The 144,179-nt window shown below is 42.3% G+C and overlaps 7 protein-coding genes across 14 annotated transcripts in view; 3 read left to right on the top strand and 4 right to left on the bottom strand.

Moving 5' to 3' along the window:
• Positions 1-1,402, top strand: part of hopx (HOP homeobox) — an 8,614-nt gene extending 7,212 nt beyond the window's left edge. The window contains exon 2 of the mRNA XM_015951689.3: positions 1,111-1,402. Within this exon, the coding sequence (XP_015807175.3) occupies positions 1,111-1,188 (78 nt within the window). The 3' untranslated portion in view covers positions 1,189-1,402. The remainder of the gene's footprint in view (positions 1-1,110) is intronic.
• Positions 1,403-14,894: 13,492 nt separating this feature from the next.
• LOC107380431 (sperm microtubule associated protein 2-like) lies at positions 14,895-26,092 on the bottom strand. Its single transcript, XM_054739366.2, has 8 exons — positions 25,979-26,092; positions 25,856-25,886; positions 25,579-25,635; positions 22,912-23,046; positions 17,345-17,467; positions 16,304-16,445; positions 15,308-15,442; positions 14,895-15,113 (listed from the first exon to the last, which is right to left on the bottom strand). Exons 1-8 carry the CDS (start codon positions 25,995-25,997, stop codon positions 14,988-14,990), a joined length of 768 nt encoding a protein of 255 aa, XP_054595341.2. The 5' UTR covers positions 25,998-26,092; the 3' UTR covers positions 14,895-14,987.
• Positions 26,093-31,417: 5,325 nt separating this feature from the next.
• On the bottom strand, positions 31,418-43,357 carry arl9 (ADP-ribosylation factor-like 9). Of its 2 annotated transcripts, XM_070550027.1 has the most exons (5): positions 42,945-43,314; positions 40,531-40,617; positions 32,786-32,963; positions 32,367-32,542; positions 31,418-32,157 (listed from the first exon to the last, which is right to left on the bottom strand). In XM_070550027.1, exons 1-5 carry the CDS (start codon positions 43,149-43,151, stop codon positions 31,981-31,983), a joined length of 825 nt encoding a protein of 274 aa, XP_070406128.1. In that variant the 5' UTR covers positions 43,152-43,314; the 3' UTR covers positions 31,418-31,980. The 2 variants fall into 2 exon arrangements, with proteins under 2 accessions (XP_070406128.1, XP_015807155.1); XM_015951669.3 differs by lacking the exon at positions 40,531-40,617 and having other exon boundaries at positions 42,945-43,357.
• A 6,101-nt stretch (positions 43,358-49,458) lies between these two features.
• Positions 49,459-50,583, bottom strand: LOC107380413 (snRNA-activating protein complex subunit 1). Its single transcript, XM_015951658.3, has one exon. The coding sequence runs from the start codon at positions 50,491-50,493 to the stop codon at positions 49,459-49,461; it is 1,035 nt and encodes a 344-aa protein (XP_015807144.3). The 5' UTR covers positions 50,494-50,583.
• Positions 50,584-51,202: 619 nt separating this feature from the next.
• srp72 (signal recognition particle 72) lies at positions 51,203-70,629 on the bottom strand. The gene is made up of 19 exons (XM_015951648.3): positions 70,482-70,629; positions 69,876-69,996; positions 68,517-68,637; positions 64,831-64,974; positions 64,651-64,762; positions 64,541-64,572; positions 63,395-63,519; positions 63,257-63,314; positions 63,034-63,165; positions 62,817-62,945; positions 62,423-62,495; positions 62,218-62,282; positions 62,018-62,113; positions 61,705-61,808; positions 61,454-61,531; positions 61,064-61,201; positions 60,909-60,946; positions 60,621-60,780; positions 51,203-52,111 (listed from the first exon to the last, which is right to left on the bottom strand). Exons 1-19 carry the CDS (start codon positions 70,582-70,584, stop codon positions 51,928-51,930), a joined length of 2,013 nt encoding a protein of 670 aa, XP_015807134.3. The 5' UTR covers positions 70,585-70,629; the 3' UTR covers positions 51,203-51,927.
• Positions 70,630-72,942: 2,313 nt separating this feature from the next.
• LOC107380395 (leptin receptor overlapping transcript like 1) lies at positions 72,943-89,393 on the top strand. The gene is made up of 4 exons (XM_015951637.3): positions 72,943-73,417; positions 73,917-73,992; positions 81,417-81,603; positions 85,249-89,393. The coding sequence occupies exons 1-4, from the start codon at positions 73,402-73,404 to the stop codon at positions 85,363-85,365; spliced, it is 396 nt and encodes a 131-aa protein (XP_015807123.1). The 5' UTR covers positions 72,943-73,401; the 3' UTR covers positions 85,366-89,393.
• Positions 89,394-103,005: 13,612 nt separating this feature from the next.
• LOC107380371 (mitotic spindle assembly checkpoint protein MAD1) lies at positions 103,006-122,298 on the top strand. Of its 7 annotated transcripts, none has more exons than XR_001572320.3 (9): positions 103,008-105,712; positions 106,458-106,615; positions 107,438-107,694; positions 112,021-112,108; positions 113,297-113,409; positions 116,089-116,226; positions 116,335-116,419; positions 121,871-121,971; positions 122,088-122,298. XR_001572320.3 is itself a non-coding variant. In XM_054739363.2 (9 exons), the coding sequence occupies exons 2-9, from the start codon at positions 105,622-105,624 to the stop codon at positions 121,910-121,912; spliced, it is 972 nt and encodes a 323-aa protein (XP_054595338.2). In that variant the 5' UTR covers positions 103,008-104,354; positions 105,547-105,621; the 3' UTR covers positions 121,913-122,298. The 7 variants fall into 7 exon arrangements, 5 of the variants coding, with proteins under 5 accessions (XP_015807107.3, XP_054595338.2, XP_015807086.3 ...); XM_054739363.2 differs by having other exon boundaries at positions 103,008-104,354; positions 105,547-105,712; positions 121,871-122,298; XM_015951600.3 differs by having other exon boundaries at positions 103,008-103,355; positions 105,547-105,712; positions 121,871-122,298.
• Positions 122,299-144,179: the final 21,881 nt, after the last annotated feature.

Below are 144,179 nucleotides of genomic sequence, written 5' to 3' on the forward strand. Positions count from 1 at the left end.
TGAGTGAAGAGAGATCATAAAAAACAACAACAACATAAAAAAACAACAACCAGCAAGCGCCTGATTGTATTTTTTCTGCCATTTCAGCACTAACGAGTGTGAAAATCAGATATTGCCGTTTTCATATTCCAGTTACAAAATACTACATTTATGAAGCAACTTTAAAGATTTTGAATTGGTTGTTTTAAACTCATCAGATGACTCGATAACATTAGTCGTATGTGAGGATGAACAGCTGTGTATCTGTAGTCTGACTCTAACACAAATGAGGGCTGTATGATAAGTCTACAGGCGTGTTAAAATTAGCCCCAGGTTTTAAATCCACTTCTGACCAAAGAAATTAAACATTGTGTTTCCTGTACATGCTGCAATCAGCTCATTTGTCTTCACAACACCTGTATCGGTTACACAAACAGTCCAAGGTTTCCCATTTACAGTAACTCTGTTCTCATATGATTTTTGCATCTATCAATCTTGTGTGTGTGTGTGTGTGTGTGTGTGTGTGTGTGTGTGTGTGTGTGTGTGTGTGTGTGTGTGTGTGTGTGTGTGTGTGTGTGCGTGCGCGCGCGCTCTGACTTCTCGATCCCCAGTGAGTCGTGGAGGATGGCTGTTTATACTGAGCCAGGATCTTCTGGAGGTTTCTTCCCGTTAAAAGGGAGTTTTCCTCTCCACTGTTGCTTTATGCTTGCTTAGTATGAGGATTGCTGTATAGTCACTGACACTAGTCAGTGACTTGATGCAATTTGCTGGGTTCCTTATATAGGAAACATTATTTCTGATTGGCTTAATGAACTGTCCTGAATTGGAATGTTTATTATGTGAAGTGCCTTGAGACGACTCTTGTCGTGATTTGGCGCTATATAAATAAACTTGAATTGAATTGAATTAAACACAGCATGACACCTGCAGGTAGACCTGCTTCGTATGATGCCTCCTTTAAAGGCACCAGAGAAGGTTCACCAGTTTGGGTTCTCATGGATATTCGTATCATTTCCTTATATTTAAGCTACATGAAGCACGTATGTCACCACTTTTGTGTTTCAGGCTCCGCACCCTTATATAAAACCTTCCGCTGGTTTATAACCACTCATTTGTGTTTGCCTCCTGCAGGAATGGTTCAAGCAACGTAATGCCAAGTGGAGGAAGGCCGAGGGTCTTCCCGCTAAACTGGGATCAGTGTTGGACTAAGACTTTCTGAGCTTCTTCATGCTGCATGGATCTGTTTGCTGACTCTACATCTCCACAATGGACTAACCTCTCCTCCCCGTTTCCTCTCCATCTGCGAATCGCGCTTTTGTATCTATGAAGCTATTTTGTCTTGCAGAATGTGAAGGTGTTTGTGTGTTGTTGCCAATGTAACCACTGTGTTTACAGAAATAAATATATTGTTATTGTAAAGGAACCTGGAAATGGTTGTGCAGCTTCTGTACTTTAGTGATTCACACAGGATGCAGGGTCACACAATAGTTTGGTTTTTTTATGGAGAGGCTGGAGGGGGAACGCTTTGTTTCCATGGCTTTGTTTGCATGTGGGTCTGTCAGGAATGAGCAGAGCTAGACTTCTCGTTGTTTCCATGACTATAAAAGATGTAAAGAAGCACCAGGATTACAATAGATGTTGCTGGAATCAGCTAACTCTGACCAGGAACTTCTGTGGTTGAATCTGGAATATTCCACTGGAGCTGAAATGGGAGGAATGGTGTTGTGGCCTGCACTGAAGGCAGGTGATGTAATTTTATTCTTCTGTTTTAATCTCTTGTGACAGAGTACCGGAAAAGGGAAATGATCTCACCAGAAATTTAAAACTTTAAACCACAAAAAGGGTCCATTTTCAGCGTAGACTGCAGATATTCAGCACTTTTGTCTCCAACAAACCGAGTGTTTTTTGTTTCACAAAGCCTGAGACGTGCTGTAGAGCAACTTAGGAAAATACAGACAATTGGGATATTTAGACCAGTTTGTGTAAAAGTTAAACATGTTTACCACCTTACAGTGTAGATAGCTTCTTGAACAGCCTTTGTTTGGATAAATATCTTTATATTGTACAGGACTCATAAGCTAAAGGCTAGCCTGAGTGCAGAAAAAAACCAAAGTGTTTTGCTGCTTTAGTTAAAAAACCTCCAAACTGTTACATTTTACACATTATCATGTAGACATTTCGTAAACATTTCATTTCCCATTAGTTTTGTGTGTATGTAAGTGTAATGTGGTTATTTACAAGTTAAAATACCACCAACAGCAGGGAAATGGAGCACTTACTGAGCCTGCTAAGTCCTGCAGCAATTTTTGTAACATTTCAGCTGAAGTCATTGTGTAATGGGGCGACAGGGACAGAGGAGTCAAGAACAATTGTTGTGTTCTTGGGCAAGACATGTCATCCTTGCCCGTTGGTGGTGGTCCGAGGGACCAGTACAGCCTGTGCTCCACAGCCTCACCTCTGTATTTGCGCCCCAGGGTGGCTGTTGCTCAGAAGTAGATCATCACCATTAGTGTGTGAATGAATAGGTTAAAGTGCTTTGGAGTCCTCTGACTCAGAAACGCGCTATATAAGTGCAGCCCGCCCCCCCCAACCCTTGGGGCCCTAACACCCACCAATTGGGGGACTTAGTTTAGCAGCAAAAATAATTTCCCAGATATAAATATTTGTTTATGTTCTCCAAACAAAACAAAAACTACAATCAAAACCGTTTATATGGAAAACAAAACCACTTTCAATATTAATAAATTAAGATACAATAATCCTTGAACTTTATTTTTAGAAAAGCATCTGTACCCCATGCTGGAAAACGACTCCGGCCCTTGAGCAAATGTAGATGGAGACCCCTGCTTTAATGCAATGTAGGACCCAAGGGTGCAGAATCAAAATCAAATGAAAGGTTTTAAATGGAGTCAGAGGCGGATTTAGCAATTTGGGGGCCCCAGGCTAACACAGACATGGGGCCCCTTACACTAAATTTTCGACAATCTTACTTTTAACTGGATTTGTGAAACTCCCCCCTCTTCTGACATGAGTTGTTTTCCCTTTTTATTAGTCCTCCTCTTTTTTCCTGTATTTCCCTCCTTTTGAGTGCCTTCAATATTTGCTCTGCTTTCTTCTTCCTGTTAGTGCTCCTGTGTTTTGCATTAGTTATTATTTTCTTCCATTTTCCATTTTGGTCTCTGTTTTCCTCCCTTTAAACTTTTTCCATTGTCTTTCCTTTCTGCTTCCTTTTGATGTTTACATCGAAAAACAACGTCACTTTCAGAAGTGAAAATAAAAGCTTTAATAAAGCAAGCTGCTTCTTTCTCTGATTGGGGCCACTAGGATAACTCCATTTCATGCTAAATGTTTTGACTATCGCTTTGAGTTTGTTACGAATGCTCCCGCCTCTCTTCTTATTATTATTTGTGGTCTTATGGCACTTGGCAAACAACAATTTGGTGCATTACCGCCACCAACTGGATTGGAGTGGAATGACTACCAATCACTTCCTGTTTGTGCATCACCGTCTTAATAACCCTCTTATGACCATAATTATAACAGGGCCGCCTGGTATTTTTTAATCTTATGGCTGTAAAATTGTAATAAAAAGTGCAAAGTGCGTGTAACTCTTCTCCTTTTTTCAGAACAACCTCAGCTTTCAGTGTATGGTTTGTATTTAGAATTTATTTCTATTACAGCCTTTAAAAAACAGCTTGAAATTGAAAAAAGCAAAAAACGGATTTGAATTTTTTACAGTTATTACTGAACAGAAACTTAAAAATGACTGGGCAAACAATTTAAACTTTGAACTGTAATGCATCTATTCTTAAAAAAGTGTGAACCTTGGTATCTTTTTTAGCAGTTTTTAAGACCATTTATTTTTGTAAACTTTCAGGCGTTTTTATTTGATGTGGTAGACCTTGAAGCAGTTTCTCTCCAGCTGCAGACAGAGTCCTGCACACCTCACACTGCCATGGGGTGCTTCTCTGGCACACGTGCACTGCTATACCAAAAACTTTAGTTTTAGCAAATGTAATTATTTATTGTAAAAAGATAAATAATGCTGGAATGAAGCTGAATCTTACAATTAGCAAATAGTTGAGGGTTGTTCAAATAAAAAAATAAAATATAAAGACGGAACAAACATTCATATCCTGGTTCACTGGAGATCTGCCCTTCATGGTCACTGTCTTCAAAAATAAGCCTTCTGGGACACCTAATAGATCGTGTTGATTTTCTTTGAGGCTTTTCCATAATTTCATGCTGGCTTTTTACGCTGATTAGCTTCCCCGTTCCGTTATCCGCTTTCACCGCGGCGCTGCGCTCCGTTTCAATCAGGCTGTACAGCAGGATTTCCCCTCGTAGCGACATTTTCCCTAACTCTGATTGCTTCATGCTATAGATCGTTGGAAAGCTGCTTTTATGTACTTTTAGGAACCGTTGGAATTTTTTCAATCTGATCCGCCATTCAAAAGTTATACAACGGAGCATTTTGGATGACAAACTCAGCACGTCTCTGAATCTGTGTTGTGATTCGTTGCGCTCAAGACAGGGAATCCCGGTGGCTACCGTAATGTATTGTATATGCATGAAAAGTCCCATTTTTAATCTTTTCAGCACTTTTAGAATTTTAATGATATCTTGAACGGTTCAGGAATTATGGTAACGAGAAGCATGTCCAATCCCGTCTGCGGCCACAGGTTGGTAATAAGAATATTGTGGCATTAATAGAGGGGTGCCGGCGGTCAGGACTAGGAGGCCCCCCAACACAAGGGGGCCCCAGGCGGCCGCCTACCTATGCCTAATGGTAAAACCGCCTCTGAATGGAGTAGCCAAAAAATGAAGCAGGCATTCACAGAACTAGGTGTGGTAATGACAGACGTGGTGATGAGTGAAATAAAAAGGATCTGATGAAGTGAGAAACCAAGGACTACATATATTGTGGGCGTGGTGAGTTAATCAGGGTAGAAACATACTTTTTCATAATTTCCATGTTGGTAATGAAACAAAGGCCATCGTTGTACCTGCCTGCCACAGTGTTGCCTCAGACAAACATGCAGCTAGGGAATATTTGTGGCATTGTTGACTGTGTGTTTCAGTACCCCTCCTATTCCCTCTAAAGTGGAGGAGCTACAGTTAAAAGACAAAAGAAAGAACAACCTTGCCTCTTATTTAAGGGAAATATTCAGTTAAACCTGGTTCACACAGCAGGATAATCAAGCCAACTGTTGACAACATCCACCATCTCAGACAATCTTAAGAGTTGTGCTCGATTACCATAACAGCTCTAAAGAGAATCTTATCAGATAATCCTACCTTTTGTGGTGTGTTATGAGCACTCTGATCTAAATGAAAGAACGCTGGGACCACTCTGATCATAAATCCAGGGTTTCAGACCTAATAAAACGTCTTGGTCTGATATCCAGGGACAAACGAAGTGCTGCCTGTTGATTGTTACGTTTAGCCAAGAAAGCGAGCTGCTGGAAGCACGCAGCATGCTCCTCTTCTGCCATGTTTGTTTATTTCAGAGACTCCTTTTATCTTGTAAGATTTCCCATCTGAGCGGGATGTTCGTGAGTGAATGCAGTTCATTTGTAGCACTTGCTGGGTTGCTGCACACCACTTACTGTAGGACCCAAACTGGTATATCCAGAGTTTTCCAACAACACGTGTAATCTCTCATACTTTGATAATTGGCCAACATCTTCTAAATCCTGCCGTGTGAACCAGGGTTCAGAAGACTTGTTCGCAACTTCTGGATAAAGAATCAGCAACTACATAACATGAAACCTAACAAATTCCCGATTGCTCAAACCAATTTCTCCTTCATCAGCTAATTATCTCTACCTGTTAAGTTGTCATGAGAAATGTGGAGCCTGCTGTAGAGAAGAACTGGTATTCAGAGACACACACAAACAGTGGGCCTATGAGGAAAGCTTGAACGAGTCTGTTTCCACCTTAAAAACAGCAGAAACCCATGACTGGAACTTTTAGTCCAAAATAACGTTTGCATGAACTGCAGTGGAACTACGGAGACTGGAGCTGTTTTAAGACATCAGCGAAATACTTTAGTCTTGGATGTGCTCAGACTAGCCGTTAGCTCATCATTCCTGAAGAGAGCAAACTTTATATCTCTGAACAGAGAATGTTCAGTAATGATTATTTCTGACTTTTATATAGAAAATGTTTTCCGAGCTCAGCAAAGGTGTAGAAAACTAAACCCCCTGGTTTCCATGCTGCTGTCTGAAAAAGCCTGAAGGGGGTCTGAGGATGTTTTCTGCCAACAAGCTGGTTAAAAAAAGAAAAAAATACACTCTGATCGTGGGAAACTGTTGAGCTCAACAGAAATCAGCACCTAGCTGACAGGTAACTCTGCTGCATTCATGAATTATTAACGTGTTCTCTGTGTTCACTCCCCATGAGAACTTCTGCATTAATGCTACAGAAACCCTTCAGTTTAAACACAGAACACACACAGAGGTGGTGTGTGAGCCCAGAGCCCGGGGGTGTTTCCTCTGTTCAACCTAGTGTGAAAAAAGTCACACCCACTGTGTAAAAACAAGCACATTTTTTATATTCCCTGCTGAAAACACACTTTATACCTCAGCACTAGCTTCCTCTGCTAGCTCATGAGTCGATTTAATCTCAGTTTAAATTCTAAACCCCCCGAACATACTTATTTTACAGGTGTCGTTAGATTTGGTTTTAAATTATTTCAGAAGAAATGCTGGATGTGGTGAAGCTACTTCATGTGTTTTCTATGCATTTGAATATGCACATTATCCTAAACCGCAGTGTTGCAGGACAGGTGTACTTTCAGAGCAATGATTCTGTCTCCAGCCTTTTATTCGTTAAGGGATTTTCTGCTGTGCTGCACTTCTGCTGAGTAAGATCTGCTGCATTCTGAATAAATGTTCCTCCAACAGCACATTGGCCTCTGTGTTCCCCGCTGTCTGGTTACTTCATTATAACTTTAGAGATTAGAACAAAGGAGGAGATCTCATGCTTCCTCTGGAGCAAAGAACAATATCTCAGATACATGCAGCTGGAATAAGTTTCATCCATAGGGTGGTCGAACTCAGCCTGTGAGGAGGTCCATGATGCAGTTACCGCTCCCCATCAGGAGCCAACTGAGGCGGTCCAAGCATCTGGCTGGTTTGCATCCTGGTCCTTGTCCAGTCATGCGGACTAAAAGGAGAACCCAAGACAAACCCAGAACTCGCTGTAATGTTTCTATCCTCTCTGGTATGGGAACATCTTGGGATTCCCCAGTAAAAACTTGGAAGAGCAATGTCTGAGTGTCCTGAGTGTACCCTAACCTGGCCTGCCAGACCCCTCCTCTGTTTAATTCTGCACAGAGAAAGAGTCCGGGAACTCATAGGCAGAGAGACACTTGAGGGGCGGGACTAGGCAGCTCAAAAATAACCAATCCAAAGAAAGATGGAAATTCCGACTGTACCGTGCGACGCTGTAGTTTTTTAGCTGTAGTCAAAAATGGCACCCGATGACAGCGCAAACATCTTTCTTTAGAAGAAAGTCTTTCAGCGATTCTACTTGTTTTTAAGACGTGTCCAAGTAATTTAAACAGAGGAAAGAGCCGCAGCGAACTCCAATTCAGTCACCATGTTTGACAAACACAGCGTTATGGTGTGTGACATGTGCTACTCAGTGCTGATTGGCTCGGTCAGAATTCTCAGGGGGTGGGGCTATTTGAACAAGAGTTCCCGGACCCTTTCTCTGTACAGAATTAAACAGGAGGAGTCTGGCAGGCCAGGCTAGGTGTAACCTGCCTGTTGTCCAACGACTGCTGGAGACAGGCACCAGCCCCCTGCAACCCTGCAAGGATAAGTGGGTATAGATAATGAACAGGTGAATAATAATTATTTAGTTTACATAAGAACCAGTTGATTCAAAAATAGCTTTGACCGTGTCATAGATGCTCCAACCTGAAAAAAAAACTCATTAAGGCAATCAGATTATCATCATCCACACAGATTAGCCTCTCTCTTACATCCATTATGGTCCATAAAATGTATGGTGCAGCACTTTTAGTCTGGATCACTCTTTTCCAAACTTGAAACCACCATAAATAAGCAGAGTCTCATCTCCCAGATTTGATCTGACTATTACTGAGGTAAAAGCTCAGAGCTCCATGATGGTGAGACAGGTCTGCTGGAGCATGGCAGTGACAGTAACTTCAGTCAGATTCAGATCTGACCAGATTAGCGTGTGTTCAGAATGTGAATGGAGTCTGGTGTTGCTAGTTGCTAAGAGAAGCCTGCAGAGCAGCGAGGAATCCTCCAAACGCCGTCTGAATCAGTCTCCACTGACTTTTTGTTCCACTGATGTGATCGCTTGACCTCACAGATTTAATTTTAATCTCATTCTCCTGATTCCACCAAATTATTTGAGAATTAAAGAAAAATAAAGTTGTAACACATTTAAACCAATACAATATGTTTTCATATGTGTCAGTTTAAAAGGACCTTTTGTTAAATGACTTGGAAGAACTGGGGGATTAAAGGATAATCATTTTTACTTTAGACTCAAACTTTGTTCAAACGTTTGAACAAAGCAAAGAAGTGGAATTACAAAAGACTAACACTAAGGTTTAGTCCACACGTAGCCGGGTTTTTTTAAAAACGAATATCCGCCCCTCCAAAAACTTGCATCCACACCACCTCGTTTAAAAAAAAACTGTCCACACGTACCCGGATAAATACGTTGTTAAGGACATGCCAGACCTGTAGGCGGCAGTACTTCCTCCGTTCTTAACCTCATCCTTCGTCTGTGGTCTTCCGCAAGGAGCAGTAATTCTGCTTGCAAAAACAAACAAGCAGAAAGTGCTTGGGCAATTGATAAAGGGAGCGCAGCTCTGAGGGCATCCATGCTGTCGGCTAGTGTAAACACAGGTCGCACACGTGATGTCAGCATTTTTTTGTCGCGGAAAGTGACGTTGCAGAGCTTAAAACTTCGGTTTTGTCCGTCCACACGCAGACACCCAAAACGGAGAAAACGCAGATCTTCACTTTGGCCGGAGTTTTTAAAAAGATCCGTTTTCGTGTGAAAAAACTCCGTTTTCGTGTGGATGACAGGCCAAAACGTAGAAAAATATCTACGTTTTGGCAGATCTCCGGCTACGTGTGAACAGGGCCTGAGTATTGCTCTTCTTTGATCTAAACATAAAACTTCAGGCTGACTCACTTTTGTTTTGAGGTCAACCGGATGTCATACTAAATGCTTAGTCTATTCATACCAAAGCTTATTTATAAGCACACGACCAGTTTTATTTTAGCTAAAGCACCACCCTCAAATTGCTTTTTCAAAATTTAATATTGTTGATCAAACAACTCTTTGAACGTCATTCAAAATGAAAACTAAAAGACTTCCCATCCCCTCAGGATGAACTCTGATGGCCAGAAGAAAAAATAAAGAGGCATTCCTCTGTTTCCTCTGTTCTGCACCATTTACCAAAAGGAATAAGCCAAAGTAAAACCATGCAGGAGCTCTGGTTTCAGTGGTAAGTGGAGGAAAACACAGTTTGCAAAGTGAAGTTTTGCAGATTTATTAGCTCAAAACCACAGCAGCATCGTGCAGAGCTGCTGCCAGGTTCTCACCCCTCAGAGAACACTGACTGAAGGTCTTTTGTGTGGAGAAAGTTCCTGTTACTCCACCCTAATGTGTGGTTTATACCCTGCAAACAAAAATATTCTGAAAAGTATTAAACATTATTCTCTACTTAAGTGTACATTAGGACGGCTTAAATGGATAAATATAAAACCAAGTAGTGTTCCTAATTTAATAAGTGAGAACTAATGCAGTTTTCTACAGACTAATTAGATGTTCCCTTTGGAACACTTCTACTGAAAGGTGATTGGGTGAAAATTGGGTGAAAATGTACCGTCTAATGTTTACCTGCATGTCTTGAGCAGCGGATAGAGGAAAGAAAAGCAGGAGGCAACAGGGATCAGGGAGAACTCCAGGTTGATCAGATGAATTGTGTGAAAGGTAGAAAACAAAAGCCAAGGAAACCATCCTAAACCATTCAAGCTGATCTCCAAGGTCCCTTCCGCTCATCCTCTACATCACAGAAGAAAACCCAGCAGGGATCATCTACTGCCAAACCACCAGCATGCATGTTGACGAACTCCAAAGTTTCTTGGAGAGAAAAAGAAAAACGTTTTTGGGCTGATGAGACAAAACTGGAGCTTTTTTTTTTTGGCAAGTCACATCAGCTGAAGCTTCACATACCTACAGTGAAACATGGAGGCTCAGGTTTGTTTTGGACCCTCTTTGTTGCATCTGGATCAGGGAACCTTAATCTGTACAATTCTATGCAATCTGAGGGCTATCAGAACATCCTAGAGTGGAACATGTGCCCTCCAACCGAATGATACGATCGGAAATTGGCAACAAGGAGGTCTGAGACAGCAGAGAGTGGATTAAAGCACCTGGTGGCAGCATCAGACATGTCAGGGATCACTAACTGGCAGTGACTGATGCAGAAGATACTTGTACTAATTATTTAATAAAGGTTACATCATGTTTGTCATCAACATTAAACTGAATTAATGATCAGATATATTTGTGATAGACTCAACAGTCTCGGTCTAACGGTTTCCTGTCTTTAACTGAAGGTGTTGGACAACTTCCTGTGTGAGGCTACAAGCTCACGATGAAACCATGCAAAACAAACAAAATAAGGCGAAAGCTCTATTTGTAAAGTAGAAACATGAAGAAATGAAACCAAACAACTCTCAACTCTTTAGAGAATATTTGTTAAGAAATACTGACAAGTGACAAAGCAGCTCAGCTGACCCGCTTTGACCAGTACCTACACGGACTTGTATGAAGTAGCTGCTTCAGAAGTTATTGCCTCCCTGTACTATAATCATTTCATTGGGTTTATTTCCTAATTCAAATGTATCTTTTATTTTTTCTTGCACCAAGTACCACAGTAATGTCCTATTGTTGTGATTTCTCGCATATATGGCAATAAAACCCTTCTGAGTCTGAAGTTTCTCAGATTCAGTCTTCCCAGCCTGGTGCAGGTTTACATTTTTGTTTCTGGTGTCCTGTGACAGCTCTTTGGTCTTGACCGGCTGTGGACAGGTGTCTTTTATACTGATAACAATTTCTAACAGGTGCCACTAGTTCAGGTAACAAGTGAAGGACAGAGGAGCCTCCTACAGAAGAGAACCAGAATTATTGCTTGTTTGTAGGAGGCCAAATACTCGTTTTCCACCATAACTAGCTAATCAATTCTTTAAAATCCATAAGATGTGATTTTTTTTATTTTTTCCCCTCATTTTGTCTTTCATAGTTGAGGCACACCTATGATGAAAATTACAGGCCTCATGTTTTTAAGCAGGAGAACTCGCAGTGGTGGCACACTTATTTTTGCTCGACTGTAGCTTCACGTTTTCATATCAGATTAATCCCAGATTGACAGCAGAAGTCTATAAAATCTTCTATGATTAAACTAATCTGGTAGCCACTTTTCCTGTTGGTGTAAAATTCAGAACTGAAATCCAACTGGCATTTAAAACTAAAACTGCCAACAACTGGTACCAAAAAGCAGCTTGTAGAGCAGTTTAGAGACGGAGAAAACTATTTTACTCTTTTACAGCGAACTCAGAGCTACTGTGCAAAAGTTCAAACACACGTTTGTAATAAAATGGAGAATCCGTTTCAGCACGGCAAAGCTCAGAGTTTATTCCCAACTAGATTTACTTTCTTTGCAAAAGGATGATAGATTTATATCAAAAATACCTTTAAAACCATAAAAATATGAAGTTTAATCTTCAGTGTTGGAGCCTTCCAAGCAGACCAGATGCAAGTTGTTCCTTTAAACAGATTTATTGTTGGCCTTTCGTCTTTTCTCTGACCTTCCAAAGACCTCCTTCAAACCATGAAACTGTGTACACAAGATTTACAATGAATTCAAAATGTGAATAAAATAAAGACAAATAAACACCTCGTTGGTTGTAAGCTTTAGGAAGGGACTCCAAGCATCCTTTTAATCTTTTAACATACTTTTTAGTCCTTTTGCAAGTCTTTTCTTTCTGCTTTGTTACAGAATTCTCCTGTCAGTGTGCCAGCACCTCATCCATGTTTCTCAGGTCTAGTCCACACGTAGCCGGTTTTTAAAAAAAAACGAATATCCACCCCTCCAAAAACTTGCATCCACACCACCTCGTTTAAAAGTAAAACTCTGTCCACACGTACCCGGATAAATACGTTGTTAAGGACATGCCAGACCTGTAGGCGGCAGTACTTCCCCCGTTCTTAACCTCGTCCTTCGTCTGTGGTCTTCCGCAAGGAGCAGTAATTCTGCTTGCAAAAACAAACAAGCAAAAAGCGCTTGGACAATTGATAAAGCGAGCGCAGCTCTGAGGGCATCCATGCTGTCGGCTAGTGTAAACACAGGTCACACACGTGATGTCAGCATTTTTTTGTCGCGGAAAGTGACGTTGCGGACCTTAAAAGTCCGGTTTTGTCTGTCCACACGCAGACACCCAAAACGGAGAAAACGCAGATCTTCACTTTGGCCGGAGTTTTTAAAAAGATCCGTTTTCGTGTGAAAAAACTCCGTTTTCGTGTGGATGACAGGCCAAAACGTAGAAAAATATCTATGTTTTGGCAGATCTCCGGCTACGTGTGGACAGGGCCTCAGTTACACAGGTGGGTCAAATCACTAATGAAGGTGTGGCTGGCTTGGAAGCACACTATGACTTTCAAAATAAAAGCATAACATAAACCAGCTTGAATTTCTGAACACAGACACAAGAAAAGAAACGGATAAGTAATAAATGAAACAACAGCAACTACAGTTACACACAGAAACCCGGAAACAGACGTTTCTCAGCTCTAAATAACCAGCTCACTCCAGGTGTGCTGCTTTTATTAAAGGGTTTTCATGTTAACATTTTCTTTTTCCATGTTGTGTTTCCTCAGATCTCCCAGAAATATTTGCCAGTATTTTAGAGATGCACATTAAAATATGAATGAATGAATGAATGAATGAATGAAGGAATGAAGGAAGGAAGGAAGGAAGGAAGGAAGGAAGGAAGGAAGGAAGGAAGGAAGGAAGGAAGGAAGGAAGCCAGGTTGACCAGTGGCTGACCAATCTGAAACTCAGTTTTTATTTCTTAATGTTTTGGGTTCATGAATGCACCACTGCCAAGCAGCACTGAAAATCCAGCATTTTTCCCTACTAACCCTAACAATCATAGATGGTTCACATCAAAGTATTTACTTCCAGAATTATCTTCTTAATCTAATCAGGAATGACAAATATAGACATTATGTTAATTATTACTCTTTGAGATAAATTAGAAATTGCTAAAAAAAATCAGAAATCGGTATCAGCTCTCCAAGCTAGAATCAGTGTATCAGTCGGTGCATCATTTTTTAAAATCTCATAAACAACTACCGTAAATCCTCTAATAATAGCCTGTATTTAATTAACTGCCGGGTACCATATTTTGGCCGGTGTCGGAGTCGGCGGAGGTGAATAATGGCCGGTTTTTTATTGTGGCCGGGTGGAATGTGGTAACAAGCAAGTACGGGGGGCGGTTGTGTCATCATCTCACTTTTGATTTGCCAGTGATAGACCGCGAGGGTAACTTTAACTGTGCGGAGACGAAGAGGAGGCAAAAATTTGATATCAAGTTCAAAGAGAACGTGCTGATTATGCTGCAGAACACTCTGGGGAGCAGTAGCAGGGGTTGTATGAACTAGTCACTAGTCGACTTCACTGCTCTATAGTGACTTTTTATGCCTGTCATCGACTAGTCGCTGTCAGGTGATAATGACCGGCAAGATGCAGTCCTCGGAAAAGACAGCAGCATGCTGTCAGCAGGTGACAAGCTCCTGCGCTCGGGGGGGCAACGCACTGTGCCAGAGCGTCGGTACTGACACCCGCCGTAAAACGGACATTTAACCAAATTGTGACGTTTCCCTTTTGCAATTTAACCTTCCCCTCACCCCCATCCTAATCTTAACCAGCGTGCACATGCAAAGCTCTGATTGTTGACGCGCTCCAGACATCTGTGTCCTGAGCATGGCCACAGTAACATTATCAAATCAGGTGTCACCACCTCAAAAACGAATTTAACACGCGATCGTTCATGTCGGCTCATTTCCTTTTATGTTTTCGGTCTTTTATTTGTGCCTGATGCGTTTCGCTGCTGTGGAGCGGGGCACATCACCTGTTTTGTCCTCCGGTGACGCACCTACCTGATGCGGCCGCCAAGCAGCGCGCACTCCGCTGTTTTTGCGGTCGGTAGATCTTTTAGAACTGTAGTTCAAAGGTAACTCATAAGGTGAATATATATGAAGCCAGGTAGCAGTTTTTCTTTAGGATTGAGAGGAGATGCAGGAAGATAATAAACAGGCAAGACAGAAAAATAGTCAAATAAAAACAAGTTAGTTTTTGTACCTGGTGGTTGCAACAAACATACACCATTGAAGGTAATCAGAAGTGAGGAACAGAAAATGAAATAATTATTTTAATGTTTAGAGCAGCAGGAACTCCGAGAGGCTGTAGGCGCATCAGTGAGTTTGCGGCCGCTGTGCAGGGGGAGGGGGGAGATGGCTGAAGCAGGGGGAGGGGGGAGATGGCTGAAGCAGGAACTACCGTTGTTAAAAGAAATGTTTTTAACTTTGAAAATGTGGGCGCAATTTTAATTGTCAAAAACTCCAGCGAACCATTAGTTCATTTTGCTCAAATAGAAATTGAGGCCAGCCTCTAATTCTGGTCCTCCTTCCAATAAAGGCCTGGAGCTTGATGAGCTTGAGTCAAATACAGGCCTGGGCCTTTATTAGAGGATTTACAGTAAATATGAAGTTTATTTGAGTGATTAAAAGTTCCTGCAATACAAATCAAACAAAGATTGTATTTTTTTATCTAAATAACTCAAAATACTGAGTTTTGTACTACATTTCTACCTCCCACATGGTACAAATCTAGCTTACTTTAGGTACTAATTAAAAATTACTGATGTGGTCGTCATAACAGATGCTCAGAAGGACTTTTTGCGGCTCCACTCTGCTTTTCCTGGAGGGATGTAGTCTTTGTGAAGCTGCTTTGGTGCTGCTAGTATCTCGGTACGAGCCGTTCCTTTAGCTCTCTTTGCTGCTCTTGAAACCTGATTGGGTATTAGAGGTTCAGTTCTGATTAATAACAGAACACAAGAGGAACAGGAGGAATAAGACAAACCCAAAATCGGGTTTGCTCTTAGTTCTACATCCATAACTTTTCTCCACCCCAGGATCGCTAACCCTGAAGCTGAAGTAATTTATTAAACGTTATCCAGTGATGCATGGGTGCAGGTTTTCTTACAGTCCAGATGGGTTCCTCGAGGCGTCCCAGCTGGTGGCAGACATTGCTCTCCCTCAGCTTGGGCAGGGACAGCTGGACTAGTCTCTGAGAAATTCGAGCCGTTCTGGAAGCCGAGGAAATGATGGAAGCAGCACACTGTGGAAAAATGGGAGTTTCTTTTCAGCTTTGCAGCCTCAAAGACTTTCAGATGATCCGTGAGGAAGATGAGCATTTAAAACATGCATCAGATTAACGTTTAAATCCAAAAACCTATCAGGATGGCAGGATCAAAGAGAGACAGAAAAAAAGACGGTGTCAAAAATAATGTCGATTAAGAAGTATCTTCAGCTTCCTCTGCAGAATGAATGAATGATTGAATGAAACAAAGTGACATCAAACTGGAGCTGATCTTATTCAAATGCATCTTTCAAAATCCTCAGTGGCTTAGAAAGTTTCCACATTTTAACTTTCCATTTTTAGATGCCTGATTTATTTCATTACAATGAATAAAAAACACATTTTATACAATTTGTTCATTTACAACCTGAGGATTACTGACGGATTACTTGGATGGTTCTTCTGTCATTAACCCTTTTAAAGGCAGATGAACCACTTAGCAGAGGATATTTTAGTCCAGGTGTCTCACCGAAGCACACTCTAAACTAACCACCACACTAAAAAACTCCTTCAATAAAATATAGACCTCATTACTGCTTTAATATTAACTTCTTTCATTTTAAATGATCATTATCATTACCGTACACTACCTTATAAGGTTTACTGTTCTGAAAGAGGATGCATAAATGCAGATAAAAATAAAGATTTTCATTTCAATACATATAATCAAGCTGTCATCCATCTATTTTCATCTGGGGTTGAGTCGCGGGTAAATTGAGTAAGTCTAACTTACAGAGGAATTTTCTGTGATGATGATCTGAAAATTCACAGAAGGACTAATTAAAATCACTGGTGTAGATAGGAATGACTCGCCAACATAAGGTCAGGTTTACATCCCACCTCCCTGTTGTTCTGGTAGTCCGGGTGGTTCTGTTTAGGTTCTGACAGCTGCAGCAGTCGAGGAGTGATGACGGCGCTTTTCACTCTGGGATCAATGTGCCAAATAGGACAATTACTGTCGCAGTGAGGAGTGTGAAGGGACCTGAGGGACACAGAGGATACATTTAATAAGTAAAACCTGACAGTTCTCTTCAGTTTGACTCGGTTATAAAACGTGTCTCATTTAGACAAATGAAGAGTTCACATGAAATTCCTAACAGCAGGCTGTTTTCAGTCATTTGTCTCATTAGTTATTTTGTCTTTTGCCTTTTTATTTCTTCATCACGTTAGTGAGTATCCCTGCTGAACATGTTCCATCACTGCTTTTAAAATCTCATTTTCACTAATGATTTGCTGCTGGTGTGTGTTTGGTCTCTGAGAGGATTAAATACACAACAGGTGACCTTTTATTGTTCAGGACATTATCACTGCAGCATAACAGATACTTCATCTGTTAGTTAAATTATGAGTGCAGTCGTCGGCTCATTGGTTTGAACTCTAAATAAAAGGATTTCTCTCTGTGCTCAACAACGTGTTCAGCTGCTGAGTTCAGAATTTATAAAAAGACTTCTGCGGTTCTCCACCAGCTTCCCGGGGGTCCTGAACTTTGAACAATAAGCTCTATTGTATCTGTTCCTGCAGTCTGACACTGAAATAACAGATGTTAAAATGCCATTTTCATATTTAACATCATATTACATTATGCAGCGATTAAAAGAAAAACTCTCTAGGATATATAAAGTTTCCTGGGGATGTGGACACAGATTATGCTGCTAGAACTACACGTTTCTTCAGTGAGGCACTGATAGATATGGTGATTATTGTTTGTAATGTTGCAATAACAACTCCAATAGACATTGTTATAGCATCAGAGAGAATGAAATATTTGTTTTAACGGTTTGGACTGGATGAATGTCTGTCTGTAAACTGAGAATATGACCTCCGTATGGTCTCAACTCATCATAACAATCCCTTAACTCATGTCTGGATGGAGTTTGTTACCCTGCTTCCTGGAGAAAACGGCTCCTGGTTTTGGGCGTCGACAAGCGCAGAGTGTTTTTGTATTGAGACGTCTCAGAGGAAGGATGCAGGGTCTTCCTGAAGAAGCTCACCTCCTCCCCTTTCCTACAGGAAGATGGTGCTGTTATTATATGTGTCTGAGACAAAAGACTGTCTAGAGTGGAGGGCGAGACAACGTCAGCTGATGACGGAGGTTTTGAGTGGAAAAAATCATTAGAGACACACAAAGTGACATTCTCAGATCTGTTTGTCTCTTTAGCAAGAAAAACAAAAACCCCAGTAGACAGTCCTATTCAGCTTTAAATACACGGCCTGGCCAAAAAAAGGTCACACACTAATATTTTGTAGGTCCACCTTTAACTTTGATTTTGACACACATTCACTGTAAGCTTCAGCCATGTCACACGATTTATTTTCATCCAGTGTTGCATTAATTTCTCACCAGGATCTTGCATTGATGATGGCAGGGCCAGATTAACACTTTGTTGTACCCTGGGCAACAATATTCAAAGGCCCCATCATCACGACCCAAGGATCACAATAATGTGGTCACATACAGAATATTTTATTGTAATATGCAGTAAATACACTCAATACTTGAATGCCTGACATCACGTAACCCGCTCAGGGTAACCTTTGACCCACCTCGTGTGGACTGACCAATGAGGAGAGGGTCTTAACTTGAGGCCCTCTCTTCATTGGTCAGTCTGCATGAGACTGACTCTCAACTGACGTTCAAAGTCATAGGCAGCGAAGCGTCTCTGTGCAGCGCAAAAGCCCGGCTGGACAGTTTGTTTAATGTAGGGTGATCATATTTCCATTTCCAAACAAGAGGACAGGGGATCTGTGCCTATGACGTCACACTATGGCAACGCCACACAAACCACGTTGGGATCCTTTTTTTGTAAGAACTAAATTAATATCAGATTCTGCCAATAAAAGGGCTCTAAAACACTTCATATGTAAATATTTTGTATATTTATTGCAAAATCTCATTTTTCTGCTTTAATGCTGCAACAAGGTTTTATTAATAATAAATTATTATACCTTTTGTTTTACTACAGCATCGGTAAGCTTCCTGTGCACAGATTATTAAGAGTGCTTGTTTCAGCTGTGAGATTAGACGATAGGATCAATGAAAAAATAAGTTGTCACACACTCCATGGGAGCTTTCAGAGAATCCACAAATAGTGGCTTTCAAATAGTTTTGTTACTTTTTGCAAGTTTAGAAAAGCAGCAGATGAGACAGCATGTTTGATAATTTAGTTTTTCATCTGATAACATGTCAGTGATGTCTGAGGAGCTTTTATAAACACAGTTTAACTAACAATACTGGAGAGGGTATGAATTACACAGAGGCTTCTGGGGAGCCCAGTTATGGGGTGGGTGGGGGGGGGGGGGTCATTTTGCCTTGGCCCCCAAAATGTCTTGAAACAGCCCTGGCTGTGTGACTGAGTTTTGAAGGTGATCTGAATTGTATCAGATGTATAAATATGACGTGTATAACTTGTTGCTTTATACAGGTAAAAACGTGTAGTGGAGATGAATCTACCTATATTTTACTTTTTGTTTTGTTTTCTTGTTTTTATTGAACTACGGTATTTTCCTGTCCTGTCCGTCTCTCATCTTCCTGCATCTCCTCTAAACTCTCCAGAAAAACTGCTGCCTGGATTCTTACTTTTTCACCACATCAGTTACTTCTGAGCAGACCAAAGGGATCTCCTGACCGCAAAGCGGTTTCGATGATGCGTCAGTGAGGTGAAATCACCGCAGCACAGGTGATGAGCTCCGCAGTGGCAGCGCGCTTCAGGCGCAAATAAGACAGAAAGTAGAGAACATGTGCGGACATGAACGATCGTGTGCTAATTAGTTTTTTGGTTGCGCCACTTTGAGAATGGACCGTGCGCTGGAAGCAGCAGCCTGGATTGCTGCGCAACAACGCGCTGTGCCGCTCTCTGTGCTCTCTGCTCAAACGAGTCCACAAGTGATGTAATATAGGTAGAAAACTTTTTTCCGGCTCCCCTGGATGTGTAGGACATCCATCTCCCCCATAATTCGATCCCAGCTCCTGGATGAAAAGCCGAACATTTTCATCAATACAAGAACCCCCAGTCCGGACGCCCCGGACAGAGAGTGAAAAGTGGACATGTCCGGGGAAAACAGGACGTACGGTCACCATAGTCAGCATAAAGCGGGAAATTACAGATACAGTATTTTGCTCGTGCTCTTGCTGCCCTGGGTCCTTTAGAGTTTGTGGGCCCTGGGCAATTGCCCAGTTGCCCATATGGTTAATCCGGCCTTGCATCCATGGGACACTGTGATCAACAGAGAGGGCGCGGGCAGCAGAAGGAAGTATCTCAAGACTGGTTTGAGTCAGCAACCGCTGCTTTTCCTAACGGCTTCAGTTCCAGAGAGGGTCAAGCTGGACCTCGACATTCCTGATCTAACGGGGACTTCCGAAAGGGTACGTAGGCCGACAGAATGGCGTCTCAATGTGTGTTATAAACCTCCAAATCAAAGCTTAGCGCGAAGACATCACCTTCACTCCCAATAGAACTAATTGTTTCTCTGGATTTGCTGGTTCTGAACAACATTCCACACTACACCATTCTCCGTTTCACTTCACCTTAGTTACACCATACATGTAATGTTTATAGTTAGTCTAGTTTTAGTTTGTTTAGTAATAAATCTTTAAACTTTTAAAACTTGACCCTCTTTCTTTTGTCTCTGAGTTAATATGAAGTGGTTACATAATCCCTGCAATAAAAAGTTCCAATCTTCTGGTTAAAAGTACCCAAAGATCCATAAGATTGATTTCATATTTTCTATGGAATCTCATGTCTTATGGTTCATTAAATAATATGTACATTTAATCGTTACAGGGCGATATCATCCTCTGCTGCCTGCAGATAAAAGGAAGTGATGCCACTAACATCCGGTGGTTACCCTGACGAAGACGGCAGTGAGGTTGAAACATGTCGGCAAAGATAAAAGCAAACCCTCATCACACTGTGTACAACGAAGAACTAAAGAAAACAAAGTTATACTCAGACTTCCTCATGTTACGGACAAGTGAAATATCATCCAGATGTTTATGTTATTCTTATAATTAAGACTCTACAGGTGCTGGCCAGTAAATTAGAATATCATCAAAAGGTTGAAAATATTTCAGTAATTCCATTCAAAACGTGAAACTTGTACATTATATTCATGCAATGCACACAGACCAATGTATTTCCAATGTTTATTACGTTTAATTTTGATATTTATAGGTGACAACCAATGAAAACATCAAATCTGGTATCTCAGAAAATTAGAATATTCTAAAGGCCAATGAAAAAATGTTTGTTTCTCTAATGTTGGCCAACTGAAAAGAATGAACATGAAAAGAATGTGCATGTATAGCACTCAATACTTAGTCGGGGCTCCTTTTGCCTCAATAACTGCAGTAATGCGGCGTGGCATGGACTCGATCAGTCTGTGGCACTGCTCAGGTGTTATGAGAGCCCAGGTTGCTCTGATAGTCGTCTTCAGCTCCTCTGCATTGTTGGGTCTAGCGTATTGCATCCTCCGCTTCACAATACCCCATAGATTTTCTATGGGGTTAAGGTCAGGCGAGTTTGCGGGCCAATCAAGGACAGGGATACCATGGTCCTTGAACCAGGTGCTGGTGGTTTTGGCACTGTGTGCAGGTGCCAAGTCCTGTTGAAAGGTGAAGTCTGCATCCCCATAAAGTTGGTCAGCAGCAGGAAGCATGAAGTGCTCTAAAACTTCCTGGTAGACGGCTGCATTGACCCTGGACCTCAGGAAACAGAGTGGGCCAACACCGGCAGATGACATGGCACCCCACACCATCACTGACGGTGGAAACTTTACACTGGACCTCATGCAACGTGGATTCTGTGCTTCTCCGCTCTTCCTCCAGACTCTGGGTCCTTGATTTCCAAAGGAAATGCAGAACTTGCTTTCATCAGAAAACATAACTTTGGACCACTCAGCATCAGTCCAGTCCTTTTTGTCCTTGGCCCAGGCGAGACGCTTCTTGCGCTGTTTCTTGTTCAAGAGTGGCTTGACACACGGAATGCGACACCTGAATCCCATGTCTTTCATGAGTCTCCTCGTGGTGGTTCTTGAAGCGCTGACTCCAGCTGCAGTCCACTCTTTGTGGATCTCCCCCACATTTTTGAATGGGTTTGTCGTCACAATTCTCTGCAGGGTGCGGTTATCCCTAGAGCTTGTACACTTTTTTCTACCACATTTTTTCCGTCCCTTCGCCTGTCTGTTAATGTGCTTGGACACAGAGCTCTGCGAACAGCCAGCTTCTTTAGCAATCACCTTTTGTGTCTTGCCCTCCTTGTGCAAGGTGTCAATGATTGTCTTTTGGACAGCTGTTAAGTCAGAAGTCTTCCCCATGATTGTGGTGCCTTCAAAACAAGACTGAGGGACCTTTTAAAGGCCTTTGCAGGTGTTTTGAGTAAATCAGCTGATTAGAGTGGCAGCAGGTGTCTTCTATATTCAGCCTTTTCAGAATATTCTAATTTTTTGAGATACCAAATTTGGAGTTTTCATTAGTTGTCACTTATGAATATCAAATTTAAATGTAATGAACATTGGAAATACATTGGTCTGTGTGCATTGCATGAATATAATGTACAAGTTTCACGTTTTGAATGGAATTACTGAAATATCTTCAACCTTTTGATGATATTCTAATTTACTGGCCAGCACCTGTAATTACCATGAACTTTACATACATTTGGATTTATTCAGTCTAAAATTTCCAATCTGTTTAATGTCAAGTATTACGAAATTGAAAATGATCAATTTCAGATGCACACAAAATAAATACATTTTATTTATCTTCATTAAACTATTTGAAATCAGAATAGATCCAAATTTTTGTCAATACTTTGAAATTTTTCTACCAAAAGGTTATTCTATCAAAGGCTTTTTACATAATTTCCATTTCTAATCATCAAATTTGATAATGATCTCACTTTAGCCCTTCCACTGATTCATGAAATGTGATTTAATGATTTTCTATTGCTAATCCAAATAACTGAGAATAAATAACTTTAGTATATTTTCCATGACGAATGCCAGTAAATGTTTCATACATAAATGCAGCTTACCGAGGGTAAATAATATTCATGCATGTTTTAGCTGCTGTTGTCTTCTCCATCTGTGACTTTTTTATCAGCATCCTTCCTGTATGCTTCTGATTTTATTACACTGAATGTTGCTGTGCTGTAGCTCTACCAGCTGATGAAGGAAACAATATAAAACTACAATCCTCTCTTCTCAACCTATAACTGAGGGTTCTCAGGGGGACAGCACCTCCCATCATGCACCTGGCACCAGTCCTGTACCTCACTTTGCAGCCTCTTAAATTGACTTTGTATCAAAGAGCTCTGCAAACACAAACATGTTGATGCATCACAAAACAAAATGCTTCAGTGTGCTCTTTTAAAAGCATAAGCTCAAACTCCTCTCATGCCTTTTTGATAAAGTCATCAATAATGTTGCTGGTGCAGCTGGGCCACGCTCACCTCCAGTGGTCCTCTCTTGCTGAGATGTCTCTTTTGTGTCTGGACAGGTATTGGATTCTTGCACTCGGAGTGGTTCTGAGAGCTGATGAGGAGATGGGCCGAATGGGCTCCTGGTTGCCCCATATCAGCCACTCACTGGTTAATAAACAGATTTTAAATTATTTTAAATGGGTCTTTGTACACAAACTCACCTTTTGCATCTGTTTACTGCTATCAAGGTCCGTAATGTCTTTATAATCACTGCAAACTTGAAAATAAATGTCCATCCATCATCTGTCAGAGTTTGGTTTCAGGAATTAAAGTCCCATTAGTCATCAGTGTTGCAGTGGTTTAAGTCCTACCTGTCAGACAGGACTTTTACAGTAAATATGGGGCAGTGTTGTTCGTCTCCAGCAAAACTTAGTTGTGGTGTCCCTCAAGGTTCAGTTTTGGGCCCGCTCTTGTTCTCGCTGTATATGTTGCCTCTTGGTGCAATCTTTCATAAACATGGCATCACCATAGACATATAAATATTGGACAATGGGTTTCCAATAATAAGTTTTTGAGCTAAAATGAGAGGAGGCCACCACCGCCATTTTGACCATGTCACAAGTTCTGTCAAGCCCAGACAATTCCACAAAAGGGAAGAGAGGTGGAGCTGAGGGTGGGGCTGCAAGGCTGGGATCAACTGACGACACGCGGTCGAACTAGCTACAAGCTAACCTGAAGCTAACCCAAAGGTGGGAGCTAAGCTAACGGAGGTAGCAACCTAGCTACAACCGGAGTTAACTGAGCACAACACCAGAGCTTGAGTCAGAGACACGCCGGGCTGACCGCTGGGTAAAACCGGGTGGAACACAGAGGTCTCCGAGACCTCCACAAGCCGGCAGACGCACAGCAGACAAGCGCTGCTGCGATCTGAGATGCGCAGAGCTGCCGCTGGGGAGAACCGGGTGGAAAGGTTTCCATCCCAGAGCTCCATAAGCTGGCAGCCCGCGCAGCAGACAGAAGCCGCAATCACACAGAGATGCGCCGAGCTGCGGGGAGGGGAGAACCGGGTGGAAAGGTTTCCATCCAGAGCTCCACAAGCTGGCAGCCCGCGCAGCAGACAGAAGCCGTGATCAGACAGAGATGCGCCAAACTGCGGGAGGTGAGAACGGGTGGGAAAACATCGGCCTCCCGAGAGCTCCACAAGCCGATAGTCGGAACCCAGCTCCACCAACATGTTATATTTCAACCCATTTTCTAAAGTGCAGCATTATGTTAAATGCACTGGGTTTTACCCGATCACATTTAAATTTCATGGTTAAACAGTACATGTTAAAATCTAAGCTCAGCTCGACAGTGACCTAAAATACACAAATATAATTTTACTCACCGAAAAAAAAATGAAGTAGAGACTCCTTGGACGCTCTATTAGTGCAATTAATGCCACAGCAAGTCATTTTGTCCAACAATTGCACAAATAATATCCAAAAAAGGATGCACAAACGCTACAACTAATGGTCTAAGTTGAGAGACTGAAAATGACCGAACAGTTTTCAGTTGAGGCCGAGGTTCAGACTGAGGCCTTTCCCCGGAGCTAGCTCTGTGGTCATGTGGGTCTGATGCTCATTAATTATACAGAATTTTAGGCTTTTAATACACTTAAACAGAAGAGTGAGAAAAAAATTCACCCCCCTCAGAGTTGTCATGAGTGTAAACTAGATAATTTAAACAAAAAACATGTTTTGGTACCAGGCTGTAATCATGTTTATTTCTGCTGTGAAATTGGTATTTTTAACATGGGAGTCAATGAGGATTTGCTCGCTTCTGACACCAGCCCCCAGCAGATGAGGGTGGAACTGCAATTTATTTCACTTCCGGGATTGCTTCAATTTTTCACCCGCATTGTGGAGGCTTGGGCATCGCGTATCACTTCTTTGCGGACAATGTGCAGATATATGTCCCACTACATTCTCAAAGGCCATCATCTGACAAATTACTGAGTTGTTTAAAATATGTTTAAAAAACTGTCTACAATTGAACCTTCTCACTTTAAATGATAAAAAGACGGAAATTGTTGTTTTCGGGGACCCTGGGCTGTTGCACGGGGTAAACAGTGTATTTGGCCCTTTCGAATCCTTTTGTGTGTCTCAGGCAAGAAATCTGGGTTTTTTCATTGAAGGCCATTTTAAACTTGATAAACAGGTAAGTTCTGTGGTCCAGAGCGTGTTCTTGCATTTGCGTGTTCTTAGTAAAGTCAAGCCCTATTTACCACTCAACAACTTTGAAAAGGTTATACACTTGCTAATCATGTCGAGACTCAACTACTGCAAGGACTGGAGCAGTCGTCAATTCACCGCTTGCAGGTGACTCAGAATGCGGCAGCCCGCTTGCTGACAGGTAGGAGGTGCAGGGATCACATAACACCAGTCTTACAAGCATTTTTGTTTATTTCACCCTAGAGTTTTTTTCTTTGAAATACACATTCAGAGGAAGCCAGACATGCATTCTTGTTTCTGTAGTTTGGTGAAACTGCTAAACCACACTGGCTCCAGTAGTCTTGGGACTCAGCTTCATGCTGGATGGATGACCAAACATCTAATATTTTTAGAAACTTGGAGCTAAAAACCCACAATTTGAGGATTTTAACCAGATTTTTAAAAATCAGAACATTTTTAAAAAGTTTACATTTGAGCTACCCACCAAGGAGTCGTTTCCCAAACTGTTTTTGAGATTTTATGCTGTGCCAGCTCCAAGATTCTGCAAAATCACACAAAATTCATGAAACATCAAAAACAGCTTCAAAAAACACAGCAGCATAGTTTCTGAGCTACGCTGCTCAGAAAACACTGATAGGATTTCTTGTTTATTTTGATAATGTTAATCTACATCAAAATCAATTACAAAAAGTACCTTTATAGTACTGGTATGATCTTAAAAAGTAAGCCTGAAAATCTCAATAAAAATAAAATAACAGCACCTTTTCGAAGGACCGAATCTCGGATGAATTTCTAAAAAATAAAAAATAAAAATAAAAATCAACAAAAAACAAGTTCAGAAACATTTTGGTAAAAAATTCAAAAGAATTAAAGAAAAAGTTTACCTTGTTTTCCAGACACCATCTCACCTTCCTGGCTGAATGTTCCAGTCTAATGCCCAGTCATCCTATCACAGTAATGTCCTGGTGTTGCTAGGGAGCACTGAGTCCTTAGCAACCAGCCCCACACCAGGGGACTCCTTGAAACTGGAGTCAGCTCAGTCAAAACCTCTATCTGACAAACTTAAGGATGCTGAAAGTGATACGTGGATCAGCTTAGAAGGTGCTTCTTCTGTTACTTCTACAATCCAACCAAAGGAACATTTCTACAAGAAACCATGTTTAGACTTAAATGGCGAGATGATAAATGTATAGTTTTTGCTTTTATGTCAGAATTAAATGTTTCAGACTAGTCAAAAATGTTTAACATCAGATAAAAATAATCAGTAAATACAAAATCCAATTCTCAGATGATAAATTAATAAGGGAACTAAGCTATCCAAACCAATCTGGCCCTGTGTGATAAAGTAATTACCCCTTGTGGTAAGTCATGAATCAGCTGTGGTTAACCACATGACTGGTAAAGCTGGGTTCAGTTCTACCAGCCACACCCAGGCCTGATTACTACCAGAGCGATAGCAATAAGGAATCACTTCAGTAGAAAATGTCATGAAGTTGGCTTAACAACTTTAACCCTTTAGAGCACAAACCCATTTGAATTAGAAATTTCAAAGATAGGAATAAATACATCTAAATGTAGAAAAAAATTAAATGAAATAAAGAAGTAAAATAAATTTCCATAAATGTATGGATAGAATGCCACTTTGGGTTTTCAAACTTGAATATTTGACTCAAGAAGCAATTTTGCAGATGTTTGAAATGGGTTGTGACACCAGTGTCACCACAGGTCCTTGAGGGTTTGAAAGCAACACATCAGGCTCTGTTCCAAAGAAGAACTGGTAGAACATCTTAACAAGTCTCACTTAGTTAAGGTCAGAGGCACAAAAAACAATGAATGTTCTCCAAGAGGGACTACACAGTGCATAGCACCGTAGCCTTGCAGCAAGAAGGTCCTAGGTTTGAATCCTGGTCTGGGGTCTCTCTGGGTAACCCGGCTTCTTCCCACAGTCCAAAAATGTGACTGTCAGGTTGATTGGCCTCTCTAAATTATCTTCAGGTGTGAGTGTGCACGCCTTGCTGTTTGTCTTGTGTCTCTGTTACCCTGTGGTGGACTGGAAACATGTACAGGGTGTACTCTGACTGTTTGCATAGAGACCGATGGAGATAGGCACCAGCCCCCTGCGACCTTGCATGAAAAAAGGGGTATAAAAGATGGATGGATGTTGAATTTGGGGAAAATATTGAGTGAACTGACAAAAATTGAACTTTCTGAAGGTAGTGTGTCCCATTCCATCTGGTGTAAAACACCTTTCAGAAAATATCATACAATCAGTTAAACATGGTGGAGGTAGTGTGCTGGTCTGGGCCTACTTCAGGACCTGGACTACTTAAACCAATCAAATTTTATTTATACAATGCCTTCCACTGCTTTTGCAGGAGCCCAGGGCACTGAACATAACATAGCATAAAAATATAAAAGAACAATCAAATAACAATTTAGGTGTGTTCATGCTGTGTCGTGGTTCTAATTCCATGCTGTTGTTCTTTTTAAAACACAGAAACAGTTTTGTTACCTGTTTTGTCGCTACGTTTCGTCTGTGGCTGCAGACTTCCTCAGGCTGACGCTGATGGTGGCGCCACTTCCTTCTCCGTTTATCCGTCAGCGTCAGCCTGAGGAAGTCTGCAGCCGCAGACGAAACGTAGCGACAAAACAGGTAACAAAACTGTTTCTGTGTTTTAAAAAGAACGACAGCATGGAATTAGAACCACGACACAGCATGAACACACCTAAGATGTTCAAAGAGAAATACGGACAACAAGGAACGAAGGACTTCCACCGTTTGGAGCGATTACACCAGAAACGCGCACGTCTAAGAAACCACCTTCGCTTCTGTTTAAGATGCCGGGACGAAAACATCACACCCACAAGCTTACAGCTGAAAACACCGATCCGGACCAAGACAGCACAAAATATAATAGAAAGAGCACAAAGAGCATGGCTCAAGGAGAGGATAAGAAACGTCATAACCAAACAGAAGCAAGTAGAAGACGAACTGGAAAGAAGACACCTGGACTTAAAAAGGAATTACAAACTTGATGAAAAAAATGGAGGAACTAATTAAAGGACACATGATAGAAAAACAGGAAAAAGAGTTCACAAAAGTAAAAGAAAGACATAAAGAAGTTAAACAAACTCATAAACAAGAAAAAGAAGGAGGAAATACAAGGCAACTTCACACCAAACTCATGGGTATGTAACATTTCACAATACGAACTAACAGAAGCAGAAGAGAGCATATTAAAGAAAGGTTTAAACTTTGCAGTCACACCAAAAGAAATACCATATGATGAATTTATCATAGCAACAGAACTAGCATGTCAACAGATCACAGATGAGGGAAAGAAAGCAAAACTTAGAAATAATGTTGTTGGGATATTAAGGAACAGCTAAATTCAACAAAGCAATATTACAAAAGAAGACCAATCAGCCATGACAGCTTTATCCAAAAATGAACAGATAATTATTCTACCGGCAGATAAAGGAAGAACCACAGTAGTAGTGGACAAAGAAAAATATAAACAACAGGTGAAACAGATGTTAGAGGACAAAAATACATACAAAATACTTCAAAAAGACCCAAAAGAAAACATTAAGAAAAACATAAAACAATTACTGAAGCCACTACAAGACAAAGGCAAAATAACAGAAAAAACGTACAAACACTGGATTCCTACTGCAAACATAACACCAAGAATATATGGAACGCCAAAAATACACGAACAAAACACTCCACTTAGAACAATAGTTGACAGCATAGGTACACCAACATACAACATGGCAAAAGATATTAGCAAAATCATCTGCCCGTTATTAGGGAACACAGCTCAACACTGCAAAAACAGCATAGAACTGGCAAAAGAACTAAAAAAGATTACAACAGAAGATAACGACATACTCATGTCACATGACATCACATCCCTGTTCACAAAGACACCAACCCAAAAAACCATAGACATAGTAGTTAACAGAATCAGACAGGACAAAACTTCACACAAAAGAACAAACCTCACAGCAGATGACATAGCACAACTGATAGGACTGGTAGCTAACGCCACTTACTTCACATACGATAACACAATATACAAACAACTGGAAGGCTTCGCCATGGGTAACCCGTTATCAGCCACCCTGTGCGAATTTTTCATGGAAGACCTAGAACAAAAAGCCATAGCCACTGCCCCCCCAAACTGTAAAATAAAACTATGGAAACGCTACATAGACGACATACTGGAAATCATACCAAAAGGACAAACAGAAACACTAACACAACACTTAAATAACATTGACGACACAGGCAGCATAAAATTCACTTATGAGTCAGAAACAGAAGGCAGCATAGCATTTATGGACATGAAAATCACCAGGCAGACCGACGGGACCCTAAACATAAACACATACAGGAAACCAACACACACAGACCAATATCTATTATGGACATCAGAACACCCCACCATACACAAAATGTCAGTAATCAGAACATTATATCACCGAGCAAACATAATAACAGAAGAGAGAGACCGTAAACAAGAGGACAAACACATATAACATGCTTTAAAGACCTGCGGATAGTCGACATGGGCGATAAACAAAGGAAAACAACAAACAACAACAGAAAGAAAAGAACAACCAAAGCAAAGAACCAGAAACCCAGAAAGACAAGAACCAAAGCCAGTGATAACCCTACCATACATCAAAGGCATAACAGAAAAAATAAGAGCAACAATGAAAAAACACAACATAAACACACCAACAAAACCATACACAACCGTTAGAAACAGATTAGTACACCCAAAAGACAAGATACCAGTTGGACTTAAATGTGGAGTCATTTACGAAATCCCATGCAAACTCTGCAATAAAACATACATAGGAGAAACCGGACGCCAACTCAACACACGAACAATAGAACATAGAAAGGAGTGTGAGAAAGAAACAAGCAGAAAACACACGAGAGCAGCAAAAGAAGAAGCAGAAAGTACAATAAAGAAGTCAGCTGTAACAGATCACTGCATAAGAGAAAACCATATAATGGACTAGGACAACACAAGGATCATAAACACCGAACAACAGAAATACAACAGATGGATTAAAGAAGCTATCGAGAGAAGGAGACGTGGATGTGGGACCATGAACAGAGGCGATGGAGTTTACACGTTGGACCGCGCATGGGACTGCATCATCGGAGAGGGGAAAGCGGGCAGCAGAGGGTGACAACGTCCTCTGCTGCCCGCGGATAAACGGAGAAGGAAGTGACGCCACCATCAGCGTCAGCCTGAGGAAGCCTGCAGCCGCAGATGAAACGTAGCGGGAAAACAGGTAACGAAAACGGTTTCTGTGTATTAAAAAGAACGACAGCATGGAATCAAATAACAAAGTCAGTTAAAAAGGGCTAAAACTGAATAAAATTGCAGCAGTGTGACTCTATAGCTGTTTGTTCTGTAACATTAAGATTCATCTCTACAAATAACACACACCTGAAGTGTAGTTGCTAATGCTAACGGTTGGCTTCTATTAGCCGAGGCATTTTCTGCTGCTTTCTGGATGCTAAATCAACAACAGCCATCCCCATTGTGAGTCAAGATGGGTGAGTCCATGAATGTTGGTGAGAGTGACTTAGACTGGTCAGGATCTTCAATTCCTTGTTTCACCATCTATTTTCTATCAGAGGCTAATGCAGGAGATAGGTGTAGGAGACTATTTCATGTTCAGCCTGCATGAAAAACTCAGAATGAATGATTATGATCAGAAATAATCATCAAAAAATGTTTTTTCAGTAAACTCCACTTTTAAAGTACCAAATGGGTTATCTACTGGCATTATATCTCCTCCAAACATGGAAAAACAGTGTTTATCCAGGTTGGTTCAGATAACTTTGTCTGAATACGTGACATTAGAAAACTGTATTTTGTATGCACTAAAATTAACTTTAATGTAAGTGACCTGCACTTACCTCGCCTTTTTTAGTCAAGAGGACTCCAAAGCACTTTATACAACAGTCATGGCCCCCGAGATTAGTGGACTCAGTGGTCTGTTTAAAAAAGCATCTGTTCACGCTGACTTTTGTGTGAAACGGAAGAAATTCGTACTTTTTCACAGCACTGTCCACTTTAAGTTCTTATGAGACAATTAAAGCAATGTTTGTGAACATTAAGTGTGCATGTGCACACACACACACGTTTATTTGCAAGTGCAAATGTCCAGTATCAAACAAGATATGTGGTTATGTATTTGGTTTAGATTTTTAAGTGTGCCCTTACACTATTATTCCTCATTAGTGTAAATAGTGAATATTTTATTCCTAGACATCCAAAAAAAGACAAGAAAATGTTTTATTGATTTTAATAGCAAACAAACCCCAAACAGTATTGAGATAAAAAAAAAATAAAACAAATTATCTGTAAAGACAAAAGAAACTACAGAGAGCGAAGAGCAGCACTTGTGCAGGATTAGTGTTCAGAAAAGTAACTATAGACAAAAAACAGTTGATTGCTTTGACATTAGAAATGTTTATGTAACCAGTGCAGCAGCTTTAACAGATGTTAGCTCTTTAGTGGCTCCTTGTGGCAAACAGATCTAACTGAATATTAAACCAAACAGCCTGATTGTTCACCAAAATAAACTGATACTTTTATTTTGTGTTTTACTTTTAAATTGATTTCCTAAAAGTTTGCTAAGTCAAAACATGCAAAGATGTCTTTTGGAGAATGACTCTTATTTTTAAAGCTTGAAAATACAAATGTTTAGTCCAATCTATCACACTCAGTGATAAAACTGAGTTTTGGGGAAAAAGGCAAATAAAATTTTAAAAATCAAGTTTTTCCAACTGTAACAAATAAAGTAGTTTCAGGCAAGAGTTTATGAATCTGGACAAAACTGCACATTTATCTCATTTGCCGTCACAAACCATGGAGATAATGAGGTCGCGAGCATCCTGGACACCTGAGCTCAGGTCTGCCTCACCTCTCCTCACGTAGGTACCGATGAGGAACATCTGGCGGTCGCCGACCTCAGACAGGGACAGAGCTTCATGGAGGTCTGTGATGCTGCAGGAACCTGGAAGATCCTGAAACCAGATGACATTCATGACTAATAAAATAAACCAACAGATGTATTGGTGAAAATTGAGTTAATTTGTGATGCTTGATTCCTAAAAGAAAAAGCTACTTTTAGAACTTAATTCTCAAAAAACAAATGTAAAAAACTTTTTCATTACAGTTGACCGTTAGACATTCCTCCTCTCAGTACTTTTGTTAATACTTGCATCACCCTCACCTGTTTGTTGGCCAGTACCATCACAGGTAGGCTGGGGCAGGGGGCCAGCAGCTCATGTAAATGTTTCTTTGCAACTGGAAATAATTGTGAGTTGGACGAGTCAACCACAAACACCAGCAGCAGAGCTTTGGACGTGTACCTCTGCCAGTGCGGCCGCAGATCCTCCTTACCTCCAACTGAAAAAGATACGAATGCATCTTAAACATCAGATATGGCGCCACTTTGTTAGAGATTAAAGGGAGAAACCAAACTCAGACAGCAAGTTTCAGTTATTATTCATGCAAACATAAAGGTAAGTCTGATGAAAACAATATCCTTAAAATATAATAGAATTTGTAAAGAACATATACGAGCACATTTCTCTGTTCCTGTGGGTTGTCCTGAATCTCTCACATTAATGAGAACAAGTTGAGGCTTACTTTCTAAAAACTCGATGTGCAGGTCGTCTCTGCTAACCGAGACGGCATTAGAGCCATGAGTTGGCTCCACGTCCTGCTCCAGAACACCGCTGGAGAAACAGTGGAGCAGGCTCGTCTTCCCAGCACCATCTAGACCCAGAACCAGAATCTGAGTGCCCTCTGACTTCACTGGATGAGACTGAAACAAAGACCACATCAGATTAGGCCCTAAAAAGTCCAGCCAATTGGATGATGACGATAGTACTTAGCTCTCTAACTTCTTTTATTTAGGACCTCTCTACCGGTCCGGAGTTGACAAGCCACCCTTTTATGGTTCTTGACCGGAAAGGGCAGCTTGCTAACTCCGGGCCGGGAGAGAAGTCCTGCCTCAAGTGGTGGAATTCAAGTATTTTTCATGAGGGAGGGAAGAGGGGAGTGGGAAATGGACAGGTGAGTTGGGGCAGCCTCTGCAGCGATGCGGCCGCTGAACCAGTCTGTCATGGTGAAGGAGCTGAGCCACAAGGCAAGGCTCTTGATTTACAGGTCGATCTACATCCCAACCCTCACATATGGTCATGACTAGGGCTGCAAAATATATCGAAAAATTATCGTCATCGGGATAACAGGACGTGCGATAGGCCCATCGCAAAGCACGTCAAAAACGGCGATAAATGTTTGGTTCAACATTTCCATCCGTGTCATACATCAACTTTTTGTAAACCAGCTCTGTTTTTTACGCGGAAGTATTATTTGACCAATCAAATGTAGCCTTTCTGATATGCGGCCAATCAGATGGATCCATTCACGTAATACGCCCGCCCCCTACGTAGACCCTTAGGATGGAAAGCAACATCCGAACTGAGTTAGCGGCGCCGTTCCCTTGTTCGTCATGCTGGCTCAGAGCAACGAACGCACTTTGTGCTGAGGTTTCTGGATTCAGCGCTGCTTTCAAACGTGAACGTGAGTCCGCTCGGTGTCGTTAATCATTTTTACCGGGCTGACTCCGACACGTGCCAGTGAACCAACCCACCTTCATGTCGCTAGTGTTCCACCGGGTGGTGATGTTAGCCCCAGGCTCCGGTTAGCTTCCAGCTAAAAGGCTACAGCACTCTCCTCCCAGTCCCACCCTGCTAAAGAGGGCCTGGAAAAGTTCCCCCACACATCAAAGTGATTTTTCATTTATGAGCTTTTATAACCTTGTTAATCAGGATAGTTGATTTGCTGCTGCACATAAACTGTCAGAAGCTCTGCTAGCCGGTTGTCTTAGAGGAGGTAGTTCAATTTGTTAGCTTGTTATCAGAATCATAGTTGCAGTTTCATCATCTGAGCTGCTTTTTAAGATCTAGGTAAACTTGTTCAATTTGGGGTTAAAAGCAAACGTTTTCACATATTTTCCATGTAGTTTTTTTTGCCAGTTCCTCTTCTGAAAGGTAGACAATTGTTTTTCTCTTTCCCTCAAAAAAAATCTTAATATTCTCCTAGTTTGGCCCAGCACAGTTCACTTTCCAATTACAGCAACAGCCTTATATCATAACCACATAAGTGGAGAAAATGTTCAGTAGCAATGAGAGAATTTGCTGTTGCATTTAAGTGATGTTAACTATTATTTAACATTTAAACTTATTTTCAGATTTTTTTATTTATTCAAAAACCCTGGTAAGGAATGTTTTTCTGTATTTGGAGCATCAGAAAAAGTTTTATGGTGGAGGTGATGTTTTATAGTCACTGAGAAACTGCATGCATGCAGTTTGTTGTTTTGCTGCTAATACAGTTGCAGGTGCAGCTGCATATTTTTGCAATAAAAATGTTATGTTGTAATGGAATTCATGCATTAGTTTTTGTTTGTTTTGAACCCAGAGCAGACATCACACGCCAGACGATATCAACACTGCATACTTTAGTATTTGTTCATTCATCGCAAGTAATATCGATATCGTTTCTAACAAATTTTACCCGCTCAGTGACGCACCCACTGACAAGCCGACTCTGATCATTGGCAGCTCCATAGTCAGAAACGTGGCATTAGAGACTCCAACAACCATAGTTAAATGTTTACCTGGGGCCAGAGCGGACGACATTAAATCTTACCTGAAACTGCTGGCTAAGGATAAACGTAAATACAGTAAGATTGTTATTCCTGCTGGCGGTAACGACACCCGGTTACACCAATCGGCGGCCACTAAAATTAATGTTGCTTCAGTGTGTAAGTTTGCCAAAACAATGTCGGACTCCGTAATTTTCTCTGGCCCCCTGACTGATCGGACCAGTGACGACATGTTTAGCCGCATGCTGTCCTTCAACCGCTGGCTGTCTAGGTGGTGTCCTGAAAACAACGTGGGCTACATTGATAATTGGAAAACTTTTTGGGGAAAACCTGGTCTGATGCGGAGAGACGGCATCCATCCCTCTTTGGATGGAGCAGCTCTTCTTTCTAGGAACATGGCCAGTTTTATTAGTCCTCCATGACAACCCAGGGTCCAGACCAGGAAGCAGAGTCATAGTTTAACACACCCCTCTGCAGCTTCTGTACTGTTATCCACCCACTACCCCATAGAGACAGTGTCCTGCCCACGGCCAAAATCACACAGATTAAATATCAGGCTTAATAAAGCAAATCATGGAAATCTCATAAATATTAGAACAAATTCAACTGAGCAGAAAATTAGAAAAATTAAATGTGGGTTCTTGAACATAAGGTCTATTTTTTCTAAGACTTTGTTAGTTAATGACTTGATTTGTGATAATCAGATCTCTTTGTTCTCTCTCTCAGAATCCTGGCTGCAGCAAGAGGACTATGTTAGCTTAAATGAGTCGAAACCTTCAAATTATTTAAATCATCATATTGCTTGAAGTACAGGGCGAGGAGGAGTAGCAACCATTTTTCATTCAGACCTATTAATCAATCCCTTACCAATTAATAGTTACAATTCTTTTGAACATCTTATTCTTAGTTTTCCTAATCCAGATTGCAAAACTGTAAAACCACTCTTGTTTGTCTTTCTCTGAGTTTTGGATCAGATCTCTGATTTTTTTTATCTGATTTGGTGGTAAATACTGACAAGGTCATTGTAGTGGGGGATTTTAACATTCATGTGGACATTGAAATGATAGCCTCAATGTAGCCTTTAGTAATATCTTAGACTCAATTGGTTTTACCCAAATACATAGCTCCACCCACTCCTGCCATCATACATTAGAACTTGTGCTGACTTATGGCATAGAGTGTGAGGAAATAAAGATATTTCCACATAATCCAGTCCTCTCTGACCACTTTTTGATAACCTTTGAGTTTTTTATAACTGAGTTCTCGAGACATGAAAGTAAATTTCACTATAGTCGGTCTCTATCTGACAACGCAGTTGCATCTTTTAAATCAACTGTAGGGCTGTCGCGGTTGAGGAATTCCTCCTGCGGTGATTCAGGGTGGCTTAATATTGCGGTGTGCGATATTATTGCAGTCCTTTTTTATTGCAGTACTATCTAAACATAATGTTTACACATTTAAAAAAGGTTAAAAATTGCCGTGCCTTCTCTAATAACACTTTACTGAATGCAGATCAAAGGGCAGTAACAACACAGATCGCAGTAACGTTTGTTTCTCGACAGTCGGAGTCCGACTGAACTTAAAAACAACAAAATTCAGGAGGTTAAACTTTTAAATGCAAATTTGGCTGCAGCATCTAACAAATAAGAAACAAGTCCCCATTTTGTTTAGTTGTTTAAAATCAAGCATAAAAAATTACATGTACTGGGCACGCGCGCGCCGGGGCGCGGGGCACTATCATTTCACTTTCACTTTCACACACACGAATGACGGTGATTTATAGCTCGGTCACGTCCTTGTTACCTACAAGGAAAACCAGCATGTTAACCATATACGCTTTGAGAGAGGATCTGAGAGGGGTGGCAACATTTGCAGCAACACTGAAAACCCTCTCGGATGGTGCGCTCGTTGCACTAACGCACACGTACTTGCGTGCGACTCTGGCGAGCAACGGGAATCTCTCCCGGTTGTTGCTCCACCATGTCAGGGGGTTTCTTTAGGGTGGATGCATTCCTCCTGCAGGTAGCGAGTGAGCTCCAGCTCGGCTCAAACTCTCTTCGGGACGGCTGCAGAAGCAGTGCTTGTCCGGGATTTCAGCAGGTCTCCGAGCATTTATTTATTTATTTATTTTTGCCGCTGGCAGCTCTGTCTCGGCCAAGGACCCTGGCTGTGCAGCAGCTGACGTACTGAAAACCAAAGCGCTCCCAAAGGAGCGAAGTAACATTTCGTTTTGATACCGGTGCAGCCATCCTTCTCAACATGCATCATTGAGTTGAACCAAGTTCAGTAATCGCGGTGGCCCATGATGCAGCGCGGTGGGCTTCTTCATATTGCGATATTTCATTTTTGCGGTTACCGCGACAGCCCTAATCAACTGTTCCATCTTTACTATCGTCAGGATCTCAGAGACATGTAGCAGAGGGCAAAATTTTTATTTCTAGCCCTTCACAAATTGATGTTTTAGTTCATAACGTTACTTCCTCTTTACGTGTGGCATTAGATGATGTTGCCCCTTTAAAAGAGAAGGTATTTAGGGACAGGAAGTTGGTTCCCTTGGCTTCTTTCTTTTAGAAATGCTTGAACATGTTGTAGGGATCAAAGCAACAGCGCTAGGCTGGTTTAAATCCTACCTGTCTGATAGATATCATTTTATAAATGTACATGACAAATTGTCTTCATACTCCAGGGTTACTTGCGGAGTACCAAAGGGTTCAGTGCTTAGAACAATTCTTTTTACTATATATATGCTCCCAATTGGTAGAATCATTAGACAGCATGGGATAAACTTCCACTGTTATGCTGACGATACTCAGTTATATCTATCCATTAACCCTGATGAACCTAATCGGTTAGTTAAGATTACAGGCTTCTTTTGAAGACAATTTGATGACGCAAAACTTTCTGCTTTTAAATCAAGACAAGACTTAAGTTCTCATCTTTGGACCTGAAATTCAGAAATGGAAATTGCTTAGTCAATCACCTGACCTGAATGACATTAAATTAGTCTCAGAGAACAAAGTAAGGAACCTTGGTGTTATCGTTGACCAGGACATGTCATTCAAATCCCACGTTAAACAGGTTTGTAGGATTTGCTTTTTCCACCTTTGGAATATTGCTAAGATTAGATGCATCCTTTCCAGGAGTGATGCTGAAAAACTAGTTCATGCATTTATTACATCAAGACTGGATTACTGTAATTCATTACTCTCAGGAAGTCCACAGAATGTAGTTAAAAGTCTTCAGCTTGTCCAAAATGCTGCAGCTAGAGTTCTGATGAGAATTAAAAAGAGAGATCATATCTCTCCTGTCTTAGCTTCCCTACATTGGCTACCTGTTAAATTCAGAATAGATTTTAAGATCCTTCTTCTCACATAAAAAGCTCTTAACAATCAAGCTCCATCATACATCAGTGATCTGATTGTTCCATACGTTCCTAACCGAGCACTTCGCTCTCAGACTGCAGGTCTACTGGTGGTTCCCAGAATATCTAAAAATAGGATGGGAGGCAGATCTTTTAGTTATCAGGCTCCTCTCTTGTGGAACCAACTCCCAGCTTTAGTCCGTGAGGCAAACACCTTGTCTTAGGGGCAGCAGTAGCTCAACAGGTTGAGCGGGTTGTCCAGTAATCGGAAGGTTGCAGGTTCGATTCCGGCTCCGGACAGAGAATTCTGCTGGTGGTGGTCGGAGGGACCGGTGGCGCCTGTGTTCGGCAGCCTCGCCTCTGTCAGTGCGCCCCAGGGCAGCTGTGGCTACATCGTAGCTCATCACCATCAGTGTGTGAATGAGTGTGTGAATGGATGAATGATATACTGTAGTGTAAAGCGCTTTGGAGTCCTTACTCTGAGAGGCGCTATACAAGTGCGGCTCATTTATCATTTACTTTTAAGACTAGGCTTAAAACATTTTTATTTAATAGGGCCTATGGTTAAAATCTGATGTTAGCCTAGATCTGGATAAGTGGGGGAGTACAGGGAGGTGGAGTGTAGTCGGTAAAGACGGCTCTCCCTTGCCCCGCCTCCATCTTAAAGTCTAGGTTATCCAGAGTTATCTCTGTAGTTATACTGCCATAGGCTTAGACTGCTGGAGGGCACAATGACCACTTTTCACACTCTACTACTTTCTTCTACAACCTGCTCTTTAACTATTATTTCCTGCAATTTCAGCTGTTAACTTTATTTTTTCCTCTCAGTGTTTTTCTCCCCAGAGGAAGCTACAATGGTGTTCTGCTGAGCTGTAGTAGTCTCATGGAGGGGGCCATCATCTTGAACACTGTTGCTAACCATTTAATCATTCTCCCTCTCCTGATAACACTTTACGTTCCTTGACATTCAGTGTGCTACTACTAGTTTACCCATTTAATTATAGCTTCACTAGGATCAATACAATAAATTTGATCTCTCACCAAACAGTATATTTACTAGGAAATCACAAAGTAATCATAGAAACATTACTTGGTATGTGTGTGTGTGTGTGTGTGTGCGTGCGCGCGTGTGTGTGTGTGTGTGTGTCTGCTCTGTCTTCTCGATCCCCAGTGAGTCGTGGAGGATGGCTGCTTATACTGAGCCAGGATTCTCTGGAGGTTTCTTCCTGTTAAAAGGGAGTTTTCCTCTCCACTGTGGCTGCATGCTTGCATAGTATAAGGATTACTGTAAAGTCACTGACACTAGTCAGTGACTCGATGCAATTTGCTGGGTTCCTTTTATAGGAAACTTTTTTTTTGATTGGCTTAATGAATTGACCTGTATTGGAATGTTTACTGTGTGATGTGCCTTGAGATGGCTCTTGTCGTGATTTGGCGCTATATAAATACACTTGAATTTAACTGAATTCTCCTCTTATCAGTAGAAGGGGCAGCAGTAGCCCAGGAGGTAGAGCGGGTTGCCTCATGTTTGGAGGGTCATGGGAACAATTCCAGCTCCCGCCAGGGGTATTCTGCTGTTGTGTCCTTGGGCAAGACCATGGACGTCACTAGGATTGAGATATAGGGGGGGCTTAGCCCCAGGAGCTTGACCTCGAACGTTTTTTGTCACACCCTGCAAAAACTTTGTCAATTAATTCATTATCTGAAGAAAATCTAACAAAACCTATTATTTTATCACTTTCCTTTCCTTTCCTACTTTTGTGCATTTTCTCTCTTCTTTTTATAAAAAATAACACTTAATCAGTTAATTAGTGGGGTCTATGTTGAAGAAAGATTTTATGTAAGTCCATTAAAAATTAGATATGTTATATTTCCAAATAAAGCTATTCATTTCAGTCTACTGCACTTAACAGGGGGAAATGTTGTAGTCATTTATTTAATTTGTTTAATTACAACTTGTTTAATTATAAATGTTACTTAAATGTGACAATAAAGAACAAATGAATAACTGTCAAACTTTTATTCTGCCAAATGAGTGTGCAGTTGACAGTTTTAATATATGAATAACACTGCTATGATATGGAATAAAGGAGTATATAATTACAAATACAAAATACAAAATAACAGTATATATGAAAATATCCAGCAAGTAGTAGAACTTATAATACAGAAAGTCAACTATACAGATACAACTTGACATAAGGTTGCAGGTCACATGATAATTATAGTTTTTTTTTTCTCAATGTCTCTTACCTGTTCACTCCTAAATAAAAAAAATGGTCAATTTTGCTTGGGAACTTTGTGCTCAGGTAAATGCTCATAACGGTGCACTCGCCCCTGTTTTCTCTGTAGATCACTGACCTTGACCATGCAGATCTCCTCAGCATCAACCACCTGGTCTCTCTCCTGTTCCTCACTCACTCTCTTAAAAAATCTTCGTATATCAATCTAGCCAACACATTGAAAAACATTTTCAATTTCTAATGCCAAATAAAATGCTACTAAGCCATTTAGTTTTCACTCACAATAACTGAAACAGCCATTGGTGGATAAATGGGACAGAATATGGACAACTGTTAGCCTAATATCGCCTATGTTTGGTTGCTCATGATGATGGCATTTTCCATAACGTCACATTAAGCTGCCAAAATTTATGTTAAAGTTAGATGAGTACAATATCTCCTTTCTTTCCCATAGGTAAACATAGGAAATATTATGCAATTGACAACCCACATGGAAAGAATTCATATAAACATATAGGTTTTAATATATGTTTTGATGTAGCTTTTGAATATATGTGACATTATAAAACTGGCTGTTTACTATATTATAGATACATACATGTACCTATAGTATAATATATATATTATAGAAAAAATATATAATATAGAAAAATGGTCAATAATATACACATTCGGCCATATTCTGATTCAGGTTTTTAGTGTGGAGTGATTTTTGTGCCACCAACTGGAGCGTGCAGTGATCAATCTGCAAGAGCACAGCCTGCTCTGCAGTCATATGTGGCCCTCTCTCTGCATGCTCAACTCCGTCTCTGCCTGCAACAAATCTCCCTGTTGTTGCTCAATTTGCAATTTACAAAGCAATGTAGCCTCTCCGTCAGCCAATCAGACAGCTCTCCATAATGCCATCAAAGCATGTCCAGGAAATACTGCCAGGAAAATTGCACTTTTTTCAGATAAAGAGGACTTTATATAATTATATTTAATTAGGTTGATTAACCCTCCTCTTTTCCTGGGACATTTCCACTGTTCACTTCCTTTTACACATCAAGGGCTCATTTATGTCTGACCAAACAGAGAAGAAACACTTTATATGTTGAAATTAAAAGTCCTCTTTAACTGAAAATAGTGCAATTTAACAGTTTTAGGAATGGGCAATGTGTCTTTTCTGGAAGTCGAATATGGTCACCCTAATCATGACACATGAATTACAACAAAGTATTTTGCAGGCAGTGGATGGTGACTGGTAGCTAACCAGCAGCAGAAAGCAGTTTAATAAGCTGTTAAATGGGTGTTTTTCTGTAAAGCAGTGTTTCCTGGACATGCTTTGATTGGATAAAACAGAGCTGTCTGTGATTGACAGTTGGAGAGGCTACTTGTTGAGGAGAGCAGGGAGAGATTTGCATCGCAGAGACAGAGTTGAGCCCACAGAGGGCTGCAGCTCCTGCACACAAGCGCAGAGCAGGTTCTGTTTGTGCAGACTCATTACTGTACGCTCAAGTTGGTGGCACTAAGTCACTCAATGAACTGGCTGGCTCGTTAATCACGTCACTTCAGGGGAGTTTTCCGACCATTTAACTATGGCGCGGCTTTTCATTATGGTTTGCGGCATGTAAACATGCTAGCGGAGTTAGCATTAGCATGTCGGTGTGGTAACATTTTCCTCTCTCGTCTGAACTATAACCTTGAAATATTAACGGTGTGCTGCTGTTGCTGTCTTACCCTAATGTGATGTTGAGTGACTTACATGAGCGCTGAGCAGGGTTTGCTCATCGATATAAAGGTTTTGCTGTATAACCCCTGCCCCTGACTTGTCAACAAAGCTGCCGGGCTTAAGGGGAGGAAGTCATTTCTTGATACTTCCTGTGTGCGACGGTGTAGTTCTATATTCATTAATTATTATTTCTGTTTCAGACAAAAAAAAAAACTCATGTACCAACTACACGTGTCGTGATTGTGTTGAGCATGTAGATGTGAACAAATAAAAAAAAGTTAAGTGAAAAAATAAAATAAACCAAAATGATAGGGGGGCTGAAGCCCCCCTAAAACGGACCTAACGACGTCAGCGGGCAAGACACTTCACCCAACTTGCCTGTGTTGGTGGTAGTCAGAGGGGCCGACGGCGCCAAATGGCAGCCTTGCCTCTGTCAGACCCAGGGCAGATGTGGCTACAAAGTAGCTGACCATCACCTCCACATAGTTCCCGAGCGCAGCCACAGCTGCAGCTCACCACTCCCCACACACAAGTGTGTGTGACAACTATGGAACTTTAACCTTAGTGTTTGGTGAGAAGGGTGAGCAGATCACAAGTTAACGGCCTACATTTCCCAACATGCATTTCATGTTAGCAGTTAGAGAACATGTCTAAACCGTCTAAACGCGTTTTGTGTTATGGTAATTCAAACACACCTTATTTAGCCAAAGTTCGACATTAAAGAGTTCAAACATGACCTGAATAGACCAACACACAACTAAGAGTTCGCCCTAAATTCTCAAACACCACAAAAACATTGTTTACAGAACAATTAACTTTACCGTATATGTTTTCTGGACTTTAGCAGAAACAACGGCCTCGGTCTCCTCCTCTTCCTCCTCCTTGTCGCTGTTTTTACCACCTTTCTCAGGCCGACTGTCCAGCTTCTTCTGCTGGGGGGAGGAAACACGGTTCCAGATAACGTAAGCTATTCCTCCGGCAAGAGCCACGGAGGCACCGATAACTCCTGCTTCTCTCAGCCCGAACATGGTGGAGACTCGGTCTGCTTTCAATCCATTATACTGTTAGAATGCAGTTATTAGAAAGTAAAAGCTGGGCTGCGCGATCCCCCTCCTTCTCAACAAGTGGATTAGTGTTACAGGAAGCTCCGGGTGAACTTCTCCATGCTTTATCCGGATGAAAAGCGCTGCACTCTGGATGCACTTCTAGCAACTGGCCACGAGATAGAGTAAGTAATTGATGCACTGAATGGCCGCCAGAGGTCACTGTTTTCCCTGAATGTTTATATTAGAAACACGTTGGAGTTTCACAGGCCTCAATTTCTATTTGAGCAAAATGAACTAATGGTTCGCTGGAGTTTTTGACAATTAAAATTGCGCCCATTTTTTCAAAGTTAAACACATTTCTTTTAACAACGGTAGTTTCTGCTTCAGCCATCTCCCCCCTCCCCCTGCACAGCGGCTGCAAACTCACTGATGCGCCTGCAGCCTCTTGGAGTTCCTGCTGCTCTCAACATTAAAATAATTATTTCATTTTCTGTTCCTCACTTCTGATTACCTTCAATGGTGTATGTTTGTTGCAACCACCAGGTACAAAAACTAACTTGTTTTTATTTGACAATTTTTCTGTCCTGCCTGTTTATTATCTTCCTGCATCTCCTCTCAATCCTAAAGAAAAACTGCTACCTGGGTTCATATACAGGTGCTGGCCAGTAAATTAGAATATCATCAAAAGGTTGAACATATTTCAGTAATTCCATTCAAAACGTGAAACTTGTACATTATATTCATGCAATGCACACAGACCAATGTATTTCCAATGTTCATTACATTTAAATTTGATATTCATAAGTGACAACTAATGAAAACTCCAAATTTGGTATCTCAAAAAATTAGAATATTCTGAAAAGGCTGAATATAGAAGACACCTGCTGCCACTCTAATCAGCTGATTTACTCAAAACACCTGCAAAGGCCTTTAAAAGGTCCCTCAGTCTTGTTTTGAAGGCACCACAATCATGGGGAAGACTTCTGACTTAACAGCTGTCCAAAAGACAATCATTGACACCTTGCACAAGGAGGGCAAGACACAAAAGGTGATTGCTAAAGAAGCTGGCTGTTCGCAGAGCTCTGTGTCCAAGCACATTAACAGACAGGCGAAGGGACGGAAAAAATGTGGTAGAAAAAAGTGTACAAGCTCTAGGGATAACCGCACCCTGCAGAGAATTGTGACGACAAACCCATTCAAAAATGTGGGGGAGATCCACAAAGAGTGGACTGCAGCTGGAGTCAGCGCTTCAAGAACCACCACGAGGAGACTCATGAAAGACATGGGATTCAGGTGTCGCATTCCGTGTGTCAAGCCACTCTTGAACAAGAAACAGCGCAAGAAGCGTCTCGCCTGGGCCAAGGACAAAAAGGACTGGACTGATGCTGAGTGGTCCAAAGTTATGTTTTCTGATGAAAGCAAGTTCTGCATTTCCTTTGGAAATCAAGGACCCAGAGTCTGGAGGAAGAGCGGAGAAGCACAGAATCCACGTTGCATGAGGTCCAGTGTAAAGTTTCCACCGTCAGTGATGGTGTGGGGTGCCATGTCATCTGCCGGTGTTGGCCCACTCTGTTTCCTGAGGTCCAGGGTCAATGCAGCCGTCTACCAGGAAGTTTTAGAGCACTTCATGCTTCCTGCTGCTGACCAACTTTATGGGGATGCAGACTTCACCTTTCAACAGGACCTGGCACCTGCACACAGTGCCAAAACCACCAGCACCTGGTTCAAGGACCATGGTATCCCTGTCCTTGATTGGCCAGCAAACTCGCCTGACCTTAACCCCATAGAAAATCTATGGGGTATTGTGAAGCGGAGGATGCAATACGCTAGACCCAACAATGCAGAGGAGCTGAAGACGACTATCAGAGCAACCTGGGCTCTCATAACACCTGAGCAGTGCCACAGACTGATCGAGTCCATGCCACGCCGCATTACTGCAGTTATTGAGGCAAAAGGAGCCCCGACTAAGTATTGAGTGCTATACATGCACATTCTTTTCATGTTCATTCTTTTCAGTTGGCCAACATTAGAGAAACAAACATTTTTTCATTGGCCTTTAGAATATTCTAATTTTCTGAGATACCAGATTTGATGTTTTCATTGGTTGTCACCTATAAATATCAAAATTAAACGTAATAAACATCGGAAATACATTGGTCTGTGTGCATTGCATGAATATAATGTACAAGTTTCACGTTTTGAATGGAATTACTGAAATATTTTCAACCTTTTGATGATATTCTAATTTACTGGCCAGCACCTGTATATTCACCTTATGAGTTACCTTTGAACTGCAAAAAGATCAACCGACCGCAAAAACAGCGGAGTGCTCGCTGCTTGGCGGCCACATCAGGTAGGTGCGTCACCGAGGGCAAAACAGGTGATGCGCCCCGCTCCACAGCAGCGAAACGCATCAGGCACAAATAAAAGAATAAAGGACAGAAAACATAAAAGAAAATGAGCCGACATGAACAATCGTGTGTTAAATTAGTTTTTGAGGGGGCGACACCTGATTTGATAATGTTACTGTGGCCGTGCTCAGGACGCAGATGTCTGGAGCGCGTCAACAATCAGAGCTTTGCATGTGCACGCTGGTTAAGGTTAGGATGGGGGTGAGGGGAAGGTTAAATTGCAAGAGGGTAAACGTCAAAATTTGGTTAAATGTCCGTTTTACGGCGGGTGTCAGTACCGACGCTCTGGCACAGCGCGTTGCCTCCCGATACGCAGGAGCTTGTCACCTGCTGACAGCAGGCTGCTGTCTTTTCCGTGGACTGCATCTTGCCGGTCATTATCACGTGACAGCGACTAGTCGATGACAGGCATAAAAAGTCACTATAGTGAAGTCGACTAGTTCATACAACCCCTATTGCTCCCCATTCTGCAGCATAATCAGCACGTTCTCTTTGAACTTGATATCAAATTTTTGCCTCCTCTTCGTCTCCGCATGGTTAAAGTTACCCTCGCGGTCTATCACTGGCAAATCAAAAGTGAGACGGATGACACAACCGCCCCCCGTACTTGCTTGTTACCACATTCCACCCGGCCACAATACAATACCGGCCATTATTCACCTCCGCCGACTCCGACACCGGCCAAAATATGATACCCGGCAGTTAATTAAATACAGGCTAATATTAGAGGATTTACGGTAATTCACCTTTGCTACGCCGGTAAGGCTTCACGTCAGCCTGGACAATTGCATTCTTGCAGACTACTAAATCAGTCTGACAGCCAATGTCTTGGGTAGATTTAGCCTGAAAAAAAATAGAAGCACATTGTTGTTGGAGTTTATAAAGTCATAGATAATATACAAAAGAAACTGTCCTATATATTATATATATTATAACGTAAAAGTCAGTCACATATGATGTGAAGAGAGCCTGAAATGCGACCTCCTGAACAGAATTCCTTACAGAACGGGGTCACGCTGTGCTGGATTTCACGCTGTAATGCTGTCTGTCAGCTAGTGCTGCATTAGTTAGAGCCACTGTTGCATTATTACCGACTGACACAAAAACAACCCAAATTTTCTCCGAGCCTGACAGTAATAGTCATGTGGACCGTTTCGTCGGCCAGGGCTTCGAGATATGTTCCGATTCTGATTCTAACCTTACATCCTGTTCCACATTTTGTGAACTTGATAAATTAGCCCGAAGGCAGTGCAGAAGTGAACCATGTCTCTCAAACTTTGCATTTAGGTAGGGAATTGTCTTTAGAAGATGTTAAAACTTTTATTTAGCTTACTCACCTCAGACTGGAGCCCATCATGGTGGGGGAGCAGAGTCGGTAGGCTGCCTCTAAATCGCGGAAGAGCCACAGTGAGCACGGCCTCCCTCTTCAAACGGAGACGTGCAGAATAACCCAGTTCAAACTCCATCATGTTGGCGAAGGAATCGCGGGTAAAATGCAGGTTGCAAACTACAGCACCAGGCGGGAGCTGACTGTTTTCCAGTACACTGATTGCGCGCAATCACTGGCGCCTAATTTCTAAGTCCAGCGGAAAGGAGTGCAACCCCACAGAGCCACTGAACCCACTACACTACACCTTCTCACCATACTAACACCATATGGAACACTAAACCCGAACTTCTTATACATTCTTCCTAATAACACTAACAGCTAAACACTAACAAAACGACAATATCCAACAGCCAAGCTAACACTAAATAAGTATGTACACTAAAAGCTATGCTAAAGATTAGGATATGCTAATGCTATATACTAATGCTGAACTACCGCTAACCATCCTACACTCGCTTGCAAATCCAACTCCCAACTCGCCACAAGGCGTGGCCGAGACTCTCGATGCTTTTATAACTTTGACACAGAGCTGCTACGTAGTACTCTACTGGTTTACGTAGTATCTTTCTCTTTAGCCATTGGCTAAAGTGTATTCAAAATGACTCAAACTCTATGTTTTAAGCTGAAGGTGGCGCTATACTGTGGTATTTAGGCAGAATTTTTAATTTTTAAAGAAAATGCACCAAAATGCTAAAATAATGAATACACACATTTAAAACACTATTAAACACTCATTTATACAGTTTCTCAGCAAAAAAAGTTAATTTAGACGTTACTTGCTCTTTAAGTTGTTTTATTAAATTACTGCTTGCTGTATGTTTACCTGACCGTTAGCTTATGGCTTCTAAAATATCGTTATGTAAACAAGAAATTTCTCTCATTGTTTACAGTCATTCTGAAAGAGTCCCAAACTATTATCCAAAAGTTTTATATTATACACATAATAAATTTATCATAGTTGTATAATAATCTCCAAAATTATACATTCAAACAAATAACTATAAGTATTGAGGAAAAGCATGTTTGTTCTATGTGGATTAATTTGTCTAATAAAGGATTAGGTAGAGAAATAGAACAGTAAGAGCTAACGTCTTACAAATCTCCATTTTTATGAATCACTTTCTCGACATGGGTGAAAGTAGTTGGTAAATCGTCATTGTTCTGAGAATATTCAAATGTTTTTAGCAACTAAGGGGTTAATTTTTACGAAATGACTAAACTGTTGTTTACTATCCACTTTTTTCATAAAAGAAATTAACAGTAGCTACCGATTTTCAGTAAACCTGGACATACTGAATCAGCTGTTGAAATGTGCATTGGTAGGAAAATTCGACGAGGAAGCACAGATAGTCAGAACACGGTATCCTTTGCTCCAAGACTTCTGATTCAGTGGTTGATTCACCTGTTCAGCAGCTCATCAGTCTCTGCAAGCCTGTTAATCACCCGCTGATTGAAATCAGGTGTGTTGAAGCAGGGTTGAAACAAAAATATGCGGGCCTCGATGGACCAGGCCCCACCCCTGCACTAGTAACTGGTTTCCCTGTCCTGTTTTGTAGGCACAACCAGCCGACTGAGCTTTTACATGGACTTTTAGCTTTAGCAATTTTTAATTATCTTTTTGAAGCGATCTGGTTCTGTGCCTCATTGCCCACGTTAATGCTGGTTGGTCATATTCACTACATATAACATCTTGGGGGCTGATCTGTGAGTGTTGTGGTACCCTTCAAAATAAAAACAAAAAGAAAACTTGGGTTTCCAGAACTATAAAGCATAAGGGACACAGACATACAAATGTACACCCAGTATTTGACATGTCCTGGTCAAGGAAAACACCAAGGTTCTTTACTTTGTTCTCAGAGGCCAATTTAATGCCGTTCAGATCAGGATAGAATTTTGCTGAAAATTAACCAATCCTATTCATTTCAATGGAAAATTTCACAGAAAACTGAACTCAAAAATATTAAGATGTCAATGCTAAAATTAATGCTCGGAAAAGAGCTTAACGAGTTGAACCTTTTTGATATTAAATTGTTGAAACAGCTGAAAATTTAACTCAATTTAAAAGGTTCAAAAAGCATGGAAGCAGAAGAATAAAGAGAAGCAGGATCACAATAGCTAGAATGCTGGTACAGCATTCAAACACATACTTCAAAGAGATGAGCCCAGCCTGCTCGGAAGACATTTTCAGCTTTCTGTATTCAATCGCTATTGTTTTAGTCCTTACTCCAAAGCTCAAGGCCATAGCTGAAGCTGAATGTTGGAGTCTAGAGCAGTCATTAAATTAAGCTTACCCATCCAGCTTGGCTGTCATTTAAACTCAGACTGCTTGTGCCTGCGCTCAACTCCCTTTTCCCAGATGATCAACATTAAATACTGAAATTACTGATTCAACTCCTACAAACAAACGAGGAACTCAGCAATGATCCAGAAATATTTAATGAACATATCAACTTAATTGTGTAACTTATAAACAGAAAATAGAATTTGATCATTTAAGTGCTGGCTCCTCAGGCGCACTCAGGTGCCAGCCCTGGATGGAGCGTTTCTCCGTCACGCCCAGGCTCTTCCGTGTCCTAGCTCGCAGAGAGACCGGCCTCTTCTTCTGGGAAGCTTCAGCACGCTGGACCTGCTCAAGCCTGGAGGGTAACTCATCCACCATCTGAATGTTACGGTGTCTCCTCGACTTGGACCCACCCATTAAGTTACTGTAGCTCCTCTGCTTGATGGAGGATAGGCGCTTGGCTCTACTGCTGGACTCTTCAGCTGCCTCCTCAATATCACTTCCAGTCTTGCTGTCTTTGTTGGCCTCAGAAGGTAATGTCTTCTGCTGCCATGTGATGAACTCTGACATGCACTCTGTGAGGCGGGAGGTGAAGTCCTGGTGGATCATGGTGAAAGTGCCACTCACCTCCTTGGTGGCTCCTTTCAGCTTCTCATAATGGCTCTGGATGCTGGCCATCTCATCCAAGATGTCGGAGGACATGAGCTCATGCACTACTGTAGACCTGCTCAGAAACTCTTGACAGCGATCACTCGTTTTGTGTTTCTGCTGCTTCATGAAGGCCAGAACATGAGGCATTGCTGTGTAGTGGAAGGCTTTGGTCACAACAAGCTTCTGATAGATGTAAACCACATCATGATGCCCCCCCTTTAGAGAATCTCTGAGGAAGGCCTGAACATGAGTCCAGTCCTTCAGAGCCAGTCTGATCTTCACCGTTGGGGAGGCAAGCTGTGTTTGATAGAAGGCATAGAGCAGATACAACCCCCCCACTCGGATCTGGTAGCTGTATGGAGGCAAGAAGAACTTCATAGCAGTGGCCAGAGTTATCCTGGAAAACCTCTTCATTTCACTGCTGTTGTTGATGCCCATGAAAATGTCGGAGAAGCCCAAGTCCCTCCAGATGGCTGAAAAGTCTTCATACCTGACCGAGTCTGTGTGCTGGAAGTGGGCCAGCAGTTCCTCCACATCCTCAGTGAGTGGCTCATAGAAGAAATCCGTGTAAATGCTCGGAACACGAGGCATGGTGTCCACAGTTAGGAGTCCGCCGGGGAGAGGAGCAGGTGGATCTCATTAAGGACTAATCACCGGACAACAGCGAACTCTGGTGGCGGGGGAGGATCTAGACCAGGTACACTTTTAGGCAATGAACCAACATTTAACGTCCTAGGTCCCTGCGCCCACATATGCGGACATTAGCTCCTTGCACTATAAAGCTTTATTCTCTTCTACTCAGACCTTTTTGTTATCGTTAGACACTTGATATTGACTAAAGATTTGCTCATGACACAGCTTAACGTCTTATTTGTAACTTATTCCTCATTTTCCATTAAGGAATGCTTCAGCTCAGAAAAGTTCAGAGCAAATCTTGTTAGTGAAAATGATAGTTTGCTCTTTTTAACTAAAATAGGTGAATGCAGTTAAACAGGTTCAACATATACATATTTATGTACTGAACCTTTGTAATTTTTATGGTCCAATTGATTTAGCCTAAGTAATAATAATAGTAATAAGTTAATTTAATTGAATGAACAGGTAAAATGACTTTCAAAAAGAAAGTTTTAAGATCTCACTTCTATCGTGAAGCAGACATTTTTAGTCTACTTGTATTCTTTTCATTAAAATCATTGGTAAAATAAATAAAACTAAAGAGAGTGTGTGTGTGTGTGATTTTGTGACATTTAAATTTTCCATTTTACTTTGACTAAAACCAACAGAACTAATGGAAGACTGGTCACTGTTCAGAGTTTTATTGAGATGTAACAAATGTGACCTGCTTGGCCAAAAAAGGAATCAGTTTTTCCCCCCCAATTCCAAAAATAACGTTTCCAACAGCAAACAAATAAAAAAAAAAAGTACAAGAACATAAAAACAAGAGTTGATTTTGAAATCCTAAAGGACAATCCCCTAAAATGAAGACTTGACATTATGAAATAAAAAGCTGTACTTACACAGCCAATCAAAAATCTGCAGATTAGAAGGAAACCTTTTTAAATATAACATACGAAGTTTGTGATAGTTAAAAATGATCTGAATAACTGCCATGACTTAAGATTTGATTTTTTTCTTCTTACTGAGTAGATGATCATTTAATCTGACCTTGTCTAGTACATGTCTTCTACAGAAGCTGTACAACACAACAGTCACAGAGATAGAAAAATACACCTGTAGAACTTCACTGGCTGCAAACATATCTGATTTCATTTGTAGTGCTCTTGATCAGAGACCTCAAAAGGTCACAAGCGAATAAAAGCATTAACACTGTTTAAATGGAACAACATAAAGCACATTTGAGTGGAACTGCCCTTTAAATATTCACCTGTTATTTTATTTGGTACCAAAAAGATTTAGTTAGAGAAAAGCAAAGAGCATTGTTTTATGTCTGAATAAATTATCTGAACAGAGGGGGAAAAAAGGCAAAGGTTGAAACAAAACATCTCAGCCAATCAGAGGTTGCTACTACCAGCCCCCTTTGCCCCCCTTCTTCTTCTTCTGTGGTGCTTTCTTGCGGGTGGCTCCAGAGGACGAAGGTTTCTGCTGTCGAGGTGGGACCACTCCACTGCTGCTGGGAGCGGTGGACGATCCAGAGGCAGAGCCTGGTCTCGGGGAGGTGGGGGGGCTGCTAGCAGTCTTACTGGCGTCGCTGAAAAGACGACAGACAAAAAGTCACAACTGATTTCAAGCATGGAAGTTTTGATGTTGATTGTTTTTGCACCTCAGTAAGCTGTTTTAAATTTTTTCAGTAAAATAATTCAAAATAATCTGCAGGATCTTCCTTACCTCCAACTGAATATTCAAAATAATCTAATCCAAACTTGTTCTACATCTGAATGAACAGCCTCAACTTTTCACTTCTTAATCTTAAACATTTTTTCCTTCTCATTTTACTTTTTCTCAACTTCCTGCAAACTGTGGAGTCTAATTCAAGATGGATGCTACAGCTAACTGTCCTCAGCAAACAAAAATGCCAACAGCTTACAATCGTTACAGATGCTGAGCTGGCATGTTTCAACAGGTGAGACTCATACCTGGCAGACTACCAACATCCAGATCTGCAATATATTAAATCATATATAACATAAATTTAAAGATTACTAAATTGGCTATAATTTCTCTAGATTAAACATGTGCCATGAAAGGCAGTGGTTGACATGCATTCCTTTGAAGAATCATGTTTATTTTTTCAATCTGCGTTCATTTGTAGGAAAAAAAAAGAGTTAATTTTGGTTAAAGTGGCAGTAGGCTGAAACGAATAATCGAATGATTCAATGGTTCGATTTCATTTAATTCTTCAATTCATTTTTCACTGGTTTGAAACTTCGTTAAATGTGTGCTCCACATTTTGTGGAAATGTGCGAACACATTTTACTGGCGTACCATGTTGTAATCTATGTGCTGGGGAGGAAAATGGAGAAATCATTGTAAAAGGCAGACACGGTCCAAAGACCAAGAGTTAAACTAAGAGCAGAATTGCTAAGGCTAAGCTAGTGGGTAGCATTCTCAGGGGCAAGTGTGTTTAAGAAAAAAACATGATGATTGTGAACGACTAAACTCCACAAGCTGAAGGAAAATCACCACCATCCCGTTTATTTGTGGGTCTCTGCAGTGGTGTTGGGCAGAGCTGCTACAGCTACCGTCTGGTTCTATTTCGTATGGCTCCGCCCATTAAGCCTCGCCTATTGGGCGTTAGTCCCCGACAACGACCAATGACTGAAGAGCTTTAATGTACGCCCGCCTATCAGGTGGGCCCTGGTCCTATAAATAGGTATGAGGACCAAGGATCGTCTCCTTTTAGTTCTTCAACTAGACCTGACTGCAACTGAGCCATCTTCAACCATCTCTCTACAACCATGACGAGCAAAGCAATCCGACTGTGCCAGTCCTGCAATGCGGCATTCATTATGCCAGGCGACCTCCATGCCAGATGTGACATCTGCCTCGGGTTTAGACACGCCGGCTTCGCCATTACACCCCAGGCGGCCTGCCACTTCTGCCAGCTCCTGCCGGCGGCCGAGAAACTCCGGCACGTGGATTATTTCACCGCCATCTCCGAAGGCTCTGAGGGCGCCCAACACTGTCCCACTGGAGGAGGCCACGGACTTTTTTGACGCTGGTCTGGAACCAGCTGGACCCACACTAGCTAGCTGCTCTGACACGGAGCAGCTTAGCTGCGCGGGATCCTCACACTTGTACTCGGAGGCTGCGGACCTTCAGGCTCCCGAACGGGACCCGAACCCACACCTCCAGGACACCCACACACCGCTCCCTCCCATCCGAGCGTTGCTCCAGGAGCTGCCCGCCATCATCTCGGCAGCGGCGAGCTTCAAAGGACTAACGGTTCCCGCCCCCGCCCCTGCTAAGTTGGATGACTTGGCGGGCAGGTTTGGCGCGAAACCGACTCTCTGCCCTGACCCAGTGTTCCCGCAGTTCCCAGCAGCCATGGAGTACTGGAACGGCTCCAGAGCCGAGCCCACCTGGCTCAGGGCTCCTGTGTCCTCTTACACGTCTACCACTAAGGTGGAGAACCTCACAGAGCATGGCTTCCCGGCGGTTCCACCCTTGGAGGCTGACTTGGCTTCCCTGCTCGGACCCAAGGTTAAAATGATGGACAGGCGAGCGGTTCCCGCTTCCAGGAACGACCAGCAGCTGGCACGGTTTGCTGACCGTTCCCACCAGTGCACTGCGCAGATCAGCGCGGCCTCGAACAACGTGGCGCTACTTGCCTACGGCATCTCCAAGGCAGCGGAGACATGTGACCTGCCTGAGGGACCCAAGGACCTCATCTGCAAGTCGGCTGACGCCATTTTGAACTTGTGTGCCGCCAACCTGATCTGTGCAGCTCGCATCTCCACCTGGCAGACCCTCATCCACTGGCTCCTATGACTTGGAGCTCTTTCGTCCATCCCGGAGCAGCTCCACAAAGAGATGCTGGAGGGCCCAATCAGCTCGGACGTGCTGTTTGGGTCCAACTTCAGAGATGCTGTCGAGAGGGCTCAGAGGTCGGCTGACCTCTCCGCCACTGTGCACAGCCTGGTCTGACCCCGGCCCGGTCACCAGCACCGTGCCTCAACCAGATCCTGGGAAGACCACCGGGGTGCTAAGAGACGCCGCGCTTCCCGATCCAGCTCCAGACCAACGCAGGGTCAGCTGCCGGCGGCGGACCCGGAACCTCCGGTTCGCCAGCCACCGGCGCAGTGCTCCAGACCAACCAGACCGCTTGCCCCTACCTGGACTTGGCAGCCTCAGGACAGTCGCAAGAAGAATCCGAGGAAATGACTCCTTGGGGGAAATGTGAGTGTTTTTGATTGTGACGATTTGTGTTTTGAAATAAAACATTTTAATCAGTTAAAGAGCAACATCCTGTCACAACCTTGTACAGAAAGTTCTAACGCACCATCTGCTGTTCTCTCACACATGTTTCCCACGCCAAGCACAACCTTTCCCCTCACACACCTGTCACGGGCTAGGGTAGAGTCGCTACCAATCCCCTCCGCACCGCCTTCTTGGCGCGAGAGAGGGGGCCAACCAGCGGTGAGGACTTCGTCGTTACGCGGCGGCTCAGAGAGCTCAGCGAACATGCGCTCTGCCTCCAAATGGCACCTTCTCCCCGCTGTGACTGCTGCAAATCTGCACAATGACAATTTGCTGCATTCATTACAACCACCAAAACGGGCTGTCATCTATGATCACCGCCTGTCTGCGCGCGCTTCGGAGCTTTTCCCACGCTCACGCACTGGGTTTCCTCCACATGCGCCAGACGTGCGGCAGCGCTCTCCGGCACCGCACAAACGACTTTGTCCGTTTGTGAGAGAACCGACGTTGACTGAGACACAACTCCGCGACCGGCCCTTTCCCAGCCGGCCCCCCATGGGTTGCTCCCGATATTCCTTCGGGTCAAGCGACGGCGGTAGTTGCCTGGACCTGGATTTTGGATGCGTTGCAGGCCCAGGCGCTGTGCCCACTGTCAGAGTGCGACCACGACTGGAGCCGCATGTGCCACATGACCAAGTGGATTCAGGACATCATTCGCAGCAGCCACAGGCTGCAGTTTCAGTCCCTCCCACCCCCATTCTCAGGGATTGTGGAGACGACACTGACATCAGCCTCTCACGCTGCCGCCCTCGAGGCGGAGTTGAGGGAACTCCTGTTGAAGGAGGCCATCTCAGAGGTTTCGCCAGGGGAGGAGAACACAGGTTTCGACTCCCGTTATTTCCTGGTTCCGAAGAAAAATGGTGGCTCCAGACCGATCCTCGATCTGTCTCTGTTCAACACCTTCATAGCAGTGAAGCATTTCCGCATGCTCACGATCAAACAGGTGTTGGAGTACGTGCGCCCAGACGATTGGTTTACGCCCATAGACCTGAGGAACGCATACTTCCACGTTCCGATTGTTCTGAAATACCGGAAATTCCTGTGCTTCTTAGTCAGTGGGACTCAGTATCAGTACATCAGGCTCCCGTTCGGATACTCCCTAGCCCCACGCACCTTCTCCAAGTGCCTGGCGACGGCGCTGCAGCCGTTACGCACGGCAGGCTTGAGGATCCAGTTCAATTTAGACGACCTGCTCCTCCTAGCCCATTCCCAGACGGAAGCGGAGTCACAAACGAGGACGCTGGCACTGCATCTGATCACTCTGGGCTTTTCCATAAACTGGGAGAAGAGCTCCGTGATCCCGTCCCAGTCCATCGTGTTCCTGGGCGTGGCCCTGGACTCCAGCTCCATGACAGCCCGTCTCTTCCGGGAGAGAATGACAGACTTGATTGCCCTAATCCAGCGCACAGTCACGGCGCTGTCAGTAATGAGACATGATTGAGGCATAATGGCGGCGGCCCATGTTGTGGTGCTGCTCGGTTTATTACACATGAGGTGCATTCAACGCTGGTTCAATTGCCTCAATGTGGACCCCATATGCCACAAAAGGTGCATGATACTCGTCCCCACTTCAGTGAAGGGGGACCTACAGCATCGGTCATTCCTCTCGGGCAAGTGACGTCACACGTGTGTGTTCACGGATGCATCCCTGTCGGGGTGGGGGGGCACGTGCTTATCCCATTCTGTGGGCGATTGGTGGCCCCCCCACACACGAATGTCCACATAAACGTTCTGGAGCTCATGTCGGTGCTGAATGTGGCCCTACATTTCGCTCTCCCTCCTCCGGGACGAGCATGTCCTGATCCACACGGACAACCAAGTCGCCGCAGCCTACATAAATCGCCAGGGCGGGACTCGATCAGCCTCACGCCTGAGTGTAGCCAGGAAGTTATTGTGCTGGGCTCACGCCAACCTCATGTCAATCAGAGCTGTGTACATTCCGGGAATCCTGAATGTAGGTGCGGACATCATGTCCAGGGGGGCCCACGTCACTCGGAGTGGCGGCTCCATCCCGACCTGATATCTCAGGTCTGGACCAAGTTCGGATGGGCGGCTGTGGACCTGTTTGCGTCTCGCAAGAACACACAATGACCCCTGTGGTTTTCTCTCAGACCACGAGACCTTCCACTGCTGGGGGTGGACGCCTTTGCTCACAAACCCTGGCCCAAACTCTTACTCTACGCTTTTCCTCCAGCCCCTCTGATCCCCCAACTTCTGAACCAGATCAGAAAAACTCTTGGTTATCTGGGTGGCTCCCTGTCGCACCTCAGCGTCCTGGTTTCCAGATTTGCAGGCATTGTTGGCGGCGCGTCCTTGGAAGATCTCATGGAGGATCGACACGCTCTTGCAGGCGGGGGTGGGGGGGACTAATGCACCCCCCGGTCCTGGGCCAGCACCTGTGGGTTTAGCCACTGAACGGTCTCATCTGGAAGCATCGGGCTTAACTTCCGATGTGGCTCGAACCATTCGATCTTCTCTCGCCCCCTCCACTGTAGCTTCTTATTCTGCGAAATGGGATGCTTTTCAGCATTGGTGCCAGGACCAACAGGTCGACCCGCTGTCGTGTCCCTTGGCCAGGGTGTTGTCATTTTTACAGATGGCCTGGCCTTCAGCACTGTTAAATCCTATGCGGCCACTGTTTCTTCTTGCCACCAAGGGTTCGGGGATAGGTCTGTTTGTGCACTATAGAGAGAGCTCCCTTGGCCAGCCCCTGTCTTCACAGCGCCTTTCTCATTGATTATGTGATGCCATCTCGCTCACATATGTCTCTTCGGGGTTGGATCCACCGGAAAAGCTGAAGGCTCACTCGACGAGAAGCGTATCGTCTTCTGTGGCGCTCCAAGGAGGAATGTCTGTTTCTGACATCTGTTTAGCGGCTTCATGGGCCTCACCCTGCTCCTTCGTGAGGTTCTACCTGAAAGACATGTCCAGCACCTATGCTTCCAGCGCAGTGCTTGGTAATGTATCAGTTCGATTCTATCTGCTGGTGTCATCGATTCAGCATACGCCTCCCTTCTCACACGTGCTGCTGCCATGGGCAGGGCTGTGTTAATGTGTTCCCCTTATCCCCTGTTGTTATCATCACCCGTTGCTCTGCGGGGTCAGAGAAATGTTATTGTGCCTTCCTCAATTAACCCTGCTGTTCTCCACCTATTGTTATGGTGTTGATTCTTCTTCCCATTGTTCTCTGACTCGCTGCCAGGTGACCTTGGGATAAACCCACCCTCCCCCACGCAGTCTTCCCTCACAGCTGCTCATCTCATCTTCCGCCCGCTGCAGCCGTGTTACGCCGGGGACACACTGGCCGCGGAAGCGCCGCGAAAATGGGGCCGCCTTCATTCGGCGCCCTTGTTAAGCTATTCTATAGACCACATGGGCCGCCGAAGCGCCGCGAATCGCCTCGCGCCGGCGCCCCAGCCCGCGCCGTGCAGCGATCATTTCGGCGTCGGCTCTATTTTTTTCGCGAGCCGCGGGTGAATCGCGTCAATTCTGGCAGGAAGTCAAACCTAGACATAAGAGGCAGGCCGGTAAAGTTAACAAAATAAAGCATTTCAAAATAAAATTCCGCAATAGTCAAATGTGTTCGTAATCAGACACTGCAGAAAAACCACACGAACACACACACACACATCGAACTTGTGTGCGTGTGTGACCACGTGAAGGGGTGTGTGGTTTTGGGTGTCTTTTCACCGGAGCAAACAGGACAGAGAGGTAGAAAGTCTGAGGCAAGCAGTTAAGATGGATGACTTTAAATGAATTATGGAAGTTGAGAAACACAAGGAGCTGTACGACCCCAGAAAAACATGATTATTTACGTACCCATTTCGGAAGAAACTGCTAGGATACAGCTGCAGAATTGGAGCGGGTTCCAAGAGATTCAACTGGCAGAAACAACTCATACCATAGGTTCACACACACACACACACACACACACACACACACACACACACACACACACACACACACACACACACACACACACACACACACACACACACACACACACACACACACACACACACACACACACACACACACACACACACACACACACACACACACACACACACACACACACACACACACACACACACGCGCGCGCGCGCACGCGCACACACACACGTAGAGGAAAATAGCTGAGAAAAGGCAGAGAGGAAATGGAGGACACCAAGTGTTTTAAAAGAAAAACTACAGCTGAGCCGAGGCGCGCCTCGACTGGGGCGCGTCTGATCTGAACTGAGGAGCGGCGAGCAGCGGCCGAATTTCGTGAGCGATTCGCTTCTCGGCGCTTCCGCGGCCGGTGTGTCCCCGGCGTTAGGGTGTTGGGGTCCTATTTATTACTTGTTGTTAACCAGTGGGCGTTTACTACATCATGCTCCACCTTTAACCCAATAGGTGAGGCTTAAAGGGCGGAGCCATACGAAATAGGACGTTGGTTACCTTTGTAACCCCAAATTCTATGAGTATGGTGGAGCCCTTTAAGCATCTGGCCCACTGGTTCTGAGGTTCTTTTACCTTTTGGAGACGATCCTTGGTCCTCATACCTATTTATAGGACCAGGGCCCACCTGATAGGCGGGTGTACATTAAAGCTCTTCAGTCATTGGTCGTTGTCGGGGACTAACTCCCAATAGGCGAGGCTTAAAGGGCTCCGCCATACTCATAGAATCTGGGGTTACAAAGGTAACCAACGTTGTTGCACCGAGTGTGCTCCATCCACCACATAAGTGTATGGCAAGCTGTTGTAGCATATAATTCACAAACACTTTTATATTCCAGAACAATTTAGACTAGATTATGTTGCCAACCCGTACATAATAAAATAAATACCACAAGTACATTGCTACAAGTAGAAATTAAACGTTAGCATTTCTAGTAGCGTACTACTGAACATGTTAATGAAATAATTAAATACTACTCATTATATGTGAATATTTTTTAGATATGTTATTTTGACTAGGATGAGGTCAATACAAACCTAAATAGTGAATGAAATGTAAGTCAAATGTTCCATAAAATATTTTTTAACTATAAATATCTGCTGGGAAAGAGGGAACTAGACAACACCAGTTTAATATATTATTGAGCCTTTTATAATTTAGCTTTTTTGTTTTGTATTTTTAGCAGCAGACCATAATCTCGTTTCACTTGAAACGTCATCAAATAGAATACTCAAATCAACGGAAGATTTGAAAGAATACTCAAATACTAAAATATTCGATAGCTGCAGCCCTAAGTGACAGTGTGTATTTTTCCTAGGAATACGGGGCAGTACATACCTAAATCACTGCAAGCAAGCAGTATATTTGAGCTGGAGTAAGACTTTACCAACAGATGCCCATTAGGGTCAAAAAAGGCTGGGGAGTGCAAACTTTAACAAAATAACAAGCACATCAGACTCCCTTTCATCAGTGGCAATGAGGTAAATGTGTAAAACAGCAACATTTATGAATGAAGTTTTTTTAACCGTTTGTTACAAATCAGTAAATGCATTTTGTCCTCATGGGCTCCTGTAGAAGAACACATGGCATCTAATATGGCGTTGCCCAGAGACTTAGACCCGTTCCCATGTATTTTAGACCAGATTTTTATGGTTATATGTTACGAAGCCGCCAATATTTTTCAACAACTGGGCATCATTTCATTCATTTTCAACAACATTTTGGCAGATATTTCCAGAAATTATTGGTAAAAAAAAAAACTACACATTGTCTCTTTAAAGAACCCAATTTCCTGTAATTAAACGCGACGTTCTTCCTAATGTGTCTGCAGTTGACTCACAGCTCAGCTGAAGCTCCTGCCATTGCTCCCTGTGTTCCTTTTCCTATCTGCTCCTTCTTCTTGCCCTTCTTCTTCCCTCTGTAGTAGGAGCGCTCCCTCATAGGAAGCCACCTCTCGGGGTCAGGGGTCACATTGGGGTCATAGTTCTTGGGCAGCTTGCCTAAAAGGAAGATTGTGCAATCTGAGCTCTTTGAAAACTAGAATCTTTACAGGAAACATTTTGTGGCTTGTTCCGATGTAAACCTGTAATAATATAACATAACATAACATATTTATTCAGTGGCCTACCTTTCTTTTTCTTCTTCTTCTTCTTGAGCTCTACTTGGCTACAGAAATAAGCAAACAGAACTAAATATGTGGCATTGAAATCTCTCGGTCATGTTCTATTAAAAATAAATAAATAAATGTGAGCAGCAGACAAACGGTAAACAACCAAAACTCACCCTGGCTCTTTGGGAAGGCTTTCACCCACCACTTTACCGGCCTTTTTCCTGACAAATGTGGCGCCGTGGGAGTTCTCCAGCTCGTCCACGTCCACGTTGAAGGACATGGTTTCTGCAGACGGAAGGTGTTTACTGAGGCTGCAGGGGCCTGCTAAGGAAACGGTTTCTACTACACAGGCTGACAACTCATCATTTTTTAAGTTGTAAATAAATACAAAATCTGAAAAAGGTTTCCCTTTGATAAAAATTCAACAGGAAAACATCACTTCCTTTAAGATAGAATCAACAAACCACCACACTAAGCTGCTAAAATAAACATTTAATGTAAAAGTAATGGCCAAGACCAAAACTCAGTTTACAGTTTTAGCCTTTATTCATGTAAAAGGATACGATTTGGCTTTATTGGTGTCCACCAGTGAATAAGCAGAGATGAGTTGTGCCAGGGTGTGAACATCCTTTGTGTTTTGTCTGTGGACAAACACAAAGATCAGGGTTTCTTCATGGAAAATACTAAATAATAAATGAGGTTATTTAAAATATGCTGCAGCAACTTTTTAAAAGCCCTATGTGTGTAGCAACTGCCACGCAGGTAGATTTAAGATCATTTTTCCTCTACAATACTCAGCAGGAATAAGACTCACTTCCACAGCTGCTCCAGGTCACTGATGGCTTCTTTTTTCCGTCCATGCTTCAGTTTGAAATTTGCAGCTTCTCTCACCAGAGCCAAGTGTGCAGCAGATCCGGGCTGTGAGGGACGAAGGATTACATAAGTAAGAAACTAGCGTTTGCAGGAGTTTGTTTTTTCAAATTTGGCTCCAAATGATCACAACACTAATGTAACTGACAAAAGCTATTATGGGACAGCCGGGTGACCGTAGTGGCTCTTCTCTGCTTTTATAACTGGTTTCTGTTCATGTTTCCTTCAAGAAGACCAACAGAGCAGTGAACTCAAACCTGTTCAGACTGAAAATGCTCAATAGCTTGCTTGAAGACATCGATAGCGCCGTCGATGTCTTCTTCATGAGAATACAACGCCACCAAAGCTGAAACCTGAATTAGAGATTGAGATTAATGTTTGTGACAAAACAATTAGAACACGTTACAAAGTCTACAACACTCTGCTAAAACATAGTACTTTAATTATTAAGCATCACCATTCCTGCTTTGTGCCTAAACGCCTCAATGGACCTCAGAACATCACAGGCTTTGGTAACGTGACCTAAAAGGCAAAAATAAAATATCAATGCTGAAGTTCAGTTTGAAGGTTAAACGTATTAATTCAGAAGACAAACGTGTCTTTGTATTTAAGAGAAGAGAACGGTTTAAAAGCTCTGGTGGAGCTGAGGAAAGAGGGTCTACCTTGTACTAAATACAGCTGCGCCATTGTTAGCTTGATACAAGATGCACTCTCTGGGTTCTGATCGGAAAATTGCTGCAAAATAAAAAAAAAAACATGATCAGACTCTCAAACATTTAAAAGGAATGAATTAAGAACTAAATTATTAAGCATTAGATGGGATTTGAATCAGGCTGTACTCCATTACACCCATGTTAGCTGTGGTGAAATCTAATCAGGCATTTCACAGCAGGGCAGAGCACAGATGTCGAGTTATCATAAATAAATTTATCATTTTCTGTGAGACCAGGAGCAAAAAGCCATCAGAAATCTGAAATAAATGAAGTATAATTTTATTGTTTGGACTTTTGGATCCTGTTGAATCAGATCAGAGGTGGAGGATCATGTGGCATTCACCTGTAGGAGCTCTATGGCTCTGCTGTGCTGCTTCTCTCTGCACAGCTGAGCTGCCTGGATCAGGACCGGCCGCGGGTGAGATGGATTCTGAGAGTGAAGACTGGAGGACAGTTTCCTGCACTGGTCAGCCTGATTGCATGAAAACACAGACACATTGGTATAACATGTAAATGTGTGTAAAATCAGAGCTCACAGCAGCTCTTCCACACACGGGTACCTGGTTAGTGTACATGGCCAGCAGGGCTTTGTTGAACTCGATGGCCTGCAGCTGCTTCCTTGCCAGCTTGTACTCAACACCTTCTGCGTTTGTCAGTTTCACTTTTTTCTTTGAGTCAAACACATTTTGGTCCTGAAAAGAAAACAAAATAAAGCTAACAGGTACGTCTCGGCTGAGATTGAAGGATGAAGTTCACCTTTAGGTTGACGAGCTTTCCACCCACCTTGTTTATCGTGATGATATTGTTGGCCGTCACGGCCAGCAGGCCCACATCAGAAGGTCTGAAATCAGATTAGATCCTCGCTTAAACATCTGAAGAGCTCACATTCAGACAAACGTGGAGGACGCTAGCTCGACTTACTTGAGCTTGATGACCTGATTGTAGAGCTGCAGAGCTTCATCTGTTCGACCCTGTAACTGCATAATGTATGCCATCTGAGAGTGGATGACAGCAAGCTCTGACTCTATGTCCTCTTCAGTTACATCCTGGAAGAAAAAGAGATGAAATCAAATCAACTTTATTCATAAAAGCGCTTTCCCATGCCCAAAGTGGACAAACAAAGCGCTGGATTATCAGAGGAAAAGCAACCCACCTTTACAGCTGTAGACATAAACAAGTAATTCTAACAAAGAACGGCTTCAACTCCCATCATGACCAACAAAGAGCTAGTTTTCAAAGTAGAGGTCGACCGATTTTGCCAATACCAATGCCGATAGGTAAAAGTCACGATCAGCCGATGACTGATTTGTGCTGCAGATATTTTGGGCCAAATTTCATGCTAAAATGTCACTAATAGCATCGGTTGATTCACACAACTCCTGTTTTTTAACACTGAATGTGACCAGCTGTGAAATCTGAATTTTGTGCACCGCTGTGTTAAAATCAGCCATCTACCTAAAGTCAATCAAACAAATTAGGAAACTGACCAAGTATTAAATATTCAACACTGGCATAAGAAATTTCTTTAGAAAATATTTTTCAAGCATTTATTAAGGAATGCAAATATATATTTAAATTAAATTCTGCAGCAGCACCGGGCTACCTAGGGATGTGCCTGACTTTAAATCGGTTTAACTAGGGAGTTGCCAGCTGATGACGGTACATAAAAAATGGTAAATATTGGCCGATATATCTGTCTACCCCTGGTAAATGGCCTGTATTTGATATGAGTGCTGGGACACATTTTGGAGGTATTGACAAATAAAATGAGAATGAGTTGCAAACACTGAGATATAACTAAGACACTGTAACAACAACGCAACAAAAGAACTGTTGGTTCACAACTCTCTTGGTCGTATTCTGCACAAGTCAAAACATCCCAATGTTTTTCTCACATTTTGTGTGATTGAGGTAAAGCTCTTCATCAGTATCTGCACATTTTCCTAGAGTCTAATCCCATCTTTTATTCTCATAATAATGTAATAATTTACAAGTTTTAAGAATACTACTCTAAAGCTTTTTTCATATTCTTTTGGTTGAAAATTTTCTAAAAAAAACAGCACTTACAGAATCGTCGGCCAGTGAGACTCTGCAAAGCTCTGTCAAATAAAGAAAAACATTAATCAAAAGGAAGAACATGCAAGTAAATTTCAGTAACTGAACATAAACAAACAGACCTTCTGCTTGCCGTAATTTATTGAAAGCTTCAGTCAGCTGTCCTTGGCCAATCAGAGCGCAGGCTGTGTTGTAACACAGCTCATACGTAGACTCAGGAAGTCCAAGATCCTCCTGTTAAAAAAGAGGAGTCTGCTTTCCACTTTGTTTAAAGGTAAACAGCCAATGAAGATAAGAGTTACCATTGATGCCTTCTCCCACTGACTCATTGCAGCAACTACAGCAGCAAGGTTGGTCTTTCTCTCCTCCTCGTACTCATCCTGGGAATTCCTGATCAGATCCGTGTAGACTGACCTGCACTCCTCATAGCGCTCCAGTCTGTACAACTAGACAATTGGACTTAAAATCAGTAGACATTCATTTTCTTATTGAAAGAAGTGCTGAGCCCTTTTAACTGTTGATTTTATGTTTATTTATCCTCATATCTGTACATGTTAGCCTACAAAACTGTGAAAGTGTTCTTATCTTAGAACAGTATCCATCTACCCAGGTTCTCTTGCAAAGACTATTGCCTCGACTCAGTCAGTCCAGCCATCACAGGATTGTCGGTTAGCAGTACCTTCACCATGCTCCAGTCAATCCAGACTCTTCTTCTGTCATTGGCCCAATCCCAATACTCACAATGCGCCCTACAGCCTTCTGTGAAATGCACTTAAGAGGAGGTGCACAGTAAGGCTTTGAGTGTGTAGTACACAAGTGTGCCGCGTCGTCAAAAGCGATGCATCCTGGGACGCCAGTTGCTGTTTGTGCTACTTTCTAAAAAATCTTTCAACTTTCAAATAATTAGACTAAATTTACATTCATTGCTGTCAACATTAAATATTTGTCTAAAACATTCAGAGCAAGAATAAATATTATTAATCATCTTAAAATGAACTTCTTTCACTTGAAAACATTTTCAGAAAAGGCACTCGAGCCATTGCTCCACCTTCTTCCCAAATTTCCCACCCACCAATGGATTGTGGGTAACAACCTTGCAAAATTCTGCATCGATACAAACTTGGGCAAAGTGCTGTTCAAGGGTGCAAAATGGGCGTAGTCCCCCTCCGCACTTGAGAATCTGGACACCCTACACGCTCACACCCCTGGCCGGGAACACGCAACTGAAGAGCACAAGGGTGGAAGTGCAAGAAAGTGGACTGGCCGCATGGGCTGCACAATACATCGCACATATATCGTAATTGCGATATCTGTATGCACAATATGCATCTTGCAAAGAACAGATAAATATCGTAATGAATGGTCAGCTCAAATGTTTGCTACACGTTTGCTACACATAATGCATTCTGGCAATCAAACGGAAGCATGATGGTTTTTTTTAACAAATCAAATAAAGCTCCTCACCCAATTGGGTGGATTCTCATAGGTTATATGGAAAGCACCAACAATTGTGATTGTTAGCAAACACTTGAGTTAGCTTTGTTCTGCTCTTTCTGCTGATTCTGCTTTTCCCAGGATCCACTGATTGCCTTTTATTGTTCATTTTCTTTTCCCTTTCCTCATTTTCATGTAATTCCATTCAAGTGAAACTTGTATATGAGAATCATTTATTACAGAGGCTGATATATTTCAAATGTTTTGGCATGGAGTCCATCAGTCTGTGGCACTGCTCAGGTGGTTTTAGAGCCAGTGTTACTCTGATAACGGCCTTCAGCTCTTCCTTTGGCACTGTGTGCCGGTGCCAGGTCCTGTTGGGAAATCAAATCTGCATCTTCATAAAGTTGGTCAGCAGCTGTAAGCATGAAGTGCTCTAAAACTTCCTTGTAGGTGGCTGCGTTGACCTTGGACCTCAGAAAACACAATGGACCAACGCCAGCTGCTGGCATGGAAACCCAAACCATCACTGACTGTGGAAACTTTACACTGGACCTCAATCAACATGGATTCTGCGCCTCTCCTCTCTTTCTTCAGAAGACCCATAAATGTTCTCTGATCAAAATTTACTTTGATCAGAGAACAAGACTTTGGACCACTCAGCAGCAACCCAGTCCTTTTTGTCTTTATCCCAGGAGAGATGCTTCTGATGCTGTCTCTTGTTCAAGAGTGGCTTGACACAAGGAAAGCAACAGCTGAAACATGTCTCTCATTCGTCTGTGTATGGTGGTTCTTGTGTATGGTGGTTCTTGAAGCACTGACTCCAGCTCCGGTCAACTCTTTGTGAATCTCCCCTACAGTTTTGAACAGGTTTTGTTTCCCAATCCTCTCCAGGGTGCTGTTATCTCTGTTGTTGAACACTTTTCTGCCACATCTTGTCCTTCCCTTCATCTCTCTATTAATGTGCTTGGACACAGAGCTCTGTGAACAGCCAGCCTCTTTAGCAATGACTGTTTGTGTCTTGTCCTGCTTGAGTAAGGTGTCAGTGGTCGTCTTTTGGACAAATGTCAAGTCGGCAGACTTCCCCGTGATTGTGTAGCCTACAGAACTAGACTGAGAGACCATTTAAAGGCTTTTCCAGGTTTTAGTAGTTATTTGATTAGAGTGTGGCACACAACATTCTGAGATACAGCATTTGTGATTTTCATTAGCTGTCAGTTATAATCATCAAAATTAAAGAACAGTTGATATATATCAGTCTGTGTGTAATGAATGAATCTAATATAAACGTTTCACTTTTTGAATGGAATTAATGAAATAAAAAAACTTAGTCATGATGTTACATTTTTATGACCAGCACCTGTAACTACACCTCTGACGAAGCCTGACTGGCGCTCCCCTGACTAATTAGCTTATAGGTAGCCATGATGATAGCTGCACTGTTATAACCTCATTGGATAGTCACTTTGAGACCAAATATTCTGCAAAATACATAAAAAGGGGACCTCAAAGCTCATAGCTGTAAAAACAAAATAATACTAAATATATTGTTTGTGAGCTACAGCAGACTGACTTAAAGTGTAAGAAACATAAATGTTCATAAAAAGCTTTAACTGTGTTAAATCCATTAAGGCCTTCATTCAGACAACTGATCAAGTCTAAAGCCTAATTCATACTTCTCCGTCTGCATCGGGATGGACGCATGCAACGCCATTATCCATCACTGCGAGTCTGCTGAAGAGCCCTCGCAAGGACGTGCGGAGTCAAGCTCTCTTTTCTAAACATCCGTCCAACAAGAATGAGAACGCAAGCTTGTGATTGGTCAGGACGCCGCCATGGCGTCCTGGAAAACACAGAGTCAAAGATAACTAGTGGTAGACATGGAGCAGCTTGAACAATCCCTCATGGAAAAACTCTAAAATTATGAATGTTTAATTCCTCCGTGACAGGAGGAGTGAAAAGATATGCAGCAAGTGTTTTATTTGTGGACGGAAATAACGGGAAACGTTGGTTTAGAGGTGGCGAGCGCATGAAGAGGTGGAAGAGAATGAGGGACTAATTTGTCCATGCTAAATAGTAACTGAAATAAAAAAAAACCACAATATTAAATTCAATATTTTGGACCGGATACATGACAGGATACCACAGAACAGCGCTACGCCCTCTGTTGTCCTGGCGGGGAACTGCTTTGCAACACTCTCCAGGAGACGGAGAAGTCTGAAGGCAAAACATCTCCGTCCATGCGAGTCTCTTCCTCATGGAGCTGATGGAGAGGTATAAATTAGGCTTCACTGTGCAGTAAATCTAAATGCTGATGAAACAGGGACCCTGAGTCTTTCCTTCTGAATAAAACTGATGCGACTTGTCTGAATCTGTTGGCTCATAATGTTGCTCCCGATTGCATTAGCACCGTGAATTGATTAGAGTAACGACTTCTACAGATACAGATAAGTGCAGATTTAATATGACAGCCTTCCTCCACCCAAATGGTAAATGGTGTAATCTACAATCTACAGCTGAAGAGTAGTAATATGACTCTGTCAAACCATCTCACCACTTGACCGTAAAGCTCCTTCAGCTTGTCCGTCTGTTCAGGAGCACTTTCTATGGTCTTCAGGGAGCTTTCCACTCGGTTTAGCCGGTACTCACAGTACGCCTTCTCAAACACAACATCACTAAAAGGAAAAAACAAAGTGTGTGATATCAGAAAATCCACTTGAGGTACTTAGGATTTCCAACAACAGGTTCCAGCTAGTTACGTATTCCAAGGATTTGGCTCTGAATTAATGACCAGGCAGCTGATTTTACCATTACAGTGAAACCAGGTTCAACATCTGCTCTTTTCTGTAGTTTCACCTGCAACCAGGTGTATTACGAGTTTATATGGAAAGACCAAAAAGTTTCACTGGCTTCGGTTCTTTTTGAAATTCAATAATTATGCCAACACAAACACTTTCTCTATACGACACAGACACACAAATAAATGTATTGGGGGCTTCCATTCCATGCTAAAGACCAAGTCAGTAAATATCAACTTTTTCCAAATTACATTCTTCTTGAGCCACAGCTGCAAGATTTGTGCCTAATAAAAGAAAAACTGCAATAATAAGCAGCTGGAATTTAAAATATTCCTTTAAAAATAAATGACAAACATCTATATTTTGATTTCAGGAACTTCTCCCCGAATTGATTACATTAAGTAGGGTACAGTTTTACTTAAACTTGGCCAAACAAACTAGGAGTTAACAATGACTAATTATTTGATTGGTAGACAGTAACATTTTAACAGACTTGCACTGCACTGCTTATGGATCTGGAAATAAATACACATCATAGGCCAGGTACAGAACCCAGATGTCAACATGTGAAACCTGGATATTTTATTTTAATCAATACATTTGCAGTGGTCTCTATTAGTAATGAGTGTCTTGAAAGTCTTACTTGAGGGAAATAGCTGAATGCCACATCAGAGAAGAGCTCAATGTGGCAGAGTTTGGAGTCTATTTTCCTGATGTTTGGACACATCCTATCGGATTGGATAACAGCAACTCTACCACCGACTCAGCTTGCTTTGCAACACTGTTTTATCTCCACATATAACACAGACCTGAAGAAGTTCTGTTGTGTGGTGGGGTTTCTAATACCAACAATTAGCTTCTGCTAGCCGAGACAGTGTGACATAGATCTGATGGGCTTTTCAAATTCTAGCGTTTCACAGTCTATCAGAAGCTAATGCAGGTGGTAGGTGTAGTAGACTATTTTAAAGTTCAGTCTTCATGAAAAACACCAGAGTGGCTGATTATAATCAGAAATAATAAGTAAAACAGTACTTTTCACTGTTCCACACCTTTAAGCCAGTTGAGATAGGGAGACATTTTTACTACGGAACACGAGTAAACAATAAACTGCTTACCTGCCGAGCGATTTAGAGTGAGTGTTCATCACATTCAGCGCCTCTTTGAAGCTTCCTGTCTGAACAAGGCACACTACTTTACAGTGAAGGGCCGTCACATCATCCCTGTTCTCGTGTAAAACTGTGCCACAGAAACGCAGAGAAAAAACAGAATTCGTAATAATAATAATGCCAACCATACACTGACTTGACAGAGTAACAGAATAATGGTTGTATGAATGTAAATCGCTCGGGAGTCCTCTGATATACAAGTGCGAGTAATTTTTACCATTATCAATAACTATGACAAACAGCGTCCTTCTGCTGTAAGATCAGGCTAAGGACACGTCAGTAGTAAAAATGACTTGAGTACAATTGCCCCAGTAGTGTCCTCAAAGCAAACATGATGTATGCATCCTTTAGCTTCTTTAATGTGAATTGAACGCGTTAAAGTTGTTAGTCACACAACGCTAAATTTCGTGTTTTTAGAGTCTACAGCCGCCTGATCACCGTTAGCTTAGCCACATGCTAACAGCTGACGGTAGCTCCATGCAGTTCACACTCTCGCTGCAGCCACCGCCTCAGTTTGATGCGTTAATGGCCGCCTTGTAAAACAAAAACACATACTCTTTGTGAGAGCTTTCAGAGCGCGTGTGTAGTCTCCGCTTTGGCCGCAGCGGTTCACTTCGGTCCACAAGGAAGCTACTGCAACACCTCCGCCGCTCGCCATGTTTGCTGAATGAACCAACAGGTAGGTGGTGGAACGGAAGCTGAAGATGTTAACTTCCGGGTTAAACAATACTTTTATATATTCCGACAAACTACTCGCAGACTTTGTGGCCAGCAGCATTGCTGAAGCCTCATCACATAGCTACTATACTCACACCTGGCATCAGGATGGTTTTAGTAATTTGATAATTTGTTAAACCTCACTAAACATTCAGCCAGTCTTATTTTACAACTCAGACATCACAATTTTCTAAGACAATTAAGTTAGGACCTTAGGACCTAACCCCCTAACATAACATCTAAGCTTTTATTTCATCATTGCTCATTTAATGGCTCAATTGATTTCACCATAACTCATCATTTATAATCATTTGATCTACATCATTCTAGTAGTAGAAATATAGTATTAAATTGATTTTTATAAATATATAAGCTGCCTGGGGCCACCTTATGTTGGGGACCCCTTGCCCTGCCTGCTGGCACACCTCTGTTAATGCCACAATGGACAATTCCTCTAAGAAGTCCGATGCACAAACAGGAAGTGATTGGTAGTATTCCAGTCCAATCCAGTTGGTGGCAGTAATGCACCAAATTGTTGTTTGCCAAGTGCCATAAGACCACAAATAAGAAGAAAAAGAAGAGAAAATAGAAAAAGAAGAAGAGAGGCGGGAGCGTTCATAACAAACTCAAAACATTAGTCAAAACAGTAAGCATGAAATGGAGTTATCCTAGTGGCTCCAATAAGAGAAAGAAGCAGCTTGCTTTAAAAAAGCTTTTATCTTCACTTCCGAAAGTGACATCGTTTTTCAATGTAAACATCAAAAGGAAGCAAAAAAGGAAAGACAATGGAAAATGTTTAAAGGGAGGAAAACATAGACCAAAATGGAAAATAGAAGAACAAAAAAGAAAGGCAAAAGCACAGAAGCACTGAAAAAGACAGGAAAAAAGAGGAGGACTAATAAAAGTGAAAATAACTCATGTCAGAAGAGGGTAAAGTTTCGCAAATCCAGTTAACCTGTTTAACCCTAACGCCCCCAATTGGTGGCCTCTACAGTTTCATGTCCCAAACATCTACAACTGTCCACATTCTCCAAACACAACTAAAACCACAATCAAAGAGCCCAGATGGGAAACAAGGCCATTTTAAATTGTAATAAAGTAAGACACAATAATATTTGAAATGGTAAATGGTAAATGGCCTGTATTTGATATAGCGCCTTTTAGAGTCCTAGAACCCCCCAAGGCGCTTTACAACACTATCAGTCATTCACCCATTCACACACACATTCACACACTGGTGGGGATGAGCTACAATGTAGCCACAGCTGCCCTGGGGCTCACTGACAGAGGCGAGGCTGCCGAGCACTGGCGCCACCGGTCCCTCCGACCACCACCAGCAGGCAACGTGGGTTAAGTGTCTTGCCCAAGGACACAACGACAGCGACAGACTGAGCGGGACTCGAACCAGCAACCTTCCGATTACGGGGCGAGCACTTAACTCCTGTGCCACCGTCGCCCCTTTAATTTACAAGAGCATTGGAACTTCACTGGTGTCTGCTGGAAAAAAACACCCTTGAATACATTTAGTTGAGGACCCCTGAAATAAATAAAACAATTGACTAAATTTCCTAAATGGAATTTGAACTCACAACCTCCAACCTGTCAGCACTTTCACACAGGGCTGCTCTTCTAAAATAAAATTCAAATATTATTTTATCTTAATGTATCAAAAACCAAAAATTGCTTTGTTTACAATCTAAACTGTTTTGATTGTAGCTATAGCTGTGCTCGGGGAATGCAAATAGTCACTGACACTTGGGACATGAAACTCCAAAGGCCCCCAACTGGAAGGTGCCAGGGCCCAAAGAAAAAAGGCCTAGGGCCTAAAGATTGTTGAAAATTTAGTGTAAGAGGGCCCCATGTCTGTGTTCACCTTGGGCCCCCAAATTGCTAAATCTGCCACTGGTTGGAACAAATGAACCAATGTAGTTACTAGGTAACTCAGCTAGGTCGAGAAGCTAAGCGGGGGCTCCAGGGACTGTGGTAGCCCACCCACATGGCCGCCTCTCTCTCGTGTAAGGCTGTAGTCATATTGGTCGCCTGTGGAGATCTAATATGGACTGGGACTGTCAAATGTCAAGCAGAATCTCTGACCGTTGCGATTGTAGGCAGGCGCTGTGGCCTTTCACATCTGCTTATGCTCCACAGTTGGAGATCAGCAGGACATTAGAAGGGCTGCCAACTCTCACGCATTGAGCATGAGACACACACATTTGACCCTCTTCACTTGCTCTCACTCCACACCTCCAATATCTCATGCTGTATAGCTTCAACCTGCATGGTGTGGTCAAAGGGACTGGTAGTTTTGTGGAACAATAGCAGGAGCTACATAAATAAATCATATCAAATCATGTTTTGGTAAATACAGACCATTTACCATTAAAATATTACGTTAGAACTGCCTATTATACAATGTTCCGATTATAATTATAGTTTTTTTTTAAAATAGATTTTCTAGATCCAATAATTTGAAATGGCAGGGTTGAAGCACCTTGTGATTTTTGGCATTAGGCAACAACAGATGCTGAAAAGAAATCTTGGATTTTTTCCACCTCCACGACTAGCTTTTGTTCAACTATACAACTTACTTTTACAGTAATAATAGACATGAATTATAATCTTGCTTGTATGTTAAGTGTTAGAGATTCCGACTTCCTCTGCAGCACGTGAACGCCACAGGCTCGATGCTCTTCTTCTGAGGAGGAGGTACTGTTGACATCAGTCAGGGCAGTGTGTGTCGAGCTTTTGTCTTGGAGAAATGGCCGGGATTAAAGGTAAAACGCGTTTCTGTTTCACTAGAAAGATTCTGAATGTCTGTTCTGATTCTGTGATAAAGTCAAGATGTGTAGGAGAGACACGTTTGTAATACCACCGAGCTAACGGAATGTGTCAGCAGCTGGGCCAGTCCTGTTATTAACAGAAGCTAACTCAATAACGCAGTGGTTTTAAAGACACACAAATAAACCATTTGTCACATTTTCTCGTTTCTGTAACAGTTGTTGTTTATTGATTGTGTAGTAAGTAGTTATTACCACGAATGCTAACATTAGCCCATTAGCCTCACCCTGCAGTTGCTGTTGCTAATTGAGCTGCTCGGATTAACTCAGCAGCTACATCACGGAGGGACTCTCACTAGCCGATCCACGTGAAATCTGCCGGGTTATCACATGACAAGCCTGGCCTGTCTGGAGCCCTGCTGCCTCCCGGATATGGTGTTTGTTCTTTGGAGGCTCTTGGAGGATGATGTGACTGACTACTTCTCTGCCTTTGCAGCTCTCATCAGCCTTTCCTTTGGAGGGGCCATCGGCCTGATGTTCCTCATGCTTGGCTGTGCCCTCCCTGTGTACGAGTAAGTACAACCATCACGCATAGCATCACACACAAAGATGTAGTTCCATCTAGTGCTGATAAAAAAAAGACCACAATTGCAATGATTTAGGACTGCAGCACAATGTTGAGTTGGGAACACATGGTTTAATTTTGCCCCTTTAGACAAAAACACACCAGCATGTGTTCTTTTTTTTAAAAATAACCAATAGGTTTCATTTTCAAAACACACTAATCATGGAAAGCCTAAAACACCTAGATGGAGAAATGTTGGTGTGCCCTTATCATTTCCTGACTTTGACTACTCAAGATGTATGTGCTGTAGCTTTCAGATAGCGTGGAAGTGTGGATCATTCAGACAGACAAAAATTTAATTAAAGATAAGATGGGACATTACTGATCCTCAGCCATTGAACTTTGCATGTTACAGCAGTACAAGATTGTCAGTTAGAAAATGTGAAAATAAATTAAGATGACTGAATGGGATGGTTTTCAGTAACAAAAACAACAACAACAACAGCAACAAAAACAGGTGTGTTGTTTTTTAATACACAAATACCAAATTACATATCTATGTGCTTATTAGACAGACAGCAGCAGTTTTGGGGCCCACAGCAAACAGAGGAAGGGGGCCTTCTGCAGCTGTTGTTCTGAACCTTTTTAAATCATTGCTTAGAAAAAAGGGCCAGCACAAGCACTGGCAGCATTAACAATAATTCTGCTTCCAGTTATTCTTACACTGCATCATCATAAACAACAGTAATTGGAGAATGTTTGCAGGATACACATGCATATAGTTGGTAGGATTGCCCATGGCAGACAAGTCCTAGTTGAGGGATCAGAGACAGTGCAGCCCAAAGACCTGTTCTGATGATACAAAAATAAATAATAAATAAATAATAGATAAATAAATACACTGGACTGGACTGATCCAAGATGGTGGATGTAGCAAGCAGCGTGGCATCAGCTCCTGGTCCAATTTCTAAAATATCTCAACTGAATCCAGAGGTGTATAGGACGACAGATGGCAAGGTTATTGTGGAGGATGAACTTCTTAATTTCCTTGCTGTTAAAATGAAAACATTGAGCCAGGATGAAATTGTGTTGTTAGCCACAAACACATTTGAATCTGAAGGGATTGAAGCCTCAAAAAAAGTTTTGTTTGAGCTCTGCCCTAGTACTTCACAGTGGTGCGTTGGCTATAAAAGGCAGCATAAAGACGCCAATAATATGAAGCTCTGCCTTAAAGTGCTAAATGAGTGTGGGGAAATTATCCCTAGATTTGTATCTCATCACTTGGAGGATTTACCACCTGTTACATTCTTCTGGAGCGTCAGTCAGGCGACCTGGCTGGTTCTACTATTCTAAATGAGCAGGGACCAAGGACGGGTCCTTTTTCTCATCCGAGTAATAACTCTGAGGAGCTGCCGGGGAGTAATGGCGGCCTGGCCGAGAAGCAGGGAGTTGGAATTTTGGCTGACCAGAGGATTGGGATGGTTCCTGTGGAAGCATGTGCCTCTGTGACTTCACGGAGTGGTGAAGATCGGACTCTGTTAGCGGCCTCTGGTTTTAACACAGAGACTACTACGACTACATTGAAATTAATATGGTGGAACTGGAGCCTCTCACACGGTCCCCACAGTGGAGAACAGTCGTGAAGAAGGGCAGGCCTCGTCAGAAGCTGGAGAAGGTTGCTGCAGGGATGCATGTTCCTTCCACGACTAGAGACAACAAGAGGCCTGGAGCCGTATCTATTATTGGCACTGGAACTGTGAGTACTATAAAAACTGTAAAGACAAAATTAGTGAGTGTGTTCGCCACTAAATTTGCCCCAGAAGTTGATGCAGAAACACTCTCATTGTATCTTAAAGAGAAACTTAACATAGACGTCACCTGTCTGAAAATTGTTAATTTATGGAGCAGGCTTGGCTCTTTTAAGGTGATGACATCGATGAAATGTACAACCCTGAACTTTGGCCTGAAGGGGCTCTGGTCTGGCGGTATTATGAACCTCGGAACCCCCGCTCTCTCCGCTCTACTAATGTGACTCCAGCAGGGGAGGTTCCCCCTGGTCCTAACACCTCAGCATAAGCATGTCTCTTCGGGTGCTGTCCTATAACTCTTGTGGCCTGCGTCTGGGCCAGGATGCAGGGGATAGAGCTCGACGTATTGTTGTGGACAGTTTGCTTGAAGAATGTGAACTATTATGTTTACAAGAGACTTTTCTGCCTAAACAAGACCTAGACAAACTTAACCACTTCCAATTCCAAAATTTTCGGAGTGGGGTAGTCAACTACTGATCTCAGCACAGCTATAGTCAGAGGCAGAATATCAGGAGGAGTGGCAGTGCTTTGGAACAAACATTTATCGCTGTTTTTGCGATGGGCCTATCACACGTCCTGTTATCGCGATGACGATAATTTTTCGATATATTGTGCAGCCCTAATACAGATCAATATCTAAACATATCTCTGTGGCTAAAGAGGCTATCCTGTGTAAAGATGTCAATTGTAAGAATCTTGAACATAAAAGTGAACTCTGCTCTATGTATGATGATATAGTGGACGCTTTGTATGAAAGTGGTAAGCCATTTCATATCAGGCCTGGCTGGAAATAACATGTTGTCATGTATCAAGATGAAGCACGTGTAGCTTTTAAACTTTGGGATATGATTGGGAGACCTAAGCAAGATCTGGAATTTGAACAGAAAAAATGTGCAAATGCCAGATATAAGTATGCTGTTCGTTTTATATCAAAAAATGAGCAGATCATGAGGGCAGATTCTATGGCCAGGAAATTTATGAGTAATGATGTCAAAGGTTTGTGGAAAGATGTAAAAACAATAATTGCAAATCATCTCTACCAGGTACTGTTGAAGGTGTTTCTGGGGAAGATAATATTGCAGCATTATGGAGACATCACTATTATGCATTGTTTAATTGTTTAAAAAGTGACCAGCATGAGGATGGCTCTGTAATTAATGATGAATCTATATGTGTAACGACCCATGAGGTGCATGATGCTATTCACAAACTAGCTGATAATAAGGCTTGTGGTCTGGATCACATTAGTGCGGAACATTTGAAATATGCTAGCCAATGACTAGCTCCCCTTTTAGCTCTTTGTTTTACAGGGTTTATGATTCATGGCATACTACCAGACTCAATGATGGCAATTCTGCTTGTCCCAGTGATTAAGAACAAATCTGGGAAGGTGACCAGTATGGATAATTATAGGCTGATTGCATTAGCCAGTGTTTTATCTAAAGTTTTAGAAAGAATCATATTTGATAGAATCACTGAGTACTTCAGTTCCTTGGATAATCAGTTTGGCTTTAAGCCAAAATATGGTACTGACATGTGTATATACACACTTAAAGAAATGGTAACCTGGTATAGAAATAGAAATTCTTCTGTCCTTATGTGTTTTATTGATGCTTCTAAGGCATTCTGTGTAAACCACAGAAAACTTTTTATTAAGTTAAAGCAACGAGGGGTCCCTGGGTTTATTGTGAGAATCCTGTCTTACTGGTATGCTCACTTCACAGTACCGAATCAGCCCTTCTTCGCGTGACCAATGACATCCTGGTGGCTTCTGACTCTGAGTCGCCTGTTTTGCTCCTGCTATTAGATCTTTCTGCAGCATTTGATTCCGTTGACCACGATATTTTGCTGCATAGACTTGAGTCATGGGTAGGGCTAAGGGGTACCTCACTTCAGTGGTTCTGCTCATATCTGTCAAACAGAGTTTTCAAGGTCCAGTTGGGTAATTGTTCCTCTGCATTCCTCCCACTTCCATGGGGAGTCCCGCAGGGATCTGTTCTTGGGCCTCTCCTGTTTTCAATTTACATCCTTTCCCTGGGTTTCATCCTGAGGAAATATGGCCTGGGCTATCATATTTATGCAGATGATTGCCAGATCTACCTGGCTTTGAAAAAACCAGACTCTTCTGGACCAATGTTTGGCTGAAGTGAGGGTTTGGCTTGCCAATAATTTCCTTAAGCTAAATGATTCTAAGTCTGAGGCACTCCTGATGACCCCTAACCAAACAACACAAGTATCTTCTGATTTGGCCACTCTCCCTTTTGACCTCAAGCAGTGTGTTACCAACCTTGGGGTGAAATTTGATACACAGTTTTCCATGGGCCCTCAGATTAACGCAGTGGTCAGATCGTGTTTTTATCAGCTACGCAGACTAGTTCGCTTAAAACCGATCCTGAAACGAGCACACCTGGAATCCGTAATCCATGCTTTTATCATCTCTCGACTGGATTATGCAAATTCCATTTTAATTGGTTTACCTGCCTCCGCTCTTAACAGGCTTCAAGTCGTACAGAACGCGGCAGCCAGGTTTTTAACAAACACTCCTAGGAGAGAACATATCACACCTGTACTGGCGCAGCTCCACTGGCTACCCGTAAACTTTAGGGTCAAGTTTAAAATCCTGATTTTTGTTTTTAAGGCCCTGAACGGTCTGGCACCGGATTACCTGTCGGATCTTGTCACTAGATATGTGCCAAACCGGGCGTTGAGGTCTGCTGATTGCCTGCTGCTTCGTGTTCCATCAATGAAACACAAAACGCGGGGGCAGCGTGCTTTTGTCTATGCTGCTCCGACACTATGGAATGCACTTCCTCTTTCGGTGAGGCTGGCACCATCCCTCCTCCGGTTCAAATCGCTGCTGAAGGCTCACTTTTACGACCAGGCATTTTTAAATCCCTGACTTTTATTATGTTATTATGTGTCTTTTTATTGACTGTAATTATCTGCCTTGTTGTGCATTTTATTGTTGACCGTGTATTGTTTTATATTGTGTTTTTACTTTTTATTCTGTACAGCACTTTGGTCGGCTGCCATGCCGTTTTTAAATGTGCTTTATAAATAAAGATGGTATGGTATGGTATGGTATCTGATGATGCAGGTTAAATGGGGTGGCAGCATCTCTGCACCATTTGGTGTTATGGTGTTAGGCAGGGTGGAATTTTGTCTCCTGTGTTATTTAATTTGTATGTTGATGATCTGTCAATGCAGCTGAGAGCCTGTAACGCAGGATGTTTGATGGGTACAACTCTGATCAACCATCTGATGTATGCTGATGACCTGGTGGTCTTTAGTCCAAGTAGTGCTGGTTTACAGCAGCTCCTAAATATCTGTTCTGATTATGGTGTGCAGTATGATATCCAGTATAATGCTCTTAAAAGTGCTATCTTGATATGTAGAACCAAGCAGGATAAAAAGCTAAACTTTCCTGTGTTCAAACTGTCTAATAGTGATCTTAATGTGTGTGAGAAGGTGAAATACCTTGGCCACTTTATAACTGATCAAATGCGTGATGATGCTGACATCCATAGACAGTGCTGTAAGCTATATGCACAGGCCAATACTATAGCTCGTAAGTTTGGTTTTTGTTCACCTCCATTTAAGGTGGCTTTATTTAAATAATACATTTATTTAGTCTGGCTTGCCAGGCTAAACTATTGACTCGCTACACAGGAAATCTTTTAGCTAATTTAGCTACCAAATAAATGGAAAGCTTGTGTACAGTGTATTTATATCTGGGTAATAATAATAATAATAATAATAATAATAATAATAATAATAATAATAATAATAATAATATATCTGTGTCTGAATTACACAGGCAGCCCAACCCAGTTGTAGTTTTAATGTCACAAGCTAAACCAAAGAAACACAGATCATGACATCAGGTTTATTTTTGGGGTCAAAAGTCTATGGAGCCACGTCAGAGCTACAGGCTACAGACCACTGCACTTCATCAGTTTTGAGTTATTGAGTTTGTGTGTGTGGGTGGAGCGGGTAAGGGTTTGCATTCTAACCCTCAGGAGTATGTCTTTGTCTCTGTTAATTAATCATAACACAATAAGAAACTCATCTGTCTAAAAATGTTAATGAGCCATGAGATCACTGTAAATTTTTGTCTGACAGAGCTGTTTAAAATCCCAGATACACTTTATTTATTTATATTTTGCTTGAAACAATTCAAGCTTTTTTTCTCCAGATTTTTTACAGTATTTTTTCTGATCATGGACTGCTTTTAAAGCCTCTTTATCTAAAAATTATTCAAGCATATAAATGCAAGTTACTGACCAATAGCTAGTTTAATAATGTAACAGTAACACACATGTAAACATTTACACAGTTTCAGAAGCATGAAATAGTATTTTTGCACCAAGAATAGGGTTTAACTAGGTATTAGTTACTTCAAACTCATTGGCTGTTTCTCAATATGCATACCTGTCTGTACTCGTGTACTCATGTCTTTGTGAAATCTCATCAACGATTGCCCAAGGACTGTTCCAATCCTAAGTATGCATAATGGCAAGTTTGCTCAAAGTTCATGGATGTGTTCTTGCTCTGCCCATTGTATCGAGGATGCATCAACGCATCCTTCTGCGGACTTGGGACAGTAGTTTCCCATAATGCATTGCGTCACGACCGTTATACTCCGAACATCAGAGGAGAAATCTAATTACTGTTTTCTATCAGAAATACTAATGAATAAATATTAAGTTGTCTGTTATTGTAAATAATTGTGTCTAACCTGTAAAATCTGCTGTGTTTATTTGGGTTTTACTTTTCACCATCTCTCAAAATGCTAATTACATAACTCACTATCAAAAATAAAAGCATCATAGCTCTGTTTTGATGAAATAATTATTTATTTTTATTAATTTAACAGCAGAAAATGCTGGTATTTTATTTGATATGTTTTTCGTTTTGATCAAAAGCAGACCAAATATAATACAAATAATATGATTTTGTTTTTTAAGGAACAAACTAGAATTTTTATTTTATATCAGGTCATTTAACTAGAAACAAGCAGAAGTATGGTTCAGTTCCAAATGCCATTCTCATCCTCCCGTACTCGGTAGAATGGACTTTCTGGGGTCCTTGCCAAGAACATATTTGTCTAGTACACAAGAACCTATGAGTGTCCTTGAGTACTGAGAAATGGCCATTACTACTTCCTTAACTGAAATAGAACTGGAGAAGTGTGTGTTGACCTGGATCTCGTTGCATTTACAACAAAAATAGTAGTTTTTAGGTTTAAACTGTTAATACTTAATCTGCTTACCTGTAAAATAATGGTGGTTTCTGGGATCCATCTTGAAGATCACCTTTGGAGGAAAAAAAAATCAAGTTGTCATGGAAACAAATATTAATACATGCTGTTGTGTTTTCTCTGATATTTGTGATAAGTGGCCTGTCTAATTTAGAAAAAACTTTTGAGCCAGGAAATGTTCATATTTCCTCGTGGAGTCATAAAAATATGCTTCTGTGTATGAAGTTAGTGTGTTAAGTTCTGAAGGGCCATTGCTTTTAAATCCTTCAGTTCACTTCACTGCATCCTTCATCATCACAGGATGTGGGCTTTTATGTCTTCTTCATTGGTCCCTTTGTTTTTCTCTTTTCCTCCACTCTGCAGCAAATACTGGCCTTTGTTCCTCCTTTTCTTCTACATCCTCTCCCCCATTCCTTACTGCATCTCACGGCGGGTGGTTGATGACACAGATTCTGCCAGTAATGCCTGTAAAGAGCTGGCTATCTTCCTCACGACAGGCATCGTCATCTCTGCCTTCGGCCTACCCATCATCTTCGCCAGAGCTGAAGTCGTAAGTTGTTGGTGTTCTTCATGTGGATGACAAGGGCGATATGCTCTTTTTATTTTATTGGGGTTTCTGTTTTCAGGGTATCCGCGGGTCCTTAAAAAGTCTTAAATTTGCTTTTCCAAATTTAAGGCCTTGAAAATCCTTAAAAATGACAAATAATCCTTAAATCCAGTTTCCAAAGGTCTTAAATTACCAAAGACCCAATAAACAAGATTATTTTATTTCTATAAAAATTTTCGTGAATTTCTAGTTAGTGTTCAGCATTTTTTGTGTACGATGTTGGCGTAAGCGGAACCGTACACATTCAGTTGGTTGTGAAAGGGGGCTATTTTTAGATGAGCACATTAGCTGGTTAAGCAAGTGGGAGCTTGCGCCATGGGGAAGTGCAAGATTAATGGTAACTGGATGGCTAATCCCACGTTCACGACGTGGTTAGCACCGGTTCCAGGCAATAGCTGGAAATTACAGCTTGAATTTAATTTTAAAAATTGCTTCAATTTGGTCAAAGTGGCCTTAAAAAGGGTCCTAAAAAGTCTTAAATTTGGCTCCCTTAAACCTGCAGATACCCTGGTTTTGCAAATTATGTAGCTTCAAACATCAGGTTGTAAAAATTAACTAGTTTATTTTCGTTGATGTAAGTTGTTTCTAATTAATTCAACAAGGGTTATTAGAAGTTAGCCTCTTTTGGCTTTTTGTGCTAAAGCCTAGATTATACTTCTCTGCCTGCGGTGGCACAGAGACAATCAACGCCATGATGTGTCAGTGCAAGGGCTCTTTGGCAGGTCCGCAGTGGGTGACAGAGACATGTCCAATTTTATTGATAAATGACCCGCACTTGTATAGCGCCTTTCAGAGTCAGAAGACTCCAAAGCGCTTTACAGCACAGTGTCATTCATTCATTCATTCATTCATTCATTCATTCATTCATTCATTCATTCATTCATTCATTCATTCATTCATTCACACACACACACACACTCACACGCTGACGGTGATGAGCTACATTGTAGCCACAGCTGCCCTGGACAGAGACGAGGCTCCCAAGCACAGGTGCTACCGGTCCCTCCAACGACCACCAGCAGGCTGGGAGGATTAATGGTGCATTCAGATTACCTCCGAATTTGGATCTCGGAACGGGGAATGGAGTCACACCCAAGTTAACCACATTCTGGTTACCATAGTCGGAGAAGTCAGGATTCCAATATGGTGACGCACACCTCCCAAGTTGCCATTGCTTGTAGATTTCTCTTAATAACATAGTTTAAGCTGTACAGTCAACATGCATACAAAACCTTTAGTATGTTCAGTTTAAGAGTTGCTAGCACTACATGTAACATTGGTTTTAAACGCACTCTTATAAGTCGTCGTCTTCCTCCGCTTATCCGGGTCCGGGTCGCGGGGGCAGCATCCCAACTAGGGAGCTCCAGACCGTCCTCTCCCCAGCCATCTCCACCAGCTCCTCCGGCAGGACCCCAAGGCGTTCCCGGACCAGATTGGAGATGTAACCTCTCCAACGTGTCCTGGGTCGACCCGGGGGCCTCCTGCCATCAGGACATGCCCGAAACTCCTCCCCGGGGAGGCGTCCAGGAGGCATCCTGACCAGATGCCCAAACCACCTCAAATGACTCCTTTCGATCTGGAGGAGCAGCGGTTCCGAGTCCCTCCCGAATGTCCGAGCTCCTCACCCTATCTCTAAGGCTGAGCCCGGCCACCCTACGGAGGAAACTCATTTCGGCTGCTTGTATCCGCGATCTTGTTCTTTTGGTCATTACCCAAAGCTCACGACCATAGGTGAGGATTGGGACGTAGATCAACCAGTAAATCGAGAGCTTGGCATTCTGGCTCAGCTCCCTCTTCACCACGACAGATCGGCTCAGCGTCCGCATCACTGCAGACGCCGAACCAATCCGCCTGTCGATCTCCCGATCCCTCCTACCCTCACTCGTGAACAAGACCCCAAGATACTTAAACTCCTCCACTTGAGGTAGGACCTCTCTCCCGACCCAGAGTTGGCAAGCCACCCTTTCCCGGTCGAGAACCATGGTCTCAGATTTGGAGGTGCTGATCCTCATCCCAGCCGCTTCACACTCGGCCACGAACCTACCCAGCAAGAGCTGAAGGTCAGAGCTGGATGAAGCTAGGAGGACCACATCATCCACAAAAAGCAGAGACAAGATTCTCCTGCCACCAAACTCGACACACTCCACACCATGGCTGCACCTAGAAATTCTGTCCATAAAGGTAATGAACAGAACCGGTGACAAAGGGCAGCGCTGGCGGAGTCCAACCCTCACTGGGAACAGGTCCGACTTACTACCGGCCATGCGAACCAAACTCACGCTCCTCTGGTAAAGGGACTGAATGGCCCTTAACAGAAAGCCACCCACCCCATACTCCTGGAGCGTCCCCCACAGGGTACCCCTGGGGACACGGTCATAAGCCTTCTCCAAATCCACAAAACACATGTGGATGGTTGGGCAAACTCCCATGTGCCCTCCATCACCTTTGCAAGGGTATAGAGCTGGTCGATAGTTCCACGGCCAGGACAAAAACCGCATTGCTCCTCCTCAAGCTGAGATTCTTATAAGTGTGTGTTTTTTTTTTTACATTTCACCCAAAGTTACTGTTGTTGATATGGAGAGCTGCCATTTTGGCTGTCAAGGTCAGAGTTCTGAAATTATTCCGAGTTTCTGACCAGGAGGTCCGGCTTTTGAATTTTCCTACTCGGAAGTCGGGATTTCCGAATTCCGAGGTCAAATCGAACGCACCATTAGTGTCTTGTTCAAGGACACTACAGCAGAATTCTCTGTCGGTAGCCAGGATTGAACCATTAACTGTCCATCGATAGCCATAGAGACTCCAAATCTGTGATTGATCAGAACGCCACTTCCTTTAAATTTGTCAACAGCACCGACATTCACAAGAAGAAAAAAAACGAGTGCTGAAGATATCTAGCGGCAGACACGTAGCAGATTGAATAACGCCTGGCGTAAGAAGTCCGATGATACGAACGTGACTGAAGGACCACAAAGGTGCAGAGCAAACATTTTGTTTCTTGAAGGAATTTGCGGTAAATGAGGGTTTGAGGTGGCAACTGCATGAAGTGGTAGAGGAGAATCTGGGAAAAATGTGTTAAAAAATCTCTGAAATATATAAATGCAATAAAAACACCCAAACTATATACACTGAATGTACCAGAGACTTGATTGCAATGGTGAGATGATACCACAGAAAAGCGATACGCCCTCTGTTGTTCTGATGGAGAAGTATAAACTAGGCTTTGCTGATAATAAAGAGGATTTCATCATCAGTCCTGTAGAGTGTAAACAATTTCTCGGAACTAAGCTAAAGTGTATAATAGTGATGATTTATGCGTTAGACAGAAACACTTCAGAGTGGCTGAAGCATACATCTAACATGACACCCACTGCTCTTCCACTGTCTGTTTGTGTAATCTTCTTTTTAAAAGCCTTTGGTGTAAAGGTCAGAATAAACAGTTTCTAACAAATGAGACCAGCAGAAGTATTGTGTTTATAAGTGGTGCTACAGATTGAAGCTTTAAACTAGACCATCACGTCAACGCCCTGTTTAAATGATGCCTCCAGCTTAGCAGCAGTATTTGTTAACCTGAATAATTAACGTTTACAGATCGCCTGGGGGGCGTGTGCACTGGTGTTAACAGGTAATGTAGTCATCTTTGGCACCATCTTGGGCTTCTTCCTGGTCTTCGGATCCAACGACGACTTCAGCTGGCAGCAGTGGTAAAACGACCGAGGGAGGGGACTTTAGTTTGAACTGTTTTTATTAGCATTACAATTATTATTATTATGGTATTACTGTTTGGTTGTTGTTGTTGTTATTTATATGATGGCCACCCATCCATAGACTTACACCAAACCAGTGCAATACTTTTTGTTTTTTATTGCCTGCTTTATTGAACTGACTCATGAAAGAATAGAAAATGCTGACTTTTATTTGGAATAATTTTTTTCTGTTAAGTTTGAAACTGTTTTGTTGTGAGTTGGTTTATTTTCATCTGTAGCTTTCCTTCTATTTAAAGAGTTGTAAGCAGGTGAGAAACCGTGTGAAAATAGTCCAGATGACAGGACAAACCATGTGTTCAGAGCAGTCCATTCTTTTTTTTTTCTCATTAGCAAAAAATCTGAAAGCTCAGAGGGGCTTTGTGAATGAATGAATCCCCTCAGTTCTTTACCTTTTAGTTACAAATATTGTTTCATGCAAGTTTTACTGGAGTCAAAGACTCAGAGTCAGACAAGCATCTTCATCCAGTACCATTCATTTCACACATCTTCGATGAAATACAAAAGAGTAGTTAAAGAAAATAATGACGGCATTACATGTTTAACCTTCAGCTAACAATACAGATCCTTGTCAGCTTTGCTCAGGCAGTGTGGCCAACGTTAACTTGTGAAACTTGACAAGAGCATGATGTGAAAGCATCTAGCTTTTTCTGCCACCAGCAATTACCCCCCCCCCCCCCCACACACACACACACAGATCAAATTAAAGTGACCTGAGGATTTCCCAGCAGCCAGGGATGCAGCCTGTTTATTCATCATTTTATTCTGCATCTGATAGCTCTGACAGAACCGTGTGTGTTAGACAGTCTGCACTGGAAGGTCAAGTCAGCATGGTAAAGCCTAAAGCAGCCGCCAGCTAATGTAGGATTAGCTTCTGGACAGCAGCCCAAGCGACCATAAGGCCCGGTCTACTTATAACCAAGTCACCAACAGCTTCAAATGAGGTGACAACTTCAGGTACTCGTTAATTAGGTCTCAGATCCATAGACATGCTAACACATTTTTTAACACCAGCATTTCAACAGGCGTGTTAAATGTTAGCGTTAATTTCAGAGATCCGTTATGTCCTCTGGTTCTTGTGAAGGTGGCTTCAGAACCCTGCAGGTTCTCTGCTGCAGGCTCTTCATGTCAAGTGAGCCTTAACTGAGCCTTGCTGAAGAATGACACATGGAGAATTTCCTCAGTTTTTAATTGCTACTGTCAAAATCAGTTTAGACGTGTAATTCATTTAATTTAATTCTTTGTGTTACTTGAATAACGTTCACATCCTTTGTTTTGATCTCAGAGGGTTTTTCTGATTGTCTGATTCTCAGTAGAAGTGGTCACACATTTTGCCCCACAATCCATGCCGGCACTCTGCCCACACGCATCATGCACTGTACACACCAAGTGGCCAGGGGGCACCAACCAATCAGGCTTACGATAAAAAAGACTTCTTTGAGACGCCCCCCGTACCCTCCCCAGCCGTCACACAGCAGATCTGCTAGCCCCACCCCCAGGAAGTTCTTTTGACAAAATGTGTGTCATGGCCAGCACAAGACGCACGTACAACACCTATGTGTTAGGCAATTGAACCAATGTATAAAGTTTGGTGGTCCAGTGAATTACTGTAATTTCTGGACTATAGAGCGCACCTCAATATAAGCAGCACCAGCAAAAAAAAAAAAAGGTTTTCTACACACACACGCCGCACTCAGATACAAGCCGCGGCGCAGCAGCCACATGCAGGTCTCCGGCGCACAGCGCATGTATGGCCATAACATAAGATAATTAGACAGAAAGACGCTACACGGAGGTTTTTCGTTGTTGTTTTAATTCAACAAAACGAATTTCAAACACGGGCGAACGTGCCTGCAAGTTTAGAAAAGAAAACAGCACTGATAGCATTCATATTTCTGGATGGTTATAAAATAAAAACCGAACTGACACGTTATTACCGGTAATTTGCACGCATGTTTAGAAGAAAAGAACAGCGCTGACACAGCATTAATAAGCCCTGAATGATTAGAAAATAAAAACTGCACACAAAACATGCCTGGTTAGTAATGATCTAAACAGTGGAAACACCTCGGCCATCTGCTCTTTGTGTGTTCACCCAGTCTTCAAGAATGTTTTCCATTTCTGGCCATCTGCTTTTATTTCCTCTGAAAGCTTTTGTAGTTTTTTTACATTGAGTGATTTCTTCCTGCTGCCGCCTCCAATGTCGCACCATTGATTCATTTATGCCAAGCTCCCGTGCAGTGGCTCTGTTTCCTTGTTTGATGGCCAGATCGATCACTTTTAACTTGAAAGCAGCAGCATATGCATTCCTCCGCGTGTTTTCCATGACGAGGGTGTGTCTGATGTGTAAACGTGCCGCTTTAAATCAAAGAGCGTCTTCTTCCGTGCATAACCTTTTGCCGTGCCTTTCTCACTTTACTGCTGGAGAGTGCCTCTAGTGGTTGTTGGCCGACAAAAATCTACACATGAGCCGCATCTACACATGAGCCGCACCATGATATTGGCCGCAGGCTTCAAAGCACAGGGAAATAATAGCGGCTTGTAGGCCGGAAATTACGGTAATCATCTGCCTTTCACTCTGTTTTGCCTTGTCCTGACACTGGTTTGAGTCCCTGTGTCAGCAGTAATATATTTTCTTCCTTTTTAGTTTTACTTCTTGATCATTTTACATTTTATTGGTAAACTGTTTAAAATCTCAGGACTAATCTTTTTTTTAAACTTTCGTGATTTACTTACCCAGCTGCAAGGATGCAAAGATTTTCTGCGACATATTTTGTATCTCTAAAGATCTTTGAATGTGGTCATTTCCAAGCAGCATTTCGTTGCAATGCTCCACCTGGGACACACAAGTCCCAATGTTCTACTCTGTTCACCTCACATGGACTCACACAGGCTTCACCTGGCTAAATAAACAAAGAAAGTAAAAAAACATAATAGTCCTAAAAGTTTAAATAGTTTACCAATAAAGGGTTTAAAATGTAATACTGGCAAGAAGTGTAGATAAAAATGAAAAAAAAAAAAAAAATTAGTGCTGACACACGAGCCTGAACCGGCGTCAGGACATAGTAAAACAGAATGAGGGGCAGATACGGTATCCACTAACCCACTATTACAGGAGAGAGATTGATCAAGTCTTGTGCTGGCCATTCTTGTGGACATCTTTTACGGGTAGTATTTTGTCCCCACAGTCATTGGTTCATTTTCATATTTTAATCACATGGTTTCTTACAACAAACATCTTAACAGAGACTTAGAATATAACGAAACAGGATATCTTGCACCATGTTGATAGTAGAAATAATTACGTTTTTTATTTAACAGACAAACAAATGTAAAATGATTTTATGCAGCAATTTTTTTCTTTAGCTAGAAATATTTTTGAACATAATTGTCAACTGCACATTTGATATAGCCTTTGTTTTCAGGTTATTCTGAGAGGTGACAGATTAAATGTTTTGACTGTTCCAAAGGTCACAGAGGTCCAAATCAGTATTTCAATACCATGTTTTTATTTGAACTACAGAGGTTGAAACAGGTTAATAAATTACACTTTTTAAATCAAATATATTAATGTTAATTTAACGTCACAAAGTTCTGTTTGATTTCTGTTAGAAGCTTTTACTGATGTGTGAGTGATCTGATGAGCTGTATGGGTTAGCAGGGTAACCTCACTGTGTTACAGAGGTGTGAACATCTGTTTGAATCTTAAGCTAAATTTGTCCCATTTGCTGTTTTTCTAGTTTTTCATTAAACACCGCTAATGTGACAGTCTGGTGTAGCTGTCGGATGGGTTTCTGTTGTATTCCTACTGACGGGGAGAGGATTTTGTATTTATTTATTTTGTGGGACACTTTGTGTCAGTGTTCAATGTCATTTTCTATTTCAACGTTTGCGATGAAGGAACTAAGATCAGTATGGTGGTTTCTTTTTCTTTCTTTTCTGTTTTTTAATAAATGCCATTTTTGAACATCCTCTCTTTGAATGACTGATGATGTGTTGCAAAACCACACCAGGTATTATTTGCTTGTTTAAAAGTGAACTTTATGTTCTCCATTGCATTTTTATCTCAAACATCTGTACCAACACCGAAGTAGGAGTTGTATCAACTAGTCGACTTCAGTGCTCTGTAGTGACTATTTATGCCTTTCGTCGACTAGTCGCTGTCACGTGATAATGACCGACAAGATGCAGTCCTCGGAAAAGACAGCAGGCGACGAGCCCCTGTGCTTTGGGAGGCGACATGCTGTGCCAGAGCGTCGGTATCTGATGCCCGCTGTAAAACGGACATTTGACCGAATTGTGACCTTTACCCTCTTGCAATTTAACCTTCCCCTCACCCCCATCCTAACCTTAACCAGCTTGCGCATGCAAAGCTCTGATTGTTGATGCGCTCCAGACATCCGCGTCCTGAGCACGGCCACAGTAACATTATCAAATCAGGTGTCGCCACCTCAAAAACAAATTTAACACGCGATTGTTCATGTTGGTTCATTTCCTTTCATGTTTTCTGTCTTTTATTTGTGCCTGATGCGTTTCGCTGCTGTGGAGCAGAGCACATCACCTGTTTTGTCCTCCGGTGACACACCTCACCGGTGCGGCCAGCGTGCAGCGCGCACTCCGCTGTTTTTGCTGTCGGTAGATCTTTTAGAACTGCAGTTCAAAGGTAACTCATAAGGTGAATATTTATGAAGCCAGGTAGCAGTTTTTCTTTAGGATTGAGAGGAGATGCAGGAAGATAATAAACAGAGACGGGACAGAAAAATAGTCAAATAAAAACAAGTTAGTTTTTGTACCTGGTGGTTGCAACAAACAGACACCATTGAAAGTAATCAGAAGTGAGGAACAGAAAATGAAATATTTATTTAAATGTTTAGAGCAGCAGGAACTCTGAGAGGCTGCAGGCGCATCAGTGAGTTTGTGGCCACTGCGCAGAGGGAGGGGGGAGAGGGCTGAAGCAAGATGCAGAAACTACCGTCGCTTCAGGTGTGTGACGTCATGAATGACTAGTCGAAGTCGACTCGATTTTCATTACTTGACGGTCGACTTAAAAATAATTAAGTCATGCAACCCCTACACCGAAGTAGTCAGTTTACCAACAGATGTGACAAAGAGAGGCACCAAATTGTCACTTTAAATCAACACATTTATGTTAAAAATAATCATATTCAAATGCAATAAAAGGACTTTCCTCAGAGTTTATAGTCTGAATACACTAAATATAAAACAATGTGTTAAAAGGTTTATTAGAAAATGAATCAAAATCTGTTTAACTTATCATTTATACTCAAACTTAGGTAGTAACAAAACTTGCATTTAAAGTCTGTAGATTTATAAAATAACATCTAATATGTTTTTTGTTTAATTTGCAGAGTATCCACAAAATGGTGTTACCTCAATCGGATTGGGAGATACCGACTTAAAAGTTGGTTTTATAGGAGTTACCCCAATACCTAATTAAAGCTCTACAATTTGTTGCCTTAAATCTTGCCAGTGCAGTTGGAGTCAACTCCATCAGCAAAATATCTCATGAACCAGAGGACAGTGCTGATTGGCCAAGCTCTGGCGATGATTTGTTTTAATTTTTAATCTTAATTTTTAAAATATTTATTGGGTTTGGACAGTGCATGTTAATGAACATACATGAAAAACATGAATGTAAACACGACAGATTATAGGGAGCCCGAGTCACTTAGCACCATGGGTCCCCGGAAGAACGAAAAAATGAATGCAAGCCAATGGGGCTTAAAGAGCTATTTTCTAATTCTGTTTGTTTTGTGCCATGGATTTCACACATGATGTCCGTGAATTTTAAAGACGCATTTTGATACCAAGAACGCGCTTATTTTCAAATGGGGGAACAATATTTTAGGTTTTGTGTGAAATCAAGTCCAGGACTGCAAATACGCTTCACGAAAGTGACGTCATCGAACCAGACACGGGGAAAACTGAGGGAAAAGGGCTGTAAGTTCAGCAAACTTCCCACAGGAGGAAAGAAGCACCATAAATCTGGTCATTTGGTAAGTAGCAGCTACTTTGGGGAGAGGAGATTATGTGGTGATGTCATATATGTGACGTGCCGATTTCTAGTTTGTAGTCATGCTAATTACGAACTTTTAAAAACTAATAAATCTCAAAGTATGTGACTGGCATGGTCGAAACACCCATCATTGCTTTTCATTTAAATTGCAGTACAACATATGTGCGATCCAGGGCACAATATCGCTTCCTTGAGCAGATTCTTAGACTTTATCCATTAGAGATTATCCGATATCATTAGAAACATTATCAATTAGAGATTTCTAGATACCATGGTTCTATCCATTATGCTGTTATCATATGACATTAGACTTCTTAAAGGTCAGACTCCTACTGGAACCATGTGTTTAGTCCATTTATAACTTTAAAACTTTCCTAACAAATGAGCCTTATAAACAAATCTAATTTATGATCAAGTTAACCTGAACTTTGATTTTGTGTTCATGATTTCAGTAACATCTCATTTATGATCAGTTACTTCTAAATGAAGATGTTAAATTAACTGAATAGTTGAACAATCTAGTTCTTTAAAAGTTATGAGAAGTATCTCTACCTTGTGTTAATCAATCTATTTCTGACCTCAATTAACAGTTTCTGAAATTAATATTGAACTCCTTCCTAGTAGACTAATGAATATTTGCTGTCATTTTTGCTCAGTCTTTATTCTGCCTCCACTTTAGAGTAAATCTGCTCTCACTTTCTTATCTCCTTCTGTATCCAACAAAGGGAATGCCCCTCGCCCATGACTCATCATTATTGTTTTAATTGTTTGCTAGACAAGCATTGTAAGGTGACAATTGGCCTACAAGAAAGTTAATTGTGTTCAGTAGCATGCATTTTACATTATGATCTAACAAATATTCTTTGATTGTCACATTATTTTAAGAATAACCTAAAAAACTACTATCTAGTAGTTTTTAAGTCTGCCAGTCATTTATTTCTTGCTGTTTTCTGAATATAAACATTTTATTTGTTCATTATCAAACGTAGGTTTTATTCCTCTGCTTGACCTTGAAACTACTTAGAGCTCTTCCTCAGCATAGCTTTGTTTCCTGAAGTATGACTGTTTTAGACAAACTACATTTTTACAAATTACAAATTACATCTCCTGCTTATAACGTATATTCCTGGAAAAACTTATTATGTTTTCAAACACTTTTAGGGTTGTGTGAACCCAAGATCATCAGTTGTTGAATTGCACGTTCACTGTCTCTATGTGACGAATGAGCTTTATTCTCCTTAAATATATCTGCTGTTCAGTCTTCACTTACGAGTTTTACTGTCAAACTCGAAGACTGGGTTCGGGAGTACAAGCTTTTATTACAGACTGCTGGCTGAAAGCGATGCTGGAAAGGGTGACCGTTGGATGAGGTCTGAGGAGGAAAGGTAGAGGTTTAGCTGTATTAGCTTCGGAATACTCTGATCATGGATCACTGTGGAACGATGACTGAGTGAAGAGCCGGTGTGGCGTCTTCCATTTATAGACATGGATTGACGCAGGTGCAACGTGGAGGGAATCTCCGCGAGGGGCATGCTGGGTAATGTGGTCCCAGACGGAAGCCGGTCATCTGGGAGAGCCCGGCCTGGGGGCTTGGACTCTGACAGGACCCCCCGGTCCAGGGACGGCTCCAGAAGTCCCCGGGCCACCTCGGTGGGCCCAGAAGTCCGAGATGAGGGCAGGGTACAAGATGGAGTGGGCCGGCTCCCAGGAGCGTTCCTTGGGGCCGTAGTCCGCCCAATCTACGAGGTACTGCCAGCCCCGACCCCGGCGGCGAGCATCCAGAATGCGCCGGACGGTGTAGATGGGCTCACCGTCGAGGAAGCGGGCCGGCGGAGGCGCTGGAGCCTGAGGCGGCAGGAGGGAGGATTCCACGTAAGGCTTGAGCTTATGGACGCGAAGGCTTGTAGGCAGCCGCAGCCGGTACGTGACTGGGTTGATGACCTTCTGCACGGGGTAGGGCCCGAGGAACCGAGGAGCGAGCTTCCTGGAACCGGCACGGACCCGGAGGCCTGCCGTGGACACCCAGACCTTGTCCCCTGGAGCATAGGAGGGACCCGGGCGGTGCCTGCGGAGGTGTTGGTGTGAGTAACGGGCGTTGGCCCGGGTAATGGAGGCCCGCGCCTTGATCCATGCGTTCTTGCAGCACCTCACCAGGGATTGAGCGGCCGGCACTGCGACTTCGGGTTCTTGGTGGGCAAAGACTGGGGGCTGGTAGCCGTAGTAGACCTCGAAAGGGGACATCTGAGTGGCCGAGGAGGTGTGGAGATTATGAGACAGTTCCGCCCAGAGGAGGTACTTAGGCCACTGCGAAGGCTGGGCCGAGACAAAGCAGAGGAGGTACCGGCCCAACTGTTGGTTCGCCCGCTCCGATTGACCGTTGGTTTGTGGGTGATAGCCCGAAGACAGACTGACAGAAGCTCCCACTAGATGGCAGAAGGCCTTCCAGAAACGGGCCGTGAACTGGGGGCCACGATCTGAGACCACGTCGATCGGGAACCCGTGGAGACGCACCACGTTCTCCAGAAACAGTTCAGCAGTGCGTCGGGCCGAGGGGAGGCCCGGGAGGGCGATGAAGTGAACAGCCTTGGAAAACCGGTCAGTGTCCGTCAGGATGGTGTCGAGGTCGTTGACCCGCGGGAGACCTGTGACGAAGTCCAGCCCCACATGGGACCAGGGGCGGCTGGGCACCGGAAGAGATCTGAGGGTGCCAACCAGAGCCTGGGTGGATGCCTTAGAGCAGGCGCAGACGTCACAGGCGCTCGTGAATTCCTTAACGTCCCTCTCCATACGTGGCCACCAGAGAGCCCGTTTCTGGAACTTGAGAGTCCGAGAGAAGCCCACGTGACCAGACAGGCGTGATGAGTGGGCCCAGGCCAACGCCTCACTGCGACAGGCCGTGGGGACGTAGAGCCGACCGGCGGGGTCTCTGGCAACGCTGGGTCATCCCGGAGGGCGTTTTGGATGGCCTCCTCCAACGGCCACCCAAGGTGGGCCACGAAACGATGCTCCGGGAGGATGGGCGCTGGCTCAGACGTAGGCGCTGAATGTGTGAACTGGCGGGAGAGGGCGTCCGCCTTCTGGCTCTTTGTCCCGGGGCGATAGGCGAGATGGAACTTGTAGGGTTTGAAGAAGAGGGCCCAGCGAGCCTGGCGAGGATTTAGCTGCTTGGCGGACCGTATGTGGGTTAGGTTCTGGTGGTCAGTCCAGATGGTGAACGGCTTAGTAATGCCCAGAAGCCACTGCCTCCATTCCTCCAACGCCCATTTTATGGCCAGCAGCTCGCGATCCCCTACGCCGTACTTCTGCTGGGTGGTGGAAAACTTCCTGGAGAAATAGGCGCAGGGATGTAGCCTGTCATCGGGGCCGCCTTGGGACAGGATGGCGCCGGCGCCGACATCTGAGGCGTCAACCTCGACCACAAAAGGGACTGCCTGATCCGGATGGCGCAGGATAGGAGCCAATGTGAAACGAGCGACTAGGTAGTGGAAGGCCCGAACGGCCTCTGGGGTGAGCCGGAACGGTTGACCAGGTGGGCTCGGTCGGGTGAGAGAGGTGAGAGGTGCTACAATGGTGCTAAAGTCTTTGATAAATTGACGGTAAAAGTTGCAGAAACCCAGAAAACTCTGCAGTTGCTTCAGGCTGGTTGGTAGGGGCCAGTCCTTCACCGCCTGGACTTTCTGAGGGTCCATAGTCAGACCTTGATCCGAAATCAGGTAGCCCAGGAATGAAACGGACCGCTGGTGGAAGGAGCACTTCTCGGGCTTACAGAACAGGTTCTTGTCCAGAAGCCGGGTCAGGACAGCGCGAACATGGTGGTGGTGATCGGCCTCTGACTTGGAGTAGATCAGGATGTCATCCAGGTAGGCAAACACCCACCGTCCCAACATGTCACGGAGGACATCATTGATGAAGCGTTGGAAAACGGCAGGGCTATTGCACAGTCCGAAGGGCATGACCTGGTACTCCCAGTGACCGGTGGGGGTGATGAACGCCGTCTTCCACTCATCTCCAGCTTTGATACGGACCAGGTTGTAGGCGCTCCGGAGGTCCAGCTTGGTGAAAATCCACGCCTGGGAGATGGCATCCAGGGCGGACGTGAGGAGCGGCAGAGGATGGCGATCTCTGACTGTGATCTTGTTCAGTCCTCTGTAGTCTATACAGGGGCGGAGATCACCCTCCTTTTTCTTCACAAAGAAGAAGCCTGCGGCACCTGGGGACGACGAGGGTCGGATGAAACCCTGCTGGAGGGCCTGGTCGATATAGTCCTCCATAGCTCTGGACTCGGCGGGAGAGAGAGAAAAAAGGAGCCCCCGGGGTGGACTGGTCCCTGGCTGGAGCTTGATCTCCATGTCGTATGGACAGTGAGGCGGCAGCGCGGTGGCTCGCTGCTTATCGAACACCGCGGCGAGGTCCCGATAGGGCAGTGGTAGATTGGGCGGTGCGGAACCGGAGCCACCCTCCGGGCAGTCAGGTCAGGGTGGAGGAGGAGAGAGGTGGGTCCGGCACTGGGCCCCCCATTCTAGAAGGTGAGCTTGAGACCAGGAGATCCGTGGGTCGTGGAGGCGGAGCCAGGGAAACCCCGGGATCAGAGGAGAGGAGGGAGCACGGATGATCAGGAAATGAAGGGTTTCCCGGTGGCCCTGGACTGTCATCTGGAGGGACTGTGTTCGGTTTTGGACAGGGTAAGGCTGGAGGGGCCTGCCGTCCACCTTAGTCACTGGTACAACCCTCTCCAAGGGGGTAGTGGGGATCAGTAGGCATTTAGCCAGGTCCACATCCATAAAATTGTCAGCGGCACCCGAGTCCACCAGCACGTGCATCTAGAGCGAGGTCTCGCCGTATAGGAGGGAGACGTGCAGAAGGAGCCGATTGGAAAGGACAGGGGCTGGAGGCAACCCAGGCTGAGCGACCCCGAGACTCAGTGGGTTCCTTCGTTTCCCGAACGGAGTGGGCAGTTCATGCGTCTGTGGTCGGGGGAGCTACAATAGGCGCAGAGACCCTCGCGCTACCGTAGCTGTCTCTCCTCTGGAGGAAGGTGGCCCAGTTGCATGGGCTCCTCAGTAGCAACGGGTCTGGGAGCAGGCGTGGGAGGACGAGGAAAAGGTCCAGGCGCCCTGGATGGGCGAATGAGGGGCTTGGGCCGAACCAAAACCCGCTGATCTATGCGCAACGCCAGATCCACCACTTCATCCAGGGTCTGGGGCAGCTCCTTTCCCGCCATCTCATCCCGGATGTAGGTTGCCAGTCCCTCCAAGAAGACGGCTCGAAGGGCAGAGTCATCCCAGCGCAGCTTGGCGGAGATGGTGCGGAACTCCGACGCATATGCGCACACAGAGCACTCCTTCTGACGGAGTTTTAGGAGTCGTGCCTCTGCCCCCATTTCGCTGCTGGGTGGAACAAATGTCTTTCTAAGGGCGGCCACAAATGCAGCGTAGTCATTGCACTCAGGTGATTTGGAACAGTAGAGTGCAGCGGCCCACTCTGCCGCGCGTCCGTTGAGCAGGGAGGTGAGCTGTGCCACCCGAGAGCGCGCAGTGGGGAAGCGTCCCGGGTGGCACTCGAACTGCATGTCGAGGTTAGCGAGCAGACCGTCTGGACTCCCCGTCTCTCCATTCCACTTCTCCGGGAGACTGAAGTGTGGCTCTGCCGTCGGTGGAGTGAGGGCTTGCAGCTGGAGAGCATGAACCTGCTGCTGGAGTGCCGTGACGGCAGTAGACAACTGCATGGAGAGATCGATCTGGGAGTTCAGCCTGGTGTTAAGCCGATCGACTTGAGCATGGAGCTGAACATTCTCGTTCACCAGTTGCTCCATCTTTCTCTTCACCTGCTCGAACTCCGCTGGATTAATGGACTCAGTCATCCTGTCAGACTTGAAGACTGGGTTCGGGAGTACGAGCTTTTATTACAGACTGCTGGCTGAAAGCGATGCTGGATAGGCTGACGGTTGGATGAGGTCTGAGGAGGAAAGGTAGAGGTTTAGCTGTATTAGCTTCGGAATACTCTGATCATGGATCACAGTGGAACGATGACTGAGTGAAGAGCCGGTGTGGCGTCTTCCATGTATAGACATGGATTGACGCAGGTGCAACGTGGAGGGAATCCCCGCGAGGGGCATGCTGGGTAATGTGGTCCCAGACGGAAGCCGGTCATCTGGGAGAGCCGTGCCTGGGGGCTTGGACTCTGACATTTACATTAGCAGTATTTATCTCCTGTTGACAAATATCAGGCATTATTTGAATGGCATTGAACATTGTTGATGTTCTCTGAAACACGCTTATTTTGCTGAATCTATGTGAAGTGGACAAATTAGTTTTATAGTTAGGACTGGTTTCATTGTTACAGAACAAGAAGTTAGAAAGCAAAGAAATAAAATAAAAAAAAGGTTGCTTGGTTTTGGTCATATTCCCTAATTTAGTTCTGGTGATGTAAATCAAGGTGAAAGTTTCTGGCATAAGGAGGGCAAAACACACAGAGCCTATGACGTTTACCACCATTATTTTGTGATAGGAGCTTGTGGATGCTTGTCGAGCTCCTTTATTTCCCAGATGGGTTGATTCTTTTTGATTTCGTTAGATCACAATCTTCTGCAACAGCTCTTCTACAGCAATTTCTCCTGTCACTTATGGGTGATGTGGATCACTTTTTGTGTTTATTTTCAATTTTTTTTACACTGATTAAGGCATTTTGTTTGTTTTGTTTTGTTTGTTTTATGCACACTATGCTGCACGACTCTGCCCCCTGCTAATGTAAACTGGTAATTGCAAGTTTCTTGGGATGGGTATTTTTGGCTTTTAGAGGAGACATGTTATGCGAGATCCAACTTTTGCATTGTTTTGCACAGCCTTGTGGGTCTCTGCTGCCTCTGTTGACATTCTGCACACGGCACAGCATCTGTCCACCAGTTTGGTGTGGCAACATATGCAATGCCTTGCTTGCCGGTATCGGACCTGTTTTACCTAAATCCTTTTATGCCTCTTTTGCTCTGGTGAGCCATGAGTTATCTCGTGTCTCAAGAGGAGGGATGGCTGATAACGATTTTCCAACAAAAACTCACACTATTGCACTGTCTAAATGAAATGGACCCTTCATAGAAGAATGATGCATTAACAAGTAGCAAGGTGCTATGCACCCACTTGTGTGCCTCTAGTGTAAGATAAGTAAAGTGAACACATTTGTGAATGAGGTAATGGCTGGATGTTTGAGACCTTGAATTTGAGCTGAAAGAACTTTTGTTAGTACAGTTGTGGATGAGAATAACTGGAGTCCAGAGTGACAGAGAAAAGACTTTAAATATTGGATGATAAGAATTTTTGCTGAAAACAAGTCAAAATCAACAGTGATCTCCCAGAATTTTCTTGTGCTTTTTCGCCCACAGGTCGTGAAACCAGGAATTTGGGTTCTGATGATTGTGCTGAAACAAGACAATTGGGGCAGCCAGAGGTGAGAAGGTCCATTCCAACTACTCCTCACCACTCCTACTGCTGTGAAGCTTTCTGAGAGGCCATCCTGGATTCATCTATCCCACTGCAAGCTCATCAACGTCGACTGACCGCTATTAGAGCGCTACGAAGTCTGGCTGCAAAGGCGTGATGGTAACAATAGGTACTCATATCTCAACCCTGGTGAAGATGAAGATCTGCTTCAAGCATGTTGGTTTCAACCAGTGCTGGACTGACCATAGGGCATAGCGGGCAACTGCCCGCTGGGCCGACCCTTTCATCTTTTATGGGCCGGTGTCTGTTTTTTTTTTTTTTTTCCCTCTGGCCTCTAGTTGTTGCGGACAACTTGTCCGCGCCGCCCCACGCGATGCCTCGTAAAAGTTGGTGGATTGGCCAATTGGTAATAATACACTCTGGGCTGGACCAATAGCCAGAGGTCTGATGCACCCACCAGTAGTTGTTTGTGAATCTCAGTAAACAGACAGACGAGCTTTACAAAATGGAGAACAAAAAATGGAAAGGAGGAGCGGAGAAAATTCGACTAAAAAAGAAACTGGCCCTTCAGGCTGATGCTGGCACATGTGTTAAAATCTCACAGTTGTTTGGTAGTGAAGGTTCAAGTAAAATCAATTTAGGAAGTGATGGATCCTCAGCCCAGCGACAGGTTGGAGAAGAAAAGAGGGAGGAGGAGGAGAAACCCGAGCCGGTGTTGTGCCATAAATTGACTCGCTGCCAAAAAATGATTAGCCACCGCGGGATCGCGCACGGTTAGGTAATTGCATTTCTAGACAAAATTCCCCAGGATTTCGCCCTAAAACTCAGCATATCTAGCAATATGGACATTCAGAAAGCAAAGATAACCTCTTCCGGTACTTAAACAGATGTTTATCGCGGATATTAGTGTGGCAGTGTTTGTGGCACCCTGCGCGGGAGCACGAGGACGTGCTTGTGGAAAGAGGGAATAAGATGTGGCTGTGTGAGCATCCACAATGTCCCGATTGATGATGCGCCCTGGCTATTTGGCCAAGTAGATGTCCCTTTGGCTGACTGGTTAGAGCATATGACTTTCACCCGGGAGTCTGGGGATCGAATCCTGCCCGGGCACTCGTTTCTGCACCTTGCCACATTAGTTTTTCCAGTTCGGAAGTTGTTTTAAGTGTTGCTATTTGTCTTAAACGTTCACAATGAGGATATATTAATCCTTTTTGCAATATTTGCGATTGAAAGATGGTTTGTGCCACAAACTTTGTGGTAAGAACTGGCTTTCTTTATGTTACAGCCTTGATACTAAAAAAATAAATAAACAATGTAAAATGGCACCCTGTATTGAATGTAAACGTTGTATAAATGGAATTAAACAATTCTCCAGCAATTAAATTTTTTCCCCTTCCTTTCTTTAGTCTACTTGACATGGAGCCACAGTTAACTAGTTTGGGGCACATTTTTACTTGAAAAAAAGTATTTAAAATGATCAAGCTTTGGCTTTAATGACACTGTGTAGGTTACTATCTATACATTACTTTGCTCTATTTAAAAGTAACAAGATAAAAGCACTTCAGCACATAAAATTAAGATTGTCACTTGCCAAATAGACTACACCCTCCCGTTTACCTATAAGAAATGCCTCAAAATATCTTTAAATTCTTTATTGATGATTTAATTGTAGACAAATAAAATGGCATTTTACTTGCCAAAAAGTGATTGAATCGCTAAGATTTTCATAGAGGCTAAAATTGACCAAATAAGGGTTTTATGTATTATCTGTTGATGTTACTGTACTCATACTGCCCACTGTGTCATCAAAAACACCCCAAAAATGGCAAAAAAAAAAAAAAAAAAAAAAAAGAAGATAATTTCCCTTGCCAAAAATTGATTACAGTGTCCTGGTCACCTGTAAAGGGTTACATTTACCTAAATATTACTTTATTTATTATCTCTTGATGTTATTAGTGCCATCACAGGATGCCAGTTGTCTTTCACATTCATAAACACCTAAAAAATGGCAACAAATGATCATTTCCCTTGCCAAAAATTGATTACAGTGTCCTGGTCACGTGTAAAGGGTTAAATTGACCTAAATATTACCTTATTTATTATCTCTTGATGTTATTAGTGCCATCACAGGATGCTGGGTGTCTTCCACATTCATAAACACAGAGTCCTGGTCACCCATAAAGGCTTAAATTGGCATAAATATTACTTCATTTATTATGATGCTGGGTGTGTTCCACAATCATATTTTAATAAACGTGAAAATATTCTGTCCGAATATCTGTTTCTTGTTATAAATATAACAGCTAGAAGCATTTACAGTTAAAATAGGAGAAACACGTGACTCCCCAGGAAGGGTCGTAACACCACTTGCCTCATGCACATAAGTGAACAAAACAAAGCAGCATGGAGACACTCCGTCTCCAACCACCTCTCAGGCAGCAGCCTGCACTCCCAAGTTCTACACGTCACCAGAACATAAACAACCGCAACACAATAAAAGCAGTGTTATACAAAATGGAAGGCCTGAAGTGTTTATTCTCTTACAGTAACAACTTATCAATTTTTTGGAGGAATTTATTTAGAATTTTTTGGTTTTTATTAATTGTGCAATAGAAAAGTAATCGCTAGCTTAATCATCTAAATAGTCATTAGAATAGTCGACTATTCGATAAAATAATCGTCAGAATAATCATTTTAAAAATAATCAGTTACCCCCAACCCTACTTTTTAGAATACCAGGATAGGAAGGATGGTGTAGGTTTACGTTTATTAGATTGATACATAAATACTACCAATAAGAAAGTGTACGTTGGTGTGTGTCAGAAACAGCGTAAGGCTTAATGTCTTTTCCAAAAAAAACAGGTGATGGGCCGGTCTCCAGTCAAAATGCCCGGGCTGAATTTTTGTCCCAGTCCAGCCCTGGTTTCAACACATTGTTGATGTTGGTGCTCATGTTCATGGCCCTGCACTTGGGCCACCTGACGAAACGACTGGGACAGCAGCATCTGACGGGAGAACTGGAACTGGATCGACGGATTGGGGCTCCTCCCTGACCACACACCTACATGACAACGAAACCTGCACCCATCTCGGCTGAAGACCCCCTGGACGCAACTACGACAGGACACAGCGAAGAAGAGACGCTGGAAAAGGATAACTACTTCAATCACCTGCACCCAATCTCTAACCTGGTTTCACGGTCAAAGGATCAGAAGGACTTTTCGGGGACAAGATCAGCTCCCTGACAATTGGACAACCACCTCAATACGCCATGGGAGGACCCTGATGTCTCCCTATTGAGAAGTTGAACTGTGTGCTTTCACATCCCGGATTACCTGGATTACATCTTGCATTCCAGACCTGGACTTCAAGGAACTCATCAACTCATCAATGAAACCATCGTGATCAACGGAAGAGGACTCTAACCATTCCAAACTATTCTTCAATCTTTGATGAAAAACACCTGTTTGCCTCAGCTTCTGACATAGTTGGAGCTGCATGAATTAATATTACATGTTCATTATTTCCTCATTCACTGAAACAGTCGTGTGCGACCTGAAGCTTTAAGTTCATCTGATGTTTCAATCAGTTCTATTGATGTTTTCTGTATATTATATGGTTTTGCTAACCCTTCCCAATCTCTTTACAGGAACTGCTATAACTTGTAGATTCGTTGCATCACAGTACATTCACATCAAGATGTATGAAATAGCTCTTCTTAAGTTTATGATGGTGTTGATTTAACTGATTTCCATTATCTCACTTGTATCTCTGTAAACTGTTGTTTGATGCTATTGTCAGTTGTGTTTGCCTTATCATGTTTTATTATTTTATTTGTTCTTTGTTTTGTTTTTTTCTTTTTGTTTGGTTATCCTATTTGGATAAACAGGAGGGATTATGCTATGGAAATTTTATGTTCCATTATTTCTTGATCATTAATCCTGAAAGCATTCTCACACTCACACCCACACATTCGTGTTCTTCCCATACACACACACTGTCTCTCTCACTCATGCAGACACTGTGACCTCACTTCCATTCACACACACACACACACACACACACACACACACACACACACACACACACACACACACACACACACACACACACACGCGCACACACACACGCACGCGCGCACACACACACACACACACACACACACACACACACGCGCACACACGCACACACACACACACACACACACACACACACACACACACACACACACACACACACACACACACACACACACACACACACACACACACACACACACACACACACACACACACACACCTCTGTTCTTTTCTTATCTCATGTTATAAAATAAACTCGGGGCAGAGTCTCATGGCAGTTGCCTCGTGCTCTGCCCCGGATTGCAATTTAGTGACCTGTCTGCTTATTGTCTCCTTTTCTCTTCGACTGCAGGTATCGGGTAATTGATAAATTCCCTAATATTTGGTAAGTAGCAGCTATGCTAGGGGAGAAGAGATTACGTGGGGACGTCATATATGCAACGTGCCGATTTCTAGTTTGTAGTCATGCTAATTACAAACTTCTACAAGCTAATAAATCTCAAAGTATGTGACTAGCATGGTCGAAACACCCATCATTACTTTTCATTTAAATTGCTGTACAGCATATTTGCGATCCAGGGCGTAAGGCAAAGCAGATTAGAAAATAACATTTTTAGCCCCGTTGACTTGCATTAATTTTTTCGTTTTTCCAGGGACCCATGATGCGTAAGTGACCTAGGCTCCCTTTAAAGAAGGGCTAATTTCCTGTAGTCCCAAAGGTCCGGATTACACAATTACATAAGTAATCCATCTAAGACAATATATTTCATTACACTTACCAGTACATTAGACAGTGCATTTAACACATTCACACAAACATACAATTCTGTCCCTTAAAAGATTGTTTGAAAACATTTTAAAGTATACCACCCCTACAGATACATTGTTTGACCTGTGCTCTAAAGGAGCTGAATGTAGAACACTTTCATTGTTTGTGGGAGTCTGTTCCACAGATGGCAGTGTTGGACAGATAATACATTCTGCCCAAAGGTTGTCCGTCTGCGGGGTGTAATCAAATCTCCTCAGTTTGTAGCTTGCGTGGTCCTGTCTAAATTACCTTTACATTTAATGAACTCTAGTGGTGATGGGGCGAGGGAGTGTAGAACATTATAGATCAGACAGTCTTTTAAGATTCAGCATGTTATTAAAATCCATTTTGACCAAAACAGCCATACATCAAGAATTTCTCAACATAAGTAGTAAGTGACCTGCACTTCTATAGCGCCTTTCTGAGTCAGAGGACTCTAAAGCCCTTTACACTAGTCAGTCACTCATCCTTTCACACAATGATAGTGGTAAGCTACACTGCAGCCACAGCTGCCCTGGGACACACTGACAGAAGTTGATCTTGGTTTAAAACTCCGACATAAAGACATGAAAGGAGGTAAGTCTGGACAATCTAGAAAAAAATATCGATAACAATTATTTAATATTGATCGATACTGATAATTATTGAAAAACATTTAAAAAATAGAAAATATATTTTTTGTGCAGCCCTTGCCATTTTATTTTTAGTATTAAAATTTTTTCTCCACCTCTTCTGAGACATCTTGCTGCCTCATGCTCTGTTTTGGCTTGAGAAGGGCAGGGCCTGTTGAAGTAGTGTGCCCGAGTCTGTGGTTTTGATTGGTTAGGAGTAAGCAGTGAGTCTAGTATGCTGCTACCTGTTAGGTTATAATGAATAAAGGAAACATTTTTATCAAAATTTTATCGAGCCATTTTTTTCTATCGCACCACATGTCTATCAATAGATATATTGAACTATTGAATTACTGTCCAGCCCTAATAGGCAGTCCTTTCAGGAAGGCAGGCCTCTAATCATGGTTGCTATGGTTTTGTTCTATTTTAGTTCATTTTTGTTTTTAACATAGAAACATGATTGTAATCCGTCATCTAAAGTTTAGCTACGTCTTTAAATGGTCTCAGTGACTAGAAGGGGAACATCTGAACAAATACGTTTTAGTAACAGATGAAAATTTATGACTGAATGACTGAAATATTTTGAACTGATTCAGACTTGAAACATAGTCACAGATAAGATAGGTGGTTTAGATGTAAATAACTACAAATGTGAGTTTTTTTTTAAGGCAAATCATAGATTATATCACACAAAACAAAAACAATACTAATACATCTGACTGGTTTAAACTTGGATTTTTAAGTGTTAGGAGTATTTTTCTATATTAGATGCTTTATGAAACCATCTATTACCGAGCTCTAACCAGAGACCTGCAGCTACAAAAACTTCTGCCAGACACAACTTGTCCAACTGCTTCTGCTCTTTCTCTGCCTGAGGCCACACTTTCATAACAATTTGCATGCAGCCTCAGATTCAAACTATAATCAGAGCATGAAACAAGTAATAATGCAGGATTTTTTTTTATTCATTTAAGCAGCAGGCCAAACACACTCCTACAGCTGCATCAGGAACACACTACACCTTTCTGCTATGACAAAGACAGCTTGGATTGATGTTTAGACCTGCCTGTTGGTGCACTCAGACCTCCTTAAGACCTGCAGGTAGCAGCAGAGTTAAATATTGTGGGAAATATGCATATTGTGTCCTCCCTGGCCAGGGAGAAAACCCACACCCTTGACTAAGGATCACAGAGGAGCGTTTTAGATCAGAGTGAGTCCAGACCCGGGTGAGAATGAGGAGGTTTTTCCGAGCACACAGGGATGAAGACTACAGCCAGATCCAGTACCTGACTGCTAAATGCACCCGGCTGGCTCACGACAAGGGTAAGTCTTTAAGGCCAGGACTCTTTTGCTTTCTTTTGACTGTTAAATCTGCAGGACGTTATTAGGAAGCTAAGACAAAGACAACGGTTTTCTTGGTTCAGCAGAGAAGAGAAATGTAAAAACACAAAATTCAATTAACTGCTGTTATGGTACATTCATTTTTCAGAAGTAGACTTTTTAATAATCAGTTATACAAGCTGATTGCTCCCATTGCACCTATCTGTTTGTTTTCATGGTTTAATATTTTTAAACAGCAGTGTTGCTTTAAAACATTTCTTGTTCATTTTGAGTAAAATACTAGCAGTTAGTAAATAAACAAAATCACACTGCAGAAGACTAGTACAACTGTTGTTTATTTTTATTTTTAACATTTTTCATTTATTTGCTTGGAGTTTAGACCAGTGTTTTATTGGTTGAGAGTCCCTCCCTCGCCTCCCAAAAAACTGTGGTTTAGTGAGTTGTTTAGTTGAAGAAGTAAACATTTTCATGTTACTTTTCTCTTCATTGGTTTTTATTATGAATTTTCCTGAACTTAATGACGTGAAATTTGATTAAATAAAGCAATATGGCAAAAAATAGAATAATTTTATCTCTGGATATGAAAACACGCAACAACCTCTTATGATCTTTAGGTCAGTGATAGATTATTAGAGTAATCTAAAATTTTTTCTATTTGTTATCTGAATTTACAGATTATTGCTAACTGCTCATCCTGACTGAGGTGTGATTATCTTTTTTGCTACAGCAGTGCTGGAACGAGAGTTTTTGGTGTCCAGAAACAAGGAGAGGAAGCTTTATAATGACCTGGAGGTCGTGACCTCTCGGCTCTTCCAGCAGGAGCGTCTGAACCGTGAGCTGAGAATAAACCAGGAGCAGCTGATTGGCAGGATCCGCCAGCAGCAGGTGGACTGGGATGGGGATGGGGTGCAGCATGGCATAACCATCTGTATGATATAATGAAGGATAAAGTTTGTAGCCAGTGTTATTTAGCATCCTATAACGCTTTTAAACATTCAAATTATGATCTATCAACCTCTTTAGGCAACAAAGATTACAATTCATGTTGCTGAAAAATCTGATTTGACCACTAATTTGTAAATAATTCAGCTTTAATTGGAATAACTAAATATTTTAATAGGAAAATTCATTACATTAGAAGTATTTAAAATGAAGCCATAGCCATAGCATGGGACTCACTCATTTATATCCATCTATCTATCATCTATCTATCTATCATCTATCTATCTATCTATCTATCTATCTATCTATCTATCTATCTATCTATCTATCTATCTATCTATCTATCTATACACACACACACACACACACACACACACACACACACACACACACACACACACACACACACACACACACACACATATATATATATATACATATATATCACTCACTCACTCACTCATGTACCATATGTATGTATGTATGTATGTATGTATGTATGTATGTACATACTGATGCAGTTTCTTACCTGCAGGCTGTGCAGAAACAAATGTTCTGTAAAGCTCAGAGGTATTTGATAAATATTTGAACAGTGTGACTCTGTTTCCCTGTACAGATCTGACTCTGACAGGTCTGGGCTAGCCTGAAAGTCTTTTGTACCTCCTCTGGATTTAATTGGTGTTGAATGGCAGACACTGCAGTTATGCATACGTAGCAGTTCTAATCTGTATCTGTGTTGCTTAAACCCACATCTTGTCCCTGCAGGACCTGGTGGATGTCCTGCAGCAGCGCATGATCCTGCTGGTGGAGGAGAGTTCACGCGATGTAGAACTCCTGAAGCAGGTCAGCTCAGAGCTGCAGTGTCTTCAGAGCTCTGAGGAGAAGCTGGAGGGCCTGGTGGAGGAGCTGCACACTGAGGCCCAACATCGAGCTGCAGTGGCAGAAGGCCTCCAGACAGAGCTGCACAATGAGGCCCAGCGCACAGCAGCACTGACAGAGAGCCTACATGCAGAACTGCACAGGTGGGGTTTTCTTTCTGCAGAAAAGGACTCACAAGACCAAAGCAAATAAATTGATTTTAGGAGTGAATGAGAGCTTTTAAGTCCTCAGTGGTGATTCTTCACGGACAAACCAAGAGGAAATACATCTAAATGTGTAGCAGTAACTCAGAATAGATCTTTTTAAAATGCTGAACAGTTAATGTTTTAATTTATACTTGTTCCTTTTGGCTCTTTTTGGCTGTTAAAAAAGTGAGATGACGCACCCAGATTAGGCTGCAGATGAAAAATAGAAAGACTCATCAAAATAAAACCTTCTGATTAACATCAGAGAGAAACTGAAGCCAGATGATAATGTGCAGCTGCTTAATCTCAAGACTTGTAAAGTCTTAAATATATCAGTTTTAATCAGCAGAAAGACTATTTTCTTTTAGTGTTTCTGCTTCTCTACCCACCAGACAGCCTTCAATGTGTAAACAATATTGCAAATGTCTTTAAATTTTGTTATGTTTTACCTTTTTAACCCTTATACGACCCTAGTGCATTTTTTGTTCTCAAAGGACATTAACATTTGAAAATTAAGGTTATATAAGGGTTAAAAATTATTTAATGCACATATAAATGGCCTTTCCTGTGGAGTTAAAACAGTGAGCCATAGTAAAACAATAAATCTATCAATTTTATTATTTCCATTTAATTTGAATGCTAATAAACAAAACAAAGAAGATTCTGGTTCACCATTCAGCATCTCAGAAGAGGAAAGTAGTGCGCCACCAACATTGTTTTATATTGGGGATGGTGTACTGCTGACCTCTACTCGGGATGTTGTGGATCAGTGGGCAGAATACTTCGAAGACCTTCTCATTCTCAACGGCACATCTTCCAGTAAAGAAGCAGAGTCCAGGGACTCTTGGTTGGACTCTTCAAATCTCTGGTGCTGAGGTCACTGAGGTGGTCAAAAAGCTCCTTGGTGGCAAGGCTCCAGGGGTGGATGAGATCCATCCAGAGTTCCTTAAGGCTGTAGATGCTGTAGGGCTGTGTTGACGGACGCGGCTCTGCAATATCTCGTGGACATCAGGGGCAGTTCCATTGGACTGGCAGACTGGCGTGGTGGTCCTTGGATTTAAAAAGGGGGACCGCAGGGTGTGTTCCAACTACAGGGGGATCACACTCCTGAGTTTCCCTGGTAAGGTCTATTCAGGGGTTCTGGAGAGGAGGGTCCATCGGATTGTTGAACCTCAGATTCAGGAGGAGCAATGTGGTTTTCGTCCTGGCCGTGGAGCACTGGACCAGCTCTATACCCTTAGGGGGATCCTGGAGGGTCTGTGGGAATTTGCCCAACCACTCTACATGTGTTTTGTGGATTTGGAGAAGGCGTTTGACCGCATCCCTCAGGGGGACTGTGGTACCCTGGGAGTATGAGGTACCAGTCACCAGGCCCTCTGATACGGGCTGTTAGGTCTCTGTATGACCGGTGTCAGAGCTTGGTCTGCATTGCCTGCAGTAAGTCGGGCTCATTCCCAGTGAGAGTTGGACTTCGCCAAGGCTGCCCTTTGTCACCGATTCTGTTCATAACCTTTATGGACAGGATTTCTAGGCGCAGCCAAGGTGTTGAGGGCATCCGTTTTGGTGGCCTGAGGATCAGGTCTCTGCTTTTTACAGATGATGTGGTCCTGTTGGCTTCATCAGAACGTGATCTTCAGCTTTTGCTGGAGCGGTTTGCAGCTGAGTGTGAAGTAGCTGGGATGAGAATCAGCTCCTCTAAATCTGAAACCATGGTCTTGATTCGGAAAAAGGCAGAATGCCTTCTCCGGGTCAGGGATGAGGTCCTGCCCCAAGTGGAGGAGTTTAAGTATCTCGGGGTCTTGTTCACGAGTGAGGGAAAACTGGAGCGTAAGATCGATAGGCGGATTGGTGCTGCATCTGCAGTGATGCGGGTGTTGTACTGATCCATCTTGGTGAAGAGAGAGTTTAGCCAGAAGACGAAGCTCTCGATTTACCCGTCGATCTATGTTCCTACCCTCACCTAGTTCACAAGCTTTGGGTAGTGACCAAAAGAACGAGATTGCAGATACAAACGGCCAAAAGGAGGTTTTTCTGCAGGGTGGCTGGGCTTTCTATCAGAGATAGGGCTAGAAGCTCGGTCATCCTGGAGGGGCTCGGAGTAGTTCTGTTACTTCTCCACATCAAGAGCAGTCAGTCGTGGTGGCTCGGGCATCTGATTAGGATGCCTCCCTGGTTTTCTGGGCACGTTCAACTGGGAAGAGGTCTAAAGAAGACCCAGGACACGTTGGAGGGACCATCTCTCTCATCTGGCCAGGGAACACCTTGGGGTTCCTCTGGAATAGCTGGCCCAAGTAGCTGGGGAGAGGAAATTTTGGGTTGTTTGACTTAGGCTGCTGCCTCGGTGAGCCGACTTAGTATATGTCGAAGAGGATGGATGGATAAGCAATTTTTAACAAGTAGCAACAACAAGGAAAACAGACAGAAAAGTGGAAAAAAAGATAAAACAGTCAAATAAAATATAAGTAAGAACATTTTATTTATATAGCACTCATCAAACAGAAAATCACAAAGTGCTTCACATAGATCAAAACAAAACAAATTGTGAAGTCATAAAATCATAATAATCTTAAAACAGAAATAAATTAAAATCAGAAAAACAAAGTGTAATGACCCCCTTGGTTGGAGGAGTTTAAAAACCAGTGAAGGATATTAAGGTCGCACATATGGGCGTAGGAAACGTTCAGTTGTTTTTTTAAAGCTAAAGGCAGAGGGGAGTGTCATTGACAAACAAGGCAAATTCAGAATTAAACCAAACCAAACAGCTGAACGAATGCAAGGCATAACTAAAAACAACCTAGCAGGGTGACACGAAAAGCTCTGTTTTACTATGACCAGTTAAACAAGCCAAATTTACTGTAAATGGTAAAATGGTAAATGACCTGGGTGTGACATAGCACTTTCTAGAGTCCTGGAACCCCCCAAGGTGCTTTACAACACAATCAGTCATCCACCCATTCACACGCTGGTGGGGATGAGCTACAATGTAGCCACACCTGCCCTGGGGTGCACTGACAGAGGCGAGTCTGCCGAGCACTGGCGCCACCGGTCCTTCTGGCTACCACCAGCAGGCAAGGTGGGTTAAGGGTCTTGCCCAAGGACACAACGACAGCAATAAACTGAGCGAGGCTCAAACCTGCAACCCTCCGATTAAGAGATGAGCACTTAGCTCCTGTGCCACCATCACCCTAATTTAACTAAAATACTCAGGCTCATGGGCTACTGCAAGAGCAGCGAAAAACAAACAATCAAAACCAACATTCTAAACTAACTTTCTGTCAATTTGGATGAGAATTACAAGTGCAACTACAACCTAGTAGGAAGGATCCACCACAAGCAACCAAAATGGAATTATTGAATCCATTAGGCCTGTGTCTGATGTGGCAGAAGGACTGTGGAGCTCAAATGCTCCTCAGCTGCCGAGTGGCAGGCCATCCTCTTTTATACTGGGAGCCTTCATCAGGGGGAATTGGTCGCAGCTGTCGAGGCAAGGCAGAGCAGAGGGGAGGGCACTGTCCAGGAAGCTGAACCTGCACTGCGCCAGAGCAGAGCGGGGAGAAGAGTGGTCCGGGGGGGGGGGGGGGGGGGGTGCTAAATAGGATTCCAACAAAGAACCAGACAGCCAGGGGTCGTAATGAAAAGCCATAAAATTATAAAATACCATACAACAAATGAGAGATTACAACTCTGAGTTAAAAATAAGAAAATAAAATATATATAAAGCATCATAACTAATAAACATATCAAGTAAAATAAAAATTATAATGATGGATTTTAGGATTAGTTTTAAAAGCCCAGATGGTGATAACTAGAGAACTAGGTTTCGTTAACTAAAGGTTCTGTCTCCCAGGGTGACAGAAAGCTGTTGTTATAAGAGCATTTAGGTTGGAGCCATGATTGGTGATTTATCAGCCTTTCAGAATTAATTGAACTTTGCAGGAAGCCAAAACAGATCAACACAAGAGAAGTGGGACCACTTTAAACTCTGGTAGCAGCTCTTTTTTGGGGTTTTAAGGAGTCAAATATCTGGTCTGGAGGAAACAAGGACTCCATCCAGCTTATTTATATCCCTGTGAGCCAGGATCTACATTATTTTTCATGTCATGAAGGAACAAAATGCTTTTCATAAATGAAATGTTAGATCCTCATCAGTTACTGCAAAGTGTTTTCATACTGACACTGGAGGTCAGTGTAACACCGTCCAAATGACTTCCAGCATTCATATCTGTTCTAAGTTTAGGCGCAGTAACACATGAATTACATGTTTTGTCTTTTTGTTATGAATAGTAAGACAGTGGAGCTGAAGGAGCTAAAGGACACCAACAGGGCTCTGATGGAGGAGCTGAGGGATCTCCACAGAGATCATCAGAAGGAGGTGAAGCATCACAGTTTATGACTGCTGGATTCAGTTAAAGAGTTAAATCATTTCTCTCTACAGTGCTGTGCAAACACATTTACCATAGACACATTTCCTTTGTATCTTTGTAAATGTCACAAATAAACTTTTAAGACATTGATGTAATTGGACTAGGTGGGTTTTTATACTATTGTTTCCTTCAATTCAATTCAATTCAGTTAAATTATATAGCGCCAAATCACAACAAGAGTCGTCTCAAGGCCCTTCACAAACATTCCAATACAATTCAGTTCATTAAGTCAGTTAGTAAAAGGTTTCCTGTATAAGGAACCCAGCAAATTGCAAATCATTTGCGTAGGTTATTGTTGTCTGACATTTAAAACTGTTTGTTGATCAGAAACTTTTAGTTGAAACAGAAAAAAAAGAAAAGAGAAGAGAAACAATAAATACATTTGTAAAAGAAAAATGCCTTTACTGAGAGAAAGAATACAGATGTAATTCCTGCATTTTACACTTACATTATTAGATCAGCTATATCCACCCTTAAGGTAAAAACTTATAATTTAATAAGAAGCTGAACTGCAAATTAAAACGATTGCAACTATTCTGTGGTGTAGATACAGTTTCCGTTTTGTCCAGAGGGTGTCAGTAAAAACACATTAGTCCTCCTATGTTAAAAAAGCAGAAAATAGATTACACAAACAAACTAATGTTGGTTTATTAATTCTATTTCACTATAGAAAACCTTGCAGTATAGCAGATAAAACAGCCAGTTAAAACATGCAGGACTTTAAACAATCACTTTAGTAAAACTTAAATAAAGAAGCAGCTGGCTTTACACTCCCAACTATTCTTTCTGTGCATTTGTGAAGAATTCATGTTAAGATTTATTATCTTCATGCTCACCGCCCTCTTGGCCTCTGCCTTAACCCATCCATCAAGCAGCAAATAATCTGATCTACAGCTACCCGTCCATGACAGGAGAACAGCAGCATCAGTAATAACCTAATGAGAGCACTTATTTACAGCAGTTCAAGCAGGGAATGATTCCAGAAGTCCTGGGAATATTAGAGGATGTCTGACTTTACTAATCATCTTTCTGCCTTTTTTGTATACATGATGCCTTCGGTGTTTCCTGATTGTATTGACTTGAATCCTTAGTGGTTTCAGGAAAAATGAAATGACATCATCTTTTCTGGTTCTTAGGTGTGCGAGCTGCAGCTGGAGAATGAAGGAAGTCTGAAGAAACTGCACGACACGGCGGAGCAGTTTGAGTGGCTTTGTCAGCAGCAGCGCTACTGGATGTGTTGTGTCAAAAGGTGTGTTTTTAACACATTAGCTACACACAGGAAATTCCCGCCCATTGTTTGATGTAAAACTCCTAACCTTAAATTCTAACATGAGGTGACTGTTTAAATAAATCTGATGTGTAAAAAAGAGGATTATGTTCTACAAAACCTTTTAAGACACAATCAAGTCAGTTCAACCAAACCTAAAAGAATACTGTATTTTGGACCTTTTGTTGTAAAAGTTATAAAGAATTAAAAGCCCATGTACGAGGAAAAAGCCTCAGTCCAGATGAATAGTGTTTTCATCTATCAGAACTGATGAATAGATCATGGACCTCCAGCCCTTGAAGAACTCTTGTTTCTCTGCTCCAACTCTACATTTTAACCAGTGCATGATTAACAGGCGTCTGCAGTGTTATATGACATAATAATCAACATTTCCACCATTGACGCAGGCTTCTGAGGAAAGAGGCTGTTTGCTTTCTGACGTATCCTGCCACCATTACAGTCACATATCCAGTGCAGCATAGAGTATTTACATTGTGCTTACATTGTTTTAATGTAATTCTGAGACTTTTTTTTAACACAAAAGGAATTGTCTCTCCTTCTCCTTCACCAATTCATGTGATTGGCACCTCTAAACTCACAATTCTCATCATTTCCATCCACAAATAAGATGCTGCATATCTTTGTCACTTTTCAGTCACGAGTGAATAAACGTTCATATTTTTGGACTTTCTCCACGAGGTGCTTTCCAATCTGTTCTGTGTCTGCTGCTAAATATCTTTTTGTTTTTGATGGGGCAATGGCAGTACTGTTCATGAATTGCAATTAAGCTTCTTGACCAATCACAAGCTTGCAAACTCCGTCACCTTTGACGGATAGTTAAAAAGTTGGTCATGTCTCCGTCAGCCTCTGCAAGCATTTCAGAGAGCCCTTGCGTTGACGCATAATGGCGTTGCACATCTCCATACCATCGAAGAAGTATAAATCAGGACATCCTGAAATTTAAGAAATAAAGTTGTTTTTAAGGAAACACTGAGTAGGTTTTCCATTTCTCCCTCCTACTGGTTGAAAGCGGAATAACAACAGGCATAAGCAACCCTGCCACAACCTGCTGTAATTAGTGCTAACAACAAGCTAATGCTAATGTGAGCCAACTGATATGTCACCAAGTAAAAAGATCCATACTGTTGCACAAAAATATTATTTACAAGTCCAGTAGAAACAAAGCCAGGTTATCATTAGTCTGTGATTTCATAGCTCCCTCGAGCGAGAGCAGGCTGGTGTTCTTTCTAGTTTAAGGTCTCCTCCAAACACAATAGTCTTGCTTTTACTTGCAGCCTCTGCCATGATGCTAAAAAACGCAAAATTATTTTTCTTCTTTGTGTGTTTTGACCGATTGCCGCCAGTTGGTGAACTAAAGCTAATATGAGCTACCAGCCCAGTGAACAGCTATTGCTGCAAAGCAGGTAGAGACCTCTAGTGTTCCGTCTTCCCCAAACAGCAAAATTGTTAAGTTCAGTTTCTGGTCAGCAAAGCCCTACAGAGTGCAGTCCAGTGTCCAATTTTATGGCTGAAGAATCACTTAAACCAGTTTCAAAGCAATAGCTTAAGGTGCTAAAAGCTCTTCAGCATTGCTTTTAAGCCACATTTACATCTGGGTGAGCTCAGACTGGACAGGGTTGGGTCAGCTCATCCCACATGCACAGCCAGGTTTTGTTTACACAGCCTTCTCAGGAATGCAGGTGTCTCTGAGCATGTGGGCAAGGCAAAATACGTGCAGAAAAGTCTGTGGTGCCCTCCTTAAGTTAGTAAAAAATAGCAGGCGTGAGCAGTGTTTTTAGAGACTCTGACATGAAGCACACAGCTTCCTACTCTCTCACTCAGCTGCGGTGATGCTGTGGGCTCCACTCACAGCAATCAGTCCTCGCACTGCCACAGCTGGGGCAGCAAGTGCGAGCTGCAGTCTGAGAAAATGTTAACTTCATTGCATCCAGACTGATAATGAAATTGCGCATGTGAAGCTGCTGCTGACTGATTCTACATGCCAATCAGAGGCTCCTTCTGGTAGGTAAGCATGAACTTCAGCCAGTCAGTCGGTAATGGGTGTGTTGGGTCAGCTCAGCACCAAGCCAACCACCGGTGAGCAAATCTGAAACATAAAACACAGATATGAACACAATCAACCCACCAGGGCTTGACCAGGCCAACCCAGATGTGAATGCGCCATAACACAACAGCAATTCACGTTGGTCACTTTGGTCCTGGTTGAACAAAATCTATTCAGGAAGCTATTTTTATATACTAAAATATTTTTAATTTTTGCAACATTTAAATCTGAAACAAGACCTTGAATATTGGCTTCTTTTTTCATATTCATATTTGTGTGTATTTTAAAGCAAACAACAAATACTTTCCATGAGCTTGGGTGTCAAACAAGATAACATTTTGAAAAAACCACTTGTTCAAATATTTGCCAGGCTCAATATTTTTCAAATAACATTGCCATTTAGTCAAAAAAACTAGGTTGATCTAAATTTCGCACAATAAAAACAATTTTAATGCATTTTTACATCTTTTGTGCTCAAAGAAGCGCCTGCATCAGGAGAGGACCCTACACATGCCTTCATGATTGAATAGTTTCAGCACTTAACTGTATTTTGTTACTGTGAAGGAAAAAAATATGAGTTTTGTTATTTTACTCAGGTTCAAAGACTGTCTGATGGAGGAGAAAGAAACTCTGTTCCGACAGGTCAGCATGCTGGAGAAGAAGGTGGTGAAACAGAGATTACATGATGGAAGTTCGATGCTCTTCCCCCTACAGGACACACGGAGCTGCGACAGGTGGGCAGAGTCAAACAAATCCAAACAGAAAGTAGATTTTTGTCTGCTACACAGAATGCTGATTATTATCCAACATTGCACTTGCTATTAATTAAATTTGTATTCCAGTATCAGATCATGGGAGGCACATGCAGTTAAAGATCTGGGTTCTCAGGGGGAGACACCTAACATCTACGGGGAGCTCTTTACTCAGGTAACAGTCTTTAAATAAATCTAAATAGTCTTTTTGCAGCCTAGAGATTGTAACGAGCCATTTCACAGAGATTCACAAAAACCAAAAAGTCCAGTTCACACCAGGTTATGATTCAAACCAGTTGCTTGTAGCAAATTCAATTCAGTTAAGCTGTAATAATATTTAAAGGTGTATTTGAAGTGGTCTAGGAATGAAAGACTTGTAAGTCATATTCTGGTGGAAAAAAGCCCAAAAGCTCCTGTATCAGCATGGAGAAGTGAGCTGGAGGAGAAAATAGCTTCAGACATTATCGGTGTTACTCCATCCATCCATCCATCCATTTTCAGCATCTTATCCGGAGTTGGGTAGCAGGAGCAGCAACCTAAACTGGACCTTGATTTGAATACTTTTCCCCTGATATTTGAACATCTCTACCACTGACTCAGTTTGTTCTGCAACGTTGATCTCCACAAATACACACCTGATGGAGTTCTGCTGTGTGATGGAGTCGCTAATGCTAACAATTAGCTTCTAAAAGTCAATCTCTGTCATTTCCTGGACGCTAAAACAACAGACTTCCCTGTCATGAGTCAAGATGTTTGAGTCCATGAATGTTAAGTGACAGTGTGATGTAGACATGTCAAACTTTTCAAATCCAGGAGTTTCACTGTCTTTTTATATCAGATGCTGATGTAGGAGATAGGTGTAGGAGATGATTTTCATATCCAGGCTACATGAAAATCTCATGATTATAATCAAACTGATTCTAATCAGGAATAATTATTAAAAAGGTTTTTTCAGTGCTTTAATTAATAAATTATTGAATGCTAGTTGGCTGAATATTCCCAAATTGATTTAATCAAATCTCCAGTTTATTGCTGAGCAGTGGAACAGTGGAAATTAAATCTCCATTTAACAGGAATGGCCTGTATTTGTAAAGCGCCGTCTTAGGGTTCTACAACCCCTCAAGGCGCTTCACAACACAATCAGTCATTCACCCATTCACATGTTGGTGGGGATGAACTACGATGTAGCCACAGCCGCCCCGGGGTACACTGACAGAGGCGAACACTGGCACCACTGGCCCCTCCGACCACCAGCAGGCAAGACAGGTTAAGTGTCTTGCCCAAGGACACAACAGCAGCATTCTCTGGTCAGAGTCAGGATCGAACCTGCAACCTTCCAATTACTGGACAACCTGCGATAATTCTTGAGCTACTGCTGTCCCAGAAGAAATCTTGTGCCTGGATCCACAGCATAACTAAAAGGGATGAGCCAGGACAACAGAACATGATATTTGAGAGCTTTATGAGTTAGAGGTAAAACTTTTAAATGTAATTATGGATGAAGTGATGCCAAAACTGTAAAAATTAGATATCCCATCAGTGTTCTGCAGCATTTTAGATAAGCTAGAAGCATCTGAGAGAACTTTTTTGTGTAGCAATGTTAATCTGCATAACTAGACTTTAAGCTGTTGCTATTCAGCTCTGCTAAATTCTGAGAAAGATCAAACTATTTGGTAATGAACTTATATCATCTATAAATATCCACGGGAATATTTATATAATTGATAGAAGTTCATACACCAACTGGCTCGGTCTATATTTAATCAAAAAATATTAATATTTAATTTAAGAGATTTAAATTAATAGCAAAAGTTTATTTATTAATTCAGAAGATTTAAAGCAATTTTTGCTTGTTCAGTGACCAAATATACACCACTCTGTGTTTTATTTCAAAGAAGAGTCAGGTTTAAAAAGTTAAGAATTTATTACTAAAAATTTAAAGATGACAATTTGAAAGAAAATTCATAAATGACAATTTATAAAAGTTTTGGTATTAAAACTTGGTATTAAAACAATCTGTGTCTGGATGAAAACTAAAAATGAAATGTGTGTGTTTGGATGTGTGAATGGAAGGTCTCAGAAGGTTTATATCTCAGAGAGAGAAAACACGTTCTGGGTAAAAGAGTTGGGTTTGCAGCTAAGCTAAATTATTTCTTACTAAGAAACAGGCATCCAGACACAATCTTGTATTCTACCTCACCGTTCAGACGACCCTCTGTTTGGATCCGGAGGTCAAGGGAGGATGTTGGTCAGCCTCTGGGTACTCGGTCCGGTAGGGAAGACCAGTGGTACCGACTCTCTGGTCCTAGAGTTGCCGCATGTACACAGGTGTGGAATTGCGTCCGAGTAGATTCTTAAGGAATCTCGTAGCGTCAGCTTGTTGCAGATGGCGTTTTGTTGAAGCAATTCTATCAGCGTGACAGAAAAGCTTTGGTAGAGGTTTCGAGCGGCCGACCCGATACTCTGGACTCTCGTCGCCACGGAGAGATTTTGGTGAGCTCAAGAACTGAACTTGATCTGAGGAGTTTTGGTTTTAACATACCTCAGAACACGCCCTCTCAAGATAGAAAGCTTTGGTGTTATGGAACAAAGACATGTGAGAGCAGTTACCTTTACCCTGATTTCTGTGTCCTGCATGGTGTGTATAAGTTCACATGACCTTCTTTACACTGTTAAACATTACTGATTATCATAAATAATAATAATTATTAACCAAGGAATAATAATTAATTTCAGTAACTAAATACATTTATAATGAACCATGATGATTATTTATGAACCTTGTAATAAGACAGTGAAAAGAGTTTATTAAAAATGATTCTTTTAAATCTTGAAGTGTCCTTCGTCTTGTGGATTGAACAGCAGTTAGATAAAGGCAGTCAGATTAAAGATGGTTTACAGCAGACTTTGTATCTCCTGTGATGGATAATCTGTAGATAGAAGTGCAGCCAGGACAGCTTGACCCAGCTGAGGAAATGTGACCTTAGGGTCACAAATGAGGCCATTCATGTCACTACATTTGGATCAATCAATTAGTTAGCATGCATGTAAGAATGGAGCTGCGCAGTGGCGCAGTGGTTAGAGCTGTTGCCTTGAAGCGAGAAGGTCCTGTCGCTTCCCAGCCTGGGATCTTTCTGCATGGAGTTTGCATGTTCTCCCTGTGCATGCGTGGGTTCTCTCCGGGTACTTTGGCTTCCTCCCACAGTTCAAAAACATGACTGTTAGGTTAATTGGTCTGTCTAAATTGTCCGTGTGTGTGTGTGTGTGTGTGTGTGTGTGTGTGTGTGTGTGTGTGTGTGTGTGTGCAGGATTGTTTGTCCTGTGTGTCTCTGTGTTGCCCTGTGATGGACTGGCTCTCTGTCCAGGGTGTACCCTGTCTGACTGCCCATTGACCGCTGGAGATAGGCACCAGCCCCCCCCACCCCCCCATTTAGGAATGGAAAAAAATATGCATCCACCATCAGAGCTAATAGATGTATGGGTGTGACTGGTCTTTGTGTGCACCAGAATCACATCAGATTTTACTTTTAGTGATGATTTAAAGTTTGTGCAGTTAGTATGGAACCACATGTTCCTCAAAGAACACAGAGCAAGTCCATAAACCTCTAAATCATCAAACCGGTAAACAAACAGCGGACTTTATTTAGCATAAGCACTCAAAAATTTTATCTGACACTTATTAAAGGAAAACAAAACTAGTCAGAGATCCACAAATTGTCCAGTCGTTCATTTGTCTTTTATGGTGAAAAAAATACAGCTTTTCATTATTAGAAAGGATCCTTTAGGACAGACGGGCCTAATGTTCCCAAAGCTTTGGATCACAGATAAGTCCAAATTTCAGGGTTGAAGCAGAAAAGCAGAACATAATGTTTTTGAGAGTGGCTTCCAGTACCCTGTGGCCCTGAAGTCCTGCCAGAATGCTCCTAAAATGAAAACTTTATGGGCAATGTACTCTGACTTTTCTGTCTGCCTTAAAAGTCAAAGGGATTTAGGGAAGTTTTGCATTAAAAGCTATTTGCAATGAAGCCGGAACATCATAATGTCCCAGGAATTCTTCCAGGAAGCTTTCACAAATCCTGACAGGACCTCAAATACATCATCCTCCTGGAGGATTTAATGGTAAAAGGTGTTTTTTCGCTGCTTTGAGGATTTTGTTAAAGCCTCCAGATCTTCTGAACAACAAGTTTTTATAAAACCGACGATGAGAGGAAGTCTGCCAGACTGAACACGAGGCAAATACTCATCTGCAGATAGTTGTTGCTCCCCTGAGAAGCCGCTGGGCTTCCAGAGACGTCAGAGACTGCTGATCTTCTCTGAGAACCGGAGTCTCATCATCTGTCTGTCGGCTGCACACGACTTCCTCCCTACTTGCTTCCAAAACAGCAACAAAATGACTAATAATGACTGGGGGAGGTGATTGCCAATAGCCTCTGTGCCTCATTCTCCTTTCCTCGCTCAGGCACTGCTCTGCATTTCTTTTGGTAATTATTTTGATTGAGTACAGATGATGCAGACTTTTTTTCCTTTTGGTCCCTGCAGAGCTGAGAGAAAGAGGAAATTTCTCGGGAGGAGCGGGGACTTTCAGAGACACGGAGGAAACAGTTACAATAAAGCACATTTGCAGCTCCAACATGATTTATGGAAACCACAGATTCACATTAACTGGACATAACAAAGTCATTTTATTAATCGGGCAGAAACCAAACTTTTCATTATCCTACTTGGATTCACCTCCTGGTCCTCTTAATACAATTTGCATAAATCTGTGTCCGTACGATTGGGAGAACAAATGTCGAAAATACATTTTTGGCTCTGCAGAAGTACAACTTGTAGCTTTAAGGAACTAACCCAGCCCTTGAGAGTTTTAACCACACTAACTGTGACAGTCAGAACTGGAAAAACCACAGTTTTCATGTTGCAACACTAGACTGTGCTCAGCAATGTTTGTGGTTTGTATTCTCAGTATTCTCCAGTCTGGCCTGCTCCAAACAACACTTGAACTGTTGCTGGAGGATTGTCATGTAGACACACACGTTTTTGTAAAGAGAGCCGTGTCTACGCAATTTTCCTAACTTGAGAAACGATCAGCGACAGTTACAGTTATAGCAATGGGAGTACATGTGTAACTGATGCTAATCTGAGTATTCAACCCAGAGCAACATTGACAACATGGTGCAAATTTGAACGGTTTCACTTTATGGGTTGAAGACTGTTGTTAAAGAAGAATTATTTAGATTTTTCCAGCTCATTGAGTGAACTACAGAGTGAAGCTGGAGCATGGCCTGTTGAGTGTGTCACTTTCTAACACTGTTGGTTTGACTTTGATTCAGGGGCTGCATGCACTCTTGCACACCTGCAGGAGATGCAAAAGGTCATCCAAATTCGAAGGCTAGATGCGTAGCATAAAAACTTTAAACTGAGTAATCTGACTGTTGTTCACTGCAGATAAATTATTGACCATTAATAACAGGTCCAGTTAACCTTAAGAACATGTTATGGTGAAAAAAGTTCTTGCTATCATCTGATAGCAGATAAATGCAACTTTTTCCCTAAAGACAATTTCCTCACTCTCACTCTGTTTTGTTGCCTTTTGTCATCTTCACTTACAGTTTATATTGTTTGTCAGCAGGCAGGGAGTCCTATCAGCCGATACCATAAACCCCCTTGAGGACAGGACAATGGGGTCTTCCTCCCTTCAGCGAACCAGAACATTACTCCTTGATGCTTGTACGTGTGGCTGGTTGTTTGGATTATTCTCCTGTCATTGTTTTAAAAAACAATCTTGGAAAAACATAACTAGAAAACTACACTTTTACTGATTTTCTCTCATCATTGTTTTACAGTCATGACTGAACCGAATCACACACTGTGTGCTCCTGTTGCTCATTATGTTGTCACATATGCACATCACATGTGCTCAAAGCTGTCCGGTCACATTTTTCAGTAATTGTCCAGTTTTCAAAGCTTGTAATCAGCACTGCTAATAAAAGCACCTGAGAATGCTCTGTTTTGTTGTTGTGCCAATAAATCTTAAACTAGTGAACAGATAAACAAACAAGGATGTTGTTTTGACCACAGTAGAGTCATTGTTTGTCTCGGGTTGGGGGCATCTAGTCTGATTATTACTTCCTTCAACTTGTCAGTACTCTTTCTCTTGTGAACATGCATCTTTAGATCAGATAATAAAAACAGGGCAAAGTAATATGTTGCAGATTAACATCATTTGCAAACCATATGACACATGTGGTGATAATCAGAGATTCAAGATTGTAGTTTTGATTTTCGTTTTCTTGGTGCTTGAAAGTTAGTGATTTTGTTGGTTTTCTAGATTTCTGTATAATGATAAAATAAAACACCATCTGTTTTCTACAAGTCTGAAAAAATTAAACACATTCATAATATTTGGTATTTTTGTTTGTTTCAGAGGAAAGCAAAGAAATACAAAATGCTTGCCTTTTTGTTTATGTTATTCATTGTTAGTGAATAAAACCACGAATACAACAACAAAGAAAAGCAATGATACACTTTAAAACATTTATAATGTATTTTATTTTTACTCCTGTTTAGGTATTTCATTTTTTAAATTAAAACATTATTTGAATTATATATATCTCCACAAACAGGAGTATATATATATATATATATATATATATATATATATATATATATATATATATATATATATATATATACATCTATATATACATCTAAATACGCACATGTGTGTGTGTGTTAATGTCTCTGGAGATGAACGTGTGTGTGTTCTGGTGGGCGTCTTGTCAGAAAGGTGTGGCCCTGGTTCTGAAGTGGTGCCTCTGACCCCATGGGATCTCGGTGGCGGCAACACTGTACCTTCTTACTGCCAAAAGCTGTAAAAAAAGGACCTAAATGAGCTGCAAAGGATGGAGGTGTAGCAAAGAGATTAACAACGTGTTGCGTCGGGAAATACGCCTTGTTTTCACACAGTAAATACTCTCACTCCCCTCCTCAAATAGTGGGACTCAGACATTCTAGGTGTTATTAATAGAACAATTACAGGTACAGCAAGAATAGCATGGTTATGTCCGAGCCTGGGCACAGCCAGGGAAAGCACACGGCAGACATTCAACACCAGGATGCAGCCAATAAAAAGTGAGACTTGTTAAAACAGAGACTTATGTTTCAGTGTGTCTGTGCACTTGTTTGTATAAGCGTGCTGCTCACTGTATGAGGATTATAAAGAGCACCACAGGAGATTGGAAAAGCTCCAGTTATTTTGAATAAAAACCTGTTTGTGCAATGTTTACAAGAGCCGGGGCACAGTTTGGAGAAGGACTCCTTTGTTTACAAAAAGTGTTTGTGGTTCAGAAAACGGAGAAACATGAAATTGTATCTTTTTCACTCCTCCTCAATCCCGTTGGGTCAACAAGTTGCTTACTTGTCTGTATGAACATCTGTTTGGTTTAATCAGGGTGATTAACACCGAGGCTCCTGTTTTATACATCTTTGACTAAAGAGTCAAACTGTTTGGATGCACACTTATGTAAAACAGAGAGACACTGTTTGGGTCCAAGAAATCCCACCAATAGTTAAGAAAGAGCTGGTCGGAAGGACAGCACAGAGGCACTCATCATGGCTGCACAGGAACAGGCCACACCAGAGCAACAGAGGCCAAGGTCTACCCCACCAGACAAGACAAATTGTAGTCTAACCTACAGGTCTGGTAGGATAGGTTCATTTTATTCACATCTAGGTAATCTGTGCCAGTGGCGTGTCCAGATCTTTTAAAATGGGGTGGTCCAGGTGAGACACCACTTTGTGCATGGGTGGCACCAATGGTTATGCTTTTTTTGTTTTACCCCCAAGCCTTTTGTGGACAACGAAAAGCCTATTTAAAGGTAAATTAGTGTGGTGGCACTTGGGGTGGCCAGTCAGATTCCAAGGGTGGCATGTGCTACCCCAGGCCACTCCCTGGACACGCCCCTGATCTGTGCATTCTCCACGCTGAGCTATAAGTGTTTTTTATGAACCTGGTTTCCGGAGGTCTGCTTTGTGCAAAGCCAACCCAACACACCCACATCTGACTGATTGGCCAGTTGAATTTTACACCCACCTACACAGCGAGTCTCCGATTGGCATCTAGAATCAGCCAGCAGTGACTTATGGAACGCGCTATTCAGTTCCGCTATCAATATCAAAATGCAGTGGGGTAAATATCTATCTGACTGCTGTATGGAACAGCCGCTCCATCCGAGGCAGAGTGATGTTAGGAACACACAGCACTCTCCGTGAGAGGGTAGGAAGCAGTGTGCTTCATATCAGAGTCTCCAAAAACAACACTGCTTACCGCCGCCTTTGTTTACTTACTTAAGGAGGACATCATGGACTTCTCTGTGTGTTGTTTGCCCCGCCCACACACTTGGAGACAACCGCATTACTAAGAAGGCTGCGTGAGCAAAATCCGACTGCGTGGGAACTGGCTGTCGCTACCGAGACTGGACAGGGCTGACCCAGATGAAAATGCCACATGCAAAGAGGTCCCTGAGACAATCCACCTAATTACTGCAGGGTGTAAAATGCTGGCAGGGAAAGCATGGAATGCCACAACCAAGCGGCTGGCATTGTGTACAGAAACATACATCCAGAGTATGGACCGGAAGCCCTGAGGTCAAAGTGGGTAACACCCCCTAAGGTGGTTGAGAACGAGAGAGCCAAGCTCCTGTGGGACTTCCAGATCCAGACTGACAAAATGGTGATGGAGAACCAACCGGACATTGCGGTGGTGGAAAAACAACAGAAGACAGCCGTTGTGGTTGACGGGGCAATACCAAGTGATGCAACATCAGGAAAAAGGAACATGAGAAACTAGAGAAGTACCAGGGCCTCAAAGAAGAAGAGTGAAGACATCGGTGGTACTCGTGGTCATCGGGGCACTCGGGGCAGTAACCCCTAAACTGGATAAGCGGCTAAAGCAGAACCCAGGAAAAACATCAGATATCTCAGTCCAGAAAAATGCAGTTCTAGGAATGGCTAAGATACTGCACAGAACCTTCAAGCTCCCAGACCTCTGGTAGAGGTCCCGAGCTTTGAAGGATGAGACCACCCGCGGAGGGTGAGATGGGAGTTTTTAATTTAATTTTTTAGGAGAAACACAAAAAATGATTCTACAAAACAAGAAGAGTAATATTTAATGTAATCCATGCAGGCAAACCCCCTTAGCATTCCAGTGTTTTACACACACACACACACACACACACACACACACACACACACACACACACACACACACACACACACACACATACACACACTCGCACGCACGCACACACACATACACACACACACACACACACACACACACACACACACACACACACACACACACACACACACACACACACACACACACACACACACACACACACACTGTTGGGGTTATTAGGTAGCGAATAATTAGTAAGCTTCTACTCACTTTTGGATTCTTCAATAAATTCTGTAAATATGGGAATATTTACCGATGTATTAATTAATTAAGATACTCTTTAGGAATCTACGGGGCACCATCCCCTTTTACCGGGGAAAAATTGAATCCAAAACTCTTATCAGTCTATCTTAAAGATCGTGGAATCAGGAGCAAAGACTTTACGCCAACACAACAAATCTACTGGAGGCAAAATCTGAATTTTATAACATTTAATTAAACAAGGAGATTAATAATGCAAAACAATTTGATATAATTGAAAATGTGTGTGTCAAATCAGACCATGTGTGTGTGTGTGTGTGTGTGTGAAATCAATGAATGGGTCTTTGTTTTCCCGGAGCAGGTGTGCAGGGAGTGTGTCCTTGGGATGTGTAAGCTGTGATTTTTCTTCTCTCTCAGATGCAGGCAAGGGAATTAGACTTAATGACTTAAATCACAGTAAAACTTAACTTCAACACTTCAAAAGTTTAGACTCTTAAACAACAAAGGTCACTCGTAAATTATTTAATCTAAACAGAGTCGGCAGCCTGGCCACAGCTTACCGACAATACCAGATTAAATAAACAATAAACGAAAGATCTTACTTCACGGTAGATATCTATAACTTGTTTGATTACGGAAGATAGAGAAAACCGTGGGTATTTTGAAGCAATAGCGTGGTTTAATTAATTGCTTATTGTGAACTATAAGAACCGGGAAAGATAAAAAGAGAGAAAAGGAGAGGAGTTGGTTATCACCAGGACAGCGAGGCGTCACCCCCGTTTAATCTGACAGTCCTCCGTTGCTTTAATCGGCAGCTCGGCGTTGCCCCTCCGACAGCCAGGTTCTGTGTTTGAAATGCTCCAGCAGCCAGCCTCCCGCTGGCTCACGTTGATCAGAGCAGCAGCAATGAGCGTCCTTTACAGCCAGTGAACTGGGCATAAGAACAGTTAAGTTTCGTTTTTCGCCGAAACATAGTTTTGAGCTGGTTGTTGTGTTGTTTGTGCTCCGCCTTGGCAGTGATGTCATCACAATGCTTCCGTGTGCAAAGCATCATGGGAAATGAAGTTTCTTGGCGCTGATGTGATTATTTGCTTTTTCAGAGCAATTTAGCACAGTCTTTTGGAGAAAATTACCGCAGCAATTTCTCACGAGGGCATTCCCTCAACATTCCCCCTTTTGGTTTCGGGGATCGCGCCCAAAGCTCGATCGTCGGAAGCAGAGATGGGTGTGTCCCTCATGATGTTGTTCGACTTGGTTGTCGGACGACTTGATTGTCGGAAGCACAGATGGGTTTTTCCCTTAGGACGTTGGTCTCCTTGGACGCCTTTGTCTTTGGTCTTTGGTCTTTGGCTTTTGTCTTGGATCCTGGTCAGGCACAAAACAAAAGAGGATAGGAAACGGGATAGTCCCCAACGCGCATAACGAGAAGAAGCCACCCACGCAGGTGGTACGCAATGATGATGTCGTCCATGCGAAAGGTAGTAGTAGAAGGAAGGTCGGTGGGCGGTTGACTCCACGAGGGGACACAAGGGCATCCGTCAGGGATAAAGGGTCATCTCACCGCCGGCCATACAGTTCAGTTCATGGAGCACGCGGTGATGTACGAGGTCCATGGTTCGCAAACGCACATTGACCTATGTGGTCCCAAGACACACACACACACAATCTTTAAAAACAGGTTTAAAAAGCATTTTTACTCATTAGCTAAAAAGTAAAATGCATGGGAGCTGATTTCATTGTCAGAGTTTTTATTGTTATAATTTAGTAGCTCATGTTTTAGCTATTATGTTTAAATTTGTGCTTTTACTCTGTAATGTGTTTGCTTATTTACTGCATTACAGCGGGGGCTGGTGGTGTGAATGGAATTGGTCCAGTTCTACAAAAGTTTTCAGTCTAAGGTTGTGGGGAGTTTGTTTTACTGAGGAATGAGCCCACTTCATTCACTATTCCACTGGACGAGATCTCAGGTAACTGTAAAAGGATCCTTTACTGATTAATAACTTCAGCCAAGATAAACTGATTTCACTTTGGCTTCTTATGATTCTCAAAAGGTTTTGTTTTTTTTATTTACGAGGCAAACAACGAGAGCTGATTTTTTACACGTTTCCATTTTGGTTTTCCTGACTATAAAGATGCCAGTTGTTGCTCTTTACTATTAAAGATCTCAGACTGTTTATGAGGGCAGGTGGATGAGCACCTTTCTAAAATAAACAATTATTTATTTCATTCATTTACTGGTTAAAACAGCCCTTTACAAAACAATCAGCTAGACAGCCAAAGTGCTTAACAAGTCCAAATTAAAAACAAAAGAGTATAAAAGAATGATTTAAAAACACTGAAAACAAAAGAGCAAAATGAGACATAAATAAGTCAAAGCTGTCAAGCATTAAAGCTTTCCTGAAGAATAACACAGTTTTATGTCTGGATTTAAAAAGACCTGGGTCAAAAATTAAAATGACGTAATTTTTACCATTAATCTTTGGAATTATCAATTGAAATGTTGTTTAAAAAGAACAAAATGATGGTCAGTTGTTGAAATATTTTGGCGGCTTTGTAACATATAACCATAAAAATCGAGTCTAAAATATACAAGCGCGGGTCTAAGTCTCTGGGCGACACCATATTAGACACAATATTTAGTTCAGTGTGAGCCCATGAGGACAAAATGCATCTACTGATTTGTAACAAATGGTTACGAAACTTTCACCATTCATAAACGGTGTTGTTTTACACATTTACCTCTTCACTCGTTACCAGTAATGAAAAGGTGTCGGATGTGCTTGTCGTTTTACTGGAGGTTGCGCTCCCAGGGATTTTTGACCCTAATGGCCATCTGTTGGTAATGTCTTACTCGAACACAATGTTTTAGATATGTATGCCCCCTATTGCCAGGGAAAATACACATCTCCACTTTAAGAGTAAGTCCAGTGGCAGCTGGTTCCAGAGTCGGGGTGTTGCTACAGAGGAAGCCCGATCACCCCAGTGTTCATACAGTGGGCACGGAAAGTAATTAGACCCCGTCAAATTTTCACTCTTTGTTATATTGCAGCCATTTGCTAAAATCAATTACATTTGAGGATTTTTCCTGATGTCAGATGTGTGTCTACTCTTTCTTTTGGTAGTTTTGATGTTTGCAAGGTCAGAGCACAATATTCTGTGACTCTTCAAAAAAAAAACGTAAAAATGTTCAAAGGGGCTTTCTGATCAGAAAACAGCTGGCAGTGAAGGAGTTAAAAAAGAAAAAGTGAAATAGCACACGGTTCTAAGTATTCAGACCCTTTACCCGTTTGACCTAATACATCCATGAGTCTTCTTGGTAAAGATGCAACAAGTTTCTTACATGACTTGGGGATCCTCTGCCATTCCTCCTTGCAGATCATCTCCAGTTCTGTCAGGCTGGATGATGTACAGCCATTTATAGGTCTCTCCGTAGATGCTCAATTTGGTTTAAGTCCGGGCTCTGGCTGGGCCATTCAAGAATAGTCACAGAGTTGCCGTGAAGCCACTCCTTTGTTACTTTTGCTCTGTGCTTAGGATCATTATCATGTTGGAAGGTAAAGCTTCAGCCCAGTCTGAGATCCTGAGCACTCTGGAGAAGTTTCTTGTCCAGGATATCTCTGTTCTTGGCTGCATTCATCATTCCCTCAGTTGCAACCAGTCGTCCTGTCCTTGCAGCTGAAAAACAGCCCCACAGCATGATGCTGCCACTACCATGCTTCAGGGGACTGTATTGGACAAGTGATGGTTTTCTCCACACATCCTTCTTAGAATTAAAGCCAGAAAGTTCTGTTAATCTGCATTAATTTCTAAAATTCTGTGTTTTTTCGGTCAGCATGGGGTGCTGTGTGTACATTAATGAGGATGCAATATAACAAATAGTGAAAAATTGACGGGGGTCTGAATACATTCCGTACCCACTGTATCTGGTTCTAGGAACATTTATAATAAACTGGGATGAAGGCCACAAGGATCTACCACCACTGATGCTTAAGCACAACAGGTCAGAAATGTAGGATAGGTCCAAACTATTAAGAGCGTTAAAACAACAACAGGAGCTTAAAATTTATTCGAAAATGAACAGGCAACTAATGGAGAGCAGACAAAACGGGGGTGATGTATTAATAAAAATATCACTCCTAACAAACAATATTAATCACTCAGTTTACAGCTTTGTGTTTTCAACAATTCCAACTTTAAATGGAATTTACATGAGTTTATGTAAAAGACCCACTGCAAACCTGATCTTTCAAACAGTATGGAACTTCTGATAAAATACTAGATAGCTCTGTCAAAGACCGAATATGTTAAAAATAAGAAATCAAGGTGCTCAAACCACATAGATGGGGCAAACATGATGCAGGAGAACAGAAACAAGATTTATTCTCAAACAAGAAAAAGGACATGGCAACAACTACTCAGTGGGGTATTTTGCTGTCTACTCTTCAGATCAAGAGTTCCCAGTACATGAGGGTGAATGAACCACAGGAAGACCATAAACACCTTTTCATTTTGGGAAAATAAACATTTTAACATCTGAAGGTAGCCATTGGGCCAAGTTGTGCCATGAAAGTGGCTCTTAACGGTCGTCCGATAACTCTGAGACTTCATTAGACAGGGCCATGCAGAAGCACCTAGAAAATGAACAGCACTCAAAAGAAGGCCCTGAACTGTTCTGAATGAGCGTCCTGTGAAAGGTTTGATCATGGTGGAGTTATAAAACCCCGATAGACAATATATGCTGCTGTAGTTATTATCACTCATAGGTCATGCTTTGTCTTCTGTTTAAAGGAAAAATAGCTGAACACCTCTGAGCCAGCCCTGTGCTACAGTCCAGTGTGCTTTGCTTTGACATCTCTACATGTATGGTTTCTTTGTTTATTTTTCGTGAAAGATCTTTCATTCTTTCAACTTAATAAAAAAAACAACAACTTTAGTTTATTGTAAAATTTGCAGTTTTGTACATACACTTGGACTTCAGTTCAAAAAGGCAAAGCCTGTTTTTTTTTAATCCTCTGCAGAAGCGAGACGTTGACATGCCGTTGACCCCTGGCTGACATGTGGCGGCAGCTTATTTTACATCCTGAGGGGTCACTGAGGGGTGATTCCTTGTGTGTGACTGCAGGGACAAGTCTCAGAAGGGCGCTGAAGCCGCTCAGACCACCAAGCGGACAGGTGAACAGAGAAAAGGTCGTTATGGGAAAAGCAACATCTTTTTACTGCTGTTTGAAGCTGAACCTTGGCGGACTGCAGGGCAGATGTGTTTCATGCTGAAAAATATTCTGTTCCACTCTGAGTGTTTACACTGGCAAGCATTTTGACGGACATTAAGGTGGACATTTCTCTGTTATTACACCCTCAGTTTTACCAGAGTTTGGGCTGAATGTTGATAAATTGTTGTGCAGGAGATTTCCAGGATGATGGAAAAAGCTGTAATTTGGACTTTTTGAGACCACAATCATAAACTGATAATGTCGCTTTACCTTCAACACACCATGCATTATAAATACAACATAGAAAGATCCAACTGTTCTGCCCTGAAGACGACTGAATGAGTCTCATTTACACATTTTATAAGTTATAAACCAATCTGCAATAGTTTAATACGTTCTTAAAACCTTTTTTATGCTGGTTGGAAGCAGAAATAGAAGCTCTTCAGTAAAAGAAGGAATAAGGATCTGTGAAGACAAAACTTTTATTTTAACTTAAGATGCATGTTTGACTTTTTAACAGATGAGTTTAGTCGTTTTCTTTCTATCTAGACACACAGCTGGAACAATTCCATTTACATTAAATGTTTTGTTTTCCAGCTCCAGATTTTTGGCTGTAAATGTTGATTATAAAACACAAAAGGCAAGAAAAGCAGGATCAGAGTGGATTGATCTAAAGTAACGACTGTTCTGCATGTTCCACTGGTCTCATTTTTATTATTCACCTTGAACACGAAAGAAGCATCCTGCTAGTTGCTGCTGGAGTGGTGTAGCCTTGTGTTTCTGATCATTCCTTTAAGCTGCTGACAGTTTCTAAGTGTTCACCACAAAAGCATAACTGTGGCATCCATTTTCACTAATGACTTTCACATAAGCCATAAGCATATTACAACAAAGTCAGACGATTCCTTTAACGAAGACAGAGATTGATTAGGATCTGACATCATGACAAAATGATGCCAGACTCTCTCTGCGCTCTTTGTTTTTGAGAGCATTTGTCCTGGTTGAGCAGATTTTCCTCTCTGGATATGAAACCAGCCAGATTTCAGACTCTGGTTCTGGCACTGATGGAATATACAAGGTGAACCAGGTTGTAAACATTTCCTCTTCAGGTTCTGGGAGCAGCAGCTGCAATCTATTTTCTCTCAGACCAGAAATGCCTTTTTGTGTGACAGGGTAGAACGGTTTGAGTTTTCTTCCTTCACCTCTGTTTTTTTTACTTCTTTTGTTTAGAAATCTGACTTTATTTCCCATTTTTTAAGACAAGAAATAAGAGGAAGAACCAGAATCCACCAATCACTTTTGCTTTTTTCTACACTTGAGGCACCTCTGCTTCCAGTACCCTGAAGACCTTGTCAGATCTTACCAGACTGATTGTTCATTTTGTTCCATAAAAGGCAAAAAATCCCATTATCAACAAGTAAATACAGACATGATCAGAAAATTAATTTGATTTATTTAAGAAGAAACATCAAGAAAATGTCCAACAAGCTTAAATATTTTGCACACATCTTTGGTTTAATCTAAACCATCAAAATCTCTCTAAATAACAGATAAAAATCAATAAAGGCTTCTCATGCAAGCTGAATATTTACCTCTTCTTTGTGTCAAACTCCCTTCAGTCATGCATCCATGTTTCTTTTTTAGTTGAACATTACGGCAGCAGTGGTGGTGAGTCGCCCGTCCACTGGAGGTCTCTGTTGCACCAGGATTCCCAGCTCAATGAAAGCCCATTTGGATCACGGTGATACATCTTCCAAATGTGTCTTCAATTAGGGGGGTGCAGTCAACACCATCCTCAGAGCTGGAATGTCAGCTGAATCGGAGATAACCTCCTCAGTTTTCTTTTATGCCTCCACAAGAGTCCCAGTGAGCGACAGCGAGGTTATATATGTCGTGCACACATTTGCAGAGCAGATTCAGAATCAGCGATAAAAAAACAAAAAACAAAAAAACAAAAAGCTACTTCTGAAAGATATTTTTCAGATTTCACTCCAGCTTCCTTGCGACTCATGGTGGTATGATTGAGTCATGTCTCATAGAAAGTTTTTTTCAGAGCTGCAGTACTTATTTAGACCAAAAACAAACTGGCAGCCTTGTCCCGAGGACATTAGACGATGACGGTGGACAGGTGAAGATTCTGCAGCAGCACGGTGCACAGATTAAGCAAGTGTCACGGTTTGGTCCACAGGCAGTCTGTCCTAGAGATCAATATAAACTTAAGGTTTATGAACAATTCAGTACATTTTAAGTTTAATTCACATGTAGTTTATATAAAGTATATAAAAGTTGCCACTTTTGTAAACCTCACATTGAAATGCTAATAAATCTCACATGTGTTCTCATTTCATGCTTTTTGTCAAAGTTAGTGTATGTCATCTATTGTTCATTGTCATGAACTGGCTTTATGTACAGTATATATGACCGTGGTGGCTTACAACTGGTGGATTGCAGGGTTGAGATGTTTTAATTAATTAGATTGGCATGATAAAGCGAGGCAAAGCTGCCTCACTTTAAAGGATGAGATCTGTCATTTTCATCGCAGGTACGCTTCAACTGTGAGAGGCAGAATGTGAAAATGCCAGCAAATCACATTTTATGATTTATAAAGTTTTTTTGTAAAGCTTCACTGGCTGCCAGTCAACTTCAGGGTCCATTTCCACATCCTGGTTCTGGCTTTTAAGGCCTTACTGTCATGTCCTGTCCATGTCCTCCCTGTCCCTGCCATAACCCATCTCCCTTGTCTCCGGTCCCCTCAGTCTTCACTCATATTTCTCACTCCATTTCCTAATCCCCAGCCACTTAGCTTTATTTTATTTCTCTTTAGTTGTCCCCTTATTCTTGTTTAGCTTTAATATTGTCAAGCCCCAGTTTAGTATCCTGTGTTTCCTTAGCAGTTTTCTTATAGTTACTTATTATCTATGGTTTGTTCTCAGTTAGCTTCTGTTTACATTTAGCCCCCTTATTCTTTTCTATTTTTCCCCAGCATCCATTTGGTCCTTGTGCTCCCCAGTTTAGTTTTATTCTCCAGTAATTCTCTAGTTGCCCAAGTCTTCATTTTCCCTGCCCTTACTCCCTGGCTCTTTGTGTAGTGTTGTTTTTGTTCTATTTAGATTATTCTTATCATTTACTTCACTCAGTCTTTTAGTTCTAACTTCATCGTTGTGTACTGTGTTCTATTTTATCCTGTTCAGTTAGTCTGTGTTTAATCCTCTCTAGTCACACCTGGTCATCATTGTAATCAGTAATCATCACACCTGCATGGTCCCTATTTCCACCCTATTTAAACCCAGCTCTGCTCATTGCTGTTTGCTGGTTCCTTGTGTTTGTTTGCATCCCTGTGGTTTGCCCCTCATGGTTTTTGTCATCCTGTTGCTGCTCCATACCACAGCTTCTAAATAAACAGTTTTACTTTTTGAACCATACCTGACTTTCAGGACTTACCTGAATTTGGGTCCTGCTATAACTTCCAATTCATGACACTTACATGGACAAGCACCATCATACATAGGTGATCTTCTTGGTCCCTACACCCCTAGGAGGTCCCTGAAGTCCAGTGACCAAAGCCTACTGGTTGTGCAGCGCACCAGACTAGATTTGAGAGCTTCCTCACTGGAAGACGTGTCGGTGGGATTGAGGAGGTCTTTGAAGTATTCTGCCCACCGATTCACAATGTCCTGAGTAGAGGTCAGCAGCACACCGTCCCCACTATAAATAGTGTTGGTAGCGCACTGCTTTCCCCCCCCATGGTGCCAAATGGTGGACCAGAATCTCCGCGAAGCCGCATGGAAGTCTTGCTCCATGGTCTCACTGAACTCCTCCTATGCCTGGGGTTTTGCCTTTGCGACCACCCGAGCCGCAATGCGCTTGAACTGCTGGTACCTGTCAGCTGCCTCTGGAGCCCCACAGGCCAAATAGACTTGATAGGACTCTTTCTTCAGCTTGAAAGCATCCCTAACCACCGGTGTACACCAGCGGGTTTGGGGGTTACCGCCACGACAGGCACCGACGATCCTGCGGCCACAGCTCCGGTCGGCCACCTCAACAATGGAGGCACGGAACAGGGTCCATTCTGACTCAATGTCTCTCACCTCTCCCGGAACATTTTGGAAGTTCTGTCGGAGGTGGGAATTAATGCTCCTTCTGACAAGAGACTCTGCCAGACATTCCCAGCAGACCCTCACGATACATTTGAGCCTGAGTGGTCAGTTGACAGCTCCGCCCCTCTCTTCACCCGAGTGTCCAAGGCATGCAGCCGCAGGTCAGATGAAACAACAACAAAGTCGATCATCGAGCTGCAGCCTAAGGTATCCTGGTGCCAAGAGCACATATGGACAGCTTTATGTCTGAACATGGTGTTCATTATGGACAATCCATGACTGGCACAGAAATCCAATAACAAAATACCACTCGAATTCAGATCGGGGGGGCATTCCTCCCAACCACACCTCTCCAGGTCTCACTGTCGTTGCCCACGTGAGCGTTAAAGTCCCCCAGCAGAACAAGGGAGTCACCGGAAGGAGCACTTTCCAGCACCCCCTCCAAGGTCTCCAAAAGGGTGGGTAGTCTGAACTGTCGTTTGGTGCACAAGCACAGACCACAGTCAGAACCCGTCCCCCCACACGTAGGCGGAGGGAGGCTACCCTCTCATTCACTGGGGTAAACCCCAATGTACAGGCACCAAGATGGGGGGCAACTAGTATGTCAACCCCTCCTCGGCGCCTCTCAGTGGGAGCAACTCCAGAGAGGTAGAAAGTCCAACCCCTCTCATGGAAACTGGTTCCGGAGCCAGAGCCATGCGTTGAGGTGAGTCCGACTATATCTAGTCGGAACCTCTCAACCTCACACACCAACTCAGGCTCCTTCCCCACCAGAGAGGTGACATTCCATGTGCCAAGAGCCAGCTTCTGTAGCCGAGGATCAGACCGCCAAGGTTCCCGCCCTCAACTACCACCTGTCACACACTCTCCCACAAGTGGTGAGCCCATGGGAAGGGGGACCCACGTTTCCTCATCCACAGGTGAAAGCCCGGCCACCAGGCGCTCGCCAACGTGCCCCACCTCCAGGCCTGGCTCCAGAGCAAGGGCGTCAGTTTGTTTTCAGAATTGCTGGGGACAATAACCATACACTTGAGTGGGGTTTAAAAATTGCTGGGGACAATAAAGGCAGGCTTTTTTGAAAGTGGGGGGGACACAGCTGTCAATCACAAATTTTGCCGGGGACATGTCCCCGGCGTCCCCGGTTAAAATGACGCCTATGCTCCAGAGGGGACCCCGGTGACCCACGTCCGGGCAAGGGAACACGGTTTCTATTTTTATTATTCATTATAAGAGGTCTTTGGGCTGCTCTTAGTCTGATCCCTCACCTAGGACCTGTTTGCCATGGGTGACCCTACCAGAGGCATTAACCTTCTGACAACTTGGCTCCTATTATCATTGGGACACTCAAACCCCTCCACCACAATAAGGCGGCAGCCTTATTTTTAAATTATTTTAAAAAGGTTTTTTAGATAAAAAATATCTGTTCTTGTGAAGCATCTTGTGATCTTTATCTTGAGAGGTGCTATATAAAATGGATGGATGAGAATTCAAACCAACATGAGATACACAAATACTATTGTCCATATAAAGGCTTTCTTCCAATGTTTTCATTTTCCTTATTGCATTATTAGTTAGTCTTATGGTTTTGTCTCTATATTAATAGCATCACAGTATTACTTAACCATGACACCAGTAACACTACGACAAATTGAAATTCTGATTTATTGAAGTAACTTCACTGCCACCTGGAATGACTGATTAGTGTTTGTTGTTAGCCTCAAGGGCAACCTGCTGGCTTCATTTTCACTTGTAAGTGACAAAAGCGTCTGCAAAACACATAAACATAACTTTAAAACATGTTTGAACTCTCTCCACCTATGTCTTGAGTCCCGATGTGATGTTGTAAGGTCTTCCACCTATTAGCAAACTTTTCTTGCTATGAATACCTCCCATCTAATGTTCCCTCTTAATACACACATTCATGCACGCTCACACGAACGCAAGCAAGTACCCACAAGCAGCAAATCAGTAGACTTTTGTAAAGTTGTTTTCCCAGATTATCAACGTTTTTGCTTTCATCTGAGAGTTCTCATCAGCATTTAAATATTTCCTATTGATTTATTTGCATTCAAATGGAATAAATATGAGTAAATTTATGCTCGCTATAGTGTCTCTGATAATCTCATGAACTATTTTTTTTCCTTTCTGACCTTCTTCATTCCTTATTTTAGTGCTTTGACCGAAGCTTGTTCTCCTGCTGTTTCTAGATTAAGTGTATCTGATCAAGAGTGTCAAATGAAAGCCTTCAATGGAAATGAAAAGAATGTGTGTCGAAGCTCTACACGTATTTATGCGTGACTGCACTGTTTGTGAGTGCATCTTTCTGTGCGTGCATGTACAGTATACTTTCTTCATTGTGTGTGAGTAAATCCTTCCCCACTTGCTCTGACATTGCTGCCAAGTAGACAGGGTGACATGAGAATTGAACCATCTGCTTCTCCTGCTGCTGGTCCGATTGCCAAGCAGCCAGTAACTCGCTCCAGCTGTCTGGGAAAGGAAAAGACAATCCCGAGGCGTTCCAAACGAATGGCAACCGCAGCACAAAAGAGTGAAGGACACAGAAAAAACGGGTGACATGAGGCGAGTCAAATGGAAGATGGTACTTTCGTTAAGCTGCCTTGACTTCTTTTCAGTGACTCATCAACAAAGACTGGCAGGAATTGAGCGGAGCAAACCTGCCTGTTCAGAGCACAGACAAGACAGGATGTCAGGTTTAACCTGTGTTCTCCATGTCAGGACTGTCAGACACACAGCAGGCTCGCAATAACTGAGGAACACAGAGAGTAAAACGAACTGAGGCCATAAAAACTCAAAGTACGCATGTCACTGTCACATCAGCTCGGCTGTTCTGAGCTGGACAACAAGGGTTCAGAAAATTAAAAACAGTCCTTCCATCTCCACCAGAAACACTTCATCATGATCACAAATGCTTAACATTACAGCTAACCATCGATGGTTCTGTGAGTTAGACTGAGATAAATTTATGTTTTATTCCAGATTTCCATCCAAAACCCTTATCTCACTGGGCTGTGTCTATTGGACACATAAGGTTACAACAAAAGATGAAAAACTCACTTTTATCTACTAGCTTTCCCCCAACATCGTTGACCCTGGCTTTTGTATTTTTCCCTTTTGTACTTTATGGTTTTTAATTACATTTATTTGTACTTTTCTATTAATTTTTAGATCAATTTTATTCTGTTTTATCTACTATGTTGTTCTTATCCTTATTTTTATGCGCTGTTCAGCACCTTGGGCCTCCAATAAGGTGGTGGTAGGTGCTATATTTGTAAATCTGATAGATGAAAAATTTCAGTAGATTTATTTGTACAAAGCATCTTGTTTAAATACATGTGGGTCCCGTGGGACTGAAGGATCGGGGATTTGTCTGCATTAATGAGATTGCTGCTCTAATCTCTTGTGAAGGAGATGAACTAAAAGCAAAATTCTAAGTTTACTGGTCTGTTTCTGTTCCATGCTGAATCATTGGTCCTAAGAGTTGGAGTGTGTCTGAAAAGATGAGATTCTGGAAAAGGGAGAGGCCGGGCTTTGCCTTGTGAGAAGGTGAGGAGTAAAGCCTCTTCTCTTCCTGATCAAAAGGAGTCAGCTGAGGTGGATCCATGGTGGCCTCAATTCAATTCAATTCAAGTTTATTTATATAGCGCCAAATCACAACAAAAGTTGTCTCAAGGCACTTCACATAATAAACATTCCAATACCGTTCAGTTCTTTAAGCCAATCAGTAAAAAGTTTCCTGTACAAGGAACCCAGCAAATTGCATCGAGTCACTGACTGGTGTCAGTGTCTTTACAGCAATCCTCATACTTAACAAGCATGTAGCGACAGTGGAGAGGAAAACTCCCTTTTAACAGGAAGAAACCTCCAGAAGATCCTGGCTCAGTATAAGCAGCCATCCTCCACGACTCACTGGGGATCGAGAAGTCAAGAAGTCAGAGCGCGCACACACACGCACGCACGCACGCACGCACGCACGCACACACACACACACACACACACACACTACAGATATATCAATATCAAGCAATGTTTCTATGGTTACATTGTGATTTCTTAGTAAATATTCTATTTGGTGAGAGATAAACTTTATTGTATTTATCCTAGTGAATCTATAATTAAATGGGTAAACTAGTAGTAGCACATTCAAGGTCAAAGAAAGTGAAAAGTTATTATCAGGAGAGGGAGAATTTTGTGGTTAGCAGCAGTGTGCTAGACGATGGCCCCCTCCATGAGGCCACCACAGCTCAGCAGAACATCATTGTAGCTTCTTCTGGGGAGAAAAATACTTAGAGAAAAAAATAAAGTCAACAACTGAAATAGCAGGAAATAATACAGTTAAAGAGCAGATTGTAGAAAAAGTAGTAGATAGTGGAAAATGGTCAGTATGTCCTCCAGCAGTCTAAGCCTGTAGCAGCATAACTGCATAATGTTGTAGACCATAGGGGGGGGCAAATTACCTTCAAACTCTATTAGTCATGCAAATTTTCACGATGGGTCACAATGGGTCTTTATTATGTCTGAACTTTTCCTCATTTTCTCATTTTGCCAAAAGCATTCAATGCTATCCCACTTTTCTTGCAGCTTCTGACATTTGTCCATTGGGGCAATTGGCCAACGTCCAGCCCAAGAAGAAAGGAACAATATTTGGTCCTATCTAGTTTCTCCATACATAACTGGGACTTTTATTTAGATGTATGACCCTCCTCTATGTCACTGCAAAATCAATAGAAGTCTCTGCTCCGTGAATTCCTGCCTATTATGAGTGACCATGGCTTTGGTCCTCATTGATCCAAACCTTTTTTCATTGAACTTGAACTAGTTTTAGAACTACTTTTTATGTTGTTTATGTTTTTTTTAATAATGATTTTTTGTTACCTTGTGCGATGCTTGCTGCTGTCTATCTTGACCAGGTTTCCTTAGAGAAAGAGATTTTTAATCTCAATGGGATATTTTTCTTGGTTAAATAAATAAAATAAATGAAGCTTCTCACTGGCATTAACATAAAACATTTTTTCTTGTTTCAACTGTCAGACACGGCATTGTCTATAGAAGCTGGGAGAGTGAGCTCTCTCTGCCTTCCTTCATCATTTATGAGCAGTAAGCCCGAGAGTCATGCTGGTTATTGGACCCTATTCAGTGTTAATTTGGCTAAAGCTCACAGTAACTCAATCAAGTCACTAAAAGAATTCCAAGACCAAATCAGAACATTAAACAAGTTTCCACCAAAGGCGGAAAGCCCTATTTTTGAGTATTTTAACAGATTTATTATGAATGGAAAATGTGGCTAGCAGGCTGTGAGGTAGCAGGTGCCTTGTTCTGGTTTCCCTGCATTCTGCTTCTCCCTGACAGAAGTACAGACATCACTGCCTGGACAGCTAATGGAGCCACGTGACATGCAACAGGTAAAGAAACATGAGTCATCCACAACTCATTTGGATAGCTGTCTGAAGTGTTTTACGTTTAGCCGTGTGAACATAGCCACACGGCTAGATGAAAGCTACAGGTTAGCTGCCCAGTGTCCCGGTGATGAGGTGAGCAGAAACAGCCACATCCTAGCACGTCTCATCAACTATGTAAAGTTATGCTGAGTGTTTTAGTTAGCTCTGCAGGGGAAAGACGAAAGGTGAAGCTCTGAGTTTTCTGTGGCTAAGCAGACTTGCCAGACGAAAACTGCCACTGTTTTTAAAGAAAAGTCAAAAACTGTGCAGATTGGCTTGCTGGAGTACATGCTGGTGATCATCAGTAGATGTATAATGGAGGAGGTTGGTGCTGCCAAGATTGTCGCTATTCAAGCTGATGAGACCACCGACGTCCTCGTGCTGGGATTTATTGATGTGCACCCTGCAGTGCAAGAACGATTTTTGAGTATTCTTTTTTTTTTTTGCAGATGTGATGCCCGATTCAATTGCCAGCATGCTTTTGGAATGCCCAAACAGTCTATGTTTAAAAGCAGCATGTGGTTTATGCAGCTAAAGATTACATCTTTTGAGCTGACCAGGAAGAACAAAGAAAACAATAATATTGGGATATTATCTACAGAAGAGATTAAGATAATATTGTGAAAGGAAGATTGTATGGCTTCTTATTGCACTTGAACACATCATTTTTGTTATCACCACAGCAGTTTCACCCTCTGAGAAATTTCTACTTCTTTCTAACTCATGAAACTAAATGTAAAAGGATTTCAGAAGGGTACAAAATGCAGCAACCTTGCGGGAAAAAAGTGTTTTTCCAAAACTCAGGTGAGCATATTTTTGAGAAATCAAAAAACCCTTGTGAAGGTTTTTTAACACTTTCAATCTTCCCTCCTGGATTATGTGGAATTTCTGCAACGAAGGTCACAGCCTGGTCAAACACTGGCTTACGCTTTTTAAAATTCATGTCCTACGACTGGTAACCGATACATTTTCACCACAAAGCTTCATTAGAAAATGCTATTCATCACTTTGGGTTATTATTTTTTTCAGTCATCGTAACTCGGAGAGAAAGGTCTTGCTGATAATGAACTGTAAAAATAAACACGTCCAGACACTGCTGCAGCTGGATGAGTTGAACGCAGACATTAGAGAATGGAAAAGAAGAGTTGAAGAGTTAACGTTACGATTTAATGTGAAAACAGTCGATGCAACGCTGTCAAAACAAGTAGCTGTTAGTAAATGTTTGATTACGGTGAGTGAGATGAATATCTGAAGAGTTGTTTTGGAAACAAACACTTGCACGCTGCTGGGTGGATTCTGTAACAGTCCCCCAGAACCCTTCTGGTTGTGTAATAACGATGAGCAAACATGCAGTTATTCAGTCTCAATGATTTGTAAAATTGACAGCAAAAAAAAAAAAAAAAAAAGCTAAATGCTGCACAACACTGCAGCTTAATACATGTTTGGATCTTGTTGCAACATTTTCCAAATTTAAGATTCGTGCATTCAGCTGCCTCGTGCATGACATTCTCCGTGTGTGTCTTGACTTTGTATTGGGTTTCTTAATTTAACCCATAAGCCTAATCATCGGTGCGGTAACGCACAGGACTACGTTTTGAGCAGGAAAGAGGATCAACATTTGTGGCGTCGGTACAACAAACAGCCACAGAATGATAAATCTGCTCAAATGTTTCCTGGCTACAAGATGTTCCTAAGTGGCCTCAGAGGCAAGTGCTTGGATGGCGTTTCTCCTCGCCACGGCCAGAACCGTCGGCCCACGTGTCACTGCTGAGGGCAAATCTTCAAATCACTGTTCATGCCTGAATTTGGTATCCAAACATAAGGAACATTTTAATGCAATTTTTTTTAGCTGTGCGGCTGCTCTATATCCATTAAATTGCTTCAGAGCTGAGGTCCAAAGCACTTCATGACCACAAGCTCCCCAAAGAAATACAGTAAATTCAAGAAAATGAAGGAATATCTGTTCATCTGCAGACAGAGATATTTTCTAAGTCATGGATTTTTTTTAATAATCTTATATGGTTAATATCGATTTGGGATTTTTCCCCTCCAGTTATTTAAAGTGTTGATTAACCCGTATGGATGGATGTCAAGGGGTGGCGGCTGTCTCTGTGTCCCAGACAAGTTAGAAAATGTCTGGCTGTAAAAAGGAAGAAGAAGCATCTGGGTGTGGAGGAGAAAGTTGTGGGTTTTGGATTCTGGAGGTCTGGGTGTTCCAAAGTCAGTTTTCACAACTCCTAACAAAACTGTGTTTTAATTGGTAAAATAATAATTAATTTTTTTTAAGTGTTTGATGCAGTGGGTTGAGATTGGTTCCAGTCTAATGTTTTTGAATTAAGGAACATGCAAATGTTATGATCTGGTTTTCATCTCCAGTTCCTGTACACAATCACAGATACCGTTAATGTTCCACTTTCAGCAGTTAACTTGGACTGCTCTGCACTTGGAACATTTTTTCTGAGTAAACCCATTCAGCAGACCTGAAATCAGATTACAGAACCATGTGCATTCAATGTCATTTCCTCAATCTCACTGACCATCTGTAATCTGCAGTTGTTAATCTACTTCAGGGCTATGTTATTTATTTCAGCAAACCAAACATGGTGCACATGGCCATCAACATTAAACCTTAGAGGTAATCAGTAGGAGTTTGAATATGTGCCAGCCCAAACTGTATGCTGGTGAGGGGTAGAGGACGCTGCTTTGATGTGCTGAAGGGTGGCTGCATTCCAATTTATGATATGACCTTTAGAAAATGTAAAATCTGTCTTTAATCTGGTCTGTGGGGGTCACAAGTCTGCACCATGCTGATTATACCAACAGAACTTTAAAAACAGACAGATATATATCTCAAACTGTTTTTTCCTTAAAGCTGGTTTATGAGTCCAGAACTTCAGGGCAGCAGCTTACATAACTGAAAAGTAACTCTAAAGTACTTGTAGAGGTCTGGGAGCCAGAGTGTGACGTGTAACTGGACAGAAACAGTCCAACAATATAATTCAGTCAGCAGTCGTAATAATAAAAAAAAGTGTTGGCACTAATCTTAGTAATATTTTAAAAACAATCATAATTTCTATTCAAACTAGAATAACACCGCCTTTCCACTAGATGCGTAAGTGGCATGTTACGTAATAGATCCGTTTTACCCTCAAGCTGCATTTCAGACGTGAATCAGCAGCAAGAGTTCCATAGAGCCCTGCACTGTAGCATGAGGCCCGAAGCCTTGGGCCGGGCTTCGGGCCAACGACTGTGTAATTACCTCGGACACGGGCCGGACGCCTTTATTTTTAATCGAATTCATAAAAAAAACTGAAACACTTGAACACAGCAGCACCTGCCTGCTTCTCACGCACCGTTAGCTCAGTTAAGGTCTGTGTGGTTTATAAATGCGCCTATATAAACGAATTCTCAAACTGCTGATTGAAACATGTGCCCCTATTCTAATGTGCCATTTTATGTCCACTTTGATATGTCAGAAACCATTCGTTTATTCTCATGAAAACGCCAGCATTCTATTTTTCTGTGAATAAATTCGCTCTGCAGTTAAAAAAAATACAGCATTCATTGCTGGTTTTTTTTTTCTGGCTGCAGAGCGCTTTTTCAGAGCGGCAGATCAAATTTACAAACGCTATATTAATTGGGGGCATTTATTTAATCTGCCGCTCTGAAAATGAGCTCTGCAGTTAGAAAATTAGAATGCTGCTTTTTTTTAAATTGCACAAGAGTGCAT

The sequence above is a fragment of the Nothobranchius furzeri genome, chromosome 1 (genome assembly GCF_043380555.1).
Source record: "Nothobranchius furzeri strain GRZ-AD chromosome 1, NfurGRZ-RIMD1, whole genome shotgun sequence".
Lineage (NCBI taxonomy): Eukaryota > Metazoa > Chordata > Actinopteri > Cyprinodontiformes > Nothobranchiidae > Nothobranchius > Nothobranchius furzeri.

What these genes read in the sequence shown, in the direction of transcription:
- LOC107380431 (XM_054739366.2), bottom strand. An exon ending in GCAAGAGAGGACCACTGGAG is followed by an intron (nt 17,468 to 22,911) that starts GTGAGCGTGGCC and finishes ATCTTCCTGTAG; the next exon opens with GAAAGGGGAGGAGGTGAGCT. An exon ending in CGTTTTCTCCAGGAAGCAGG is followed by an intron (nt 16,446 to 17,344) that starts GTAACAAACTCC and finishes TGTGTCCCTCAG; the next exon opens with GTCCCTTCACACTCCTCACT.
- arl9 (XM_070550027.1), bottom strand. Translation starts at nt 43,151, where the DNA reads ATGTTCGGGCTGAGAGAAGCAGGAGTTATCGGTGCCTCCGTGGCTCTT. An exon ending in AGGAGATCTGCATGGTCAAG is followed by an intron (nt 32,964 to 40,530) that starts GTCAGTGATCTA and finishes TCTTTGTTTCAG; the next exon opens with TCTCATCCAGTGAAGTCAGA. An exon ending in GCACATCGAGTTTTTAGAAA is followed by an intron (nt 32,543 to 32,785) that starts GTAAGCCTCAAC and finishes TATCTTTTTCAG; the next exon opens with TTGGAGGTAAGGAGGATCTG.
- LOC107380413 (XM_015951658.3), bottom strand. Translation starts at nt 50,493, where the DNA reads ATGCCTCGTGTTCCGAGCATTTACACGGATTTCTTCTATGAGCCACTC.
- srp72 (XM_015951648.3), bottom strand. Translation starts at nt 70,584, where the DNA reads ATGGCGAGCGGCGGAGGTGTTGCAGTAGCTTCCTTGTGGACCGAAGTG. An exon ending in GAAGAAGAAGAAAAAGAAAG is followed by an intron (nt 60,781 to 60,908) that starts GTAGGCCACTGA and finishes TCTTCCTTTTAG; the next exon opens with GCAAGCTGCCCAAGAACTAT. An exon ending in GCAGGAGCTTCAGCTGAGCT is followed by an intron (nt 52,112 to 60,620) that starts GTGAGTCAACTG and finishes TCGTCTTTTCAG; the next exon opens with CGACGCCAGTAAGACTGCTA.
- LOC107380395 (XM_015951637.3), top strand. An exon ending in TGTGCCCTCCCTGTGTACGA is followed by an intron (nt 73,993 to 81,416) that starts GTAAGTACAACC and finishes TCCACTCTGCAG; the next exon opens with CAAATACTGGCCTTTGTTCC. An exon ending in TCTTCGCCAGAGCTGAAGTC is followed by an intron (nt 81,604 to 85,248) that starts GTAAGTTGTTGG and finishes TAACGTTTACAG; the next exon opens with ATCGCCTGGGGGGCGTGTGC.
- LOC107380371 (XM_054739363.2), top strand. Translation starts at nt 105,622, where the DNA reads ATGAGGAGGTTTTTCCGAGCACACAGGGATGAAGACTACAGCCAGATC. An exon ending in GCAGGATCCGCCAGCAGCAG is followed by an intron (nt 106,616 to 107,437) that starts GTGGACTGGGAT and finishes TTGTCCCTGCAG; the next exon opens with GACCTGGTGGATGTCCTGCA. An exon ending in TGGATGTGTTGTGTCAAAAG is followed by an intron (nt 113,410 to 116,088) that starts GTGTGTTTTTAA and finishes TATTTTACTCAG; the next exon opens with GTTCAAAGACTGTCTGATGG.